Here is a 107,221-nt window from a genome sequence, read left to right on the forward strand (position 1 = left end):
TGGCTCTTAAAGGCGTGGGCGTTTTCCAGGCAGGACTAGAAGAGAGAGGCAGGAGCAACGGCACAGGTGCAGAGGTGTGAATTGGCAGGGGTGTGAGCCAGGGAGGGGAACCCTTTCTTGCAGGGTTTTGAGGTGAGTGGGGAGCAGGGGGAGAAGGAACAGGATCACCTCGTTGTGTGGGGCCTGGCAGGAACCCGCTAATGGGGAGTCAGTGCCCCAAACGCCAACCCCCTTCGTGGCCAGACCAAGCCGCCCACCACCTGGGCCACATGGGCAGAGTCCTAACTGACAGCCAGGTGACCCCTGGCTCAGGGCAGCTGGAGAGGAACCGTCAGCTCTTAAGCCAGCCAGGGACATCACACCTGCTCGTTCCCCCACCCCGTTTCAGCTTCGGACCTACCTCCCCTCACCCTGGGGTGTCTGAAGATCATCAGCCCCTCTGGGCACCTGTCAGGGCAGCCGGGTCTGCTCTTCCACCGGCTGAACAAGAGGCTGCCCTAGGGTGGGTCTCAGCCTAAAGGCCTCTGCCCTTGTGCTGGCCGAGACGGAGAGGGGAACATGGAGGCCAGAGCTGCCCCCGCCGGCCCCGCTTTAGGGCCACCACCCGGGGGGATCCCAGGATATGTCAGGGAGGCTGAGAGGCCCAGGGAGGGCTGGACACACCCCTAACTCCATCTTAAGACTCAGAAGATTCGGGCTTCCCTGGTGGCGCAGTGGTTGAGAATCCGCCTGCCGATGCAGGGGACACGGGTTCGTGCCCTGGTCCGGGAAGATCCCACATGCCGCGGAGCGGCTGGGCCCGTGAGCCATGGCCGCTGAGCCTGCGCGTCCGGAGCCTGTGCTCCACAATGGGAGAGGCCACAACGGTGAGAGGCCCGCGTGCCACAAAAAAAGAAAGAAAAAAAAAAAAGACTCAGAAGATTCGATTTGAAGTTGGCATTTTTCTATCCTCCAGTCTTTCTTCATGTATGTGGGGTTTTAGTGGTGAAATACATATATATACAAATTATATATAATTTAATACTATATGTGTATATATAATATATAATTTTTAATTTTAAAAAGTTGCCTCCTGTTTTCTCACAGTTAGTTTCATTCCTACTCAGTGGAAGGCTGGAAGCTTTGCCACAAACTCTGCGGGGTGAGACATTAATGATGGTGATCTAGGGAGTTCCCTGGTGGTCCAGTGGTTAGGGCCCTGTGCTTTCACTGCTTAGGGCCCGAGTTCCATCCCTGGTTGGGGAACTAAGATCCCGCAAGACGCGCGGCGTGGCCCAAAAAAATGATGGTGATCTAGACTGCAACTCACATAATTCTCTCTTTCCTAACTCTCCAGTTCATGAGAAATAAAGAAAAATGAAATCCCTAAACATCAAATCCATCTCCAGTTGGAGGCCCCAAACACAACCAATCACCTGGCCAGCAGATGGCACCAAAGGCTAATCTGCCTATGGACGGGGGGTTCCTAGCTGGTTCCTTCCAACACTCAGTTACCCCTTCTGCACAAAGATGGTAGATGGCCACCTGCTCTGTGCTCGGTTGTGAGCTGGGTTTGGGGGATAAAGAGATGAGAAAGACAGAGTCTAATTTCAGTTCGTCCCCGTGGGCTAGAGCTGTGGGAGAGGCACCCAGACAGAAGGAGGGCTGGAGGAGGTGATTGCTGAACTGAGCTGAGCTCCTACAAGTGTTGCCTGGAAGAGAGAAGGGTGTCCGGGAGGAGGAGCTGCCCTGAGGTTCCAGGTGTGTTGGAAACAGCTGACGGCGCACAGCAGGGTCGGGGACAGGAGATCAGCGCCAGACCTTGAAGTCTATGACGATCTCTGTCCAGCGAATGAACGAAAGCCTGACGGGCCCTGCCATCGCCACATCCCCACCAGGGTGTGGGGGACCCCCTGTCCTGGGGTCATTCTGCTGCCCGGGAGGCTGGGAGGGGCCGAGAAGGGAGGAGGGGGGCTGGAGCAAAGCCAGAAACCACCACCACGCTTTCACGTTCTGTCCTCCCTCCCTCTGTATCTGACCCTCTGCCATATTCTTCTTAACTCCCAGCTCACCTGATGAGGGGTGGCGGTGGCGGGGTCTGGGTGACAGGGGGGTGTCTGCAGCCGGCGTTCGGGCCTCAGAGCTGAGAGCACCGAGGTCAGGGTGTGGGCTGACGTCACGGAGTGAGTGGTTGGAGGAGCGAGGCCCGAGCAGGGTGAGCTGGGCAGCTGGGCCTGGGGTTTGAACACCTAGACAGGACTCCGGCTCAGTGTCCAGGGAGCCCAGCGACACTTCTGCCCCGGGAGGTGGGCAGGTGAAACACGAATGCAGACCAGATAGACCCAGCGAGAGGCAGCTGAAGGTGGCCAGGTGACGCGGATGTGGGGAAGAGCTCCCGCAGACTTGGCAGCTGTCAGAATGTGGGACTGAGGGAGGAGCCGACGATGACTCAGAGGCTGGAAGGTGAGTTCAAGGGAAGGTGGCAGTGCTTCCGGTAAGCAGTCTGCGGTCCTGCCCAGGACCACGGGTTCCTTTAGGACCCGAGGACAGGCCTGCACCCGTATGCGTGTTCATGGTCCATCTCCCCACCCCCCACTAGAATGTAAGGTCCTGAAGGTGGGCCCGGGGCCCGGGATTCTCCAGCCCGGGGGCGCAGCACACACCTGTCCTCTGCCTGACTCCCGGAGGGCTCGGGAGGGAGACCAGGAGGGCTGGGCGTGGGACAGGGAGGGAGAGGCCCCCACCCCTCTCCCTCGGCCACACTACACACCACACACACCCACACGCCTCCGCAGGTGCAGCCCCTGACCCCAGCCCCCTCTCTCACCCCCTCCCAGCTCCACGGCTGCACCGAGACTGTGGTCTTCAGGAAGTCCTGCTCCCGTCCACACACGTCCAGTTCCCTTCCTGCCTGGCCAGCCCTTCCACCGTGTTCTTGCTCACACCCCCAGCATCCTGTTTACTGGACGTCCATCCTCTTGGATGCCTCATAGATGTTGGCGCCCAGCACCGTGACACTGAGCCAGTCACCTGCTGCCCCATGCTGACTGCAGCCCCCCCCCCAGGATGCCACGGGGCTCCTTCACGTCACCCAGGCTGTCACCTCACGCCCCTAGTCCCTCCCACGCCTGCCCCTTCTCCACCCACCAGGTCTGCAGGTGCAGGCCCTCCTTGGGACTCACTGGTCCAGACCTTCATCTGCACCGTGGTCGGAATAGACACAGGTCTGACCGGGCCCCTGGGAAGGCCTCTGATACCTGCCATGGTCCTCGAGCCACATTTCGAGTCCCCTGGCTCAGTGCACTGCACGATATGCCACCCCCCCTCTCAGGCTGCTCTGTGTCCCCCTCCCCCCATCACACGGAAGGGCTCTTCCCACCTCCACTTGCTTTTCCGCCTTGCCCTCTCCCTCTTCCCCACGGACTCCTAGTAATGCTTCTAGATTTTGCTTTTGCAAGCACTGTCCTTCTCCTTCTCCTGGGCGACCCCCTAGCCCAGCGGCTAACGCCCGCCCCCCTCAGCTCCCCCTCAGCTCTCAGGGAAGCCTCTGGTGGGGCCCACACCCTGCCAGGACGTGGCATCTTATAAATCCACGGGTCAACGTGGTGCTGGCTGCACGTGTGCCTCCACCACAAGGGCAGAGACCCGATTCCCGCCCAGTGTGTCCCAGGGCCTGGACACGGGCTTTCAGTAAATATGACAGCATGTCAGGAGGCAACCTGCCCCCTCCCAGACTTCTAGGAGAGGCTGCCCAACGTGGGCTTTGAAGGATGGGTTAAAATTTGCCACAAGAAATAAAATTTTGGTACCGAAGTATCCCGAATTTTATAGTCAACAGGAAAACAAGTCTGCTCTGTGGAAATCTACCTTAGAGCTGACTCTAAAACACATATGGCCAGAAGCAGAGGGCTGGCTCCCTTCCCCTGCTCACAGCATTCCTCACCGCCCTTGGGGCTCTACTCTCAGCCCTCCCTTCCCTCTCAAGCTTGAGCCCAAACCCAGCAGATGGTCACGAGCGCAGGACAGCATCCTGGTGCTTCTGTGGCTGCCAGTACGGTCACCCCGTCTCCCTGCTCTCCGTCAAGGGAACAACAGTACCCCCATCCTCTGAGCACTCACTGTGTGCCAGGCGCTAAGGTTTCCTGCGGATGAGCTCCGGGAATCCTCCCACACCCCTGTTGTAGAGATAAGATGACCTAAGCACAGAGAGGTTGCGTAGCTTGTTCAAAGTCACACAGCCAACTGCAGACTGTGCGATAATAGACATCCTACTCCAAGTCAACTGTACCTCTTTCCAAAGTATGGATTTTCCAATATAGTTATAATTTGACTGTAAACACTTCTCCAAGGCCATTGCTACACATCAATTTTTTAAAAAACAGCTTTATGAGATATAATTGACATGGAATAAAATGCACATGTTTAAAGTACAATTTGATATGCTTTGAGATAGGCAAACACCTGTGAAATCACTCCTGCAATCTAGATAGTGATCAGATTCATCACCTAAAGTTTCCTCATACCAAGGGACTGCCCCAGTGGTCCAGTGGCTAAGACTCCGTGCTCCAGATGCAGGGCACCTGGGTTTGATCCCTGGTCAGGGAACTAGATCCCACATGTTGCAACTATAAGTTTTCTCATGCCGAATCCCTCCCTCCTGCTCCTGTCGGCCCCACTCACCCCGGCAACCACTGATCCGCTGTCACTACAGCTTGCATTTCCTAAAATTTTATGTAAACGACTGGCATCTTTCCCTCAGCATAATTATTTTGCGTAGAGAACATTTACCAAGATAGACCATAGTCTGGGCCATAAGCCAATAAATTAAAGGATTCAAATCATGCAAACTATGTTCTCTGACCACAGTGGAATTAAATATTAGAAATCAAAAACAAGGGCTTCCCTGGTGGCACAGTGGTTAAGAATCCACCTGCCAATGCAGGGGACACGGATTCGAGCCCTGGTCTGGGAAGATCCCACGTGCCGTGGAGCAACTAAGCCCGTGAGCCACAACTACTGAGCCTGTGCTCTAGAGCCCGCGAGCCACAACTACTGAACCCACGTGCCACAACTACTGAAGCCCACGTACCTAGAGCCCGTGCTCCACAACAAGGGAAGCCACTGCAATGAGCAGCCCTCGCAGCACAACGAAAAGTAGCCCCCACTTGCCGCAATTAGAGAAAGCCTGTGTGCAGAAACAGACCTAACACAACCAAAAAAAAAAAAATCAATAACAAAAAAGATATCTGGAAAACCTCCAAATATTTGGAAACTAACACATTTATAAATTACCCATGGGTCAAAGAAGAAATCAAAAGGAAAATCACACAATTATTTATTTCCTTTAATAAACATGTATACAGCAGCTTCTGTGTGCCAGGCCCTGTCTTGGGCCATTTCCCAAACCAGAATGTGCTAATTTAGGCCTCATAACAACCCTATGAGGAAGACACTTTCCTACCCATTTTTCGGATGCTGAACCCAAGGCACAGAGGGAGTAGGTGACTTGCCTGGGTCATGCGGGTAGGCAGTTGCAGAGCTGGGGTTTGAATCTGGGACGCCTGCATCCAGGGTCCGTGCCTTGGGTCCCACTTTATCAATGGAGGGACACTGAAAGGTTTCAAATGGTAGAGAAAAACGGTCAGATTCCTGACAGCAAGATCACTTTGGGATGAGTTCAACAAATTATTTAGGAGCTAAGTCTGCAGGACTTGGAGATGTATGAGAATAGAGTTGAGAAAGCAGGAAACGGCTGGGTGCAAAAGGAAGAAGTGAGAGTGGAGGGCAGGGTTGGAGGGCTCATCAGTGCCCATGCCGGGAGGGAAGGGGCCCCACATCCTGAGGACCTATTTCCATCAGGGGATGGGCGGGGCCTGGTAGAAAGGTAAGATGGGGGTGCGCAGGGGTACCTAAGGAAATTCTTGCAGAAGGTCCACTACAACACTGAGAGGGAATGGTGTTTCAGGCGGAAGGAAGGGTGTATGCACGGCCCTGTGGGGGCAGCTTGTGGAGTGAGGTTTAAAAGGAGAGCGATGGGGCCCACACTGGGCACTGAGCACCGGTGGGCCGGCAGGGGCACCCCGCAAGGCCTGGCAGGCCTGGGTAAGGAGCTGTCCTTCTCTCTGGAGTGACGGGGTGTCGGCCAGTGTCTGGGGAGTGTGTGCAGGAGGGGACTGACGGGCCAGATCTGGGCTCTCACAGCTCACCCCAGCTACAGGGTGGAGCCACACCTGAGCAGAGGCAGGAAGCAGTCTGGAGGCTACGGAGGGCTTCCAGGTGAGCGGCTTCCAAGCACTGGGGGAGGGGTGGGGGACGAGGATGGAGGAGGACGAACTCAAGAGGTATCTAGGAGACAGAAGTGGCAGGGACCATGCCAGGTCCCCTGCGGGGATGCCTGGGGTTCTAGAAGGTGGTGGGGTAGTCATCTGGCTAGTGAGCCCTGGAAGAAAGCCAGGTAGGTGGGGGAAGTGAGGTCAGCACCCGGGTCTGGAACTGGAAGAGGGCCAGCGAAAGGCCAAGGGGAGAGGACGAGTCTCAAGAGGGGACAGAGAAGGAGCAGCAAGGGAGAGGGAAACCCCGGAGTGCTGCTGGTGTAAGCATGCGGAGGGCTCGGGAGGGCTCCGGCGGTTGGTGTGGAACCGGTCCCAAGCATCAGGAGGAACAAGACCAAAACGTACTCAGCGACTGAGGTTGGCAGGCAGGCAGGCAGGGGAGGGCCGAAGCGCAAGAGGATTTGGAATAAGGGTGTTAAGGCCGGAGCTTGCTGGGAAACGCTGGCTCCCCAAGCGGCCTCTGGAGGAGAGGGGAGAAAGCTCCAGAAACCGAGAATTTCACAGCCGGGGCTTTGAACGGCTCATCTGCAAGAAATCTTACACCTCCCGGCAGTGGCCCGAGTGAAGTGGAAAGAAGCGGGCCGGGCCTCCGAGTCAGGAGAACAGGAGGGCGGCTACCGGGCTACAGGAGGGGAGCCCTTGCGCGGCTGACCGTGGCAGCGGCGACAACGAAACTTCAGCACTACCACCCCATCTCCCCTCCCCCGCTCCCTCTCCTCTTCCTCCCCCCTGCCCGCCCCCAGCCCAGGCCGCAGGAAAAACCCGGGCCTTCGGGAACTTCCACACACAGCTGGGGCCAGAAACACGTTTTACAACGAACGCACCCCAGCGAATGCTAACAACCCCCATCCACCCTCACCACGTGGCTGGTAGTTTCCAGTCTATTTTGCCTGTTTTAACGCTAGTCAGGACGCCCTGCGTCGATTTCACTGCCTCCTGAAGGGTCTCCAGCCCCAGCGGAGAACCCTGTTGATGGAAAAGCTGTGTTTCTCTGGAGACTAGGAAGTGGAGAGAGTCGTCAGTCAAGTTTGTTTACAACCTAAGGAGCTTCCAGATTGTTCCGGGGGGGGATGGAGCAATGGTGGGAGGAGCTAGAGACAAAGGAGCCGGGAGGAGGGGGATGGTTTACCGGGAGAGGTCTGGGCGGGGCAGGGGTGCGCTGCCGGGCGAGCCTCGGTTTCCTCAACGGTGAACACCCCTCCGCCTCCGCTTATAGACCTGGGTGAACCGCACAGACGCCACCACGCCTCCAAAATTCTTCCGTTATCTGGCACTATTCTAAACACGTTTGGAATTCCCATTTAGAAATTGGCTTGTAAAGCAAGTTAATCACCCAAACCCTGAATTACATACTTCGTATGGAAACCTCAAACTACACAAAATAAGTAAAAGAGATGAGCTTTACAAAATCATGATGCGCGTAGCAGGGTCACCTTGCATGGTCACCACGTCCCGGAATTCCAGACTACGGCCCGCAACGCGTTGAAGGATACGGTTTTAAAACAAACCCAAAGTAGGTACAAGTCCCCAAGGGACTGAGCAAGAGCTGGGAGAACTCCGTATTTTGTGTTCGTTTTAACATTTCTTCCTGGGCACAGCGGGGCCTAAGGACAGGACCAGTACCCAAATCCGAGCGGTGGCCTGCCTTGAGGTGGGGTCTATAGCGATGAGTGGGGAAGCCCTCGTTCCCCATCCCCCCTCAGCTTCAGAAACAGCCGCACGGGAGCCCCACGAGGCCCAGGGGTCCGCATTGCTCCCCATGCACATACGCGGGTCACCCCTCGCTTACACCTCTGCACCCCACACCCAGGCCGGAACCCCAGGCCTCTGCATAACGAGGCTCTGGCAGGCACCTGTTGCCAGAATTCCTGTACCCTGAACCCCAATCGCTGCCCCCGGCAAAAAAGTGCGCCCCGTACCTAAAGACACGGCCCTGGACGCCCAATCGCTGCCCCGGGCCCCCAAACCCCTAACCGTGGCTCTGAGCCAATGATCAGTGCGCCGGGCGTATACATGTGACAAGGGACCAGACCCCTCACCCCTGCTTCGATTTCCTACATGCGGCCTCAAGGCCCCAAAGGTGACCCCGGGCCCCCAGTCTCGGGCCCTGACGGTGGAGGACCCGAAGCTTCCACAACCTGGGGACACGTTTTAACCACCGAGAGTTTACTTTTCTGCACTTCACAGAGCCGCGAGCACGGGCACTCAGTCCCCGGTCGCACTCCCCGCGGCCTGGACAGGGGTGGCGGTTCACCAGGGCGGCCGTTGGCCCAACGCGCGCCGAGCAGGGATCGTGCGGCCGGGGCCGACGGCGCGCGGAACGCAGCGGGCGCGGAGGTAGGGCTGGGGGTGAGGGTCCCGGAAGGCGCGAGACCTTCCCGAGAGCTCCGGGCCGCGCAGGCGCCCTGCGGTCCGCGCGGGCGCGCGCGCGCGCGGCGCGGCCGTGGGGGGCGGGGGGCGGGGCGCGAGGGCGTGGGGCCGCGCGGGCCCGGGGAAGGGGCGGGCGGCGTCCAGGGCGCAGGCGCAGGCGCGCGGCCGCGGCGGCGGTTGGGGAGGGTTCTTCCGGAAGGTTCGGGAGGCTTCTGGAAAAGGCGCCGCGCGCTGGGCGGGCTCGCCTCTATATAAGGGAGGCGCGGGGACGGCGCGCCAGTTGCTTCTGCGTCCCGGTGTTGCGTCGTTCCGGAGCCTTCGCGGTCCTTTAGCCGAGGTGAGGGGGCGGCGGGGGTGGGGGGCCTCCGCGGTGGGGGGTGCTCAGCGGGCACCCGGGGCCGGGCGGGAGATGGCGGCGGGTGCACCCCCCCCTCCCGCCGGGGCCCCTCGGCAGGCGGCGCCGGGGCGGCCGTGGCGTCTCGCAAGGCCTCGGGCCTGCTGCGGCTTTTCCTCCCCTCCCCCCGGCGGGAGCGGGCGGGCCTGGGGGCTGCAGGGGCGGGGGCCGCGGGCGCCCGGGTTCTGCTCTTTGGGAGGAGTCCCCGGGCCCGGTTCTCGGCCCGGGGGAGGGGGCGTCATGGCGGAGTCGCGCGGGAGCGGCGCCCGTGCGGCCGGCGTGGGCTGCGGCGGCTCTGGGGCCCCGGAATGAGGTCATCCCTTTGTCAGCCGGCGCCTCGTGCGCGCACCGGCCTCCGAAGCGGGCGCGGGACGTGGCGGGACCCCGTCCGGCGGCCTCACTGGCTCCGTGTTCTCTCCAGATGCCCGAGGAAACCCAGACCCAAGACCAGCCGATGGAGGAGGAGGAGGTGGAGACGTTCGCCTTCCAGGCGGAAATTGCCCAGTTGATGTCGCTGATCATCAACACGTTCTACTCGAATAAAGAGATATTTTTGAGGGAGCTTATTTCAAATTCGTCCGATGTAAGTCTTTTAACGTAGAATTTGGATTTAGTTTCCGTATGAAACTTACCGTTTAGGTGTCTTGTGCATAATTTTTTGTTGTTCTAATAGGCTCTGGATAAGATCAGGTATGAGAGCTTGACAGATCCTAGTAAACTAGATTCTGGGAAAGAGCTGCATATTAACCTCATCCCGAACAAGCAAGATCGAACGCTCACTATTGTGGACACCGGGATTGGAATGACCAAAGCCGATTTGATCAACAACCTTGGTACCATTGCCAAGTCTGGGACCAAGGCGTTCATGGAGGCTTTGCAGGCTGGTGCTGATATTTCCATGATTGGCCAGTTTGGTGTCGGCTTTTATTCGGCCTATTTGGTGGCCGAGAAAGTGACCGTTATCACCAAACATAACGACGACGAGCAGTATGCCTGGGAGTCTTCCGCAGGAGGATCGTTCACGGTTAGGACCGACACAGGTAGGTCGGCGTGTGATAGGACGCCTCGCCGCGGCCGTCGTCGGGGTTGGGGGGGGGGGGTGGCTGTAGGCAGTGGACCCCTGAAGGGGCTGGGAAGTTTGTATTTAAAAAACAACAGAACAGACTTGTGTTTTTCTGAAGTGTGATAACCTGCTCCTGTGGTTGTTTGTCTTGGACGTTACTGCTCTGGGAGTCTTTCCATTTGCAGTAAGCGTAAACCCCTGCCTCGTAGATTGTTTAAATAAGAGCTAAATTGATAGTATGTTTGTTAACCTTGATTAGGCCATTGAGATTGAAATTGAGCCCGTTTCTCCATTTCCTTTTCAGGAGAACCAATGGGTCGTGGAACAAAAGTTATTCTGCATCTTAAAGAAGACCAAACTGAGTACTTAGAGGAACGGAGAATAAAGGAGATTGTGAAGAAGCACTCTCAGTTTATTGGCTATCCCATCACTCTTTTTGTGAGTTTCTGTATATTTTTCATGTAGGTAACCAAAGCGACTGAACTGAAATCTTTAGTCCTTAGAATCCTTGATAAAAGAGTTCCGAATTTGCAGTATTTACTGGGCTGGTGGGTGGAGCTCTGTCTTACTCTGTCCAGGCACCCAGTGCTGTTGAGATACATCAGAAACTGATGAGCAGCTTTCTGGCTACTTAACTGTTTTCAGTTGGTTTTGGGTGAAAGTGTTTCAGTGCTGTTTAGCTTATTTTTTTAGTTTTGGCTGGGATGGAGAGGTGACATGATTTATGTGTTTTGAAGGTGGAGAAGGAACGTGATAAAGAAGTCAGTGATGATGAGGCAGAAGAAAAGGAAGACAAAGAAGAACAAAAGGAAAAAGAAGAAAAGGAGTCTGAGGACAAACCTGAGATAGAAGACGTTGGCTCTGATGAAGAAGAAGAAGAAAAGAAGGATGGTGACAAGAAGAAAAAGAAGAAGATCAAGGAGAAATACATTGATCAGGAAGAACTGAACAAAACAAAGCCTATTTGGACCAGGAATCCTGATGACATTAGCAATGAAGAGTACGGAGAGTTCTACAAGAGCCTGACCAACGACTGGGAAGATCACTTGGCAGTGAAGGTGAGCGCTGAGAGCGTCAAAGCTGGTGTCTCTGCAGGTGGTTTGCATCAAACTTTTAAATTGGAGGGTGGTTTCTGGCTTCTTTCTCTTGCCCACTGCCCCGTCCTTTTCCCAAAGTCTTCAAGTTACGTAACTGCAAGTGTTTGGGGTTTAAGAGGTACCTGTTGGTGAAAGCTGATTGCGTGTCTTACTCTTGGCTGTGTTTATTACAGCATTTTTCAGTTGAAGGACAGCTGGAATTCAGAGCTCTTCTTTTTGTCCCAAGACGCGCTCCCTTTGACCTGTTCGAAAACAGAAAGAAGAAGAACAACATTAAGCTGTATGTTCGTAGAGTTTTCATCATGGATAACTGTGAGGAGCTAATCCCTGAGTATCTGAGTGAGTACAGCTGGGTGTAAAGTAAAGAACGGTCACGGTCAAAGAAGTTCATCCTATCAACTCCTGATTTTTAAAGGGGAAAAAAACTGTCCATCTGTGGTTTTTCGGGTTTATGTTTTTGTCGATTTTGTCTTTGGAGTGACCTTGAGTGCTTGTCTGTTTTTTTCAGACTTCATTAGGGGTGTGGTGGACTCTGAGGACCTCCCTTTGAACATTTCCCGTGAGATGTTGCAACAAAGCAAAATTTTGAAAGTTATTAGGAAGAATTTGGTCAAAAAATGCTTAGAACTCTTCACTGAACTGGCAGAAGATAAAGAGAACTACAAGAAGTTTTATGAGCAGTTCTCTAAAAACATTAAGGTTAGTTATAAACACACTTGAGCATTAGGACTAGTAATCAAACTGGTTTCTCATTTTAAATGATTTTTCAACGCAGAGAAAGTCTTCCTAAAGCTAACCTATCTTTCAGCTTGGAATACATGAAGATTCTCAAAATCGAAAGAAACTTTCAGAGCTGTTGAGGTACTACACTTCTGCTTCTGGTGATGAGATGGTTTCTCTCAAGGACTATTGCACAAGAATGAAGGAAAACCAGAAACACATCTACTACATTACAGGTAATGGGCAGTAAATGTTAGTCCTATCTTTGCGCTCGTGATTCCATAGGAACAGTTGGGTGTGTTTTCTGCCCATGTGGTGTTACATATAAATTAGTAGGGGTTAATCTAGGCAACGTAGTGTGAGCTAGCCCTTGTCTGTGGGTAGATCAAACTACATAGGAAAAAAACAAAAGGAAATGAAAGTGCTTCCTGTTAAGGATCTAAAACATTTTCGTGTATCAGGCGAGACTAAGGACCAGGTTGCTAACTCTGCCTTTGTGGAGCGTCTTCGGAAGCACGGCCTAGAGGTGACCTACATGATCGAGCCCATCGACGAGTACTGTGTGCAACAGCTGAAGGAGTCTGAGGGGAAGACCTTGGTGTCCGTCACCAAAGAGGGCCTGGAGCTTCCAGAGGACGAAGAAGAGAAAAAGAAGCAGGAAGAAAAAAAGACAAAATTTGAAAACCTCTGCAAAATCATGAAGGACATCTTGGAGAAGAAAGTAGAAAAGGTGTGTGAGTACAGTCTTCTCACCTACATTTAAAAGGAGTGTCAGGTGTTTTTCCAACTGAAGTTTTCTTAACTTACTAGTAAAAAACTTCAGCATTTCCATTTAGTGATGGATATAGATCTCAAGATCCTTAAAGACTTCAAGTGTAAGAACTCACAGGAAGAAAGTGTCAGGTATCTGAGTTTGCAAATCGTATTTCTGATTTGTCAGTACTGAAGTTCATTAAACGTTCATAATAAAGCTGATAACAAGTACTTACAAGTTAGAATGTGCAATTTTCTTAGGTGTAGTTATCACTGTGTTTTGATTATAGGTGGTCGTGTCTAACCGATTGGTGACATCCCCGTGCTGCATTGTCACAAGCACGTATGGCTGGACGGCAAACATGGAAAGGATCATGAAGGCTCAAGCGCTCAGAGACAACTCAACGATGGGTTACATGGCGGCGAAGAAGCACCTGGAGATAAACCCTGACCATTCCATCATTGAGACCTTGAGGCAGAAGGCGGAGGCTGACAAGAACGACAAGTCTGTGAAGGACCTGGTCATCCTGCTGTACGAGACGGCTCTGCTGTCTTCCGGCTTCAGCCTGGAGGACCCCCAGACACATGCCAACAGGATCTACAGGATGATCAAACTTGGTCTTGGTGAGCCTTGTACAAAAGTACCACGTGTTGTCGAAAAGGGTAACGTAACTTTCAGCAGTTTGAACAAAGTTGGGCTGTCCCATTCCGTTTGGAAAACCCTAAGTCACGTGAGTTAAAGGGGGTGGAAAATAGGCCTTTTGATTGTACAGGATGAAAAATGAAACAGGGTCACATACCTTGTAACTGCTCAGCCTTGGAAAGTGTGTATGAACTGGCAGTGTTGGGGGGTATTTAGGTGGCTTTAGGAAATCTAATCCATGGTGCTTGTTTCCCCAAAGGTATTGATGAAGATGACCCCACTGCCGAGGACAGCAGTGCTGCTGTAACTGAGGAGATGCCGCCCCTCGAAGGAGATGATGACACGTCCCGCATGGAGGAAGTAGACTGAGCCCTGCCTGAGGATTACGTGGCCGCGTGTTCAACACTCTTGTTTTCGTTTCTTCTGATAATATGTTTTCAAGTACTTCTTTATTTTTGTTAACATTTAAAAACCTGTATGGCATGACAACTGCTTAAGGGGAAGATAAGATTTCTTTCTAGTAAGTGTGATACTGTGATACTTTAGGCACTAAAAGCAGAGCTAGTTTTTTTCTAGTTTCACGTTGGCTTATTTTAACAGACGGAAGTAGCGTTTGTTGTAAGGTAAGGTGTATGTAACCTATGTTAACTTCATGGTCTGAAGTGTTTAGCTATCAAGCGGATTCTTTAGTAGACCAAATCTTCTGTTACCGAACTGTTCTGAAGTATATACCTTGATGTTTAAAAGAAAATACTTCTTAGAGCAACTTTCATCTTCTGGGGTTTACTTTTTAAACCTTCCATCGCCTGTATTGACTGACTGCATGTGCCAGGCCCCTAGAAATTAGTATGTTCAACTGAACCAAGTTGATGGGAGTCACTGTACATACATAGGGCTTGTTTTCCAAAGAAAAGTGTTGTTGAGAGTAGCAAAATTATCAGCCTATCTAGGCATGTTGTAAAGCTGTTTGAAAAGCGACTCAGAGCAAGTTTTGTGAATGGAGACGTCGTGCTCAAGTCCACTCTGCTTTAAAAGTTGTAACAAATACAGATTAACTAAAAAGAACTTATGTGAAAATGTCTTATTTGGGGGGTGGGGGGGTATAGATGCCGGGATGGTCCCAGAATGTAAAATGTTAGCTGTGTACATCTTGCCTACGAGGAGTCGGGAGGTAGATGGTTGGTGTTGACTGCCGGAGTCTTACTACTGTGATCTTCCCAGGGTACACTCAGGTGGCAGGTAGGGGGTGAGCGTATGTTCCCGTGATGTGTTTTTTGGGGATTTTTTGGTTTTTTTTGGCTGTGCAGCATGCAGGATCTTAGGTGGTATCTTAGTTCCCTAACCAGGGATTTAACCCACGACCCCTGCAGTGGAAGCGTGGAGTCTTAACTACTGGACAACCAGGGAATTCCCAGACCATATATCCTTAAAAGACACAGATGAAAACAGGTGAATCTGACACTATGTGTTAAATTGCCTAATAGCCATTCTCCCGTAGGATTTTCATGTCCCAACTGAGCTTTGACGGTATTTGTGAAACGTATCTGATGCTCTACATATCGTCCCAGAACTACCTTGGCCTTAGGAATGTCTGGAAGTTCTTTACCACGTGTACTTAGTGAGTGCTATTCCACCTGAAACCGCCTCTGCTCCTGGGTCTCTGGTTCCTCATTGAGCGTCAGGCAAGGTGGGTGTAGAGAAGGTGTTGGAGAGGCTTAAGCTTTGGGAAAGTTGGTGCTAGCAGCTCTATACAGGATTTGCCTCCTGAGCCTAAGACTGCCTGAAGAGTGACCGTGATTAATAGGGGGCAGGGAGAGGACTTGAGAGTCTTTATACTGTGGAAGATCTGTCACCTAGTTAGTGTTCAGTGGGTACCAAGTGCCTGGTAAAGTAATCGCCTTTAATCCTTATAATCTTCTGCAGCAGTTCTTACCTCCCGTTTGTCTAAGGAGAGAGTTGAGGTGTCCACATTGTTCAGGAATTAGGAATTGAAAGGCCAGGGCAAAGGGGGGGGTTTTCTTCCATGTTTCCCGTGTCTAGTAGGAATATAGAAGATTCCACTTAAATCAAAAGGAGCATTTCAGAGAAACAAACTGAGAGCCTCTACAGTCTCCCATTTAAAAAAAGATCTCCCGCTGAGCATGTTTTCTGAGTTACTGGAAAGCATTTATGGCAGATAACGTGTACTTTGGAACTACTACCCCCAAAGCTCGTGTGCCAGTGACTTGGACCCTGGAGACCGTGGATACCCAGCCCCGGGAGGGGGGGCTGGTGGTGAGTTGGGCTGAAGGACACGTGAACGCGACCTGGAGGCGACGCTCCTCAGGCTGGCAGGGTCTTGAGCCAGCTGCTGCCAAGCCCAGGGTTAGGCCCCACCCTGCCTACGAGAGTAGCGAGTGCTGAAAAGCAGAGATAAAGGTGTGGTGCAAGGTGGAAAAACATTTCTTATTCACAGATTACGTGGCTGTGAGGACAGTCAGCAATCTACAAAATTGGTACAAGAATATAGCAAAATCCTAAGGTATGAGATCAAATTGAAATTTTGTTAGCAACAAAGAACAGTCATTAATATTTTAAAATTCATAATAACCATATAGGAATAAGTTTTGCAAGACCTGTATGCTGAGAACTGAGGAAACAAGAGACCTAGGTAAACAAAGTGGAAGAAGCCAGACAGAAAAAGCTTCCTACTGTGATTGCATTTTCGTAAAATTCCAAAAGAGGCACAACTAGGACAGCAAAAAGCAGCTCGGTGGCTTGCCTGGTGCCGGGAGCCCTAGTAGGGACATCGCTGCAGAGGGACACGATTCTGTGCCCCCAAACCAGGCGATGGCTGCACAGCTGTATGTCTATTAAAATTTAAAGTACACAAAATGGGTGAATTATAATGGTGTGTGGTACATGAGTGTACATGATTAGCAAATGAAAAAGGCAATGCAAAGATACAGAAAGCAGTCTATTGGGGTTCAAAAGTGACTGAGCCGGCCACGTCCTGCACCTCATTACTTGTAAATTGGAGCCAAAGTACCTTAAAATCCTGTTCTGGTGCTTACTAGGTAGTGGGCTTAGCAGGTGCCTTGGTCAGGTAGGACCTTTCCTCCTGCTCTGTGAGTCCTGTGAGGTTGCCTTACTTGGGCTCAGGTCCGCAAGTGCCAGCCCCCTCTAGCTTACGGTACCCTCGCTGTCTCTCGGGCTTCAGAACTTTCAGAAGTTCCTACCAAGTACGGATTTGTCCTGTTTTGATTGAATGCCACCGAAGGACCAGCCCTGCACGCAGATGAGAGGTGCATCACTGGGGGTGGTGGCCACGGTGAAGGCCATGGACCCCTAACTGAGGTGGAAGCACAGAGCTAGGAGGGGTCAGCTGGTGGGGCAGGGCCGGGGAGGGGCTGCTCCAGGAAGGGGGTGGCAGCTCATACAAAGCTGACCGCACTTCAACAAAGAAGTGGGGGGCTTCCCAGCATAATAAGCCAGGCTTGAGAACCTGGATGTGTGAGATTTGGGGAACACATGAGCGTCTGAGGAGAGAAAGCTGGAGGGTGAAACTGATCAACTGTGTGTGCCTTGAACGTGAACCATTAGCCTCAGGCCTGGATGGAGACTGTCCAGCAACTGAGCCAATGGGAAGGCAGTTGCTATGGTCTGCCATGGGGCTGCTTTTTTAGGACAGGGGGCCCCATGCCCACCCCTTGAGAAACATCCTCAATACCAGGAATACTGAGGGAATTTGGTAGGTAAGCTCCACCAACTCTGAAGTTGTTTCATCTTCATGAGGTGCCCCTTATTCCATTTTATCCTACAGGTGGGAAGAATCCTACTGATGGTACCAGGGCACAAGCACGCCAGCTCCCACTGGGTTCTCTATCCTGCAGCACCCGCGCTAGGGTCCAACGACCTTGCCTCCAAAGACTGAGGTTTAGGAAGTCCTGACTTGCAAGAATAGAGATGTTTGTTCTGTTCTCTTATGTATCCCAGATACTTAGTGTTTGGCACGTGGCAGGCACTCAGATATTTGTTAACAAATTAGTGTAAGCACTTCACGGTTTACAAACACTTTAACTTACAGTTTCTAATTGTTTTCTTAACTTTTATTTAGGAGATTTCCAAAACACATGCAAAAAGCAGAGAGGGACAAATAGATGTTGACAGGGATGTGGAGAAATGGGAACCCGCAACACACTGCTGATGGGAATGGAACATGGTGCCCTTTTGGAAGACAGCCTGGCAATTCCTGGAAAAGTGAAACAGAATCACCGTATGATCTAGCAATTCCACTCTTAGGTATCTACCCAGGAGAAATGGAAAACATGTGTCCACAAAAACACATGCAGTTCTCCCTGGGTATCTGTCCCTCAGGGCCTTGGTTCCAGGACCCCCAAGGATATCAAAATCTGAGGATGCTGAAGTCCCTTGTATAAATGACGTAGTCAGCCCTCCGTGTCCTCAGGATATGTGCACACACATTTTCATAGCAGCGTTATTCATAAAAGCCAAAAGGTGGAAACAAACCAAACGTCCATCAATGGATGGATGAATGGATAAATAAATGTGGTATAACGGTGCAATGGAATATTATTTGGAATATTGTTGCCGAAGAAAGAATGAACCTTGAAAACCATGCCAAGTGAAAGAAGCCAGTCACAAAAGGCCACAAATTTATTGTATGATCTTATTCATATGAAATGTCCAGAATAGGCAAATCCATAGAGACAGAACATAGTAGCTGCATGGTTGGCCAGGGGCTTTGGGGAACCGCCATGGAGGGTGACCACTTAATGAGTATAGAGTTTCTTTTTGGGGTGATCAGAGTGTTGAAAAGTGGATTGTGACGGCTGTGCAGTGCTGTGAATACAGCAAAAGTCACTGAGCTGTACTCTTTAAAGTGAGTGAATTATATAGCACAGGAATATCGTAGACTGTTATTGGAAAAATGTAAAAAAGGAGCTTGGAGGTCCCTCAAAAAAGGAACAATTACCATATGATCCAGCAATTCACTTCTGGGTATATACTCAGAAAGCAGTGACTCAAAAAGGTATTTGTACACCAGTGTTGATAGCAGTGTCATGCGTATTAGCCAAAGGGTAGAAACAATCCAAACATGCTCATCAGTGAATTAATGGATGAACAAAATGTGGTACATACATACAATGAAATGTTATTCAGCCTTAAGGAGGAAAGATATTCTGGCACATGCCATGACATGGATAAATCTCGAGGACAGTAAGCTACATGAAATAAGCCAGACACGGAAGGACAAATACTGTATTTATGATTCCACTTCTTTTAATTAACTAATTTTTTTTTTGGCTCTGGGGCATGCAGGATCTTAGTTCCCTAACCAGGGATCAAACCTGTGCCCCCTGCAGTGGAAGCTCGGAGCCTTAACCACTGGACTGCCAGGGAAGTCCTCTGTATGATTCCACCTAATATGAGGTCCCTGGAGCAGTCAAATTCATAGAGACACAGTGGAATAGTCGCCAGGGGCTGGGGGAGGGGGAGTTGGTATTTAATGGGGACAGAGTTCCAGCTGGAGAGGATGAAAAAGTTCTGGAGATGGATGGTAGCGACGGTTGCTCAACAATGTAATTGTATTTGATTCCACTGACCTGTACACTTAAAAAAGGTTAAAATGGTAAATTTTATGTTATATATGTTTACACACACACACACACACAAAGTAGAGGGAACTGGGTTTTTTTTTTTTTTTTTTTTTTGTGGTACGTGGGCCTCTCACTGTTGTGGTCTCTCCCGTTGCAGAGCACAGGCTCCGGATGCACAGGCTCAGCGGCCATGGCTCACGGGCCCAGCTGCTCCGCAGTATGTGGGATCCTCCCGGACTGGGGCACGAACCCGTTTCCCCTGCATGGGCAGGCGGATTCTCAACCACTGCACCACCAGGGAAGCCCGAGGGAACTGTTTTATGAGCCATTACATACCCATCAGCCAGCTTCAACAATGATCATTCCGGGTTTTCACTTGGGTTTGGAATCTTCTAAGTATCATTACTGATTCCTTTTGATAGATGAGGAACCTGCAGCTCCAAGTGGTCACAGGTGAGAGGTGAGTCCATGAATGGACCGTGTTTTCCACTACTCACTTCCCCAGCGGTTTGGTTTGTCCACAGACCTCGGCTTTTTTCCACACCAGCTTTTCCATTCAAAGTGTGTGATTGATGGAGCCTGTCCTGGGCTGTCTAGATGCCTGGTCTCTCAAGGCCTTCACACACCACATCACAGCTCCTCCGCCCGGGACGGTAAAATACGCATAACCTAACATTTACCATTGTAAGGGTACGGTTCAGTGGCATTAACTATATTCAAAATGTTGTGCAACCATCAGCACTATTTCCCAAACTTTTTCATACCCCAAACAGGAACTCTTCCCGGGAAGCAATATCTTACCTGGGAAGGTCTTCGTGTCTCTCTGTCCCAGGCTAAAGCCTCCCACTGCCTGGCCTCAGTTTCCCTGTGGCTACACTCCCTGCATCCTCTCCCTTTCTTGGTGGCATTTCTCACAATTGTCCTGCAATTAGTCTACAGTCGTCTTGCTGTCTGTCAACCACGAAGGTAAGCGCGTATATAGTTTGTTCACTGCCAGCCCGGTGCACCTGCTGTATATTTGTGGATTGAATGAATACCTGGTACACACAGCTGATATTTCCCCCCTTCCTGTGGGGGTGGCAAATTGTTTAAACAATTTTGTATAATCTGGGAAGATGTCGTTCCTTTTTCTAAGACTTCAAGATCTGCTCAAACCTTTGAAAGTGTGATAAGAGATTATGCTTCTATAGGAAGGAACATCACTTTTCCTCCTAGGAGGAACATTCCAGGAAGCAGGGCTCTTCGTGAGTCACGGTGTATTAATAGCACCATCAAAATCTGAACAAAGATCCTGTGATGCTGTTGCATCTCTGAGGAGCTGAGCATATTATCTGCCAAGTGTATCTCTCTGCTCAGAACATACATCATCTTTTTTTGGGGGGTGGAGGGTACGCGGGCCTCTCACTGTTGTGGCCTCTCCCGTTGCGGAGCACAGGCTCCGGACGCGCAGGCTCAGCGGCCACGGCTCACGGGCCCAGCCGCTCCGCGGCATGTGGGATCTTCCCGGACCGGGGCACGAACCCTCGTCCCCTGCATCGGCAGGCGGACTCTCAACCACTACGCCACCAGGGAAGCCCCATCATCTTTTTAAAATAATGGTTATTCTTTTTTTGGCTGTGTCAGGTCTTAGTTGCGGTGCGCGGGCTCAGTAGCCCTGCGGCATGTCGGATCTTAGTTCCCCCACCAGGGATCAAACCTGCACCCCCTGCACTGGAAGGCGGATTCTTAACCACTGGACCACAAGGAAAGTCCCTAACATACATCATCTTCTCATGAAAGTACTGTTAAGTCATCAACACTAGACCAATGAAAGTTCTAGAGCTTTAAATGTGGACCAAAAAGCACTGTTTTGGTTTTTTTTAAATTCCAAGTTAAAAAAAAAACAATCAGAGTGAAAAAAATTGATAAATCAGCTACCCACTTTTCAAAAAGTTGAATGGATGAAGCCAATAAAATATTTAACATTTGAACTCTGTTCATCGTACGTGGAAGCTCATGTGCCGTTGTTCCGATTCAGCCAGCTGGTCATGGCCAGTCAGGCCGATCCACACCCCATGCAACCTCCCTCCGTCCCCTCAGCTTTCTGAAGCAATTTCTGAATTTCATTGTATCAATTCATCTACAAGTATTTCATCTTTTCCTTAACATATCTTTGTAACTCAAACAGACTGAAGGTACTTGGCACTACAATTAAATGCACAATTTAAAACAAGACAGGATGTTCATTTTCACCGCTTGAATTCAACACCATACTGGAGGTTCCAGCTAGGGCAATTAGTCCTGATAAATAAAAGGCACCCTGATTGGACAGGAAGGAGTAAAAATTATCTCTACTTGTAGATGACATGATCTTGTATATAGAAAACTGTTAGGAAGGGACTTTCGGGAAGGTCCAGTGGTTAAGACGCCAAGCTCTCAATGCAGGGGGCACAGGTTCGATCCCTGGTTGGGGAACTAAGTTCTCGTATGCCACACGGTGTGGCCAAAACAAAAACAAAACTGTAAGGAATACACACACACACACACACACACACACACACACACACACACACACACACACACACACACACACACACACACAGAGGAATATTACTCAACCATAAAAAAGAGTGAAATACTGTGATTTGCAACAATGTGGAATATTATGCTTAATGAAGTAAGTCAGACAGATACTATATGATATCACATGTGGAATCTAAAAAAATAATACAAATGAACGTATATACAAAACAGAAACAGACTCACAGGCATAGAAAACAGACTAGCAGTTACCAAAGGGGAGAGGGAAGGGGGGAAAGACAAATGAGGGTATAGTATTAACAAACAACTATGTATAAAATTAAGCAACAAGGATTTCCTGTATAGCACAGGTAACTATACCCATTATCTTGTAATAACTTACAATGGAGTATAACCTGCAAAAATACTGAATCACTATACACCTGAAACTAACACAATATTGTAAGTCACTGTACTTCAATTTTTAAAAATGAGTGACTGTGCAGCTAATATGATTTGTGGCATATTCATTTGGTAATTCCTTTCACCATTCATTGAAAAAAAATATTTTTGAGCAGTTATTGTGCTGTGCACATGAGGGAGTTTAGGATTGAAAGTTCCTTGGCTCACAGGGTGACAGTCCAGTGAGCCACATAGAAATCAACAGGCAGGGGCTTCCCTGGTGGTTCCAGTGGTTAAGACTCTGTGCTCCCAATGTAGGGGGCCTGGGTGGGTTCGATCCCTGGTTGGGGAACTAGATCCCACATGCCTCAACTAAGAGTTTTTGCATGCCACAACTAAAGATCCTGCATGCCGCAACTAAGACCTGGTGCAGCCAAATAAATAAATAAAAATTTTTTAAAAAGAAATCGATAGGCAGCTTCTACACAGGCTGGTCTGGCCTTCTGTGGGAGTGCAGAGGAGCGGCTCTTAACCAAGACTTCCAGGTCAAGGAAGGCTTCCTGGAGGAGGTGCCAAACTAAGCCGCCGCGGAGGTTAAGAAAGTCGGGATGGGGGCGGGGTGAGGGAAGCCTTTCCCGCAGAAGTCAGATCTGTGTATGGTTGGGAGGGAGGGGGCTTGGTACCTTCCTAAATCGGGAAGGAGACGTGGGAGGGGCTGCAGCCCTGGGGCAGGTGTAATGCTCCGGTCAGGATGCCGCCGGGGAGGAGCGCGGGGTTAAAAGAGTTTGAAGGTCATCCCAGGGCACAGGGGAGTCACTCAAGGTTTTGTGGCAAAATCGTGTCCTTAAAAAGGCCTCTCTGGCCGCGAGTAGAGCACGGATGGGGGGCCTAGCGCGGCGGAAAGGATCAGAGGAGTTTCGCGAAGGGGCAGGGGGCAGCAGGAGTCCACCGCCTGAACGTTGGGGCACGGCGGGCAGGGAGCCCCAAGATTCGTTGCCATGGAGATGCCTGTGACGTCACACAGGTCCGGACCGCAAGACCTTCTCCTTCTCGACTCGGTGATGGTGACTGTGGGAACAAAATGGACATGCCATTCAGAGGGTAAGTCTGCAGTGACCGTCCTGTGCCCTGCGCACCCGACGTCCGCATTCCGACCCCAGCTGCTCTGAGTTAGCATCAACCCGGGCGCCAACTTCACCTGCCCAGCGGTCCCGCCGGCATATTGTTACTTGAGTAACAACACGGCCCGCCGGAGTCGCCCTCAGGAGCCAGTTCCTCGCTACGTCTGGAGGCCGCAGGGGGCGCTGCGGGTCTCAGGCAGGTGGGCGCAGGTGCGCCCGCGCCGCACGAGGTGCTGCCCGCCGGGGCGCCTTTCCCCGCAGCTGCTGCCGGGCGCGGCGGCGGTTAAAGCCGCGCGGGCGGGTCAGGACGCGGTGGGCCTCCTCCAGCGAGGAGTGGCCCCAGCGTCCAGGAGGGGCCCGAGGCGACCGAGCCCAGCCCCGGAGGGGCTCCCTGCCCCGTGGGAGGAGGACCGCCCAGCCCCGTGGTGGTCTTGCAGGAGTGAAGACCGCGTTCCCCTCGTGGTGCGTGCGGGTCGCTGCCCCCAGCCCCGGGGCGGGGGTCACTCGTGGGAGGGAAGAGCCTCCACCGTGCGGGGGGGCCCTGCGGGAGCGAAGCCCCCTGGGGACCCCTCTGACGTGAGGGGTGAGGATGGGGCCCCGCTCCCTGCCTCGGAGAGGCCGCGGTTCTTTCCCCCTTAAGGAGAACATCTGTTGTCCCCTCCCCTCCCCGCCTCGCTCCAGGACTCGGGCCCGCAGGGTGGAGAGTCCCGCCCCCCGGCACGAGGTGAGGGCTGGCGGGGGAGTGAGGAATTGAGAAGGGGCACCTCAGCTCCCCTCCGGGGGCGCCCCGGGCCGCCTCTGACCAGGCTGAGGGCGGGGGGGCGGCGCTCCGGCGGACCCCGTCCCCTCCTGGGACGGCTAGCAGCCTGTTCTCGGCTAGTCTGGCAGCACCCCGCCCGCAAGCGCACAGGAGAATTCTAGGACGCCTAGCAATTTACCTGGGGTTAATTAACGTCTGCACGCAAAGCTACACCGTATTTTTCCAAACTAAAATATTATTTTAACCTGTGGTTTCCTCTAGACAAACTGACGTAAAATAAGAAATAAAATCCCGGACGGTCTTGTTCTCTAGGTTTTCTGTGGGTTCCTTCAGCCTGAACGGGAATTCTTTTGTTTTGGTTGCAGAACTTTGTGATCTGATGGATTCTGAGGGGAGCCCAGGAGCTTTGGAGAGGCTGACCTACCACACAAGGTAAAATGAGACGTGGCCACCTCTGAAACGGCTTTTCCCTTTAAAGCTTGGTCAACATTGTCTTAAACTGGAGTTGTAAAGTTTTTTTAAAAACTTATTTATTTATTTATCTTGCCTGCGCCGGGTGTAAGCTGCAGCATCCGGGATCTTTAGTTGTGTCATGTGGACTTCTTAGTTGTGGCATGCATGAGGGATCTAGTTCCCCGACCAGGGATTGAACCCAGGCCCCCTGCATTGGGAGCTCGGAGTCTTGCCCACTGGACCACCAGGGAAGTCTCCAGGAGTTTCACCTTTTGACCTGATTTTCACATGGCATTAAGGGACAGGAGATTGCAAAATGGAAAAAAAAAAATCACTGTCATTTCTTTTTGTAAAAAAATATTAATTTATTTTCCTTATTTTTTTGGCTGCGTCGGGTCTTTTTTTTTTTAACATCTTTATTGGAGTACAATTGCTTTACAATGGTGTGTTAGTTTCTGCTTTACAACAAAGTGAATCAGTTATACATATATTCCCATATCTCTTCCCTCTTGTGTCTCCCTCCCTCCCACCCTCCCTATCCCACCCCTCTAGGTGGTCACAGAGCACCGAGCTGATCTCCCTGTGCTATGCGGCTGCTTCCCACTAGCCATCCACCTTATGTTTGGTAGTGTATATATGTCCATGCCACTCTCTCACTTCGTCACAGCTTATCCTTCCCCCTCCCCATATCCTCAAGTCCATGCTCTAGTAGGTCTGTGTTTTATTCCCGTCCTACCCCAGGCTCTTCATGACATTTTTTTTCTTAGATTCCACATATATGTGTTAGCATACGGTATTTGTTTTTCTCCTTCTGACTTACTTCACTCTGTATGACAGACTCCAGGTCCATCCACCTCACTACAAATAACTCAGTTTCGTTTCTTTTTATGGCTGAGTAATATTCCATTGTATATATGTGCCACATCTTTTTTTTTTTTTTTTTTTTTTTTGCTGTACGTGGGCCTCTCGCTGTTGTGGCCTCTCCTGTTGTGGAGCACAGGCTATGGACACGCAGGCTCAGCGGCCATGGCTCATGGTCCCAGCTGCTCCACAGCATGTGGGATCTTCCCAGACCGGGGCACGAACTCGCGTCCCCTGCATCGGCAGGCGGACTCCCAACCACTGCGCCACCAGGGAAGCCCGCCACATCTTCTTTATCCATTCATCTGTTGATGGACACTTAGGTTGCTTCCATGTCCTAGCTATTGTAAATAGAGCTGCAATGCACATTGTGATACATGACTCTTTTTGAATTATGGTTTTCTCAGGGTATATGCCCAGTAGTGGGATTGCTGGGTCGTATGGTAGTTCTATTTGTAGTTTTTTTTTTTTTTTTTTTTTTTTTTTTTTTGCTGTACGTGGGCCTCTCACTGTTGTGGCCTCTCCCGTTGCGGATCACAGGCTCCAGACGCGCAGGCTCAGCGGCCATGGCTCACGGGCCCAGCCGCTCCGTGGCATGTGGGGTCTTCCCAGACCGGGGCACGAACCCGCGTTCTCTGCATCGGCAGGCGGACTCTCAACCACTGCGCCACCAGGAAAGCCCTATTTGTAGTTTTTTAAGGAACCTCCATACTGTTCTCCATAGTGGCTGTATCAATTTACATTCCCACCAGCAGTGCAAGAGGGTTCCCTTTTCGCCACACCCTCTCCAGCATTTATTGTTTCTAGAGTTTTTGATGATGGCCAATCTGACCAGTGTGAGGTGATATCTCATTGTAGTTTTGATTTGCATTTCTCTAATGATTAATGATGTTGAGCATTCTTTCATGTGTTTGTTGGCAATCTGTATATCTTCTTTGGAGGAATGTCTATTTAGGTCTTCTGCCCATTTTTGGATTGGGTTGTTTGTTTTTTTGTTATTGAGCTGCATGAGTTGCTTATAAATTTTGGAGATTAATCCTTTGTCAGTTGCTTCATTTGCAACTATTTTCTCCCATTCTGAGGGTTGTCTTTTTGTCTTGTTTATGGTTTCCTTTACTGTCCAAAAGCTTTTAAGTTTCATTAGGTCCCATTTGTTTATTTTTGTTTTTATTTCCATTTCTCTAGGAGGTGGGTCAAAAAGGATCTTGCTGTGATGTATGTCATATGGTGTTCTGCCTATGTTTTCCTCTAAGAGTTTTATAGTTTCTGGCCTTACATTTAGGTCTTTAACCCATTTTGAGTTTATTTTTGTGTGTGGTGTTAGGGAGTGTTGTAAATTCATACTTTTACATGTAGCTGTCCAGTTTTCCCAGCACCACTTATTGAAGAGGCTGTCTTTTCTCCACTGTATATTCTTGCCTCCTTTATCAAAGATGACCATATGTGTGTGGGTTTATCTTTGGGCTTTCTATCCTGTTCCATTGATCTATATTTCTGTTTTTGTGCCAGTACCATACTGTCTTGATTACTGTAGCTTTGTAGTATAGTTGTGGCACATGGGGTCTTCATTGAGGCATGCAGGATCTTTAGTTATGGCATGCACGCTCTTCATTGTGGCACGCGGGCTTCTCTCTAGTTGCGGCGTGTAGGCTTCAGGGCACATGGGCTCTGTAGTTAGAGGCACATGGGCTCTCTTGTTGAGGCGCATGGGCTCAGTAGTTGTGGTGCGCGAGCTTAGTTGCCCTGCGGCATGTGGGATCTTAGCTCCCTGACCAGAGATCAAACCTGCATCTCCTGCACTGGAAAGCGGATTCTTTACCACTGGACCACCAGGGAAGTCCCTGTCATTCCTTTTTAATTTGTATCTCAGAATAATTATACCCAAAAGTGTCTGGTCAAAATAGTAGCAAGTATGTATGAAGGTGACCGTCTTAAAAATTAACACTGGAGAAAAAAAAAGAAGAAAGAAATGCCCCCTGTGACTTGTGCACGAAAATACAGACTTTAATGTCCCCTGCCTTTCCCAAGAACCTGACCACATACCCAGCAGAACGTATTTATTTGGAGCGTCCATTCTTTTTTTTGGCCAGGGATCGCACCCTGTGCCCCCTGCAGTGAAAGTGCGGAGTCCTAACCACTGGACCACCAGGGATGTCCTGGATCGTTCCTTCTTGTTCTATGTGCAGTTAGGAAAGGGGGATAATGTTCAGTCTTCTGACTTCCCTTTAGACTATTACACTTGAATAATATTTGCTGAGAACCTACCCTGGCCCAGGGGCTGGGAGTTGAGCCAATGAAGGTGTCCTTGGAAGATGTTCACATCCAGGATTGTTTCTTGTTAGAGTGTGAGTGTGTGTGTGTGTGTGTGTGTGTGTGTGTGTGCGCACGCGCACACACACACACACACAGGGGTTTATCTTTAGAAATTCGACCTTCAAAGACTTCTTGCTCTCTCAGGTTCCTGGCCAGGAAAGGTGCTCAGATATTTGAAGCTTGGCCCAGATCTTAGTTTCACGTGGGTAGAAAAATAAAGACCTAGCATCCTGTGAAATGAGACTGTTTCCAGGCTGGCTATCTGCACTCAAATAAAGCTAATCGTCTTAGAAACCACTTTTGGGGAAGAGGAGTTTGAGAAATCTTTCAGGACAAATTTTATTGCAAGGAAAGGATGCCCATTTTGAACTGTTGGTTAGTTTTTGAATATTGTTAAGTGATAACTTTTTCTTTTCTTTTTTTTTTTTTTTGCGGAACGCGGGCCTCTCACTGTTGTGGCCTCTCCCGTTGCGGAGCACAGGCTCTGGACGCACAGGCTCAGCGGCCATGGCTCACGGGCCCAGCCGCTCCGCGGCACGTGGGATCCGCCCAGACCGGGGCACGAACCCGCGTCCCCTGCATCGGCAGGCAGACTCTCAACCACTGCGCCACCAGGGAAGCCAGTGAGAACTTCTTGAGTGTGTTTTTCCTTTGAAGTGGAAATGCAAAACTGAGTTTAGCACTGGGGCCAACTTCGAGGTGCCCCTTCGTCCGCAGCGTGCCTCTTCCATGTGCTCATATGGAGGGTGGGGCCAGGAGGCTCAAGATATTTTTCTCCTTCTTTGCAGATCTTGAGAGTAGATTCGCTAAGCTCCTCTTTGTCAAAAGACCATTTTGCATCTGCTCTGTCCTCTTCTCCAGACCACTGTCTCTCTCTCCCAGCTCCCCTGCTCTCAGAAACTGGCTCTCTGGACTTCACCTCCACCTTCTGTTTGCGGCCCCCGCTCCTGGTTGCTCCTGGACTCCAGGTAGGAGCCTTCAGAAGTGGCCCCGGTTTGGGAGCTGGCGTGTCCCTCAGGGTTGTTCCCCACGGGTGTGGCTCCAGGCGTGGGGTGACCTGGGCTGCAGAGCCTCTGGGGTTTGGGGCTGTTTTAGGAAGGCCCATTATCTTTTCCCTCTTTTTGCCTTGTTAGCAACCTTTTATTTTTAAATTGAAGTATAGTTGATTTACAAACAATGTTGTGATAGTTTCAGGTGTACAGCAAAGTGATTCCGTTTTACATATATATATATATATATATACTTTTTCAGATTCTTTTCCATTATAGGTTATTATAAGGTATTGAATATAGTTCCCTGTGCTGTACAGTAGGCCCTTATTTATTTTATATTTAGTAGTTATATCTGTTGATCCCAAACTCCTAATTTATTCCTCCCCCCCCTTTCCCCTTTGCTAACCATAAGTTTGTTTTCTATGTTTGTGAGTCTATTTCTGTTTTTTTAAAAATTAATTTATTTAATTAATTTATTTTTGGCTGCATTGGGTTTTCGTTGCTGCGTGTGGGCTTTCTCTAATTGCAGCGAGCAGGGGCGACTCTTCGTGGTGGTGTGCAGTCTTCTCATTGTGGCTTTTCCTGTTGCGGAGCACAGGCTCTAGGTGCGTGGGCTTCAGTAGTTGTGGCGCGTGGGCTTCAGTAGTTGTGGCTCGCGGGCTCTAGAGCGCGGGCTCAGTAGTTGTGGCGCACGGGCTTAGTTGCTCCACGGCATGTGGGAGCTTCCCAGACCAGGAATCAAACCCGTGTCCCCTGCATAGGCAGGCAGATTCTTAACCACTGAGCCACCACGGAAGCCCTATTTCTGTTTTGTAAATGAGTTCATTTGTATCATGTTTTAGATTCCATGTATAAATGATATCATGTGATATTTGTCTTTTTCTTACTTCACTTAGTATGATAATCTCTAGGTCCATCCATGTTACTGCAAATGGCATTATTTCATTCTTTTTTATGGATGAGGAATATTCCATCGTATATGTTAGCAGGCATTTAATTTTTTTTTTTTTTTTGGCCATGTTTTGCAGCTTGCAGGATCTTAATTCCCTGAGCAGGGATTGAACCCATGCCCTCTGCAGTGAAAATGCAGAGTCCTAACCATTGGACTACCAGGGAACTCCCAGCAAGCATTTAATTTTTATTATTAATTATTTTTGCTATTATCCAGTATTTTACTAATGCATTAAAGCATTCTATTTAAAAGTGAATTTTTTAAAGCTTCAGTAGGAAAATTTGCCAAGTGTTCAACCTGCAACAAATGTCTACTTACCACATTGACCCTTTGCCAGTTAGTACATGAAACCAGCAAAAGATGCTGGAAGAGGCTGAGAGACAAACGCACCCTCTCATCTTCCATTTCTGTCTTCCTGTTGGGCTTTTACTCCTCTGGTTTAATAACCACAATTGTGCAACGTTGAGGGGCCGATGGGAAAGTGGATGAGGCTAGGACAGCTCAGGGGCAGACCAAGGACTGGCCGGCGGTTGGTTTGCTGGTCCCTAATTTTTCCATTTTAAAATCCCAGGTTAGGGACTTCCCTGGCGGTCCAGTGGTTAAGGCTCCGAGCTTCCACTGCAGGGGGTGCAGGTTCGATTCCTGGTCAGGAAACTAAGATCCTGCATGCTGTGTGATCTGGCCAAAAAAGAAAAAAACAAAAACCCAGGTTACCAGGTTATGACTTCTTGACACCTGTGAAGTCAGTCTATGAAAAAGACCTTTTCCCAGGTGGCCCCTGGGATTGTTTCTGGCTTTGTGTGTGTGTGTGTGTGTGTGTGTGGCCATGCTGCATGGCTTGCGGGATTGGGACTTGAACCCACATGCCGGGTATTTCTCCCCACATATTGGGAATATCACTTTAAATGATTGAAATTCTGGCGACCAAAGTTAAATTCAGGGTGACTTCATGTCTAACGTGGTCTTTTGCCATCCTTGGTGCTTTCATGTTTGACTACAGATGCCGACAGCCCAGCTTGGGGGCCGTCCCATCCCTCACAAACTAAACAGTGCCGTGATCTGCTCTTGTTCTTTGAAGTTCTAGTGAAAAGAACAGAATTCTTTAAGATCATATGATTTTTCTCTGAGTACAACACCTGTACTAACAGGGCTTGTTAGTTTCCTGTGGCTGCCATAACAAATTACCACCAACCAGGTAGCTTAACAAAACAAGAGATTTATTCTCTCGCGGGCCTGGAGGCCAGAAATCTGAGATCCAGGTGATGGTTGGTTCCTCTGGAGACTCTGAGGGATACCCTGTTCTAGGCCTCTCTCCAGCTTCTGGTGGCTGCCAGAAACCCTGGGTTTGTGGTCACATCACTCCAATCTCTGCTTTCTTTTCACATCACCTTCTACTCTGCGAGTGTGCATGTGTGTGTGTGTGAAATCTCTCTCTTATAAGGACACCTGTCACTGGATTTAGGGCCCACCCTAAATTTAGGATGGTCTCATCTTGAGATCCTTAATTACGTCTCAAAGACCCTTTTTCCAAATAAAGTCACAGGTTCTGGGGTTTAGGGTGTGGACATATATTTGAGGGAGGGGGTACCATTCATTCCACTCATTTTACGGGGCCTCCTGAGAGAATTCTGGACAGCACCCTCCCATCAAAGAAGAAACACCATATGGCATGCAGACTTCCACCACCCGGTGGATGGGTGACACTCTGATTTAAAATGTACTTTGGGGGCTTCCCTGGTGGCGCAGTGGTTGAGAGTCCGCCTGCCGATGCAGGGGACGCGGGTTCGTGCCCCGGTCCAGGAAGATCCCACGTGCCGCGGAGCGGCTGGGCCCGTGAGCCATGGCTGCTGAGCCTGCGCGTCCGGAGCCTGTGCTCTGCGACGGGAGAGGCCACAGCGGTGAGAGGCCCGCGTACCGGAAAAAAAAAAAAAAAAAAAAAAATGTACTTTGGGACTTCCTTGGTGGTCCAGTGGTTAACTTGCGACTAGGGTTCAATCCCTAGTCAGGGAGCTAAGATCCCACATGCCTTGTGGCCAAAAAACTAAAACAGAAAACAGAAGCAGTGTTGTAACAAATTCAAGAAAGACTTTAAAAAATAAATAAATAAAATAAAATGTACTTTCCAGTGGCTGGGCGCCCTTTGAGCCTGATTCCCTTGGGTGGTGATTTGCATGTAGTTGGATGTTTCAGTGACATGTTCATCTTGGAGCAGCCAGTGAAATAATAAACCAGCACGGAGAGCAGCGTGCTAATCCCTCTCACATCCATGATGGGCTCCTCAACGGCTCACCCATTTTACTGATAGGGAGACTGAGGCTGGAGAAGCTACTTTATTTTTTCAATTATTTATTTATTTATTTATATTGAAGTATAGTTGATTTTGAAGTATAGTTGATTTACAATGTTCTGTTAGTTTCAGGTGTACAGCAAAGTGATTCAGTTATACATACATATATATCAGATTCTTTTCCCTTGTAGGTTATTACAAAATACTGAGTATAGTTCCCTGTGTTATACAGTAGGTCCTTGTTTATCTATTTTATATATAGTAGTGTGTATCTGTTATATTCTAAACTCCTAATTTATCCCTGCCTGCTTCCCCTTTGGTAACCATAAGTTTGTTTTCTATGTCTGTGGGTCTGTTTCTGTTTTGCATGTAAGTCAGGAGAAGCTACTTTATTTATTTATTGGCCTCACTGTGTGGCTTGCGGGATCTTAGTTCCCAGACCCGGGATTGAACCCGGGCCCCAACAGCGAGAGCACTGAGTCCTAACCACTGGACCGCCAGGGAGTTTCCTGGAAAAGCTACTTTAGACATCTGAATCCGTGCAGCTAGGTTAGTAGCAGACATGGGTTTTGGAGCCCGGAAGTCTGGGCCCAGGGCCATCAGCTATTCAGCCGCCAGGAGGATCTTTGTGGTTTCTGGCTTGGAGGTCTTACAGGATGGTGGAGCCGCTGTAGCCACAGTGAAAGGAGGGGGGTGTCATGGGGGGAGAGCATTTGGTTTGGGACATACAGAGTGAGAGGTCTCTGTGGAGCATGCGTGCGTGATTCATCCAGGAAACACGCACTGAGCACCGCTGTGCGCTCCTCACCGGGCCGGGCTTGGGGGACACAGCTGTGGGTACAGCAGCAAAAAGCCCAGGCGATGGAGTGTGAGTGGGTCGAAGGGGTCGCAGATCCCGGAGACAGAGGAGGAGGAGACAGAGGATGTTAGAGAGATGAGAACCAGGGAGAAAAGCGCAGCCTGTGTGTGTGAGAGAGAGAATAGCAGCCGAGGGTGGGGAAGGTTAGCACACGGGAGACACGGGGCCTCTAGGACGGCCTCATGCGTGCACACTCTGCTGTGTGTACCGGGCGGACGCTGGGCGGGCAGGGGGCCCTCGGGTAGAGCTTAAAGGACACTACTGGCAGGTAGCAATTCGGTGGCTCTCGGGACAGAGTGGGGACTTCTAAGCTCTTCCATAGGAAATGTGCAAACAAGCAACAGCTCTTCTAACATCTCCAGCTTCCGAGCAGGAGACTTTGTAGACACAAGTGCGGCCCACCTGGAGTTGCTGCCTGGGTTAGGCTGTGGCCTCGGCAGAGGGCCCCGAACTGCGGAGAGTGGCGGACAGGGAGAGAGCAGCGCAGCCCCGTGGGGTAAGGAGGGGCGGGGACGGGGCGCTGCAGAGAGCCAGAGGAGAGAAGGTACGAGGTCAACTGGCTGAGACGGGCCGGGGGATCCTGGGGCTGAGAGCCACCTTCCGGGGGTGGACGGGAGGGCGTGGGATAGGGTGAGGAAGGGGCTGGGGGCCTCCCCAACGCCCACTTTGACCTTGGCTAGGAAGAAGGGTCCAGAAGGAGAGGCCAGGAAGAATTACTATGTTTGTGTAACCTGGTGGGCTTCAAGCTTGGCTTCAAAGAATTCTCCAGTAAATCTGCATGATAAGGGCTTTTATTTATTTATTTTGGGTTTTTTTTTTTTTTTTTTTGCGGTACGCGGGCCTCTCACTGTTGTGGCCTCTCCCGTTGCGGAGCACAGGCTCCGGACGTGCAGGCCCAGCGGCCACGGCTCACGGGCCCAGCCGCTCCGTGGCATGTGGGATCTTCCCGGACCGGGGCGCGAACCCGTGTCCCCCGCATCGGCAGGCGGATTCTCAACTACTGCGCCACCAGGGAAGCCCCGATAAGGGCTTTTAAAAGTAACCTGTGAGGGTGGAGAGGGTGGGCTGTCTGTTATGCTTTGCCTGAGAAGCTGCTGGGCAGGGCGGGGTGGGGGCTTCAGGGGGTGTCCTGAGACCTGGCACCTCGGGGCCCAGGACATCCCAGGGGTGGCGTGGTGTGTCTCTGTGTCTGTGTCTGTGTGTGTGTGTGTCTTTGTGTGTCTCTGTGTGTGTGTGTGTGTGTAGGGGAACAGAGTGCAGTCACATGGCAGGAACTAGGACCAGCTTCTGGCCTTAGCTCTGTACCTCAGGGCGAATCAGATGTTCTTGGTCTCAGTTTCCCCAGCTGTAAACTGGTGGACACCCTCAGACCATCTGCAAGTTTCCATCTATTAACTTAATTCCTCCTGGCATCAAAGAAATGATACAAGACCTATGCAGAGGGACTTCACTTACTTAACTTCATTTACTTATTGTATATCGTGTAATGAATGGTTTTTTGGTTTTTTTGGCCTCACTGCGGGGTGTGAAGGATCTTAGTTCCTCCACCAGGGATCAAACCCACGCTCCCTGCAGTGGAAGTGTGGAGTCTTAACCACTGGACCACCAGGGAAGCCCTAATAGCCTTTTTTAACCATGTGTATGAAATGCCTTTTCATAAAAAAGTCTATAAGAAGTCCTTTACCCTGGTGCCTGTCAGCCAGTCCCTGGCCTGCACCCCAGGCATGGGGGCGGGGAATGGGGAGAAAGGGGGGTCAGCTTCCTCTACTTGTTATAATTTCACTTTTTGGCGCTTTTATCTAACCTAGGCCTAGAGAGAGTACTAAGTAACTCCCAGGGTGTGTGCCTTTGGAATCAAAATTAATTATGTTTGGGCCTCTGTCAGAAGGACACGGAAGCCAACTGAACAAGTTCCAGCCAAAGTCGGAACAACATAAATGATGTAGTATTTATTATAACCCAAGTATAAAGTAAATGAGTCCATAGTGATATGAATGAATGACTGAATAAGTCAATTAATGGGAGAAAAATCACCCAGGCCGAGGAATTTATGGAACTTCTCCCTCCGGAGACGTAATCCTAACCCCACGCCTGAGTGGAGGCTGCGCAGAGAGACTTCTTCCCAAAGAGGACGGGGTGGAGGGGGAGGCGAGGGAAGGTCACTGTACAGTGAAGGCTGTGGGGCGTGGCCGCAGCCTGGCGATGGACGCGGCAGGGTGACAACCCGCCGTGATGCCCTCGCGTTGAGAAGGCGCCTCACCTCTGTCACCCACCCCCCCCGGCACCCGTAACCCAGTGTGTTCACAAGGAGAGCATCAGTCAATCCCAGCAAAGCTGTCAAGGTCATCAAAGGCAGGGGAGGTCTGAGACACAGCCAAGAGGAGCCTAAGGAGACGCGAACTAAATGCGACGTGGCGTCCTGGATGGGATCCTGGGACAGAAAAACGATTTTGGGGGAAAATTAGTAATATCTGAATATATGGATTTCAGTTGATACCAAAAAAAAAAATGTAGAGTTTTGGGTTTTGATTGTTTTTTTCCGCTTTCCAATTTTTTTTAAGAATAGAAAGACTCAGGCTTCCTTGGTGGCGCAGTGGTTGAGAGTCCGCCTGCCGATGCAGGGGACGCGGGTTTGTGCCCCGGTCCGGGAAAATCCCACGTGCCGTGGAGCGGCTGGGCCCGTGAGCCATGGCCGCTGAGCCTGTGCGTCCAGAGCCTGTGCTCCGCAACCAGAGAGGCCACAACAGTGAGAGGTCCGTGTACCACAAAAACCAAAAAAAAAAAAAGAATAAAAAGACTCAAAGTAGTTTGCCTGAAGATTGACAAGATAATAGGTTTGCAATTAGTCAAACTCAAAATGAATCTCAGTCAAATTAAATTCACTCTCGCTAATCTGGCAGGTGCCTGGCCTCGTGGTGGTTTAAGACACCTGGTGTCTTAAACAGGGCGGGTGTGCTGCTACGTGGTTCTACTGCAAAGCAGTGAGTAGAGGGCCTGGCCAGGTGTTTCTCGGTTTGTGAGAACTGATGCTGTTGGTTTATTGCTGTGTGACACACCCCCCTCCCCCATCCCCCAGCAGCCAACATACACCCAATCTGGGCCCTGGGGCCTTGGGGCCTGGCGGGGACACTCACTGCTCTGCCGGGGGGTGGGTGTCACTAGACTGGGTGTCCACATAGTGAATTCCAACAATTCTGACCAGTGTCTTTTCTTTCTTTCTTTTTTTAATTAATAAATTTTTTTTTTTTTTTTTTTTTTTCGGTACGCGGGCCTCTCACTGCTGTGGCCTCTCCCGTTGCGGAGCACAGGCTCTGGACGCGCAGGCTCAGCGGCCATGGCTCATGGGCCCAGCCACTCTGCGGCATGTGGGATCTTCCTGGACCGGGGCACAAACCCGTGTCCCGTGCATCGGCAGGCGGACTCTCAACCACTGTGCCACCAGGGAAGCCCCTTTTAAATTAATTTTTTTTTTTTTTTTTGCGGTATGCTGGCCTCTCACTGTTGTGGCCTCTCCCGTTGCGGAGCACAGGCTCCGGACGCGCAGGCCTGGCGGCCACGGCTCACGGGCTTAGTTGCTCCGCGGCATGTGGGATCTTCCCGGGCCGGGGCACAAACCCGTGTCTCCCGCATCGGCAGGCGGATTCTCAACCACTGCGCCACCAGGGAAGCCCTTAAATTAATTTTTATTGGAGTATGGTTGCTTTACAATGTTGTGTTCTGACCAGTTTCTGAATCTGGAATGATTTCGGTTGCCTCTAGATTAAGGTGTTTGTATTCATTTTTGCCTTCTGGAACGAGTAACAGTGTTGGCTCTAAAGGGGAAATGAGCCCTCTTGGGAGTTTTCACCACCCAAGGGAAAGGACTCAGGCCTCGGGTCCCTCTGTGTGGGTGACTGAGGCCGTGGGTCAGTGGAGAGGGAGGTGCGCACACATCTGGCCATGTGGATGGACCTGATTGTTTGCTAGTCCTCACGGCCGGCAACGGGTCTTCATTGCTGCACGCGGGCTTTTCTCTAGTTGCGGCGAGCGGGGGCTACTCTCCGTTGCAGTGCACGGGCTTCTCATTGTGGTGGCTTCTCTTGTTGCAGAGCATGGGCTCTAGGTGCGTGGGCTTCAGTAATTGTGGCGTGTGGGCTTCAGTAGTTGTGGCTCGCGGGCTCAGTAGCTGTGGCTCGCGGGCTCTAGAGCGCAGGCTCAGTAGTTGTGGCGCACGGGCTTAGTTGCTCCGCGGCATGTGTCATCTTCCCGGACCAGGGATGGACCCTGTGTCCCCTGTGTTGGCGGGCGGCTTCTTAACCGCCACGCCGCCAGGGAAGCCCCTGGTCCCCCTTTCTGCCAGCTCTGCCTGCTATCTAGCCTGAACCTCCGATGGCAGGTGAGGGGTGGTCTGATGTGGGGTCCCTCCTCGGGCCCCACGGACGGAACTTCCACAGGGGTGAGGCTGGGGGGCAGGAAGTAGGGGCCCCAGGGAACCCCGACGGGGAGCCTCAGTCCTGGGCGTGCAGTGCCATGCCCCCACCTCCAGGACACATGGGGACGAGGGTCTGGCAGTTGGAGCCCTCCACCCCCGCCAGGCCTTAGGGTTTCTAGGATGGCATTCCTTCCCCTGTGCCCTGGAATCCCTGCCTGGCACCACCCAGCATCTGTGCTCAAGACCCTTCCCTGTAAATGGGGTGTGGGGGAGGGGGGCGAGGAAGGGTCAGGCAGGGCCAGGCACCCACGGTGGGCCTCCCGGGGCTCTCCCGGGCATTAGCGGTGCTCGGGTGAGAGCCTGTGGCACCGTTAAATACTCCCGGTGACTGAAGAAAAGCTAAAAAGCCTCATTTATTGGTTCAGAGAAAAACACGTAAGATGGGCCCCAACCTTCAGTCCGATACCGCTCTGGACTTCCTCAGGCCACCCGGGGACGCCAGAGGGCCCGTCCGGAGCCAGGTGGGAGGTGGCTCCGGCTCTGAGGTGCCAGGCCGCCCCGCGGAGGCCGCTGGGGCTGGGAGGGTGTGGGCAGGGCCAGGGCGTCCAGTCGGGCCTCAGGCCGTCACCGCGCTCGGGCCGAGCTTGGCTCACAGGCAGACCGCGGCAGGACGGCTGGGGTCACGGCGGGGCCAGCGGCCCGGTGCCCCAGGAGCTCTTGCAAGGCCCCGCACAGGCCAGAAACCTGCTTTGCAGGACAGCACGCCCGCCTCTTCCAGCCGCCACCCTAGGGTCATGGGAACGAAGGCGCCAGAGAGGAGGCGGGACGAGGGTGTCCACCTGGGCCACGGGTTCCCGGTGACGGGACACGGGACATGTGCCAGCGCTCTCCTAGGAACGGGGCCGCCTCTGTGTTGTGAAGGGTCCAGGGTGTCCACGGGAGCCGGAGCTGAGACAAGAGGCTGGAGCCGGCTCATGCTTAGTGTTTTATTTCATAAAACAAGCCACGCTGCAGCCCTCAAAACCACGTGCCTGTACCCACCCTGTTTCCGCCTCCCAGCCATCTGGTTTCTTTCGGCTTCTTCCAGCCTTATACCAACAACTTTCCTTTGACAAGTCTGTACCTTCCACACATCCTAATAATGAATAAACGTTAAATATTAATTTTACTGTTACAGAAAGGGGCGCTAGAAAAGGCGAGGCTCACTCGGTGCAGAGAACGGCGACGCCGCGCTCATAGAAGCTGCGCGGGTCCTCCTTGGTCGCGATTTCAAAGTCCACGGTGAAGATGAGGTCTGCTCGGGTGAAGTTCAGGTAGACGGGAAGGGTCACCTGCGGGGAAAGGGGGCCATGGGGCAGGGGCTTCACGCGAGAGGGAAGGGACGGTTCCTCCCGTGACGCGGGGACTCGCGGCCGGAAGAGGGCAGGGACGTCACCCTGGCGCCCGGTGGGCGTCCTCAGAGTCTCCCTGACCACAGAGGGCGGAAAGGAGCCACTCACCACGTTAGCCTTTTTCTCTGCGTTTGTCTGCTTGAGCCAGCGCAGCTGCGTCAGGGGGAGGACGGTGGAGATGGCGTTGGAGAGCGAGAGCTTGTTGTTGCTGCACGTGGCCCCCTGGAGCTTCAACCCTGTGGGGGGGACGGGCGGTCAGGACCCCCCCGAGGGGAGCGCGAGCTGCGCGGCCACGGGCCTGGGCTCTAACTTAACACGTTCGCGTGGGAACCACCAGCAGGCGGCCCGCGAGGGGGCGATGGCCGAGCTGCAGGCCCGGGGACGGGGGAGGGGAACCCGAGAGAGAAGAGAAGCCCGGCCGGCCGGAGTGGCCCCCACTCACCCGTGACGCCAAAGCTGCAGGCGTCCAGCGTGGTGCTCTGCGAGGTGGTGACGTTCACCTCCAGGCAGAGCTCCTCCAGGGACCAGCTGTTGGCCTGGGCCACGTACTGCCTGGTGGCAGTGATGTACGCCTCGGGCACAAACAGGCCGCCCAGGCAGACGTGGATGTTCTGTGGGAAGAAGCAGCCCCAGCTGAGAGCCGGCCCCACTGGGCCCCTGAGTGCCGGCACCCGGCCAGCTGCCGAGCCTCCCCGGGGACCCTCCCCACGAGCGGCCGTCACCTTTAGCTCCTTGGCGCCACCAGAGGCAGCCGCCAGCGAGATGCTCTGCAGCTGTTTGATCCTCTCGCTGAAGTCGGAGACCCACTGGATGACGGTCATGCCGGCGGGGACCGTGTAGTGGGACCAGCTCCGGGGCAGGATTCCTGCAGGCGAGGAGCCCCAGCCTGGCGTCAGCGCCGACGGCCTCCCCGGCGCACCCCACGCCCCGCACGGGCCACCGTCCCCGCCGCACGTGCCCCGCGCCGCCCCGGTGACCCACAGGACGCGTCTGGAGGAGCACAACGGCCCCGCCGCGGGGGCTCTCGGGGCCGACGGAAACCCCGGGGGTCCCTGTGCCTTTGGACTCCAGCAGCCCTGCTTTCCCCCCGTCCTGGTCCTCCCTAAGGACTGCAGAAGTGAGTAGAGATTCTGTTCAGTGTTCAGTGAACCAGCATAAAAGGAAAAGAACTCCTCGGGCGTTTCGAAGTCAGCTCCCAGGTGCGGGCATGGAGCTGCCCCGAGGGAAGTGTGGGCGAGGCCCAGCCGGGACCTGTCGCCCCCACCCCGAGGGGCTCCCGGGAGCACCGACGCCCCAGCGGCGCCGCGGGCGCACCTTTCACCAGCTCGTTGATGAGTGTGCGCAGGTAGTTGGTCTGCTTCTTCTTGCCCTCGCACACCTGCACCACGTCGGCGAGATCCTGGCGGACGTCCTGGAGTAACTTGGCGCCCATCTTCACCTCTCTCTCAAAGAATCTGAACAGAGGATCCTAAAGGGGTTGGGACAGAGGCCAGAGTGAAGGGGGGGGCGTCTGGGAAGAGGTTTCTCAGCAGAAAACAGAACCAGAGTAACTCGGCCTCAGGGAGCCCCGGTTTCACAGCCCTCCCCGTATCATTCAGTGTCACCCCAGCTCGACCCTGCACTAGACCTCGCGTGAAGCTGTGGGCCTGCCTGACCGATGGCAGCTCTGGACAATTCCGTAAAGAAGGAGAACGGCTGCTGCCGCTTCCTTGGGAGTCGTTTACCTCCTCGTGGAAGACGGGCCACCTGCATCCCAGGGGCGCTCCCTCCAGCCCGGCCCAGGCGTGCGTGCGCTCCGAGACGACACTGAGCTCGGCTCGACCCGCCCGGTCCCACTCGCTGCGACCCCCCAAGCCCAAGGACTCGGCGGGAGGAAGGGCCGGCCACCTTGATGTTCTCCACCGTGCGTTTGAGGTGGCTCAGCGTCTGAGGAATGAGATGCAGCCAGTTGGAGGCAGTGGTGTGCAGCGTCCGCATCCAGGCGGGGCGCCCGTCGGACGTGGAGTCCGGCCTCGTCTTCTTCTCCGTCTCTGCATAGGCCAGGTCGTCCTCGTCCTCCAGCATCTGCATCTTCAGCATTTTACTGATCATGTCCACGCCTGGGCCGCAGGGAGAGAGTGCACAGGAGAGCAGAGGGAAAGGGACTTGAAGGTGAAGGCCGCACAATGCGTTTATCTACACAGGTGTGACTGTGAGCCCTGCAAGGTACCACGCGGGCCCCTGTCCTAAAGCATGGAGGATGGCCTGGCTCTTAGAAAGGTAAGGTGGCAACGACCGAAGAAACAGCACTACCAGGTCAAGTCCCGACTGCTGGGGCTGCTCCAGTGGCCGAGTGCAAACACCAGAGGCCTCTCCTAGGCTCGCGCATGCACTGTCGTCAGGGGGTGGGCTCTGGGGCGCGCCAGGCGGGGAGGCCACCTGGGCTGCTAACGCATGACCACTTCCGGCTGGGACCGTGCTGAGCCGTGTGGCGGCCTCCCGCAGGCTCTGGCCTCTGCCTCTGCCTGCGGGTCCCTGACCCGAGTGGGGCGCTCCAAGTCCACCGGTTCCCGAGCAGCGCTGTCACCTGGAGGCTGGGCTGGAGGACAGGGCTCAGCTGCCCCCGCAAGCCAGGCCCCTGTGGCTCAGACCTCGCGGCCTCCACGTGGGCCACACCACCTGGGCCACCGTCAGCTCCGGCGTGACACGGGGCTCAGATAACGCTCACTACAGCGTTGAGGGGGACCCGGCGCCGGTCCCAGCAGGCAGCACAGGTGTTAACCCACTAAGTGATCTCAGTACACGCTGCCGTACGAGACAAGGCCCCGCCCCCACCGCTCCCCCGAGACTTGCCCAGCACCCAGGCCTCAAGCCCTTCTCTGCTTCCCTGCTGGCCAGCCCGGCCTCCCTTTGGGTCACCTGTGGGGCCTGCCACCTCCCGCCTCCCCCAGCGAGAGGCACGCGTTCGAGGTCGTTGTCGGTCAGAAAGCAGGCCCCATGGCTAGGGGTTCTTCTCTTTACAGAGCTGAATCGCGGGCCTGAGGTGAACTGTTGGGGTCTGTCCTATCAACCAGGGTGTGAGTTTGGGCAAATCACCCATCTTCTGGGCCTGTTTCCCATAAAGGAAAGCCTGGCTCAGGTGAGCAGTTCTCAAACCTGAGTGTCTCAGCGACCGAGGGGCTTATCAAAACAGATGCTGGGGGGGCTTCCCTGGTGGCGCAGTGGTTGAGAATCTGCCTGCCAGTGCAGGGGACATGGGTTCGAGCCCTGGTCTGGGAAGATCCCACATGCCGCGGAGCAACTAGGCCCGTGAGCCATGGCCGCTGAGCCTGCGCGTCTGGAGCCTGTGCTCCGCAACAAGAGAGGCCGCGATAGTGAGAGGCCCGCGCACCGTGATTACGAGTGGCCCCCGCTAGTCACAACTAGAGAAAGCCCTGGCACAGAAACGAAGACCCAACACAGCAAAAATAAATAAATTAATTAATAAACTCCCACCCCAACATCTAAAAAAAAAAAAAAAAACACAGACGCCGGGCCCCAGCAAGCCCAGTTCTGATTCACTGGCGTGGGGCCCGAGGACCTGCATGTCTAAATTTGCAGGGGAGGCTGAAGTTGTTGGTCTGGGGACCACACTTTGAGAACCACTGGGTTAGATGATTTCTTAAATAGTCTTAAAGTTCTAAAAAAGTATATTCCAAAAAGAGACTAAAAGATTTAAAATGTCACTTAATGCCAAGAGTTTAAAAAAACTGAACAGGAGAAAAAATGAAATTACTTCTGAATCTAAGACAAAAACCTAAATGCAGTTTCCCAACTCCACGTACGCGGCTATTGAGCCTTTTCCCCAGAACGGAGCCCGTACTGCAGGAAAGACACCAGCGGGAGCGGATGATTTTCCCTGCCTCCCTGGGAGTGGAGGAGGGGCGGTGTGGCCTGGGGGAGGAGGAGAGCTGGGTACCCACCCTGGGTGGTGAGGAGGACCTTCTCAGCGTTGTTGGGCAGGCCCAGCCAGGAGGGGGTCTGGGTGTCGGGGAGCAGCTCCACCCACTGCATGAACTCCTCTCGCCTGGAAAAGCAGCCGCTGTTAGTACCATCACGCGCAGGCCAGAGGCGCCCGGCGCCTCCCCTGGGGGTCCCGGGGGCGGGCGCACACCTGATGCCGTCTGGCATTTGGATGTCTTTGTGCCCGTCGACCTTGCAGGCCAGCTTGAATTCACTGTCGAAACTCTTGGTGGTGAAGAGGCGCTCCAGGAAAGTGTTGAGCAGACGCTGGTCAAACTCATTGTCCACCCGCCCGCCGTAGATGGACTGGGCCATCAAGGTCTTGAGGGCAGACCAGGGGATCTTGTCTGGCGAGATGTTCTGCCTGCCCTGGGGGGTGGGGGAGAGGCTGGCCACGGGGGTGGAGGCTCCTCCTCCCCCCCACTCCCGGCAGGCAGCCACCTGTGCACGAGTCCCCCCTTTCACGGCACAGTCCACACTTGCCTTGGCCGTGTCGTCCAGCCAAGTGTCCACTGTGTCACAGGCCGACCGCAGGTCAGACTCCCCGAATTCATACTTCTTCGACCAGCCCAGGGGTGCGTATCGTAAGCGTTCTTGGATGATGGCGTGGAACCAGGCCAGCAGGAAGTACAAGCGAGCACGCTCATTGGGAGACTAGGTGGGGAAGTTAGCAAGGAGAGAATCACCAGAACACAGCCCCCTCTCTATCTAAGAAAATAGTGCAGATCCTGTCGGAATCAAAGTCTTAAAAAGAGCTTTCCTGGGCTTCCCTGGTGGCGCAGTGGTTGGGAGTCCGCCTGCCGATGCAGGGGACACGGGTTCGCGCCCCGGTCCGGGAAGGTCCCACATGCCGCGGAGCGGCTGGGCCCGTGAGCCGTGGCCGCTGAGCCTGCGCGTCCAGAGCCTGTGCTCTGCAATCGGAGAGGCCACAGCAGTGAGAGGCCCGTGTACCGAAGGAAAAAAAAAAAAAAAGCTTTCCACGTACTAACGTTGGAACCACTGTGATCTTAGTAATTAACACGAATATTGTTGTTAGGAGAAAACTATGCCAATTTTTCTATTAATAAAGATGTACTCCCAACTAGGCTGTCATTTAGCCAACAGAAAATTACATAGGAGAGGACAAGTTTCTAAAAACGGTAGAAAAGATGGATTAAGGCACAAAAGGAAACAGCACTTAAGAAACACAGAACCGCTGCGCCCCTCCTGCCACAGTGCTCTCCTGCCCGCGAGCCAAGCCCCGTCTCCTCCCGGTGCCCGGACCGAGTCTGCACGGCCGCTACCCTCTAGCTGGACCCCGAGCCCCGCGCTCACCTTGCACATCCGGGACACGGGGATGCTGCTGAACGTCCTCAGCATGTTGGCCTTCACGCCCGGGGGCGGCTCGAACACGAAGATGCGGCCCGCCCGGAGCAGGTTCACAGGCACCTGAGCAAGACACGGCACCCGTGACCGCGGCTGCCACGTGCGTTTCAGCTCACACACACACGCACACGGACACAGAGGTGCCAAACCAGCGCCGAGCACACCGCCTCGCGCCCTCCGTGCCACCCACCTTGGGGTTAATCTCCATGGTGAGGAAGAGCCGGAAGCAGGCGTGCGGCTGCAGCGAGTGCAGCTTCTTCTCCAGCTGCATCAGCCAGCCCGGGGCCAGGTGCACGTTCTTCAGCATCACCCACCTGCGGGGCAGGGAGAAGGCCACAGCCGCACCTCACCTTTCCGGCCTGAGTCCTTGGGCACTCGGGCCTCGTAAAGCAAAACCAAACAGGCCTACCTGCCCGACTTCACGGCTGTATTTATTGCCTTATCTGCTTGGTTAAAGCCTTCTGCCGAGCCTGGTACCAGAAAGCTTAGCATCAGCACGCAGACCTGGACTTCAACGCCCACCCACCTTGAAGTCTGGGGTGCCCCCCGTGGAACTGACCAAGCACCCTTACCAATGGCAATGGACGTGATCTGTGTGTTCTGCTCGGCTGCGAGGTCCTCCACGTGCCCGCTGGCATCGTAACCGGGCACCGAGCACATGAGGACAGGGGTGTTTGGCTTTACCTGCAGATCAGAGTCGGAGCTGGGTGAGAGCGCACCCCGCCCGACGGCACACCCGCCGCGGGAGGAGAGCCCTGTGGAGGGGCTCGTGAAGGCGGGCCGGTTCAGAGTCCGCGGGCCACAGCGTACCTCCGTGTCCACGATGTGGGTCAGGTCGAGCGGCTGCTCCATGACGGACATGAAGGAATCCCCGAGGTTTGTGGAGACAAACATGTGCGCCATGGCCAGCAGGCGGTCGGGGCGGAAGGCCTGGATCAAGAGCAGCCGGTGGATGGCTTGCCCGATGGGAGCTGAAACGGGGCCGTGGGAAGGGCTGGGGGTTGGTGACAGCACAGACTTTGGGACATTCTCCTGCCTGGACCTCTCTTGCCACCAGCTCTCGCTCTGCAAACACTCAGTGTCCGAGACTCCGCTCAAACACCCCAGACACCACGACGCCCGTTCTGTCCTCTCTGCCTGAGAACTGCCACCACCTCCATGCTGTCACTGAGCCCTCTGGGAAGAGCTGTGACAAGACCTATGCCTGGGTCTGTGGGTGGTGAGCGGTTACTGATGCTAAACGACTAACCACATCACACCCCTTTGTGGAGGGCCCCGAAGAGTCTCAGGAACGTCTAAGATCGTGGACACCCTACAGCCCACGACTGAGCTGCAGCTGCACTGGACATCACCCTTTTCTTCCTCGCCATCGTGGGGCCTATCTGGTCCAGAGTCTCGCATAACACGCTCGAAACCAGCCGGTTTCCCCCCGATGTTGGGCAAGGACCTTCTGATCTATTTCTCTTTTGGCCTTTTAAGCACGAGTTGCAACAGGAATTGGGAGTTTTTCACTTTCTCACGCCTAAGCCGTCTCTGAAGTTTTAACACCGAAGTACTTATCTCAGGAATCAATGGCTTTTTATCTTTGGGGAGTGTCCCTGCGTTTGAGCGGCAAAGCCCAGTTTTACACTCCGGTCCAGAATGAAAACAACGGGGCGGGCCTCGTGGGGCTTACTTGCAGGGCTTTCCTCGCTCCAGAGGTATGGCACCGTCTGCTCTGGGGAGCTGCTGTCCAGCCAGATGCCAAATTGCTGTGGGGACAACAGTGGAAGTGTCGCCATGGAGCAGAGCCCACCTCTGGGCAGAGGGGTCGGGACCAACGTGTCAGATGTCTGACGTGAGAAAACACCACCCGACGTTCTGGCTGTTACACGACACGTGAGACTCCCTGGGAGCAAGGCCAGCTTCCCCCGGGAGCGTTCACAAGACACTTACCTCGTCTGCCTGAACCTTCGCAATCAGATCCCTAAATGCGGGCAGGCAGCTCAGCTGCACGGCCGCCTCGGCCTGCTCCACCGTCAGACCCTGGATCTTGGGCGTCGAGCCAGCGTTCAGGACGATCTCCTTCCCCCTCAGGAAGTGCTGGAACTCGGCATCGTAGGTGGGCTCCCTGGGAAGGGGGCAACAGTCAGCTGGGCGCTCTCAGATTCACTTCTACTGTCACTAAAAGAGCAATGATGGCTTAAAGAAGAAAGACAGCTCATCCCACCAGAAAATGCTAGCAGGCAGGCTGCAAAATGACGACGTTCTCTGGTGCAAAGTGAGGCGGGGCGGCCGACTTACCCGACGGTGCCCTTCAGTTTGATTCTCGCCAGCAGCATGGCGAAGGTGATGTGGTCCTGGTGCAGCATGCCTCGAGCTACCCGGTTAAACGCCACCTGGAGCCGAACGCAGGAAGCACTGCCGATCCTGGAGAACTACTCCCGAGCCCCCCACTACACACACGCGCACACGCACGCGTGCATGCAAGCACCCCGGGACGGCCGGCACGCGCCGTACCTGGAAGAGGTCCTTGGTGATGGTGGAGAGGCGCTGCGTGTGGTCGGTGACGCCCTTCAGGTTTGGGTTCTCATACAGGACGTTGTGGTAGATGTCCAGGAAGAACTGCAGGGAGTACTGGTACAGGAAGTGTATCTGGAAGTGGTGGAGGTGGCCGTTAGCGCCTGTGCACGCGGGGCGGGAGCCCCGGCCGGGCGCGGCCCCCGCTCACCTGCTTCAGTGACTCCATGGTGAAGTAGATGCTGCTGCAGGCGGTGGACAGTGGCAGGTACTGCTGGGACACAGTCTCCACCTCCTGCATCACAATGTCCGTCTCCTCGACTTTCCTCGTCACCTCGGCGGCCTCTTTCTTGAGGTTCTCCAGGGTCGTTATGATCGTGTCGTCATCCAAAATGCGCCCTTTCACCTCATTCAGAGCTTGTAGCAGAGACTTTTCTAGCTGACGTAAGCGCAGCTGAAATTCCCCTTAAATGAGGAGACCAGAGTTCACTACAGGACTTCACGTTCTTTCCAAGGAGCGCTCTGTGACGCGCCCGACGCAAGCCTGGCGCACCCTCGTCCTGTGAAAGTCCAGGCCCCCGACCTGCACCGAGAACCATGGATCCAGAGACGTACCTTGGAGTTTCAGGAGATCGGAACGTTTTTCATCCACGTCAGGTCTTTCCGCCTTGAGAACTTCATTGAGACACTGGCTCTGCAAACTGCTACGGGTGACGGTGAAGTTGACGAAAGTAACCCGGGAACAGAGGTCAGGTGGGAACTCGACCTGCCAAAAGGGGCGACGGACCAGGCAACTTTGTGACACATCCGCGGCCTCACCTAATGCCGCCCTGTCTTCACGGAGGAGGGCCCCGTCCCTTACCGTGGGATCCCGGGTGGAGAGGAAGATGACAAAGGATGGTGACAGGTCTATGTCCTGGTCACCAAGGGTGATTAGCACTCTCCCCCCTGTTCGCCGGACTTCACGGTTCAAAACTGGATTCAGAACTGGATCGTAGCTCTCCACGTCCTACGTGTGTACATGTGAGGTGTTACTGACGGGGTGGTTTACAGTGTTTATTTTCACCCACACAACTGACTTCCTACTCCAGATAAATACACCTCCCCGGAAGCCACCGAGCTATTTAGACCCGCGCTGCCCAATACATGGCCGTTGGGCACACGTGGCTACTTGAACAACATTAAAAGTTCAGTCCCTTGTCACGCTGGCCCGTGAAGTGCTGCTCAGCAGGGGGGCCACCGCGCAGCTCAGCACAGGCTCAAGAACGTTTCCGTCGCCGTCCCGGTGGGTGGTGACGATCTAGACCAACTAGAATTTAAGTGCAAACACGGCTTCTGCTGGATTTTTTACAGCTCTAGCTCTTAGCCTTGTGAGATGGTAGTTCCCTGACCAGATGTTGAACCCGGACCCTCGGCCGTGAAAACGCCGAGTCCTAACCACTGGGCCATCGGGTAATCCCCTAACCTGGCTTCCAAATGACGTCTGGCGAAGTTCAACAGCTGGCACGGATCACGTGAGTCACATCAGCTGCATTTGCAAAACCCTAAGTGCGGCCCTCAAGGCCTTCCCTCTGGGAAGCAGGGTCCGCAGAGCTGAAATGCACACGCACCTGGACCAGAAGGGGGTTGCCGAACCTCAGCGCGCTCTCCAGGTTCTTCCTGAAGGCGTCGTCCAGAAAGCTGGTCCGCGTGATCTTCCGGTCCTTATACTCGTTCATGATGAACTCTGTGGCCTGTCCCGAGGGGTCGATGATGAGCGGATACCTGAGGACGGGCCCCAGAGAAGGAGGTTAGAGGCCACAGGAAGCACGAGGACGTGGTGGGCAGAGCCCGCCAAGACGACGGGAAGGCCGTCCCACACTCGGCTGCGGGCTGCAGGTTTATCAGCCGAGACCAACGTGACCTAAGGCTTAATGCTAAAATCATCTTTTTGAAGAACTCCTATGGTGCGGAGGTAACTAAACCACAGACTCTGCTAAGAAGGGCTGTAGTTAAAGCTTCTTTTCTTTCTGGGACAGACAGGTGCTTCTCTAAGAAGTCCAAGCATACTGCACTAGGATGACTGTTCTCTGTGGAATTTACTGCTGCCCCTCTCAGGGCCGCCTCCTGGAGGGCAGGTATCAACACCACTGCGGCTGCAGCCCCACGAGCTGACGGCTGTGAAGAGTTTATGCTGCCCAGGACCCTCTTCACCTACAAGATAGGTGTTAGCCTCACGTCCATGTCACAAAGGAGGAAAAAGGGGCGCAGAGAGGCAAACATCGTTTGTCCAGGGTCACACAGCCGCTTGACAAAAACATTTTAAAAACATAATACACACACACATAATTGTGCAAAGTTCAGAAGCTATGAAAGGGCAAGTGGTGAGAAGCGCCCCTCCCCCCTCCTCCCTGGTCACCAGTTTCTGGTCCACGTACACAAAGGAGGTTTACGTGTTCACAGACAGACACACGTGTGTCCCCGGGGGGGCACACCACCCCACACTGTGGCCTGCCGGAAGCACCCTCACACGCGGGCTCTGGACGAAGGGCCGGGTCTGCAAGGGCCCCCGGCCTCCCACCGGGGGGACGCATGGTGACCTGTTCACTGGCCCCAACGAGGGATGTCAGAGGCATTTCCGGGCCTCTGGTAGGACACACTCTGTCCTGTGAATGTTCTGAGGTGCGTCATTCTTCACGAGTGCTGGGCTTTGGGACACCCCATGTAAGACAAATGCAGCCCCTGCACAGACCCCTCACAGATGCCACAACTGATGGACGTTCCCGCCAGTGCCCCCTGGCGAGACCCTGCGCCACTTGTGAGACCTGAGGGTTGGTTCCTCTGTGCCCTGGGGACAGTGGCGTGCAGCAAGGGTTCAAAGGTTCCGAGAGGTGCAGATGCGGTTCAACAGGGCTCTGGGAACCAGCGCTTTGAAACAAAGAAAACCCGGCGCGGCCGGGTTTGGGAGTTGTCACAGAGGAGGGTCAGTCCTTGAACTGCACTGTGAGGCCCCCCTTGGCTGCAGCCTGTTCCTCCTCTTACTCTGGCCCCTCCTTAAACCAAAATCAGGGAGCCGCTTCCCGTAACTCTCTCTCTAGCTAAACACTTCCAATTCTTGTAATATTTTAAGAGACAGTCTGCTTTTTGTTTTTGCTTTCTGGCCACACTGCATGGCTTGGGGGATCTTAATTCCCCAACCAGGGATGGAACCCACACCCCTGGCAGTGAAAGCGCCGAGTCCCAACCACTGGAACGCCAGGCAATTCCCAAGAGGGTCTGTTTTGATTTTCGCCCAATACACAGCCAGGCCCAGCCATTTCAAAAGGTTACATGAGGCTTCCCTGCTGGCGCAGCAGTTAAGAATCCGTCTGCCGATGCAGGGGACACGGGTTCAAGCCCTGGTCCGGGAAGATCCCACGTGCCGCAGAGCAACTAAGCCCGTGCGCCACAACTACTGAGCCTGCGTGCCACAACTACTGAAGCCCATGCGCCTAGAGCCCGTGCTCCGCAACAAGAAAAGCCACCACCATGAGAAGCCCACGCGCCGCAACCAAGAGTAGCCCCTGCTCACCTCAACTAGAGAAAGCCCGCAGGCAGCAACGAAGACCCCATGCAGCCAAAAATAAATAAATAAATTTATTTTTTAAAAAAAAAAAAAAAAAAAAAAAAAGGTTACATGAGAACCACTCCTTGTAGGACAGTTTGGATAGTCACAACGTAAGAAAAAGGGCACCGTGCACAGCCCACCATCAGAGGTGAGCATGCGGACCCTCCCAATGTCCTATCCACCTCTTCTACAGGTGTGTTTTGAAAAAAAATGAAAAGGGGAGCACTGCACACGAAGACTTCTAACCCGTGCCCTTGCTGCGCACAAGCACGTACCTATTGAAGCGTTTCAGCATGATGGCGTTCTCCGTGCACAGGTCGTCTGCAGGTAGGGAGCTGGCCTGCCAGCGGAGACGCTCGTCAGCGTTGGACAGATACTCCGTCCTTGCGATATCTGTGCGGAACTGAGAGGGACAGCAGTTACGGATCCTTTTCTTCAGGACGCAGACAGGCACGGCTTCCCAGTGGAGATGGTGACAGCTTACTGACCCTCATTTTGGCTCCCACCTTTTTGAAATTCCCTAGGACGGTTACCTGGATGTTGGCTTGCTGTAAGTGATGGGACCAGGTGGTAAACAAGTTCTGGCGCATCTGCTGGTCAAAGTAACCCGCGTAAGCGATAAACGCAGCTGACAGGAGACAGTCGCCGGCGATGGTGGACATCTGGTTCTTGAAAGTTTCACTTGTTTTTTCCCATCGTTCCCGTTCAGCAGACAAGCTCTTGAGAAGAGCAGTGCTCCGGTTTACCTAGAGAGAAAACCAAACAGGCTTTATACTGAGAAGTGAAAGCAGGGTCTGGGGGGCTGGAGAGATAAGCACACTGATGGCTCAGATCCCGAAGGAGGTCGGGACCCAGATCGGCCACAACTGAGGACGGCGCGAGCCTCAGAATCTGGGGGCGTAAGATGAGTGTAGAGGATTAAGTGTCAGCCTTGAGACTTGCGTGTGAACAGACACGCGGGCAGGAAGCAGGTGGAAGGAACCTCCAGGGGAAAGTTGACCCGGAGGGAAGAGGCACCAGAGGCGGGAGGCTAAAGCGCCTATTTCGAGGACCCAGAGGAGTGTGGGCGAGAGCAACGGGGGCCACAGCAGAAGGGACAAGCAGAGGGCGGGAGGCCCTGACAAGGAGGCCCTCGGTGACGCCACTTATGAAGCCCAAGGCGGGAGAACAGACGGGTTTGGAGCCGGCCGCGGGGGAGAGGAATGCCCCGGCTTCCGAGTGCCCGGCGGGCATCCACTTAACGCCACTCAGTAAACGCACAGGAAACAGGCACCAGGACCCCCGCGGCCGTGAAAGAGCTAACTCCCCGGATGACCGCGGTACGAGCAGCCCGTGTTGTCATCTGTCTCTCTGAGCGCTTCCCCGGAGAGGCCAGCGAGCACGGCGAGGGAGCCCGAAAGGCAGCGCCTCAGGGGCGCGGCAGTGAGCGCGCGCTCGCGACGACCCCCTTACTTTGGCTTCCACGGCAGCCAGGTCCGCCTTGATGGCCTGGGCCTCGGAGATGAGGACCGCGTACTCCTCCTTGTAGCGCGCGATGCTGGCCTCCAGGTCGCGGATCATCTGCTCCACCTCGTTGGCTTTCTGCTGGTTGTCCTTGGCGTCATCCTCCAGCTTCTGCAGCTCGTTGCGCAGCGGCTCCACTCGCTTTAACATGTCGGCATAGTTAAGCTGCGGAGGGCACATGGATTGTTTTCGAGAGGGACCGGACACAAGGCCCCCTCGCACAGGGGTTCCCAGCCAGGCCGATTACCTGTGCGATGGCCCACTTAACCATCGGCCCGCAGGCCAGGGAGGCCCGATTGACGATTTCATAATTGTAACTAGGATTGGACATGTAGTTCTTCTTCATCTTCTCCCTTATGGCGTCACTGCAAAAGAGGAACTGCGTTTCTGAGCATGTGCAGGGTAAAAAGTACAGAAGAGTTTTCAGGAAAGCGAAACGTAACGACTAGAGCCAGCTCCCGTATGTCACTGCAGTGACCACTGAGGACGAGCCAGCTGACCCCAGCTCTCAGGCGACGAGGCCACTGCTGCCGAGAGGGACGCTCTCCTTCCCGCCCCTTCCGTTCCCCGACGGGAGACAGGCTCAGGGCCAGCTCTGCGCTCATAGCCGCTTGTGGGGATGGAACAGTATTCGGCTCTCAGAGGTAAAGGGCTCAGGGAACTACTGTCAGGAACGGGGAGAGGAAACCTGACTAGTTTGAGTGGAAATGGCCTGCAAAGGCGTTTGTGCAACTGATGAGCCGACGTTACCGTCTGTGTACGCTAAGCCAGAGGCGCGAGGCCCCAAGCCAGCACGAGGACCGCGAGCCACCACAACGGTCTCCCCCGCCGGTGCCGCCCACCTGATCTCCTCGGCTGAGAAGTTCACAATGGTGGGGATGAAGTTCTCCCTCATGATGATGGAGCGAATCTGCTTCCAGTCCGTCGTGCTCTCCCCCAGCAGCAGGCAGATAGACTCGAGCGCCAGCTTCACGGCGGCAGGCGGGTTGGCCATGGACCGCACCTCCACCAGGTGCTGCTTCTTTATGGACTTCACAGCTGGGCGTGGCGGGAGCGCAAGAGGGTGGGGTGGGAAGGACACGGTGAGAAGGGGACCAGAGCACAGCCAGACACTTTGACTCTCACCAGAAAAGGGATAAGTGTGCAGAAGACCCAAGTGAATGTGGGATGTTCTGTCTTAAAACCCTCTGGAATAGCTGAAGTGGCCAAAAGAACGACAGAGATCTTACTGTACTAAGCCTAAATCGCAACACTCTGTAAAAAGGATAAAGGATAAAAGGATAGCATCTTTAAAAATGTCTCACAAGTCCTCATTAATTCCTTTACCTCTATAAAGATTTAAGTATTTTTTAAAAAAAGCAAAATTGTTCATTTATTTTATTGGTTTTTTTTGTTTGTTTTTGCGGTACGCGGGCCTCTCACTGTTGTGGCCTCTCCCGTTGCGGAGCACAGGCTCCGGACGCGCAGGCTCAGCGGCCACGGCTCACGGGCCCAGCCGCTCCGCGGCACGTGGGATCTTCCCGGACAGGGGCACGAACCCGTGTCCCCTGCATCGGCAGGCGGACTCTCGGCCACTGCGCCACCAGGGAAGGCCCAAAGCACTTTTTTAAACTAATTCTTCGGAAGGTGAGAGCTAAATTAAATTCTCATCTAAGTACAACTCTCAATGAAAATCTATGGTGCATTTTAATTCCTCTTGTGGTGTAATGTGAAAAGTTATTTGAAGTAAGTTAAAGGCCGATGGGCAGGAAGGGGCCCAGGGTTAAGGCCACGCCTAGGTACCAGGCAGTCTGCAGACCAAGACGGGATGCCGGGTCACTGCGCTCCTCCTGCAGCATTTCCCCGGTACGTGGGGTGGAAAAGGAAGGACGGGGGAGTGCTACAGATAATTAAATTAGCCATTGCTGGCCATGACCAGGACACTCTAATAATTATAAATAAGAGCAACACTGCCTACTTTACGATATTTCTGGATGAAATTCAAGCCAGAGATTTGCAAATAGCATAGTTATGAAATTATCACCAGATTTTTAAAAATGTACTGACAAAAAGCTTATTTTGTCAATTTTCTCTTATGAAAAGGGTTTCACGATGGTGAAAACAAACTAGCTTTACGGAAACTTTGCTTTAAGAGATGAAGACAGTCTCACGTATTTAGAAAAGGCTTCAGGGACTTATCAATGACGCTTTTGGAAACGTACATAACCAGGACCTCTGGGGGAAGGCCATGCTGCCCCCTGATCTGTCCACCCTCGCCAGAGAGCCAGACCTGTGACAGCGTGCACACACCATTCTGGGCCTCGATGACAGCTGGCTCCACCTTGTCAAGGTCTTCCTTGACGCTCATCTGTTTGTCTGCGATGACCTCCTGCTGCTTATGCAGCTGTTCCTGAATTTCTTGGCTCATGACCTAGAGAGGAAGGACGGCTCAGCTCTGGGGTAAGCACCGGTTAATTTGCTGAGCCCTAAAATGGCACTCCTCATGCCGCCCGGGACAGACAGACAGACAGGCAGGCGCACACACCCACCCGGCCCCCACCACAGACCCATTCAACCCTAAAAACCCATCTCACGCTAAACTCCCTCCTCCCTCCTGAGAGACGGAGAATGCCCGGCCCACGCAGGCCACGGTTCTTCCCAAAACACAAAGAAGCACCTTTTTCTTCTCGGCTTCTTGCTGGTCCTTCACCATCTTTTTCAGCTTGTCGTTGGCCGCTGCATTCTTCACCTCCAGCTCTTGGCTCTTTATCCTGAGGTCCCGACGCAGCTCTTCTACCTGAGGAACACAAACCCCGTCAGGGAAATGGAAGACACGCAGCAACCACCTTCAAGTTAAGAGGCCCCCCAGCCCCACCCCAGAAAGCGCGGCTCGGGCCGCGGCACACCTGGTCCACCGTCTCTTTGATCTTCCTCAGCCCGACGTTCAGGTGCATCTGCTGCTCCTCCAGCTCACTCCGCTTCTCGTGGAACAGGTCGGCGTAGTGATTGATGAAGTCTAGGTAGTGGCGAGGTGTGATGGCCATGGTTCTGCCTCCTCGCTTCGCGAGCCGAGCATTAGCCTTTTGGAAAAAAAGTCAAATCTCTTTGCTCTTCGGGACGTTCGTCCTCCGCGATTTAACCTCAGAAGATAACTGTTGTGCTGGTGGGGCGCGACGGCGCGGCCCAGCCCCCGGGAGTCGCAACACTCGCGACGGAGTCTAGCTCCGGCTCCCACGGGACTGCAAGGGGCCCTCACACCTCTGAGCTTCTCCTCCAACTTCTAGGGGTGGGGCAGGGCCAACAGGACACCCACAGGCTCAGAGTGGTCTTCACAGAGCCTTCCAGAGGGGAGCAGACTGGACTCTTCTAACAAAAAGAGTCTAAAGGAGGGGTAGCAAACCACAGCCAGCCCGTCAAACCCTGCAGCGCAGCCTCTGCAGGCGGAGCGTCAGCCCCACGGCCGTGCCTGCTCGTGGCAACGCTGCTCTCGCGCCACAGCGGCAGAGCTGGGTAGCCGTGCCGGGGCCCAGTTGGCACCTGGCCCTTTGCAGAGAGAGTGTGTGACCCCTGCTCTGGGGGAAGAACACAGGCCTGGCCAGAGAGGCAGCGAGAGAAGCAAATGGAATCATTGTGGGCAGGGAAAGGGCCAGACGGCTCTGGAACACACAGCTGGGCGACAGGCGGGGTGAGACGTCATTGACAGAGGTAGGAAAAAAGGTGAGAAACAGGCATCTCTTTTGTGGGTGATGGTACAGTGTCAAATCTAAAGCACCTGGGGGTCTACTTTTACATCGGTTTAGCTTTACGTTAGTACGGCAGTTAGTTTTGCTTTTTCCATGATCTCAAAACTGAACCCACGATGTAATTCTTTTCAGCCATAAAAGGAAACGAAACTGAGTTATTTGTAGTGAGGTGGATGGACCTAGAGACTGTCATACAGAGTGAGGTAAGTCAGAAAGACAAAAACAAATACCGTATCCTAACACATATATATGGAATCTAAAAAAAAAATGGTTCTGAAGAACCTAGGGGCAGGACAGAAATAAAGACGCAGACGTAGAGAATGGACTCGAGGACACGGGGAGGGGGAAGGGTAAGCTGGGATGAAGTGAGAGAGTGGCATGGACTTATATATACACTACCAAACGTAAAAGAGATAGCGAGTGGGAAGCAGCCGCATAGCACAGGGAGATCAGCTCGGTGCTCTGTGACCACCTAGGGGGTGGGATAGGGAGGGTGGGAGGGAGACGCAAGAGGGAGGAGATATGGGGATAGATGTATATGTATAGCTGATTCACTTTGTTGTACAGCAGAAACTAACACACCACTGTAAAGCAATGATACTCCAATCAAGATGCTAAAAAAACAAAAGACAAATCCCCCCCAAAACTGAAGCCACCTGGTGAAGAGTCTGGTGCACGAACACACAGCTGTTTACGATGGCTTCCCGGTGGGACGGTGGCTGCGGCAGTCTGTCATACACGACCGGCATGTAATCAGGCACGATGTAATTCGGCTTCTCCAGGTCCATCTTACTAGTGAATTCTTTGCCGACCTGATACAGAGCTTCAGTGGACCAGTCCCCAAACCAGTTCAACACACACCTGAAAACGATACTCACACCTCAGAACAGCTCCTGAGAGCAGGGTCTGCTCCTCGGAAAGCAGAGCCGAGTGGGACTGGCGTACCTGTTGAACAGAGCCGGGGAGGTGGCCGCGCGGTCCTTGAGCCCCTCTGAGGATGGGTTCATGGTGAAGACGACGTGGAGGTTGCGGATGACCTGGCTGGTGAACCACTTGTACAGCTCCTCGTGCGAGTCCAGCATCAAGCCCTCCTTCTGGGCCCCCTCCTTACACTGGGTCATCAGGGTGGCGTACTCGTCTCCTTCGAAGAGGCCGGGAACCTAGGAAACACAATGGCACCATGGCCGGCCGGTCCTCGGAACCCGGCGCCATGTGACACGATGCGGCGTGTCGCTGGTTACCTCTCCGTTGGCCAGAAGGGTATTCATCCGCTCCAGGAACCCAGAATCTAACACGTTGGATTCGTCCATTATAAAAGCTATCTTTTCGTTTTTACAGCCGGAACGTCTCAACACCGTGCGGAGATCTTCATCGAAGTCCTCCCCGGTGTACTTCCTGTGGACCTGCAGAAGCGGGGCGGGTCAGCTCCGCTCTCGCTCAGGGAGCTGCTGCCACGAGTGGGATCCGCCGTGGGGTTGAGAGGCCGTGGCCAGACCCACCTTAATCTGGTACACGCTCAAACCGTTCATCCAGGCCACGAAACGGGACAGGGTGGTTTTACCCGCTCCGCTGACCCCGATCAGAAGCAGGTGGCCTTGAGGCTGACGGAATATCCTGAAACATTATCAGAAGGAAGAAAGAGTTAGGCTTTTATGCTCCATTGCCCTTTTGACACTCAAGTCCTCAACCTTCTCAGGATTCGTCTACGACATTTAGACTGCGTTTTAACTTGAATTTGTACACTAATCATCCATACAGCAATTGTTATTTGCCAGGTCCGGGGAGGCGGCAAAGATCAAAAAGACATGGCGCCGCCCCCGGACACCCTGATGACTGGAGGGAGACAGGCCGGTTCTAGCAGGAGGGTGAAGGGAGGGCTGTATTCGCGGCCGGTGGGACACTCGGCTCAGCAGAGCTGGACTAAGAAGCGAGAGTCGCCTGGCAGAGGAAGGCCCGTCAGGAGGACAGCACGAGGCCCGGCCTGGCCCCCGCCCCCCATCAAATCGGGAGCAGCTCGGGTGAGTGGTGAGGCTGCAGCAACAAGAAGCCCACCGGTCAATCCTGAGCACGTGGTCCAACACCTCATTAAACAGGACCAGAGGAACATCAAGCTCTTCTTCATAGAAGACTTTCAGCCTGGCTTTGACATAATCTCTTAACTCTTCCTGGTCTACTGGGATGTAATCCTGTAGGAAAAAAGGTAAGATCCAATTACGAAGAAGAAATCATCTTAGTTCTCAAAGCAAAGTGGATTATATTGCCATATACCAAGAAACTGTCAAAAAACGAGACAAAAGCAGGTATTTATAACATAGGAACAAAAATATGAGTAAACCAGGATGAGACATGGAAAGACATGGAAAATCTTTACAGAGAAAATTGAACTTCTCTGAAAGACATCACAGAATATCTAAATAAATGAAGAGATACACCATGATCATGGAGAGAAAAACACACAACTAAAAATGTCAGTTCCACCCAACTGACACATAGATTCACGTAATCCCAGTCGAAATCTCAGTGGTGGATGGTGGAAGTTGTTTTGGTGCAACTTGACAAGCCAATTCTAAATTTCATTTGGAAGGGGAAAAGCCCAAGAATGGAAAGGTGACCCATCCCTTTAAGAACCAGGTGTTCTGGATACGGACTGTCCTATCAGGTGGACTTCTAACTGTGATCAGGACCACGTGGTTTTAGCGCAGGAAGCAGCAAATGGACCGATGGACAAGACAGAGCTCCGTAACAGACTCACACGCACAGGGAGACCCACGTGACAGTGCGACACTGCAGAGTCCCAGTGCTGGGACCGTGGACGTGCACAGAAGAAGAACTGCAAATGAACCCACCGCTCACCCCACACACTAACTCAATTCAGGTGGATTAAGGGTTTAAACGATATTCCATTACGAATGTTTGTTCTTCAAAAGACACTATAAAGAGAGTGAAAAGACAAGCCACTGGGAGAAGATGTTGCCCATAAATGAAACAGGATTAGTACCTAGAGTCTAGAAATAGGAAATTCTAGAAACGCTGAGCAAACCGCTCTTGTTCTTCTTGCTTCTGTGCCTTTGCTTCTGTCGGGCCCTGTGCCTGCCACGCCCTTGCCGACACTCAGATGAAGGCCTTTGAACACTTGCCTAAGCCCCTATGTCAGGGTCAGCTCTCCCAAGATGGAGCCATCCACCCTATGAGACTGAGCTCCTAAAGGAAGGCTGTCCTCATTCCTAAATCAGCATCGCCTACCGGAGGCAATGCACATCAAGACTGTCACTTCCTGCGATGTCGGCTCTTTTTCAGAGAAGATGGCAGCTCACGGCTATTCTGGAAACGTCACTCAGTTTAGCATCCTAGGATACGAAACGTTTTCACCCAAGTTACCCCTGATTGCCCTGATTTCACTGAAGCCCCGTCTCCTGCTGGTGGGACCCACAGCTCTTGGAGCGGCCGCGGTCCTGGGATTCTCTGCCCTAAATCATCAACGGCTGTAAATACGTGGCCCATCAAGCCTCTAGCCGCAGCTTCCTTTATAGTGTGCTTCAAGGCAAAGACGTTTCCGACGAGAAGGTAATTCTAACTAGAAGCACAGGAGCAAAGAAAGTATTCCTAACGTGATGTAGACGCGCTACCTTTGACAACCAGTTGCTGTACAGGATGGGCCGGCTCATCGCCTTCTCCTTGTCTATGTTGGGGAAATGCTTCAGAGCAACCATATCAATATTTTCGTCGGTCCAACGCCTCTCCTCATCTTCTACGAGTCTGTCGGAAGACAAGACAGAGGCCGTGGTGAGAAAACACCTGGTTTTGTGGGTGCTGTGGGCTGGCATTAGTCTTCTACCAGAAATTTTCATTTCCTACAAATGGAAGAACCTAAGACTTTGAACTCGAGACGACTTAAGTAATCTGAAACATAGATATTAAATACGAAAATCTTAAAAAAAAAAAACAAAAAAACTCCTCTAAGAATGTTTAATTACATTGCTTTACAAAATGAAAACTTCATTTTAATTTCTAAACTTGCTTAATATAAATGTTTTAAGTATCAAGGGGCATTATGGGAACAGAAATAGAGAACTACAAGGTGTACAGTTCTGGAAACACAAGGCTTACAGAGAAAACCACAGAGCAAGCAGGTGAGACTCTAACTGTCCCTATAGGTGTGGGAGGTACCTTTTGAGCAGCTGAAACCATGATAACTTAGGCTACCAGATGAAGGTCCAATGAGCATGTCACGTATTTACTGTAGCCAACCGGAATTTAGAAGCACAACAGCTATTGAGAAATTTCAATCTAAACAAAATTATCTCTCTGGTACATTAACAAATGTAAAAATGATACTGTAGCCCAATTATTTTTTTTTAATTAAGGAAGGGAGAATGAAGGTAGCTCACATAACATAAAAAGGACCGCCTTTTAAAGTGACAGAGCCCCAGTACGAGAGAGAAAAGCTGAGCTGCCAGGGCTTGTGTGCCCCAGCTCTGCCTTGGTTAGCTCATCTCTCTCCCCGCTCTCTGCAGGGCAGCTCTGTGGGGAATGAGAACTCCAAGGAGGCTGGCGTGGAACCCAGTCATCTACAACAACGCAATAGTCCAAGACTCCTCGAAAGCATGGGTGAGGAAAGCTGCCTGAAGGCAAGAATAACTGATCCAGATGTGTAACTGCCAAAGGCTTAAGTATTTCTTAGTCTGGAGGGAACCGTCTGCCTTGGGTTCTGCCAGGGGAGTAACTATTAACCAATTCCTATGACTACCCACACCTGAGGCCATGAGTGGTCAGAGGAGCTTGTCCTGCTGGGACCGTGTCCTCCACAGATGGGCCACCTCGGGCAACCTCACACTCCCCCTGGGACCGAGGGGACCTGCCCTGCCGTTAAGTTCCTGCCCTCCTGCGCCTACTCTGCAGCCCCTCTTGCTCTGTTCCGAGTAGCCTGTTCACAGGCAGAACATCTCCCCAAACAGTTTGCAACAGGAAATCGTGGTGCTGCACTAAATAGTAAATCAGTTAAGATCTGTTGTCTGTTAGAAGATTAGAGTTAAAGCAACACAAGTCTAACTTTCTCCCACTAATCAAAAATGAGCCTAAAAGGCTATGAAGGATTGCAGTGCCAAAATACATAAAATTAACAATGTAAGAAAAATCAATAAAAATGACAGAGCAGGAACTAGGAAGACTAAGAATTTACTATAAAACAAAGATCGTACAGAACTATAAATAAAGAATACAAGAAAAAGATTCTGATTTAAAAAGGTCAATAGGGACGTCCCTGGTGGCGCAGTGGTTAAGAATCCGCCTGCCAATGCAGGGGACGCGGGTTCGAGCCCCGGTCTGGGAAGATCCCACGTGCCGTGGAGCAACTAAGCCCCTGTGCCTAGAGTCCGTGAGCCACAACTACTTAGCCCTCATGCCTACAGCCCTTGCTCTGCAACAAGAGAAGCCACCACAGTGAGAAGCCCACTCATCCCAACGAAGTGTAGTACCCTGCTCTCCCAGACTAGAGAAAGCCTGCGCGCAGCAACGAAGACCCAACGCAGCCAAAAATAAATGAATAATAATTTTAAAAAAAAAGGTCAATAACTTTTAAGATGCCTTGAGAGAGAAAACGACTCAACTTTTTACTGAGACTTACGATGGTTCAAACCACAAAACCTTCCACAATCCAAGCTGACCACTACAGGCAAGTCTCTCCCTTCAGTACTGGTCACTTAACTAGAAAAAGTCAAAACGTACAAGACTTCAAGTAAGTGGCCAACAGGTACAAAGAGAAAACTAAAGTCCCAGAGATACAGCTGCAAATCCTCCGACGAGAGCAAAGACTGAGGGTGAGGAAAGGGTGGTGGTTACGGAACTGCACCCCAGGCTGCTGTTAGAAGGCACTGAAATTCACCTGTGACCTCTGTGCCCTGACCTTGTGTGGGGCCCACCCGACAGTGAAAGAGGTGAGTTAAGTGTCTTGCTGAGGTCACCGGTAACCAGCAGGGCCGCTGGGGTCGCGTGCGTGGGGGCGGGGCCGAGATCAACTCCCAGACGCGAGGCCGCCCTCGCCACCTCCCTCCTGCCCATCAGCAGCTCAGCCGGCCTCAGGGCGGGTCCTCGTGAAGCCCCTAACCCGGGGGGTTGGAAGGGCCGACACAGGGGAGCGTGGAGCTACCCGCAGCCTTGGCTTTACCTGTCCTGGAAGAGACGGAGGGCTTCATGTGCCCAAATCCGAATGAGGCCTTCCACAGGCAGAGTCTCCAGGGGTCTCAGTGCCTCGAAGATACCTCGCACCCACCGGGTCATCTCACGGGGTGAGTAGATATAGTGGGGCTGTGTGTCCTGAGTGAACCTCTCCTGCAGGGATCGAAAAGAGGCAAGTTACATGTAAATGTCCTAAGACATAAAAAGAACTTAAACAGTCAAATGCAGTATAACATTTCTATATTAAGGATAAAGACTCTGGACCCTGGAATATTTGAGGATGAGCTGGTAAGTAATGTCGGGACTACTGTTCAGAACAAAGCGAGATCCAAGTTGCTCACTTTACGTTGCAATCAATTATATTCAAAGATTTATATGTAAAAAAAACAAAAAAAATTCCTCAAAATATTTTTAAAAACGTAATTCCTAAGTTGAGGGAAAGCTTTTCTAAGCATTATTTCAAAAGCGGAAACAATTAAAGAAAAAAGTCTACATTGAATAACATTAAAAATGCTCTAGGAGGGCTTCCCTGGTGGCGCAGTGATTGAGAATCCGCCTGCCGATGCAGGGGACACGGGTTCGTGCCCCGGTCCGGGAAGATCCCACGTGCCGCGGAGCGGCTGGGCCTGTGAGCTGTGGCCGCTGAGCCTGTGCGTCTGGAGCCTGTGCTCCGCAACGGGAGAGGCCACAACAGTGAGGCCTGCATACTGCAAAAAAAAAAAAAAAAAAAAAAAAAAAAAAAAAAAAAAAAAATGCTCTAGGAAAAAAACTGCAATCATACAAAATTTAAATCATTTGCGATATGTGACAAGCGAACGCTCATAAAGGCCTCTAAGATGGCTGTCTCAGTGGAAAGTCGGCAGTTCTCTTGCACGGGCCCTTGTCAGAGGCTAACAAAGAAACGCAAGCCAAAACCGTGAGAGCCACTTCTGCTCACCCAGTGGGCAAAGATTTTTTTTTTTTTGGCCACGCCCCACAGCATGTGGAACCTTAGCTCCTCAACCAGGGATCAAACCCGCGCCCCCTGCATTGGAGGGGTGGGGTCTTAATCACCGGACTGCCAGGGAAGTCCCCGTGGGCAAAGACCTTTTCAATAAATATTTTTTCAAGTCTGAAAGAGGCATTGTGGTGGAACTGTGACCGGTCCAGCCCCCTGACAGGTTTGGCCACATGCAGTCACCACCAACACCGCAGAAGAACAAGTACAGGCAGGCACGTGTGGGTGCTGTTAAAACAGAAGTGTCAGACTTACTCGAACATGGACTTGAGGATATGGGGAGGGGGAAGGGTGGGCTGTGACGAAGTGAGAGAGTGGCAGGGACATATATACACTATCAAATGTAAATTAGATAGCTAGTGGGAAGCTGCCGCACAGCACAAGGAGATCACCTCTGTGCTTTGTGACCACCTAGAGGGGTGGGATAGGGAGGGTGGGAGAGAGGGTGATGCAAGAGGGAAGAGATATGGGAACATATGTATATGTATAACTGATTCACTTTGTTGTAAAGGAAAAACTAACACACTATTGTAAAACAATTATACTCCAATAAAGATGTTTAAAAAAAAAAACCAAAAAACAGAAGTGTCCACATCCTTTTAGAAACGGCACAGCACGGTCTCGGTTTCACGAGACGTGCACGTCTGTACACGTGCCAGACGAGGACGGCAAGAACAAGCAAGAGGATGTTCGCGGTTGTAGCACCAGCTGGAAGCATGATCTGTCGAGACCCTGGAGCAAGTCTCCCGGCTCGGCCAGAGCTCCAAGTGCAGCTCAGTCTCTCCGCAGAGCCCTTCGGTCGCGACGGGGCAAAGACGCCGCGCACCTGGGACATGGTGTAGAATTCCACCATTGCCGCGGTGAGCGGCTCGGCGTACGTGCGCAGGGACGGGATGAGGCGCAGCATGGCGCGGTTGAAGGTGCCGTAGATCTGCGTCAGGGAGGCGGGTCCCGGGTAATCCACATACACCACAGGCACGTGACGCAGGAACCTGCACAAAGAGAGCCCGGCTCAGCCTCGGATGGGGTGAGGAGCAGCGTGCCTGAGAGGGCGGCTTCCCTGTCCCGGGCCGACCGGAGGGCTTCCTGACCCGCCCCGACGGCTTCACGCCACAGCGGACTGAGGTCTCACACACACTACTCTGGCCTGGGTCTGACACATAACTGTGGATGCAAAAAACCGGAAAAGAACCGAGCAAAGGTGGGCAAACGATTCAGGCTTATTTCAGCCTCGTCCTGGCCCTACAGGCAGGTCTGGGGCAGCTCGCTACTGCCCAGCAAGTCGTCACTTTCATTCTGAGTGTGTTCCCGGCACAGTGACGTAACCCCGGAGGAGCCCCGTGACGAGCAGTATTTTGTTACCTTTTTATAATTAAAACCACAGTTTCGTCATGCTACACTTAAAGCAAACCCGGAACTGGTGTGTGTGAGATCAGGGGAGTCTACGGGGCTGTGTGTTACCTGTGAGAGAGGGGCTTTCTTCCAGGATCGGTGGGCGGATTACAAGCCCCGACAAACTGGATCCTCTCCAGCTTCACCCAAGTTTGATCTGAGGTTCGGTAAAAGCCTCCGTGCTCCACCATCTGAGGGAAAGGGGGAGTGAGACACGTCAGGGGCAAATGTGAACAGGACACGTCGTGGAGGAGAGGGCACCTCGTGGACGTAAACACACCTGTCTGATGAAGGATATGACCCTCTGCGTCCCGTATTTATCCATGTCTGGCAGGTTGATTTCATCACAGAACAACACCAGCCACTTTCCAAGCTGAACGGGGGCCAGAACGACCCCGTTGGGTGTGCGTCTGTACTCGCAGTAGTGGTCAAAAGTCTTCAGCAGGAGCTCTGGAGTAGTAGCACTGGAGAAGTTAAGACCCACGACCTGGAGAAGGGAAGAAGCAAGTGAGGTGCTGGAAGGCCAGCCCCGTGCTCGAGCCCCCGGGTCCGCTGCCCACTCCAGCGTCTTTACCTCCATGTCGGGCAGGGCCCGGAGGGCACTGAAGAGCGTCATGGTCTTGCCAGACCCAGGAGGGCCGCACAAGACCAGCGGCTTGTGCTCGGCCAGCCAGGTGTACAAGAGGGCCTCGTGGCGGACGGTGTCCAGCGTTGGCACGACGACGTCAGGGGCGGCCACCTTGTGCGTCTCCACTTCAATCTGAGGCACCTTGGCCTGCCACGGCGACCATTCTCCGCTGATGGACACCTGCACACACGGGCGGGCGCCGGTCACCCTGGGACCCACGTACCTGCCCACCTACGAAGACTTGCTCACTTTCATGCAAGTCAGAACCTCCAAGTCAACCTGCATCCCTTGTGCCACAGAAAACTGAAAGGACAAAACCCTCCCACGAAAGAAAAGACGAGGTCCGGTCGAGGCGCGCGCTCACTTCGTAGTCGATGATGGGGATGCTGGGGGCGGCAGGCAGCGGCACCGTCGTGATCCGTCGGATGTACTCGCCCAGCTCTGCCCTCATCTTCAGCCGACTGTCTCCAGACAAGGACCAAAGGATGGCGTAAACCAGGTACCGCTGTTGGAGTAGGAGGAAGTGGGTCCCGTTTACGATGGAATTTCAACAGCAAAGGAAAGACCCTCACAGCGGTGCTACCCCGAAGCAGCGGTGCCGGAGGTGCTGCCGGCGCCTCCCCCAGCCCCTGGCCGCAGCCAGGCCCCCGACCTGCACGTAGCGCTCCAGCTGCTCCATCTGCATGGGGAAGTCGGGGTGGTTGGCGTTGTACTGGGCCACGTTGCGGCAGGCCTGGTGCAGCATGGAGAAGAGCGAGCCCAGGCAGCGCAGGCGCGTCAGGTCCATGATGTGCTCCAGCTTGAAGGCGTGCTCCAGGGCCTTGGTGACCAGGCCGTTGGACGTGAAGTACGGCTGCATGATCGTTGCTGCGTCCCTCTGGATCTGCGGGAGGGAGTGAATGATGCTGAGCTACCATCTCAAACAGCAGGGAGGCTTTCCTCTCCTCTAACCTAGCCCAGGAGAGGGTCACGCAACCGTGAAAAATAGTTTTATGGGTTGAAAAAATGAGGAGTGAAGCTTCAACGACCAACCCTTATTCCTTCCTATTGGTGATTCTCAAAAAAGAATCACGCTTCCTAGGAACCTTGGTCTTCACCATCGAAATGCAAAAGGTCCACCTTTCATCAATTTGCAGAGAAAACTGAAAGAATTCTTTCAATTCTCCATGCACGGCTACGCTTTTGCAGCTGCGACGGCACTGATTATGCAGACCTCCAGCAAGTGGCCGGCTGCAGCAGAGGAGCAGTGACCACCGCGAAAAGCACCCCGACTTCCAGATGCTCGGGGCGGGACGCCCGGCCTCGCTCTGCGCAGGGGCCCAGCACCCTCAGACGCCAGCGGGCTGCGCTCGGCGGGGCGGCGCTGGCCCGCGTACCTGCAGCATCGGGGAGGCGGCCTCCTCGCCCTCGTCCTCCTTGCCCTTGCGCCGGCGCTGGGCCTCGTCCTCCCCCTCGTCCAGGGGGATGCTGCGCAGCCTGGCCAGGAAGTTGTTGAAGATCATATCCGTGCTGAGCACGTCCTCGCTGAACCAGACCATGCCGCAGCGCGACACCGTGGCCAGGGTGGCGTACTTCAGGTCCTGCACCTCAAACATTATGCGCACCTTGAGAGAAGAGAACACTGAGCACAGTTAATGACAAGGGCTTGGGAGAGACCCGGATGCTAAAATTATTTTACCTATATGCCCCCTGAAAGAGCAATTTAAATCCAATCTTGCTGCACTTGGTTTAGAAGTAAAAATGTCTACAGTTTGCATCATCACAACATCCACCAACCTCTCTCCCTGAGAATCTGGGCAGGAAGAAACCTGTGTGTGGTGGGGGAGAGAGGAGAGGAGCTCTGGTGGGACGGGGCCGACAGCTCCCTGGCCAGCAGGGTCAGCAGCGAGGTGCTGAGGCCAGGTTCCCGGCCGCGAACGCGCCGGCAGGGTCTCCTCTCGCGCGTGGGGCTGTGCCGGCCTCGCCAGGTCCCAATGCTAGTCGCCAGTGGGGCCGAGACTCAAACAGCACCGTCTGATCCCGGAGCCTTAACCTCGCTGCTAACACGCCTCACAAGGAGATCGATCTTTCTGACAACAGTTAGAATCTACCGGGTAGTGAGCCGTAAGAAAAGAACCCAACAAGTCAAATCAAGACAGGAGTCTGCACACGTGCACATTCCCAGACCCGTGGCTTGGTTTCCGAAGCGGTGATAACCACCGATGCTGACCCTCTGTCACGACAAAGGCTCCTGGCCCGCCAGCGGCTCAGCTGTGCTACTGGGCTCCTCCTTTCCCTCCCACCCACCCCAGCCCGTCAGCCGATCCCAGGGGCACAAGCTTGAACTCACACCCACAGCTCAGCTACTTCTCAGCACCTCCACGGCTGTGCCTGGGGTGCCATGGCCTCCCAGCTCACCTAGCGGGCAAGCTGCAGTCCTCAGTGACCCCGGGCCTGACCTCACCTCGCCCGTTTCCCCTGGGGTCCCGCCCCAACTTCTCTCCGCATCGGCCAACTGCCCCGCTCTCCTCGCACACACCGGGCACAGCCAGACGCTCCTTCCGCCACCCGCCCCTCCACCTGGAACGCCCGGAAGCCACAGGAGCTGCTCTCCCTCGCGCCCTCAGCTTCCCCGGGGAGCCTCAGTGCCGCCCCTTCTCACAGCGCAAGCTCCGCCCCTCGGCACCGGCGGCTGCTCTCCTCCAGCTTACTTTCTCCGTAGCCCCATCACCACTTATCCTGTCTGTCTCCCACCTCAGACTGTGAGCCCCAGGAGGGCAGGGGTTTTGTCTATGTTGTTTACAGCTCCACCTTCAGCATCTGGAACAAGGCCCGGCACACGACGGAACTCCAGAGAAGCGGGGTCAAAGTATGAGTGCACACCCAGGCCAGGCCTGCCGCTGTCTACCGCTCTATCAGGTGGTGCGGTCAGGACCTGGATCAAGTGCTCAATCCCAAGGGATGACCCTGAAAGCGTCCATATCTAAGTCCCCTGTTCTGCCGTCTCCCAGAAATCCTAACTACGACCCCACCTTACGGAGCTGTGGGAAAGGCTGCCTGGGAATTACGGAGTATGCTTAATATTCAGCAAGCGGTGGAAAATTATGAGTGAACCCTCTGAACACATTTCTCACTGGCCACAGGAACGGAAAGAACCCGGTGCGGAGAGGCTCCGACACTGACTGCTACCCCCGAGGCTGGAGCCGCTCTCCTGGCCGCGCGGCAGGCAGGCAGGGCCGGGTACTTAGCCGCGTACGTTGGGCGGAAGGCTGAGGCGCTCTCCGTTGGGCAGGGTCAGCAGCTTGTTGTCATCCAGCACCGAGTTCAAGTTCTCCACCCACTCGGGATCCACGTCACCATCAAAGACGATCCACTGGCGCTTCTGCAGCTCGCCCCTCACGTTGTCTATGATCCTGGTGGGGGAGGGTTGTACAGCAGCGGGTGACTGAGGTTGAAAACGCTCAGCCCGTCACGGTTTCTAAAGTGACTTTAATTTGTCCCGAGCGTGGCAAGAACGACGAACGCTGTTACCACGAGGACAGGGTGCCCAGGTCCCAATTCCCCGGAGTGCAGACACCCACCCAAGTGCACTTACTTTCTCAGAACATGTGTGAACAGCCCGTCTGTCCACTCCCTGGTGTTGGGGTCCAGGGTCCCGTACAGGTGGTCTTTGCTGATGGCTTTAGGGTCGATGATGTGGGCCACGCCCTCCACGCCCTCGAGCCGCTCCAGAGCCTTCAGAAGGACGCGCCACGCCAGGCTCTTCCCGCTGCCTGAGGGCCCCACCATCATCAGGCCGTGGTTGATCTGCGTGATCTGATAGAGCTGGAGCACCTGAGGGCCAGACCCACCAGCACCGTAAGCACGCCAGAGAAAGAACACGGAAGGTTCCTCACCACTTCTCCCACCACCGAGCAGGAAACGTGTGCTGTGACTCTTTCAAGGCAAGTACTGGGACTTTCTAACCAGGGAGACCTTCAACCGGCCACAAGCACAGCAAATACAGAGGGTTCTTACTGAACTGTGGAGCTGTTTGACTGAGTCAGGAGACGCTCACCGAGCTGCCTCAGAAGAGACCCCTGAGATGCCCTGCCGGGAGGACACAGACCCGATGAACGAGCCGCCTGTCTAACCCGGGACCGCAGCTCAGGGTCAGCACGCGCACAGCTTGTGCACGTGACACGCTTTTTCTTAAGTGACTCTCACAGAGGAGAGAGAGGAAAGACGTCGATCCAGAATGTAAACTCTATTGATTAGCACATTTATGTTGTTAATCGTGGTACCGGAAAGTCTCGTAAGCAGACCTTTTACTGCCATAGACGTTTTTCATCATGACCCCCTTTTAGCCAGCCTTTTCAGAGAACAAACTATACCACATAATTGAAACTTTCAGTTAAGTTTCCCTATCACTACTCTCAAGTTAAGAAAAAAATCCTAACAGGACTTGGGGCAAATCTTCACAAGCCAGACGACACGCCTCGTGGACAAAGCCTGGTAAGACGTGGCTTCTCCCCCAAGTCCACGGCCGTCGTTACCGCTCGCGGCCACCTGCGGGGTCTGTGAGGCGCCAGCCAACACCACGATCCCAGCTACCTTTTCAACCCACATCCCGCCGACTTCTTCTCCGTCTCCGTATGTCAGGTACATCTCCTGGCACACTTTCTTGAGCTCCTCCCTCAGCGCTGTCATCTCGCCCCGGTGATACTGGACCCCGGGGAACACGTCCGACAAGAGGCTGAAAAGCAGCGGGATGTCTTCTGCCACCAGCTTTGGCACCATCGTCTCACAGACGCTCTGGATCAGGATCTGTGTGGGGAGAAGGGTATGAGCTCCGCGGGGGGGGCCGGCTCCACGTTTACTGCCCTGTCCCTGGAGGACCCACGGCACAGCTGTGCCGTGAACAAGCAGTGAGGTCCAGCGCCCGCCACCCCCCAGGACCCGTCAAATGCGGGTCCCCTCCGTTCACCCCAGGGCACGTGAGTCACAATGAGAGCCCTCAAGGCACGACTTCAGGGTGGCAAAGGGAAATGCAACCAGAGTCTGGGTCTGAGTGATTAAAGGGTGCCCCGCACACCTCTTGCTCAGGTAGATTTTCCGCAATTTCTCCTTCGTCGACCACCTCACCGCGCTCCTCCTTCTCCCTCTTGATCTTCTGAATCCGCTCCCGCTTCACGTTTCCTGCACTCACCAGCACGCTCTTCAAGGCTCGGAGACCAAAGTCATAGTGGCTTTGAGAAGAGAGCTGCTCATCACATAGTCTAAGATTAGAGAAAGGGTCTTCTTCAAAAACAGTACACTTGGAGCACCAAGAGCATCAAACATCAAGAAATAAGAGATGGATACGTGGGAGGCGGTGTCGTAATTACACAGGTAGACTTTACATGGCACACCTAACCCATGCTAGAAACACGGTTCGGAATAACTCTAAGTGACTCACTTGAAGAACGGGACGATCTTGTTGGCAAGGACCTCGGCGGTGCGGAAACCCTGCGAGTACAGCATGACCTGGGCGATGAGCTGCCGGTCGGGCTTGGTCATGGCCAAGCTCCGGAACAACTTCTTCAGGTTGTCCGGAAGGTTCGACCGGCCCGCGTAGCCGGGGTTCATGGTGATGAAGATGGCCATGTCCGGGCTCACCTTGACTTGTTTGTTCAGCAGCTCACAAGTAATGGGGGCAGAGGCTGAAAATCAGATGATGGTGTTAAGACTCGTGATAGTCAGAAAACCACTCCAAAAATCTCTCTAAAACTGCAGAGCAAGCACCCATCTCCCTGCTGGCCCAGGACTCCAGGGGAGCTGGAGGCTCTCACCAGACACGACGCCCACCGGCCCAGGCAGGCCCATCTTCACCCACCTCACCCCCACAAAAGCCGCCCGAATGTGTAACGGATCAAGTCACCAGAGGCAGGAAGCCCACTATTTGTGCATCACTGAGCGTCACAAGGTCAATGCAAGAATAGAAACGCAGCCCAGCGATAGTTGCAGAAATAAAAACCAATCCATGTTGTGACAAAACTGGCCGGCTGAGGTCATCAAAGGAAAACATAAAATAAACAGCCCCCCCCGCCCCCCATCCCCGGACTACTTAGGGGTCCGACTTCCTCCGCAGGAGAACACGGAGCACGGGGTACACAGGTAGCGACTGATTTGACGCTCCTTTTGTTTTATTTAGGAGGTCTGGTAAGATGAGTTACCGTTATTAGGGAAAAAAGGGAACTTTAAAAGGTAAACTCTCCAACACGGATGTATTTATTTACATCCTCCAGCTCACGAGCCCAGGCCGTGTGTGCAACAAGCCCCGGGCCTCCGAGCCGGCACTCCCGCCGTGAGGAGGGCTCCTCCCCGCCACGCTGGCAGGAGGCCTGGCTCTGTGCGATGCGGGGAGGAGGAGGGGGACGCGCGGGGCCCAGAGCGGCTCAAACGTGCGCTGTGCGCAGACGCCGGGGGAGGGAGCTCGGGGACTGCTACAGGGGAAGGCCTGGCGGCTCTGCGGGGCTGCTCTGGGACGAGGGGTGCAGCGCTACCCTGGGCCCTACGGCCTGTCTTCAGTCAGGATGCACTGCCCCGCCTGCAGCAGCGCGTCCTGGAGCTACATTAAATTCTCGTTTATTTCTAATCAAAGAGGCGGCCCCCTCTGCGCCCTCCAGGTAACGGCAAGGAGAAGCCGGTCTCACTCTTATCGTAGCTGGGGCTGGAGTGCTCGCGCAGCGCCTCCTGGATGCACTGCACCTGCTGGGACACGGCTGACAGCATGCGCTCCTCCAGGCGGTTGAACTCGTCAAAGCAGCCCCACGCGCCCACCTGGCAAAGCCCCACAAAGATCCGTCCCATCGCCTGAAACGAGAAGGGGAGGGAGCTAAAACCACAGCCGCGGTGCTGGCTGTACGGGGCTCCGATTCTGGCTTGGATGACTGGTCCCACCCTGGGCGAATCACATCTTGAAACCCTTGTCTGCTCATCTTTGAAATGGGAACAATATCGCCTTCCTCCCAGGGTGGGGGGGTGGGAGGGGCTGTGAAGGTGGAATCAGCTTCACACGTGAGGCAAGGAACCCAGCCCCACAGGTCAAGTGCCTCATAACCAGTGGTACAGATGTAACATATCATTTTTCCTCCTGTGCCAATAAAATCCCAATGACAAAGTTAACACGCTGTTTAAAAAGCCTTTCCCATAATATTTGTTTATTCCCAGACATAGACACCAAAAAGACATGTTACACTGAGGAGTTTGAAGAATTTGAAGACGTGAAGCCTAAGTCGGTGTCAAGCACGTGCTAGGAACCTCAAACAGCTCAAGTAACCCTGTCCCCAAAGGACCATGCTGTGCTGTAAGGCTAACAGCTCTGAGAGGTGCCGCCTGCCATTCCCCACCCAGCCCTCTCAGGCCCTTAACTCTAGGTGGTTCCCACAGAGCTTCTCACCTGGAAATCAAAGGTTTCATCACAGTTGAAAACTAAGACAAAGCGTCCAAGCTGATGGCCGAGAGCTTTGACAGACTCAGTCTTCCCAGTCCCAGCAGGCCCTATCATTTGAAGAAAAGGAATTGAGAACTCAAATAAGAACACTCCTTTAGTTTTAAGAACTGTAAAAAGCAATTCATTTTAAAAAACCAAAGTACAGGGGCTTCCCTGGTGGCGCAGTGGTTGAGAGTCTGCCTGCCAATGCAGGGGACACGGGTTCGGGCCCTGGTCTGGGGGGATCCCACATGCCGCGGAGCAACTAAGCCCGTGAGCCACGATTACTGAGTCTGCGCTCCACAACGGGAGAGGCCGTGACAGTGAGAGGCCTGCACACCGCGATGAAGAGTGGACCCCGCTCGCCGTGACTGGAGAAAGCCCTCGCACAGAAACGAAGACTCAACACAGCCAAAAATAAATAAACTAATTAAAAACAACAACAACAAAAAAACAAACAAACCCAAAGTACAATCATCCCTCGGTCTCCATGCAGACTGGTCCAGGACCCCTGTGTCTACCCAAATCCACGGACCCTCGAGTCCAATAGTTGGCCCTCCGTATCCACAGGTGCTGCATCCATGGATTCAACCAACCTCGGATGGAAACTTTAATCCATGGCTGATTCGATCTGAGGATGTGAAACCGGTGAACATGAAGGGCCGACTGCCTATCTATTAAAAAAACTCTGTGTCTAAGTGGACTCACACAGTTCAAACCAGTGTTGTTCAAGGGTCAAGTATAAATGTGCTCAGCGCCAATGGATTTAAAGTTTCAGGAGGTACCAGCCACGCAGTTCAGAAATGCATTTATATCGTTTGCTCGATCTCTGAAAAGCACGTTTCTTGTCTGACTCCACGTGTCCAGGTGTGGGGAGGGACTCACCGAAGGGGGACCCGCCCAACCTGGCCTCCAAGGCCTGTGTCATCGTCAGGTAGCAGCGGTCGGTGAGCGGGGTCTGCACCAGCTTGTCCTGGACACCCAGGTACTCAAAGCCATAGTTAAACTTGGCATTTGCCATTTGAATCGACAACTGCTGCAACACGTCAGTTTGCTTAGGGTCAAAGTAAAATCGCATTTGGCTGAGCCACTCAAAAGATTTGGCGTTGTCGATCTTGCTCTTGATCAAGGACCTGGTGACATCTCTCTGGTGAACCAACTCTGTAATCTGAAGAAAGAGTCACTTTAAAGAGTTTATCAGAAAGTACATTGCATGAACTAAAGTATGTAAACTAAAGTACGTAAGCGTATCCTCGGGGTGCGGGGGTTATTTAGTAGACTTTTAAATTGAGATTCTAGGTCCAGTTACAGTGTAAGCATTCACTTTTAAAAACAACACAAGTGTTGTTCACTTTTAAAAACAATAAAACTGTTATTCACACGATGGAATTACACAGAATCAAGAGCTGCAGGGAAAACAAAGAAGCAGACAAAAACTCTGCTAGTTGCAGCGAGCATACGCCGCGACGGGAGAAGAGCTGCCTCTCTCCTATCGGTCCGTCGGCCTGCCGCACGCGGGGGCGCAAAGTCCGGCAGCAGCACGCAACCCGGGCTCAGAGACTCGCCGGGCTGGTCTGCCAGGGGACACGTTCTTTGGGAAGGAGAGGACGAGAGTGGGAAAGACCCAGAGGGGCGAGTGTCACCCCTTTGTGTCAGGAGGTTGTGCGTGTTAACGCCTGTCCCCCAGGATTGCCTTTCTACAGTACCAGAGAGCCACGTACACACCCAGCGTGTGTCAATAGGCCACCCACTTGTTTTTCTCCCTGACACCTGTTAGGATCTTTTTCAAGCGTGAGTTCTTTCAACTGTCCGAGGCGAAGGCCCAGGAACCTGACTGGGAGGAAAGGGACTAACCAAGTGCTCCAGCTTGCGTCTGCGCAGCGGGGGCTGCTCCATGAGGACCGAGTCGGCCAGCACGTTGAGGGTGACCTCCACGTTGCTGAGCACGGAGTGCAGGGGGGCTGTGTCGCCGCTCCCGCCGATGCTCAGCGCCGTCTCCACGTTCTCAGACCAGGCAATCTGGGCTGACAGGACCACGAGCTGGGCCTGCGAGACATGGCACACGAGACCCAAAAGGATGGTTTTAAAGGTCAGCCAGTGCCCTCACCTTCGGACGGTCCCCCTTCTACTGGACAGTACCTGGTACTTGTCAATCCAGGTGATGTAGGTATTTGGGTCAATTGAAGTTGCTTTACCAAAAATCTCAACTTCTGTAACGGACTCAGCCAGGAGTTTGGCCAGTGTGACCCTCATCTCCTTCTCTACTCGGGTGAGCCACTCGTTGATCTTGGGATGTTCAGTAATTGACACGGGAGTTTTAAACATAACCTGAGATAAAGAAAACCTAAGAATTAAAGTGCGCTAGGATGGGAGTGAAGATGTCTAAGTTACAATCAATAAAGGTAACTACCTCCTCTCCTTCGCGGGACGAGACGCCCAGGACGACAGAGTTGTCTTCATTTAGGATGATGCTCGAAACACCAGCAAACATTTTCTTGAAATGTTTCTGTAACTTCGCCACATTCTTACTGTTTCCAATGATTTCAAGCAAATCTTCATCACCCACAAAATAAAACCTAAAATTAAAATAGCATTTAAGTTGCTAAAACATTACATATACACAAAGAAGGGGAATCAAGGCAAAACTTCAAATTGTATGGGAAAGGAAAGTGGATATGGATGGTGGTGGACCATCTCCAGTCAGATCACATCCAAATTTCTTCCAGCCCTCAGCAAAAGATATACACTCACCTAACAAGATCCTGAAGAGAAATTCAATGGATTTCATATAATTCACCTCACCTTATAAATTTTAAAAAAACCTGTTCTATTTATACTAAGTAAACTAGTCAATAGAAAGAAAAAAATGCCACTTAGAAAATAAAATACAACTTCCCTGGTGGTCCAGTGGTTAAGACTCCGTGCTTCCACCACAGGGGGCACGGGTTCGATCCCTGGTCAGGAAAGTTTCACACGCCACAGAGTGTGGCCAAAAAAAAAGAATCACAGCTAAATTTTTAAGAGATGCTAGCTGTCTGGGAGGGTGAATAATAGTTTAAATGAAGCTTAGTAAATGAACCCATGGTAGAAAATTAAGGAATATTTGTTATAATTAGGAATCAATGGATGAAGGAGACACGGTATTCACTAAATCGGTTATTGGTAACAGAACCCTTGACGTCAGAGTGACCGACACACAGGCCGGGGGGCGGGGAGGGAGGGGCAGGAAGGAGGCGCCAGAGCTGACCTCCCCTTCAGTCTCCATAAAAACCACCCTCTCACCTGGGGAAAGATGAGCGCTCTCTTTCCAGGTACTCTCCCAGGGCTTTCTGGATCTTTCCCAGCAGGTCTGCTAATCTCTCCAGAGACCTCTGTACCCCCTGGATGTTCAGAACATCCATGACCAGGGGAGACTTGGATACTTTTTTCATGAGAGCCAAGAATTCCGTGCTGATACTACAAATCAGATTAAAAGCGAGGTTAACGCCAGCCTTCATGCAAAGGGTGGTTACCAGCCAAGCCTACCCTTCAGCCCTCCGTCCCAGCTCGAGGCTGTACCTCTGGAACCGCTGGGTTTCCACTGGCAGCAGGTGTTTGATGTCCGCGCTGCCCGTGAAGATGCCCTCCAGGTAGACCCAGCGCCTCTGCACGTCGATCCACACGTCGAAGAGAGCCATGATCCGGTTCAGTTTGTCTTCCCAGCTCAGGGCATCCTCTTCAAACACCTAGCGGGTGGATGGAAGGCAGAGCTCAACTGCTAAACTCTCCACTCTCAGATACACCAGAACTTACCTCAACATGCAGATAAAGATCCTGTCAAGTTATGTGACTCACATTTTCTACCAGGCACCTGGTAACTGTGAGTCTGGCCATTTTTATTTTTAAATTATTTAAAAAAAAATCTATTTATTTTGGCCGCACAGCATGCTGGATCTTAGTTCCCCTACAGGGATCGAACCCGTGCCCCCTGCAGGGGAAGCGCGGAGCCTTAATCACTGGACCGCCAGGGAACGCCCTGACTGTAAGTCTGAAGGTGAAACAGTGGATGTGCGGGAGGGGCACCTCCCCCCAGCGGTACCTTATAATATGGAGAGAGCTTCATGGCGGACACGCTGTTGATGTGCTCTTTGACCTTGTTGAAGAGGTCATCCCAGCCTCGGATCAGGCGACACTTGTTCTGATAGTTAACCAAGTCTAATTCGTAAGTATTCCACACTTCTCTGATCTGAATTGAAACCGAAAGAGGCACGTCATCAATACGTGGGCGTTCGGAGCCACACAAGGGACCGAGTGTAATGGAGACAAAAGGGACCACATATGAGGCTCAAATCTACGTCAGTCTATGTCACAGACTGAAATAAGATACTGAATGCCCATCAGTTATTACTTACCTGCTTCAAAAATTCCTCCAAAGCCATCTCCCCCTGTGCTACAAGCAGCACATCCTTGACAACCGCTTCATTTTTCTGCAAGTCAACATCCCAGATCTGGCCGAGGGTCAGCTCAGAAACAACCCAGTTTACATGAAGCCGTTTCATCAGCTGTTTCCAGTGGCGATCTTTAAGTGCTTCAGATTTCAGTTCAATCACCAGCATGTTTATCTGTGGAGAGAGGGAGCCATGTTACCCGTGCAGCGTGTTGCTAGCGGACATCTGTGACCGCAGCTCTGAGTCACCGACCTTGAGGTAACCTTTCAGAAGCCTCTGGACAAACTCATAGGACGCGTACTGCCGTAATCGTGCGGGGAAGTTTTTCAGCTGGTTCAAGAGGCCATCTAAATTTTGCCGAAGCTGTCAAGAGAAACACAAGACGGTATTTAGTTTGCCAACATTCCTTTAAACGATGAAATATTTTTAAAATGTTTTTAGAAGGAATTCTACATTAATCTGGATGAATAACGTAAACGACCATTAAGTGACATTTTGTGAGCTCACAATACAGTTCCTTGCTTGCCAAGATTCTAAGCAAAGTCTACAACCTGCAATACGTGAAGGTACACGTAACATCGATTTTAACTGCATGTACCTTTCGAGGCTGTACCGAAACCCACGGTTGCTCCTTCATCTGGTCAATCTGCTCCCAGACCTTAGAAAGTTCTGACCAAACGCCTTTGAGGTCCTGTAGCTCCTCTAAGGCCACCTGCGATGAAGCACAGTAAAGCAGTTGAACTTGGAGGCAGAACCTCCCCAGGGTTCTTGAGACACTGCGGGCCAGAAGCAGCGTGAGCCCGAGGGGCCCGGCCCCGCCTGCCCGCTGGAGCGGTTCGTACCTGGACGCGCTCTTCGCTGCCACCGAGAAGTCCCGTGTCCGTCAACTCCAGCGCCTCCTTGGCCTTCGCACACTTCTCCCTGTCGTCCTTCAGCCTGCTGAACTTCCCTTCGTATATGGTGAGAGCCTGAAGCGCCTCCTCCGGGCGAAGATTGCCCTGAAGCAGTCACGGCCAGAGGATCAGAGCCGGGGCTCAGGACGAGCTCTGGCTCTGAAATGGTGGAGGGGGCCTGCTGGGCTTCTAGAATTTGTGATTCCTTGAACATGTCTACGTACGTAGACATTCAAAAGCTGTACACTGACGAGGCACATCCATTACTGGATGCACTTTCACTTGCAGACTTGACACAGGAAACGTGGAGCACCGCTCGACTCAGCCAGCCCCCCACTAAGCGCCGTGGAAGACGGAAGAGAAGAGTCAGGACAGACCGGGGCCTGGAGCAGAACACTCCTGACCGAGGGGACAGGGTGCCAGGGGCTGCCAGCCACGCCCTCCCCGAGGAGCAGAGCCGTCATATCAGTTACCCAGAGAAGTATGAAAAGGAAAGCACTGGGCGTCCCTGGTGGCGCAGTGGTTGAGAGTCCGCCTGCCGATGCAGGGGACGCGGGTTCGTGCCCCGGTCCGGGAAGATCCCACATGCCGCGGAGCGGCTGGGCCCGTGAGCCGTGGCCGCTGCGTCTGGAGCCTGTGCTCCGCGGCGGGAGAGGCCACAGCAGTGAGAGGCCCGCGTACCGCAAAAAAAAAAAAAAAAAAAAAAAAAAAAAGGAAAGCACTGTTCTCACTGGAGGAGACTCTACTTCATCCTTAACACTGTTTACACACTTCCTTTCCATTCTGATAACGTTTGAGAATGACTACAAAAAATATCAAAGTTTTCACTATAACAGATTACTAGCAAGATGAGGCAACAAAAGATATTCAAATTCAGGTGATCACACTCTTGTCTAGTGATCAGTACTCACTCCCCTGCACAGCCTGGAAGCACTGGTGTTAGCAAAAGCACAAGTCTGCTTGACACCGGGGCCCCTCAGCCAAAATGAAACACAAGGCAGGACCTTGGGCCCAGCAGCACAGACAGGGCTGAGGGCAGGACAGAGGCCAACCCAGTAGACGTGGGGCAGCCAAATCAGCCCCCAGGACTGGTGTGGAGAACCTACATCCTCAGTACAAAACCAGACTGACTTTCAGAGCATTTCAAGACCCTTCCCCTTCCATGCGTACGTGTATGTCTAAGTTTGAATTCCACCCAGTGAGCCAGGCAGGCCGTCACCTACGTGCCTGAGCCCCACACTGGCCGGCCCCCTGCCTGGACGCCCCCTCGGCCACGGCACGCTTGCCAGCCCCTCCCTCAGCCTCCACATGTCAACCCCCTGCAGAGCAGGAAAGCACCAACAGGCCTTTCCCGCGGCACGTATCGCCATCTGACTTAAAACACATGTTCTTCTTGCTCACCCTTTACCCTCCGTGCCCCAGTGGAGCGTAACCCCATGCGGGCAGGTCTCCTTTCTGGCCACTGCTGTACCTCTGCTGCCCAGAGTATAGTCGGGGCTCAATAAATGCTTGAATGAACCCAGAGACCAGGGTGTGGCAGGTCCCGGTACAGAAAGCCTTAACGACCGTGACAATGACGTCAGAGTTCAGGGCTGACCCCCACTGCACAGACCTAGCAGTGGCGGCAGCGGGATGCCTGGCCTGTGGCCTGTGTCCATGAGAAAGGAGACTCTCCCTTCTGACTATGCCTAAGTGAGAGGATAACTTACACACAGAAAAACGTTAGTCTTTAAGACAATTCCCTGACTTAAGTGAGTGCCATGAGGAGGTCTAAGTCGGCTTTCGTGTTTTCAGATCCACTACCTGCAAGTACTGCTCCTTTTAATTACAGGGAAAAGTCTTCATTCTGGAAAGCTAAGCCAGGGCAGGGCCTTTTAAGTGTGAAAGCAGAGACGCCAGGTCACCTGCTGCCGGCTCGGGAGAAGCTGCGGCGCCAGGGGCGAGACTCACCGTGACAGGCTTGGTCTTCTCCCAGTCGGTCAGCAGGTCGGTGGTGCGGCTCTCCACAGCCCGGTCCTCCTGGACGATCTTCATCTGCAGGTTCGCCACCTGCTGCTGGATGGCAGAGTCCTTCCGCCGCATGATGTCGTTGAAGGCCCCCCACTCTCCCTCGATGTTGTCAATGTAAAGCCAGGAAGGCGGGAACTGGAACCTCTGCTTCTCCAGCAAGCGCTGGCCGTTGCGGTAGAGCTTTGGGGGTTACAGAATAAACAGCACTTTCCTTCACAAGGGCAGCAGAGACTGCTGTCAGATTCCCACCAACGGGGAGGCGCCCCGCGGCTACGGAACATACGGGCTCCCCCACCGACGGCTCCTGGCTGCGCCGGGTGGCCCTGAGCAGGGCCTAAGCGTGCTAGAGCCGGGCGTCACACCCTCCTTCCAAATCATGAGAAGGGAATTCGGGTTTGAGGACTTGAAGGTCCACAGCTACCGCAAAGGATTTTAAAAGACAGGAGCCTATGGTTCTCAAACCCTGAGATGCCTAAGAATCACCAGTCCACCCTTACAAGCACGGCAGGGGCACGACAGAGACGCCCTGTAGACCCCCCCGAGACACAGTGAGGGACAGAGCTCACCTCTACTTGCTTTTCAAACTGCTTGATCTTCCGTTTCAGAGACTGCACGTAGGTGATGAAGGTCACGGCGTCGGAGGTGCTGGCCGTGTCCACCGAGTGTTGTTCCAGCTCCTGGCGAGACTGTCCGGAGAGAGCAGAGCGTTTAACAGAGAGCCGAGGGGCACCAGGGGGTTCACCACACCGGCAGGATCCTGCCTCCTCACCTTGGAGATCTGGGAATGGAACTCCGTCATGTTGGAGCCGAGCATCTGCCCAAATTTGCTGAGGACCTCCTTATGCCAAGAGTCGTATTTCAGGTTCACCTTTGATTGGACCTGCAGGTGAAGGAGCACACGACAACGGATCAGCAAGTCCCTCACGCTGGAGTGTTTAGGCTTCAACTTCATTTTAGTCAGACGTTGCCGTCCCGGCTCCCCGGACACCTTTCAATGAGACAGCAGAGCTCACCTTGCCGTAATCTATGACTACTGGTCCGAACTCTTTCTTGGTCTCTGCATTGTCAAAGGTTCCTCGGGCCTTCCTTATCTGCACCAAGAGAGCCTGCCACTTGTTGAGATCTTCCCCGAGTCTGTTATAGATGTTCTCAGCTTGCATGTCCCACAAACACTGATACTGAAGCCAAACCTGCAAGTGAAGAACACAGTTAAAACACTACAGTTTGACTTTTCATTTTGTAAAATATTAACATATATTTTCATATTCTGTTAAAAGTCTCATGTTCCTTCATCGCCATTAGGAGAGCTCTCACTTCAAATTCTCAGAATTTTCCTATCAAAAGAGAATAGTTTCCTGTTCTCCAAAATGATTAATATCCCACAAGGTTTGCCCTATTGTTCACTCCTTGTTTTAAGACAGCAAACATTACCTCATCGTTCACATTACATATAGTCAAGACCTTTTAGCTCCATATTCGTTAAATCTCATACTCCTAAGTGTGTAAGACAACATATTTGAATGAAATTAGCTTCTCACCTTGACATACTGCTCGACTTCAGTTACGATGCCCATGACTGCAGAGTAGGATTCCTCCAGGGCAACGGGGCCATCTGGCATCCTTGTTAGAGCATTCCGGTAGAATTTCTCCTCTTCGGTCAGTTCATAGTGGACACCCACCTAACCAAACAAAGCCGGAAATGAACGCAGGTAGCGCGCACAAAAATGTGAATCTCGGAGTCACTTTCACTTAATTAAAATAAACCGAAAGAAACTGTGTTTAAGGGATAACATTCACTTATCCCAGTCACAGGTAACCAGAAGCCTACGTATAATCTAACCCCTCAAACCAATGAAAGGAACATCAACCGCAAGCCACACGTGGCGTCACTATTCGCACAAGGCCAAACAGAGAGCAGGTGAGCCCCAGGAGCAGAGAGCACGGCGCCCCAGAGCGGGCCCTGCAAGACCTGAGCCTCTCATCCGAGAAGGCAGGACTGAAGGTGGCACCTAAGAGAGCGTGAGATGACCACGACCAAGTGTTGACACCAGCGTGGATGCTGGAACCCGTGACACAGTCATTCGTTTGTTTCAACCATTTGTGGGCTGTCACGTGCCAGGCACTGTTGCAGGTACAACAAACAGACAGAAACCTCTGCTCACATAGATGTACATTCTGTGGGAGGAGAGCGACAGCTAAGGGAAAAGCAAAATACACAGCATGTCACATGGAGCAAGCAGCGAAGAGGGGGCGAGGGGACGCGGGTGCAGGAAGGACGTATTTTGAGCAGTGGAGTCAGGGAAGGCCTCGCCAAGGGGTAACGCACGGGCAGAGACCTGGAGGTGGAGGGAGGGAGCCTTGTGAGTATCTGCTCCCAGGGCTTCTGAGAGAGGGGGTCAGCAAGTACAAAGGCTCAGGGGCGAGAGTCCACCTGGCACGTGTGAGGCTGAGCAAGGACCCAGCACGGCTGTGGCAGAGCCGCGAGGGGAGAAGCAGATCAGGGAGGCGGGGTCACGGGGGGCCCAGCAAGGCACCGTGGTGGGTGACACAGGAAGCCGTTAACGGGCTCCAAAAAGAGAAGCGCCAGGGCTAACACACAGTTTTAAGACGCACTCTGCCTGCTGTGTTGACAACAGATTGTAGGGGGCAAAAGCAGACACGGAGAGACCAGTCAGGAGGGGGCTTAAATAATCCGACTGAGGGATTATGGTACCTTGGACAGTGGTAGCGCTGGATGTGGTAAGAAACAGATTAGGGTTAATTTTTTTTTAATTTTAAAATTAATTAATTAATTAATTTATTTTTGGCTGCGTCAGGTCTTTGTTGCTGCTCGGGGGCTTTCTCTAGTTGCAGCGAGCAGGGGCTACTCTTCGTTGCGGTGTGTGGGCTTCTCATTGCGGTGGCTTCTCTTGTTGTGAAGCACGGGCTCTAGGCGCACGGGCTTCAGTAGTTGTGGCACACGGGCTCAGTAGTTGGGGCTCGCGGGCTCTAGAGCGCAGGCTCAGTAGTTGCGGCTCACGGGCTTAGCTGCTCCGTGGCATGTGGGATCTTCTCCAACCAGGGATCGAACCCATGTCCCCTGCGTTGGCAGGCAGACTCTCAACCACTGCACCACCAGGGAAGCCCTGATTAGGGTTAATTTTGAAGATAGCGACAGTGGGCGTCCAGGAGCAGGTTGGAGGATGGGAAAGAAAAGACTAGGGGCGGAGCAAATCTGCGGGAGGGGACTGACAGACAAGTACAGTTTGACACGTCCATCAGGGGGTCACATGGAGACACCAAGGAGGCAAAGGGACAGGCAGTCCGGAGTTCAGGAAAAGGCCTGGCTGGAGACAGGAACACGGAGTTGTCCGCATCCGGCTGGTATTTAAAGCCAACAGGCTGGATGAGACACAGAGAGAGTGGGGTGGAGACGGCACTGAACATGTAGAGCCAGTGAAGCCGATGGGCCAGCGAGGCGGAGGAACGCCAGGAGAGCCGGCAAAAAGAGTGTGGCAAGGAGGGGGCAGGGAAAAGAGAACTGAGCTTACGTTCACAGTTAAGAAAAGAGACATGCTTCCGGATAGGATCACTGTTTTCTAGAAAAGTCGGTTACAGCAGAGGTTGTGGAATATGTTTATTTGAAAAGCACTGGTCCTATTTAGAAGTACTATTGCCTAGAGACCAGGGACTAAATGCAACGTCTCTTGAGTTTTCCTTTTGCTCTAGGAGTGTCCTAATAAGAGCGTACTATATCTGGGATTTGCTTTAAAATAATCTGCTGCCGGGGTGTGGGGAAAGGAATATAATGAAACAAAATTGGCCACATGTTGATAAACAAAGCGGAGCGGTGTGAGCTCATATGATTCCCTCTGCTTTTGTGTATGTTTGCAAATTCCCATAATAAAACGCAAGTGGGAGGGTGGGCAGGGAAAAGCAGGAATTAAAATTCCCAAAGAAGTTCACGGAGGGAATTTCTAAGAGACCACTGACACCAGAGCTCCAAACCCAACTGTGTGAAAAAGTAACTACTGGGAAAAACGTCAGGTCACACAAAGCTTCCTCCGGCTTTCCCTCAGAGTGCCGAGCTGAGGGCTGGAGTTTGAAAAGACGCGTCAAGAGCTCTATAAAGAGGCGCGTAGAGGTGGGGTCCCAGAGTGAGAGGGAGGCGTGGCGCTCACCTGGTACCTCTGACTCTGGATCCTGGGGAGAGACAGCACCACCATCTTCCAGGCGAACATCTCCTGGTACAGCTTGTACCTGCACTCCTCGATTGGCGGGTTCAAATAGATGACCTGGTTGGTTATTCTCAGCTCATGAACGACATTCTATGAAACGAAGATGTCATTTTTACTCAGCAGTCTATTTCAGTAAAATGGCTTTTCTCTCTCTAATTATTAAACTACGTCCGTCTGAACCACAAAGTCTGTTACTTTATTAACAGACCCGGTCTTCCCTGACTTCATGTTTGTGGTCTGTGCCCGCCCCAAAGGAAGAGGAGGTCAGAGGGCAGAGGCCCCGCTTGGGTCCCTCCTGGGTCCCCAGTGCCTGGGTGTCACCCACACAACAGGTGCTCAGTGAGGCACCATCGGATACGACGTGCCTGATGGTATCTGGACACGAGGACCTCGCGACCTGAGAAACCAGTGACACGAGGCCGATTTTACTGATGTGTGTTTACAAGTCGGGGTCAGTCTGTGCCACCTGCCAGAGCTTTAAGCTAATGGAGAATTCCAGCTCAGTCTCCACTAGATGCTGTATCCACTCAGACACACTCACTGGCTTCTCTGCATCTCAGTATTTTAAAAAGTACACTCTGGGGATGAATATCTGTCACATTCCAAAGTGAAAACGTTTTTCAAGCATAAGAGCGGGAAAAAAAAGAAAAGGTATAAAGTCTGCGTAGGAAAAAAAAAGCCAATTGTTTCTCCCAGATCAAAGTTTTTACTTGCCCAGTTCTTCCAGGCTTCTGTTTTGTGAGACCTTTTTATTGGTAAATATAACACACATACTGTAAACTACATAAAACGAACACATGGCTTAATGAATTAGTGTAAGGTGGACAGCTTTATAACTACCACTCATGACAGGAGGCAGGGACCTACTTGCAGAGTCTGAACAGAACTTTCTGGAAAGCTTGCTAGGCCCCAGTTGACCACTCCTTCACACGAATGGGAAATAGCTGGCTTGGAGACAAAGACCGCTGGCCAGTGTGCTGACCGGCATGCTACTGCGTTCTCCCACAAGAATTTGATGCAGATTTTTGTGAAAACAGTGACATTTTAGGGTCATAGTCTGAACATCCGCTTGTAGCAGATTATCATGTTCAGTTCTGGAAATGATCTCTTACATATCATATATGCTTGGGAAGCAGAGATTTTTTTTTTTCCCAAGCATACATTTATTTCTAAATATTATTTTCTATTTAAATAAACTTCTGTCTCTGAAACTATTTTAGACTTACAGGAGAGTTCTAAGGCAAGTATGAAGAGTTTCCACACACCCTCACCAGCTTCCTCTAATGTGGTGTAATTACCAAAACAAAGACGTGAGCAGTGACATAATACTATGAACTGAGACCCGGACTTCAGTCAGATTTCCCAGGACCTAACGAGGATGCACATCACAGTTAGTTGTCACAGCTCCTCACTCCCTTCCAGTTTGTGACATTTTCTCAGTTTTTCCCGTCTCTCTCTCAGGACCTTGGCATTCTGGTGTCCCGTGGGTGGCCCTCCACGTGGGTTTGCCTGACGTTTTCCTCATGGTTACTGGGGGGAAGACCATAGGGGTGAAGAGCCCTTCTCATCACACCACAGGTGACACCACACATCTCCCCTGGGACAATGACTTGGGTCAGCTGGGCATGGTGGCACCTGTCAGCCTATCGAATCGGCTCCCCAGGGAAATACTGACCTTGATCTTTGGCTCTCCTCCGGGTTTGTGACTAACTTGAGGTGCGTCCGTATCCATGTCAACCTCTGCTTTATCCTCAGCTTGTCCAAGAAGCACCTGGGTCCAAGCTCTCAGGCCAGCTTGCAGGCGGACGCCCAGTATTCTTTCAATCTACAGAGAAAACATGTCCAAGAACAGTGTTTCTTCCAAAAGTTAGCTCACAGAGCACGTTAACAGAAAGCTGATGTTTTAGGTCCAGCACGAACTGTTTCTGACTACAAGCCTTCAGCCCTGCTTCTCAGCCTCATTTCCTCACCTTCCAGCCTCAGATCACCGCCTACTAGGCTGACTGTGCTTTCCACTTGCAGGATCCCCACGTATAAGTGTTAAAGATACTAACACAAACGCAGCAGATGTAGCGAAGGTCTTAATATTTGTTCAGTATGACAGACAATTTACAAAACAAAAGCATTTTCCTGGTAGTCTCAGAGATAAAACTAGAAAACTATAATTTAGAGATTAAACAATTTTCTTTTTCTTTCTTTCTTTTTTTTTTTTGCGGTACGCAGGCCTCTCACTGCTGTGGCCTCTCCCGTTGCGGAGCACAGGCTCCAGAAGCGCAGGCTCAGCAGCCATGGCCCATGGGCCCAGCCGCTCCGCGGCATGTGGGATCCTCCCGGACGGGGGCACGAACCCGCGTTCCCTGCATCGGCAGGCGGACTCTCAACCACTGTGCCACCAGAGAAGCCCAACAATTTTCTTTTCCTTTTCAAAATTGAGGCATAATTGACACGTAACATTATTATTAGTTTTGGATATATGACATAATGATTCAATATTGGTATATATTGCAAAATGATCACCACAATAAGTCTAGTTAACATCCGTCACCAAACAGTGACCATTTTCTTTCAACAAGTAAAGAAGAAAGCCAGAATTCTCTTCTGATCCGTAACAAGACAAGTAGATTTCCTATGGCCAGGATGTCTGTCTGTCTTGTTTAGCGTGGCCACACAACCATCCTGGAATGCCGCGAGGGCGGCTTGAGATAAACTGGGACTTGCAGTTGATTCAGAGGAGGGGGGCCCGTGAACTTTCACTGTTTGGGTCCCACTGGTGGATACACTGCAAGTTCTGCATCCATTTTAAAGGAGAAAACCTGTGACCCACACACAACAACTTCAGAACTGACCAACTACCACCTGTCCACTGAGTGACCTCTGCCATAAAACATCCTCCTTCTACAGACTTCACAGCTGCACTGTCTGACACACACCGACGAGAGAGAGACATGGGGTGGTAAGTATGCGTCTCTCTCACACACACACACACACACACACACACACACCTCCCCACACACACCCCCCTACACGGGTGAGCCAAGATCCTCTCCACCAGGAATAAGAGGTTCTTGGATGCTGGGTGGGATGGTGGAGGGGGACACGGTGGTCAGAGAAGGGTGCCAGGAGAAGAGGGCCAGGAAGGACCACCTAAATTATCAGCAGAGCAGGGAAGGGCAAGTAGGAGGTTGACAAATATCCGGAAAATAGAGAGAACTCCTTCTCCTCCCCCATAGCTCCCTGCTTCCAACTTACGAAGAAGGTGACTACGGCCAATACCACAGTTCAGCTCTACCATTAGCTACACGGGATTTCTGAAGAGAACTGGACTGTCACTGGTAACTTCTATGGAAACGTGCTTCTCAGTGACAAACGAATCAGCTACGGAACAGGGCCCACCCCTACGCAGACAGCAGACAAATGGGCAGCACCGTGTGTAACGGGCTCCATACCCACCTCCATGTCCAGCTTGTTGACCCAGATGGGCAGGTTGGAGTAGGAGTGCAGGTTGAGGTCGTCCACGGCCTTCTGCACTCTGTTCAGGATCTCGGAGAAAGTCTTATGATCATACATGCAAGTCTCCAGGGACCGGACTTCTAGGTCTATTTTTTCCTCAATAATCAGCAGATCATCCACCTAAAGGAAGGTATATTTAGTATTTAAAACACCCACTCACTCTACTCCTTTATCTGACGTATATTCTTCTCAATCAATAAACGTCCAAGGCAGAGAAGTTCTTCCACAAATAGATAATCCTACGTGCTGGCGTGAGAACACACCTGTGTCTCTGTGGAGGAAGGGAAATGTACGGCAACGAGCAGCTGCCCCCCTTGTCCGCTCCTGCTCCCGGGAAGGGGGGCCTCTGACTGTCAGCTTGGGAGGGGGACACCAGTGTGCTCCGCTCAGCACTTTCCCTCGCTGGGAGCCGGTCGCGCACCAGACCAGCGGACTCTGTCCTGCCCGCAGTGGCAGGCGCAGGGCCAGGGTCTGGGGAGGAAGTCCAGGTCTGGGGCGGGCTGGCCGCAAGCACCACGACTGCGGATCGAGAGCCCGTGCTCCACGCAGCTTTACCACTAATAAACCTCACGTGCCCTTCACCTCTCTACCGGGTTCCTACCCGAACTCGGGCTGTCTCTTAACGGCTTCCCTAAAGCCGCAACACCATCCAGCAGCCTGGTGAGTGCAAGGCTGCTTTCTCCCTCTCAGCAGGCTCGGCCCTAAGCTGCAGGGATCACGCGTGCCCTCTGCGGGGGAGCTAATGTACTAACTGACTAGCCATCGCGGGGTTTAGCTCATTCTCCGGACATGGAGGATGAAAGCAGAACATACCTTTTCTTGGAAGTTGAAGACAGTCTCCGCTAAGCGCTGCACGTAGGGGTCGAGCTTGTAGGACTCCCACACCAAGGCGATGCCCTCCGCGATCAGAGCCTGCACCTCCTTTTTCAAGCCCGCGACCAGCAGGGAGATGGTGTTGCGCTCCTCCACCTTCTCACACGTGCGCTCGTAAGTCCGAACGCTCTCGATCAGCGAGATGGCAAACGGGTAGAGCTGGTTTGCTTGGTGAGCCTTGTTCACAATCGCCAGCGGGACCCGGAAGCCGAGCCACTTGAGGTTTCGAACTTCTTTGGAGAGTGTGATGATCTCGGGGAGGAAGTTCACCTTCAGCTTGAGGACGTTTCCGGACCGGCCCCGGACCCGTGTGCTCTCGATGGTGAAGATGCGGCCCGAGACGCCCAGGTTGCGCTGCTGCACCTTGCGGGCCCAGTCGTCAAAGATCTCCTGCGTATTGAGCTTCATGCGGAAGCTGTCTCCGTCCTGCTTCAGCTTCTGCCCCTCCACGTGGTTCTCCCAGCCCTTGCCCAGCACGTCCTCCACGCGCTTCATGTAGGCCGTCAGCTGTCGGTCGATCTGCTTCGCCCAGATGATGGACCCCGACACCGGTGGCAGGTCGCGCACGTGGCTCATCTTACACGCCTGGCTCTGCGGGTACTGGACCTTGAACTTGTCGTGCAGAGACTCGATGTCGTCCTTCACGCGCTGGATCAGCTGGGTCTGGTACTCGCGGATGGCCCCACGGATGTGAGGCCTGACAAACAGCGCGTTGAACCGGGAGAAAATCCTGAACATCTCATTGGCGTTCTTGGCCGTGCCGAGCTGATCTCGAAGGCGAGCGGTGATCCGCGTCTCCACCCTGTCGATCCTCTCGTCGTATCTCTTCATCGCAGCCTCCCAGGCCTCCGTGCCCTCTTTGGAGACGTCGAGCCCATCCACTTCCTTGACGTTCTCGTAAGCGAGGTTGACCTCCTCTATGGCATTCGCGTCAGCAGCATCAAAGAGAACCTCGGCTACTTTCATGTCCTGGGGTTCGGGCACCTCTCCTTGGTTCTGCTGTGCAACTGCTGTGACCTGGAAGGAGAGGATTCGTAGCAAAAAAAGGTCTGCCAAGTGAACACTCGTCCTGTTGCACACAAGCAGCACACACCACACAAGATGACCCGTCCACCACGTAGGTTCAACGTTTAGTCAAACATTTCACAACTATAACTCAACAAGACCGTGTAAGACACTATATGGTTATGTTTTAACTCTGTGCTGGAAAGATCTTCTGACAATGTAGTTTCATTGCTTAGGCTAAAAGAACATGTCTTAAAACCTGGGTTTGGGGTTCTTCCCTCTTCAATGTTTAGACTATGATTAAAATTGCATTGGAAAGCTCAGGAATTCACAGGAGTGCTACGTACAAACTTAGTATCCAACATGCTTTTCCTTTTTTTTTTTTTTTTTAAAGCTTTAAATTATAATCCATCGGTCCATACCACAGCAGAGAGACAGATAAAGTGCTACAGTAACTGAGAAAAGTCCATTCAGTTCCCTTCATGCTACTGGAGAGACAGCAGAGTACACATAGGATCTTTGCCTCAGGAAATGTTAAGACTTCCAGGCATATCTCAGGCCCACACTCTCACAGAATTATAACGCTAGGCAGGGGTCTTGATCTGGGGTCCACAGATGTCTCGGATGAAACTCAGACAGTCTGTGAATTTGTTGGGGGAAAATCATTATTTTCACTAACTCCCTAATTAAATTAAGCATTTCCTTCAATCATGAACGTGGGCTACAGCCACAGTTGTTCACAGTTCCGACTCTGTCATCAATAAATCCTTCCTCATCACATTACAGCTGTACGCATCCTAAGACCTTGTTTTCGTTCACTACTTCAAAATTACGCTATTAGGCCTGCCACTAGGTCTTGCTCTTTTATGTGCTCACGGAGAAGCACACAGATGACTAGATCCCAATTTCAAAACCGCTGACAACTGTTTATTTGTAAACCTGTGCGTTTTCGTTTATGTATTTAAAAACATTCTGAGGATTCCGGGTGATGACGGTGTAGGAGCGAAAACTGGGCGCAGTGATTACGCAGCCATTTCAGGACAATGGAAAACAAGCAGTGGCAGCCGGCACCTTGGGCTGTGCTTGGAGCAGGTAAGAGCAGCGAGCGGACGGCTGTCCCGCCTGGAGGGGCTCCCATCCGCCAGCGCAGGCAGGAAAACCCGCAGCTTTGCAGGTGGGAGCCCAACAGCAATAAGCATAAAGGGGAGATTCTGGAAAAGAGAGCCTGACAAGGTCCGAGGCACTGAATTACACGGACACACAAGAGACCAGTCCTGCAAGAACGGAAAGTCTGGGCAGATTTACAACTTGCTGCCAACCAACAATTCCACAACCGCTGAGACTATCCTCCAAATATGAGAGTGAAATATTTTTTCCCAATAAACCAGAAATGAGGGAAACTGTTGCCAGCAAACCTATGGAACAAGAAATACTAAAGGAAGTCCTTTAGGCTAAAGAGATAAGACAGCGGAGAGTAACTTAGGCCATAGCAAGGAATGAAGAGAACTGGAAAATATCAATCGGGGACAAACGTAAAAGATTGTATTATTATGTTTCTTTTCTTCTCCTGATTTTTCTAGGATATATATGACTGTTTAAAACAAAACTTGTAACGCTGTATTGCTGGGTTTACAACACATGTAATAGGTATGTAATGTATATGTACGGGAAGAACAGTGTTATTTCCACGGTTATAAATAGGACAAGCAGGAGGAGACAGAGCTATACTGGTTATGAGGTTCAGTCAGTATTGAGTGTATCCTGATAAATTAAAGATCTATAGTAATCGCTAGAGTAATCACTAAAAAAGAAAATTCAAAGAAATACAGCTACAAGTCTATAGAGGAATTAAAATGATATACTAAAAATAACACAAAAGAAGGCAGTACAGGAACAGAGAAACAACAAAAATGAGACGAATGGAAAACAAATAGCAAATGGCAGGTCTAAATCCAACCATATCAGTAATTATCTTAAATGCGAACAGACTAAGTAGTCCAAGAGACCGTTCTGAGAATGTGTGCCTGCGCACGTGAGTTTATTATACAGTTTACAAATATAAAGGAGGTACATATACCATATGGTCTACAAACAAAAAGAAAGCAGACAATGGTCTTTTAAAACAATGATATCTGAGAAGAGGGACATGGCAAAAAAGGGTCGAGACACCCTAGGCCAGAACGAATCAGCCCCCGTCTCAAGTCTCTCACGGACACAATAAAGGGTTAACATTTAAACCAACGCACGCACACGTGTACATATAAATTGGTACTGCACTGAGTAACAAGATGCCGAGGATGCGTTATTAACAACCTGCTCCACCCTGAATAGCAGGCACTCCTAATCGGAGAATGAACCCTTCTAGATGGCGTAATTTCTAGACTGGATCCCCCCCCCCAACTCAACTAACAGCTTATTACAAAATTTTCAAACTACAGGAGGGTAGAAGGAATTCTAGACTGAATATCCATATACCGCCACCTAGAGCCTGTAATTAACGTCAGCCAATTAACATTGGCTCTATATTGGCTTTATCCTATATCTATCCATTTACCAACTCTCCCCTATAAGTATTTCTGGACTGGGTTTTTTAAAGGGAGAAAAGCATTGGTGAAGAAGAGTGGTGAACTGAGAAGAGATAAAAAAGCACGAACAAAGAAAAGGAGTCATTTAATTCTTTTAATAAATCTGAGGCAAATGCAATTATTACCCACATTTTAGAGATAAGGGGTCTGGGGAAAAGGTTAAATAACGTGCCCCAGGCAAATGGCTAGTTCAACGGTGGGATCAGGATTTAAACCCCTGAAGTCTGGCTCTGGGGTCCACGCAATTTGGGGATAGGGATGAATCAATGGAGAATGTTAAAGATTTGAACTGAAACACTATGAGTCAGAATCACTAGATCTTAAAGATTACGGTGACGTGTGAAAACGGAGCTAAAGAAGTACTTCACAGTATAAAACAGAAATAAGTAATTAAATCTAAAAAAAAAAAAAAAAAGAGGGTCATCCAAACAATGCACACACGAGTTTTTAGAACGTGAATCCCACCTGTGGCCTCAGGACCCTGACAATGACGGCTCTCAGCTGCTCGTGCTGGCGTCTGAACTTCCTCATCTGGTCAAGGCGAGCCTGCAGCTTCCTGTGAGCGGGGTTGATCCGCCACACCATCTTCAGGTTTTCTTCCCTTTTCCTTTTGACAATGTCTCGCAACAACACCTGGAGTTTCTCGTACTCATCATCCCAAGTCTGAAAGACTTCAAAGCATGCGACCATAACCTGGCGTATCAATTAAGAAAGGAAGTTTATTACTAAAGCACATTTTCACCCCAGTGCCCTCAGGCTGGTCTGCTGATACACTGCGACTCACTTTTTCAAACTCTTCGTAAGCAACGTGCATCAGTTTTCGAGTGCCCAGCACTTTCAGTAACTGAGAACTCAAGTCTCTTGAAATCGCCTCCACCAAACGCAGTGCCCTCTGGATGGGGTACTTTGTGTTTCGGATCTTTCTCAGATGGGTGAAAATTGCAACCAGTGCCTGCCTTATCTTGTCCAGCTCGGTGGCAGACAGCAGGTCATTCAGGGGAAAATCTTTCATCAGAGGATTGTAGTCATTCACCGTTTCCAAAGCCTGTTTCAGACCTAGATTAACAGAGAAACAGTTAATGGTTTTCACATGAAGTGATACAACTATAATGCTGTTATATGTCAGTCATGCCGCAATGAAAAAAAAAAGCAAAAAGATATTTCTTTTAGGTTTAAATACTGGTTAAGTAAACTAAAGTGTATCCTCACAACAGAACATTTTGATGTTGCAAAAGATTTAGTGACACAGAACTTGTGCTATTTGAAAGAAAAGAATGTATTAACGAGATCATCCCAGTGTGGTCTCATTTTTGCTTTTTTAAGAATATCAGTCAACTCATATGCACTCCCAAGGCTATGAGTGGTAGCCCCAAAGATTTCATCTTTTTTTGCTTTCTATATTATCTAAACATTCTAGTAATACCACTTTAGTTTTTTTTAACATCTTTATTGGAGTATAATTGCTTTACAATGGTGTGTTAGTTTCTGCTTTATAACAACGTGAATCAGCTATACATATACACATATGCCCATATCTCCTCCCTCTTGCGTCTCCCACCACTTTAGTTTTAAAAAACTAGAATTTTATCATCCTTAAGAACAGTAAAATTTAAATTTTATACCCATGGCTCAAGTTAGGGGAATGTATTATGGACATGGAATCACAGAAAAACCTGGCTCCTGGTCTATTTTTTTTTTACTTCCTCTGGTGTAAGATTTACAAAAGAAATGTATTAGGAAAGAAATAAAGGTTTCAGAGTTATTAAAAAATTCAAGGTATACATTTCAGTACTAGTGAGCGCCCATATCCTAGTGAACGTATGTAGTATGATCAAAATAACTGGAAGGTTTCCACCCAGAATTCCCTCTAACATTTAAAATGTGGGCAGCACAACCTCTTCCGGAGGGAAGGAAAAGAACATGACCACTACTGCAGCCCTGATGACCTGCTCTAACACGTCTCTGGTGGGCACAGAGTGGTAGAGCAACATCCGCCCATGGCCGGTCATGCCACGCTTGTGTGCCTGGTACACGCTCATTCAACATCACTCCCCCTGCTGCCCGTTCAGAAAATAACTTTATCTTGATCACTTTTCAGACCAGGGAGGAGGGCAGAGAACAGAGGAAAGGGGCAGGTAAATAGCGGAGGAGAAAGTACTGACCAGCTCTCCTTCCACATCCCTGTGGGAAAAGAACTTCTGCTTAACGTAAACCATGTTTCTGCTTGGACTGTCAAAAGCAAACTTGACTCTACATTGAAAAAGTACAGCCTACTCAAGAAACCAATTAACTGAGAAACAGGAGGGAAGCTCCCAGGGTCCCCTGTACTCATGCCTAGAAACTGGCTTATGTTCTTAAAACCCTGGAAGGGAAAGGGAGGTATGTGGGAAAATCATTTTCATTACCTAGAGCTGAGGGAAAGATGAGATAAGTTGCCAAGGAGTAAACAGTCAGGAAAGATGGTGCATCTATTAATTTTCATCACAAAACTCAGGTCAACAGCTTATTGATCAGACTATCAGCTCTAGTTTTTACCTGTGTCAGTGTCGAAGCTAACGGTGGCATGGAAACGCTTGCCGTGTTTCAAGATATCCAGAGTCAGGAGAACTTCCGGGCTCTCTCGTTTCTCCTGGATGCGGTATAACGCACGTTCCAAGTTTAGCCAAAAACTAATTTCCTGTAAGGCAGTTCCTGAGGCAGGATCTCGATCAAGTTTGGTCACCTTAAATATAAAATAACATTCAAGAATATTCAGCATTTAAACAAAGGCAAAAAACGTACCATTAACCAAGAACATGCATTATAATTTAGTTTTTATATTTCAAGCAGATTTCCTTCCTTGTATTAGAAGTGGTTTAGTTTGAAATCAAAGGTCTGGACCTCCCTGGAGGTCCAGTGGTTAAGACTCCACGTTCCCACTGCAGGGAGTGCGGGTTCGATCCCTGGTTGGAGAACTAATAAGATGCTACATGCCACAAAGTGCGACCAAAAAAAAAAAGAAAGAAAAAGAAACCAGAGGTCTGAGACAGCGGAGATGAGATTAGCGCTCTCTCAGGGACGGTATTTGAACCATGTCACACAGTACCCGAACCACCCCACTCCACCTGGGCCGACGTTCACCCTCCCCTGAGCGTGCCCAGGACCAGTGGGAAATACAGCTAACAGTCATCGCAGAATTCACCTCACCGACAAGAACTCGGGCCAGTTTTCTCAAAGATATTAAAGGGTAAAGCATTTTCCATGATATTTTCAATACTGTGCTCTTACTTTTTGAATTTCTCGGATCCAGCGGTTAACTCCAGATTGTAACTGATTGAGAAAAGTTGGGTCTTCAACTTTATCTCCAAAGTCGGTAACTTTTGGCTTTTCTCCACGCTCATAACACTGTTTTGCAACATTTGTAATAATTGGATGAATGGGCAGGCTGATCTCTGGAATCTCAATATTCTGCTGCAGGTGCAGGAGCCCCATTTCAAGTTCTGCAATCTTTTTTTCAACCGAAGGAGCCATTTTATCACCATCCCTAAAAAGACAGGAAATACCTCAAACTTTAGTGTGCTATTGGTCTCCAAAGAGATGCTATTATTTCAAATAATAGAATAATAATATATAATAATAATAATAATATAATAATAATACCTATTATGTCAAATATTAATAATATACATTTTTATTAATGCAGCAGATTTACATCCTCTTGGTTTACTAGCTTTTCCCTCCCGGTTTCTGAATTTTACATCATCTTCCACAGTGCGTTGTGAACATTAAGTAAAATACGGCATTCAAACTAACGAAGGAAAAATGGTTTTTACCTGTCTGCCTTGCCAGACTCTCTGATGTAGGACTTAAAAAAAGGAGCCACCGCATTGCTAATGAAAGAGTGCAGGGTTTCGTAAGGCGAGTCTTCACTGAGTGTGAGGACTCGGAGCTGGGAAGATACTGGCTTGTCTGCATCAATCACTGGAGTTCGTTTAATGAATGCCAAGCTGAAAGAGTGGAAAAGAGGAAATTAGAACAAAGAGTCTCATTCTTCTTCAGTTTTAATAACTGCAGCCTTCTTCGTGTTGCATGCAAAAATTCATTTGAATGTTTTAATTTTAAAATCATATTAGGAATAGACTAAATTGTTGCTTTTCTAATAGTGAAATACGTTGCTTCTCTTTCTTTACCCACCTGTGTGAGAACTAGCAAATCAAGGTTAAGGTTATAACATGTGACCATGAAAGCAGGCCAAGTTAGTTTATCTCACATGAGGGTTGAGTTCATAACCTGGCCCTCAGGAAAACTAACCTCCCTAGCAATTGCAAGTTACAAGCCTCGATTAACTTAAATCCGATCTCATAATAATTTGTCCCATTCATTTATGGCATTGAATCACATGTCAACTTGGCTAAACAAAAGTCACCTGCAGGTTGAAGTGACGAGAGAACACTCCAGGCCCCTACAGCCTGGCCTAAACCAACCCTTCCAGTTTCATCTCCTGCTACGCACCCCCCTACCCTACCTGAGACACCCTTTAAACTACATGGCCCATTCTCTAAACTTCATGTGCTTTTGTGTAGTTGCTTAAGAAACCTATATTCATCTGCTGAAATTCCAAGTAACCCCCCCAAACCCAACTCCAGCATCACTTCTCCCATGGGGCCATCCCTAAGCAGAAGTAATCTCCCCAGTCTTCATGTTTCATGGTATTCTACACCTCTAAGATTTTGCCAAGTATTACAGCTAGCTGTGTATCTGCCATCCTTTCTCCCAAGAGACCATAAGCTTCTTGGGAAAAGGAACTATGTTTTATTCCTTTGCACACCTACTGCTGTAGCTTATACCTAACAGGTGCTCAAAGGTGGTTGAATTAACAGCTTCAACAGAAGCAATATTTGAATTCTGCAGTTCTCATATTATGTATATGTACTTTATCCATAATACTTCACATTATTCTAAAGAGTCAGTGAAGCTTCCTGATGTGACACGCTGAGAGGGAACACAGTCACAGCCGTATTCCTGCTGAAAATGTGCAACTTGACTGTAACCATGGAGAAACATCAGACAGATCCAATGGAGGGGCAGCCCATCAAACTACTGGTCTGCGCTTACCAACAATGTCAACGTCATCAGACACAGAATTGGATTCTGGATCATGGGAGAGATACTGTAGGGGACATTATTGAGAAAATATGAATATGTACTATACCTGGAGTAATACTGTACCAAAATTTCTGGAATTTGAAAATTGTACTGAGGCTACGAACAAGAATGTTTCTGTTCTTAGGAAATGCTGCGAAGTATTTAGGGATAAAGGGGCAGGTTGTCTATAACTCTCAAATGGTTTAGGAAAAAAATGATGATGCAAACATGGCAAACGTTAACTGACATCTGGGAGTTCTACATGCTATCCATGCAACTCTTGTAAGCCTAAAATTATTCAAAATAAAAAGTTTTAAAAAGCCAATGCAAAATAAACATTTACACATTTGAATTTGAATATGTCTACTGGAGTATAAACTGGCACGACCTTTTTAAAAGGTGGGAAATCTGGAAACACACACTAAAGACCTCAATGATGCATCACATCTGAACCGGTAACGCTATCTTTAGGGATTTATGCTAAAAAGAATCAAACAGGTACCTATGAATGTTTACTACTTATAATAATGAAAACTCAGGTATACTCTGAGAGCATTATTAGATATGCTAAGTACGTTATGGCTCAAACCTAGAATGGATGATGCCATGATATGGCAATTAAAATAAAAATATTTTAGATTTTATACTGACTTGGAAATCCTCCTAATTTGAATAAATAAAATCAAAGATACGAAACTAAATTCAAGAGCAGAAATCTTTTGAGTGTTTTCTTAGCACCTTTGTCTAAGTCGATTAGGATTTACATTTAATCCTCACAAGTTTATAGTCCAAAATAATGGTATATTCATACTACTCACCTATTGGACTTAACTCCATAATGAATGTCTATGTTGATGTTATAGGAAATAAATTCTTTTTCTTCTTCTCCTTCATCACCAACATCCTCTACAAATCATAATAAATATTCTATCAAATTCATGTCAGTATTCCAATTTTTAACTTATCAACTGTTCAGAGCACGATTAGCCTCACCCCACCCCCAGCCTGATGTTTAGACCCCTGCATGACCTGGCTCTACCTAATTCTCCCTTCTACCCATTTTTTCTGACTGCTGACTCAGGCACTTATTTGCTGTGTGGTCTCGGGCAAGGCTCTTCACTTCTTGGCATCTCCATTTCCTTGTCTGTAAACTGGGGACGCACTGGCATGCCTGGGTGGTTCAACGACTGACTGAGCGGCTGCCTAGAGTGGGCCCTGGCCCCAGGGCGGTGCTAGATGGTGTCCCCGATAAGGCCAAGTTCTCCCCACCGCATCCCAGCGGTCTCATCCCCTGTGCTCCAGCCACAGAGGTCGCTTCCCACCCCCTGCCCCGGGGTGTTCTGCTCAGGTGTCTCCTCAGCACTTTCTATGCGACAGGCATTACTCTGTAATGTGCATCACACATCTACCCCTCACACAACACTGTGGGGCTTCGCGTGACTATTCTTATTCTTATTTTCCAAGCAAGGAATTTAAGTAAATTGCCCTCAGACATGTGACTGGAAAGGGACAGAGTGAAACTTCAGAAGTCTGATTCCAAACCCTGGCTCCTCACCAGTACACAGCCTGCCCTCTTCCCTCTTTAAGGCCCCTACAGGGAAACCCCAATCAAGAAAACTGCTATCAAGAAACATCCCCAGGTCACCAAGGAGGCATTCACCTGGCTGTCCCCTCTGCTCTTACAGAGCTTTCAGAGCCTGCTCTGGGGTCAATTTATGAATACGGCGGTAATTTGAAAAAGTTTACTGGAATTTAATACTAAGATAACTCAAGATGCATGTGAATAAAATTTCTAGATAGTTAAAAATGAAAATTGAAAAATTTAAAAATCATAAAAATGGGAAGTAATACAAACCTCTAGATCTAGCACTAATCAGCTAGATGCATACACCCTCTAGTTGAATTATCTTTGGTACGACGTACTGTATGGAATAACTGCATTAGCGGAAATTGATATCGAAGGATTAATCTAACTTGATATGTACGATTAGCCTTCATTTCTAAGTCATGGTGTAATAACAAAGGCAGTAGACTTAACTAAGTGATCTTGGGAAAGTCATTTTTCTTCCTCTCGGCTTCAAATTCATAAAACGTGAAAGGAGCAACAGAGGAGGGGGTGGGACATTAAATTAGGTGGTCTATAAGGTTTCTATAAATGCTAAAAACTATGAGCAAAAGCTCTTTGCTTCTTTCATTTGAAGATGAGACAAATACAAAATTCACACTAAAAGAATATAAAATATTAGCATATTTACTTATATATAAAAATATATATTTATCAAGACAATAACTCTTCCAAAATGTTGTTTTTAGTATAATTTTAGGAAGGAGAGGAGGAGTGAGTGGTGGAACATTTTCGTAGGCCAGTGACTTCCTAGCTGTTTTTTAAAATTACTAACTACCTCAAAAAAAAAACCCCAAACCAACCAACCGAGTTTTCTAACTACTGAAATGTGGACCTACCACGAGATAAGATAAATCATACTGCCTGAAACCAATCAAATATATAATTGCAATCTGTAAAACACAAAGACAGAGTATAAGGAAACACCCCCAAACTAAAATAGCTGTCAGGGTGGTGGGATTATGAAATATTTTTTCCCTTGATTTTTGGAACTTTCAATAATGCTGTTCTATGATTTATATAAAATATATGTCATTAAGATAACACCCAAACAATAAATAGACAATAAAAGTAACATTCTATAATCACCAAAGGAAATTGCTAAGTAAAAATATGGTGTAACTTTGAATCATATCTTCCTCCCAGACAGAGCGGCATCCTCTATACAAATAAAATCATACAGAAAACATGTCGACTGGACACAACATCTAACCACATCCCCAGCACACGCTAACGCAAACAGGGTTAAAGGAACCTGGTGGCAGGCCCGGCGATGAGTCACGGCTGGGCTGTCTCGGGACCGCTGTGAACGCCCAGCCCAGCCCAGCCCAGCCCGCACTCGGAATAACACTGCAATGCAGCAGGAGCCGCCTGGGGCTCTGGAATGCACACTCGATGACATAATCCTTAGACATGGGTATGCAAAAGAGGTGTCCTCTACTGCTCTGTAAAATTCTAACTTCCTTTGAGGACAGTGATTTATGCAAGTCATTATTAATATCAGCCAGAGACTACATTTTGGATTAGTTTTTTAACACTATTGCCCATAAATAAGATGATCATATGAAGTCTGAGGATGTCTATTTCCATTATAAAGAACACATGACATTGTTTTATAAACTGCCAAACAATTTAAACTTTCCTGCCTCTTTATAAATTATATTTTCCAAATAACAATAATTCTATTTCTGCAGAAACTTTTTAAAAAAATTGTTTAAAGGAGGAGAGAAAGACACTTAATAGTTGATTCCTAACAAAGAGGGTACTAATCCTGCTATAGTAGAGGCTTATATACGAACACAATCTGCATGTTTATCAGGTAATACCACTTTCGGTAAAGTCTGAACCAGTTTCCTAATGATGCTAAAAGTTACTGGTTAATACACAACAGGGGCTTCCCTGGTGGCGCAGTGGTTGAGAATCCGCCTGCCGATGCAGGGGACGCGGGTTCGTGCCCCGGTCCGGGAGGATCCTACATGCCGTGGAGCGGCTGGGCCCGTGAGCCATGGCCGCTGGGCCTGTGCGCTCCGTAGTGGGAGAGGCCACGGCAGTGAGGCCCGCGTACCGCAAAAACAACAACAAAAAACCACAACAGACCAATACTGTGCTGCCTATTAACACATTCAGGGAACTGAAATACCAGCACAGAAAGCTGCGCCCGACTCTCGAGTTCCTGTGCTGCAAGCCATACTGATACACATTACAGCGCCCTGTGGACATTTCTTTGGTTAACTTCTGAGAGTTTATCAAATTTCTAGAGATGTTCAAAATGTCATTTAGCACTATTCTGCGTATGCTTCTATTGAAAGATGAATGTATTTCAAAGTACGAGTGATTTGTGTCATTGCATTGTGAACTAGGTGAGCAATGTGCCTCATTTAATGAAATACACACAGATGCACATTCAATTACCTTAAGACTCCTACCACCTCTCCGAGGTAGATGGGTATGTGTCCGCACACTGGTGAACAGGCACCTGGAAACGGGCGGGGGGAGGCTGCGGGCTCCCCAGCCCTTGGTCAGCCCCTCCCTCTGTGTCCCCTCCCAACGTCCTCCAGCCACAGGGCAAGCCTCCTCTCAAGCTAGCAAGCGAAGCCAGTCATTTTCTTTGGCCAGATGACGTGTTACGGGTTCCTGGCTCTCTTTATCTGTCCTCTTCTTTTCCTTTTAAAATCCAAACAGACTCCTAACACCACATTACTTTGGCCAATCGCTGTCATACACGCCCTCCCGGTCCTCCAGCGGTGGCTCTAACTCTCCGCTTTCCCATCCCTGGTACTTCCTCCAGCCGCCTTGACGTCCACCCGCCCTTCTGTCCTCCTCTGAGGCCGTGACTTCTTCGCGTCCACTCCCTGCCCTGCACAAGGCTAAGAGTGTGGTGAGAGTCTCGAGTCTTCTCTTCCATCCACAACATTGGTGGGAATTTGAAAGGAGGGTTGAACCCCATGTAATCCTTGTACACAAGGTAAAACTGGGGCTCCCCTTGACATTTCCAGAAAAAAAGAGAAGGAAGTGAAAAGAACTAAGTCAGTAATGCCTAAAGGATTTAAGATTTCATGCTTTTTAAGGCTAACACTAATTCAAAAGAAATAATTGCTATGAAGTAAATGAAAACAAACACTCCTATTTAATGGACACCAAGGAATTCAACGGAGAAATTAGTTCTTAGGTTTCCGAATCCTTCTTAAAACATCCTTTTCCTAACTGGGTCTTAAAATCCTGCGGTTTTGGTTTCCTCACTCATGACAGAGGCGCTGGACTAAGTCTCTCCCGCCGTTCCCAGCCTGATACTCCACGATGTGGAGAGACGAAATTTCCATCTGTCTTTACTTTTTAAAAAGGAGTAATGACTGCTTTCCCTTTCCCGTACATGAATTCCACTCCCTATGACACACCTCACTTCGAAACGCATCTTGCTGCGGACCGCTGTGTCCTACAGAGGGTGGCGGGCCCACCTACGGCGTGACAGCACAGGACACTGCACAAGAACCCAGGCTGATGGACTCCTGGCCCAGTGCTCCGAGACGGTGCCGTGTCACGGTAAATGTTTCCTATTAATTTATTAATCAATTTATTAACCATTTTGGGGTCTAAGCCAGAAATGAATACTTTTTAATCATCAATCTACTACATTTCTTCTCTTTTTAGGGAAATGAAGTCTTCAGAAAAATCCACAAAAACATTCCCCGTACATCTCCCTACGCCACCGCGTCTCTAGGAAGCCGAGTCCTGGAAGGAGCACTGGCTTTCTTCCAGTCAGGAGTCTTTCAGACTCCAGTCATCTCTGCACTAATGAAGAGAGGGTAAACCCCCCCCCTGAACTATGGATGTCAGCAACAGCTAAAACCCCGGGCTTCGGGTCAGCACCGATGAAAGGCAGCCACTACTTTCGGTCTTCAAGACAAAGCTCCGAGGGTAACACACACCTGAGTGGAACAAAACGGAACCAAAAGCCCACAGCACCCGTTCCCAGCCTGGTTCCAGCCAAGCCCTGGAGCCACCACTCCAGCAGATGCAAACCGCAACATCCTTACGGGTCCCTACCTTCCCCACCCAACCTTTCACGGGACAGAACACACCCCAAAATGCACTTCAGGTAAAAAGCGCTACCAAAGTGTCATTAACATCGTAATAATATGCCTATCACGTAGGGATCACCTACCCGGTCATACTTTTACAAGTACACTATGAAGAAAACAATTTTCTATAGGCCAGGAATTACCGGAAGGAGATTTCTCTTTTTGAAACTGGGAGCTACAATTTAACACTCCCTTTCACCAACTCTTCAACTCTTCACGATCAAAATTAACTGTTGGGGGACTTCCCTGGTGGTCCAGTGGTTAAGACTCCGCGCTTCCACTGCAGGGGGCCTAGGTTAGATTCGATCACTGGATGGGGGACTAAGATCTTGCATGCCTCGCGGTGTGGCCAAAAAAAAAAAATAATGATAAACTGTTATTAGTCACAACCTTTATTCTCCACTTTAAAGAAGGCTCTACTTTAACAAAAGAAGTTTAAAGCTAGCTGGAGTACTTAAAAAAAAACACATAGAGATAGACTTTCATATAAAAAAAAAGCTTCTATATTCAATTACATGTGTTTGCAAAATTCTTTCCATAAAAGAAAGGGGGGAAATGGGGGGAAGATAAAGTAAAAGTAACTCCTCCTGTTCATTAAATAAATTATATGACTTCATTGTTGGTGGCAGTCTTTATTCAGTTCAAACCATTCAGATTTATTCTCCATATCATAATGCAAGCCTGCCTTTGCACTGTAAATAACTACTGGATGTTCGTATTTGGTTAAATGTGCAAATGGCAATGCGAACTCATAAAAAACAGCCCTCCTTCTAAGTGACCTGGGTTAACACTTATATCTAAATTATGCTAGTGTAGCCAGGATGCTAATAGGACTGATGGGACCACATAGTTTTTCCTCAGATTTTTGTAAGTAAAAAATAAGTTAAGACAGGTTGAATTACTAGAAACACTTCCAGGACTCTTATAAATCCAGGAATGAGATAGGATTTCCATTGTAGACAGTCTCATTACCTAGTCAACATTCAAAAGTGCAAGTCATTATGGAGCCAAGATTTGGATGCATGGATACTCGCTTTGCTGAAAGGAGAAAATGTACCCATCAAGAAAACGGAGGTGATTTGCACCAGAAAGCATTCAACAGAAATAGGGTCCCCCTCCAATAATTTTAGCAAAGTTCAATTCTAAGGTGTTTGAGAAAAGTAAGTCACTGAGGAGCACTCTAGAAGCAAAGAACAAAACCAACAATTTTTTTCTGTAAAAAAGAAACTGAGGTGCCCAGTTTTTCTCTTATCACAAAAATACTGTTGTTTTACTGTACTTTTGATGTAATCTTGTATTCCTGAAACTAACACAACATTGTAAATCTACTTAGACGCAAATAAAAATTTTAAAAATAAAAGTTCATTGTTCAAGAAAAAAAAAAAAAAGAAACTGAGACCTAAGGTAGAACTCACTGATTTCAAAACAAGAACCGTGCAATGAAAATATGATCAAGAATTAGCCAAGGTAAAGCTACTCAAAATACAATAACAATGCAGATTAAAATGTATTTTAATAAAATACTGTATATTCATTAAAAAACGACCAGAAAGACAGATACCAAAATGCTGACAGTGGTCATATCCAGGTCGAAGGATTCCAGGTGACTTTAATTTTATCTGTATACTTAAATTTTCTATCGTGACTATATACTTTTTTTGAAAGAAAACAGATGAGTTAAAAAAAATTTTTTTTAAACAGTAGTGGTTTCCATGCAGGAAAACAACCCCAAACATAAAAGAAAACCCTAAACAACTTTAATACTCTAAATATGCCTGGATGGCTTATTTGCTTTGAACAATTCCTTGTGGATCTAAGTAAAATACTCTTTCACACTCGCTGACCCTCCTGCAGAGGCCAATGCTACAATGAAGCATCTCCTGACTTGGAAAAACCTTTGAAAGAAACAAACTATCTGCAAGAAACTAAGCGTGTGTAGGGGTGAGAGGGGAGCCGTGAGGCAGACAGTTGAGATTCTCTTACTGACAGAACCATACAGCATTTGAGATTATAAGAAGCTTGTCTCCGAACACTTTCAGACAATGCCCAATCCTTGGTGCTAAACTAGCATTTACCTGGACATCATCCTTGGCTTCTCGGATGGACGGTGCCACACCCATACATGTGCTGTCAAATAAGCTCGCCATTGGCTACAAAATGGTCTGAAAGCATCAAGGGGAAACCCTCCCTGAAGGCAAGCTCCACTCTCAAGAGAAACCTAGGCTTGCTTTTGGAAGGTCACTATTTGAGGAGACTGCTGCTTTTGTCCCGTCCCTCCACTAGGCGCCTAACCTAAGTCTCTCTCCTTTTAAGATCTGTAAAATAGATTCAAAGACCATGGGGTCATCATTAGGATCATCTAAGCATCACACAAATACAAGGCGTGATGAAGGAAAACAAGCAGTGGACTGGAAACTGAGATGTTGAGTCTAGCCCTTAGGGAGTAGGATTAGCTGCTGTGACCTTGGGGCAGTCACTTCGACTGAGCCTGTTTTCTCGCCTCTGAAGTGGGCAGATGCACCCACTCAGCAGGGACAGTATGAAGTCCAAGAGGGAGACCGGCGTGCGCTATCCACTCCACCTAGAACAGTGATGCCCCGCTCACAGCCGGGGCTGTCACTGTCACTCCTCGGGCCTCGGCATCTGGGTCCGCACGAGGCAGAGGCCGGGATGCCCGCCGGTCAGGATCTCCCCCTACACCCGGACGACATAAGGACCACAATCCAGGCTGCCCCCGGCGCCGCCCCTGACACATCCCTCCCGAGGCCGGCCTGGCCACAAATCGAAACCGAAAAGCCCATGTGACATTGGAGGCCTGGATGCGGCCTCCGCCCGCGCTCAGCCCGGGAGACGCTGTCTCCACCCAACTCGGCCATCTTGAGGCCGAGCTGACAAAGCGATCCCATTGTTGCAGGTGACGGCAAGGCTGGGCGCCCTCCTCCGTCCCCGCGACCCGGAAGGGGGCATCCTGGGGCCCCGGCGGCAAGGGGTGTGGCGGGAGCGAGGCGGGGCGCCGGGGGACCCACCGCAGCCCCGCCCCCGCACCTTTGAGCGTGGAGCGCTCCACCAGGACCGTGTGCACCTGCGGGTCCGAGAGGAACTTGCGCATCTGCTCCAGGGCGCTCTTCTCCTCCAGCGCCGCCTCGAGCGCGGCCGGGGCCTCGCCGCCATCCTCCAGCAGCAGCGGCACCAGCTTGCGCAGGTGCTTCTGCAGCACCGACACGTCGGCCACGTTCTGTACTGCCGACACTTCCAGGCCGGCCGAGCCGTCCTCGCCGCCGCCCCCGGGCTCCGACATGGCGCCGCGCTCAGGACCTGCAGGCAGCGTTGAGAAGGCGGCCGCGACTCGGCGCGAGAGCGAGCGGGCGGACGCACGAGAGAAACGACCAGCACTAGCTGACCGCCCGCTAGACCGCTGCCGACTGAGGAGAGGGAGCGCCGGCTCCTCCCTAAAGGCCGCCGACCGCCGGCCCGGCCCCGCCCCGCCGCCGCCGCCGCCGCCGCCGCCCGCCTCACGCCTCCCGCCTCCCGCGGCCGCCGCCCGCCGCAGCCACTGGGCCCCCTCAAGGTACCTACGTCACGACGTCGCGCTCAGGCGGCCCGGGTGACTCAGCCGCGCAGCCTTCTGGGACTCGTAGTTCCAGTGCTGGGCGGGGCTCCGCAGTACCCACACCTCAAGCCCTAAAGGTGGGAACTTGAGGGGGGCGGTGAGAGGTGGTCAGGGACTACGTCTGTCCTGTTCACTGCTGTGGACTCAGCGAACAGCACAGAGCCTGAGACACTGCACTAATACTGAATGAATGAATGGTGTTAACGAGCTAACGTGTTTTGAGCACTTAGCCTGTGCCTGACATTGCTCTAAGCACTTAACCTGTCTAGTTTCTTTGAACGAATGAATGACTACGATGTGCTGAGCTAGAATATAGTCATCTGTGTTACTACATATACATAGGGAGACTGAAGATCTTTTTCAGAGGGAGAGGAGATGAGGGAAGTGTCGCATTGCTAGGCTGGAAAGAGGGACGTTTTGAGGGGACATTCCCAGAGCAGGAAGCAGCTTCTGCAAAAGCAGAGAGGCCTGACTGCAGGAGCGATGTACGGGAAAGCCAGGAGGTGACACCTGAACAGTGGGGCTGTTCAGCCCCACTACAACAGCCTGGCTGTTGTAGGTTCTGGTTGCTAATGGCAAAATAATTCCCCCCAAAATGCCGTGAGGACCACGGGGGAGACCTACAAGCATCCACCTAGAACAGTAGCCGGGGCTGACGCTGTCATTCCGATGGCCTCAGCATCTGGGTCCACACAAGGCAGGGACTGCCGTGCCTGCCCAATAAGTTTCCCCCCAGCTCCCATTTGCCTGGACCTCCTCCAGTACACCAAGATGACATAAGGGCCAGAATTCAGGCTGCCCACATTCTTGGTTTAGAAATGACAGTTATTATAAGGAGCAGTAATTGGCTTTTGAAAGTTCAAACTCATCACTCGCTTCTTAAGTTGGGTGGAGGAAGGGAAGCCAAAGGTGCTATTTTTATATCAAAGTGCACAGTCAGAGAGCTGAATCCTGATTGGTGGAATGATGATGGGATGATTTGATTTCTCCAAATCATCTTTGGAAAAAAACTGCAAAACATGCAGAATGCCTATTCTTGCTCAGTTACCCGGTGCCAAGCCCCAGGAACTGCTGGAACATGAAGACTAATCAGATGATTCTTGTCTTTAAGAAGCTCATGGCAGAGGGGACAGATTAATATCCCATCCTCCTCCTGCCTTCCATCAGTCCACTCTTTTTTGTGTGTGGAATTTTTAAAATTGAAGTATAGTTAATGTACAATGTTGTGTTAGTTTCAAGTGTACAGCAAAGTGATATATATATCTGTTTCAGATTCTTTTCCGTTATAGGTTATTATAAGATTTTTTTAAATTAATTAATTTATTTATTTTTGGTTGCGTTGGGTCTTTGTTGTGGTGCGCAGGCTTCTCATTGCGGTGGCTTTTCTTGTTGTGGAGCAGGAGCTCTAGGAGCGCAGGCTTCAGTAGTTGTGGCTTGCAGGCTCTAGAGCGCAGGCTCAGCAGTTGTGGTGCATGGGCTTAGTTGCTCTGCGGCATGTGGGATCTTCCCCGACCAGGGCTCGAACCTGTGTCCCCTGCAATGGCAGGCGTATTCTTAACCACTGAACCACCGGGGAAATCCCTATTATAAGATATTGAGTGTAGTTCCCTGTGCTATACAATAGATCCTTGTTGTTTACCGTTAGTTTGTTTTCTGTCTGTGAGTCTATTTCTGTTTTGTAAGTAAGTTCATTTATATCATTTTTGAAGATTCCACATATAAGTGATATCATA

At 51.3% G+C, this 107,221-nt stretch overlaps 2 protein-coding genes across 2 annotated transcripts; one reads left to right on the forward strand and one right to left on the reverse strand.

Moving 5' to 3' along the window:
* The first annotated feature begins 8,829 nt into the window (after nucleotides 1-8,829).
* HSP90AA1 (heat shock protein 90 alpha family class A member 1) lies at nucleotides 8,830-14,416 on the forward strand. The gene is made up of 11 exons (XM_059058211.2): nucleotides 8,830-9,018; nucleotides 9,497-9,658; nucleotides 9,749-10,115; nucleotides 10,443-10,576; nucleotides 10,876-11,196; nucleotides 11,409-11,574; nucleotides 11,744-11,934; nucleotides 12,044-12,191; nucleotides 12,417-12,685; nucleotides 12,999-13,332; nucleotides 13,611-14,416. The coding sequence occupies exons 2-11, from the start codon at nucleotides 9,497-9,499 to the stop codon at nucleotides 13,718-13,720; spliced, it is 2,202 nt and encodes a 733-aa protein (XP_058914194.1). The 5' UTR covers nucleotides 8,830-9,018; the 3' UTR covers nucleotides 13,721-14,416.
* A 23,417-nt stretch (nucleotides 14,417-37,833) lies between these two features.
* On the reverse strand, nucleotides 37,834-105,353 carry DYNC1H1 (dynein cytoplasmic 1 heavy chain 1). The gene is made up of 78 exons (XM_067027727.1): nucleotides 104,924-105,353; nucleotides 96,994-97,081; nucleotides 94,864-95,037; nucleotides 94,319-94,574; nucleotides 93,587-93,773; nucleotides 91,836-92,107; nucleotides 91,517-91,744; nucleotides 87,402-88,478; nucleotides 86,529-86,708; nucleotides 84,754-84,903; nucleotides 83,022-83,168; nucleotides 80,400-80,540; nucleotides 79,875-80,051; nucleotides 79,631-79,741; nucleotides 79,428-79,547; nucleotides 78,802-79,041; nucleotides 76,801-76,956; nucleotides 76,557-76,670; nucleotides 76,211-76,321; nucleotides 75,923-76,132; nucleotides 75,610-75,756; nucleotides 75,090-75,256; nucleotides 74,814-74,987; nucleotides 73,942-74,107; nucleotides 73,671-73,859; nucleotides 73,386-73,577; nucleotides 72,417-72,699; nucleotides 71,499-71,599; nucleotides 70,753-70,912; nucleotides 69,516-69,759; nucleotides 69,153-69,336; nucleotides 68,672-68,884; nucleotides 67,674-67,912; nucleotides 67,335-67,491; nucleotides 65,476-65,703; nucleotides 64,752-64,982; nucleotides 64,464-64,604; nucleotides 64,046-64,279; nucleotides 63,752-63,958; nucleotides 63,541-63,662; nucleotides 62,906-63,071; nucleotides 61,072-61,235; nucleotides 58,535-58,664; nucleotides 56,961-57,094; nucleotides 56,408-56,522; nucleotides 56,150-56,311; nucleotides 55,854-56,068; nucleotides 55,565-55,769; nucleotides 54,072-54,245; nucleotides 53,843-53,962; nucleotides 53,476-53,596; nucleotides 52,029-52,224; nucleotides 51,434-51,551; nucleotides 51,136-51,351; nucleotides 50,217-50,429; nucleotides 49,959-50,086; nucleotides 47,708-47,861; nucleotides 46,960-47,106; nucleotides 46,713-46,863; nucleotides 46,309-46,562; nucleotides 46,098-46,232; nucleotides 45,882-45,976; nucleotides 45,534-45,708; nucleotides 45,274-45,349; nucleotides 44,409-44,569; nucleotides 44,171-44,282; nucleotides 44,008-44,068; nucleotides 43,789-43,912; nucleotides 43,548-43,661; nucleotides 42,717-42,887; nucleotides 42,385-42,602; nucleotides 42,194-42,297; nucleotides 40,140-40,351; nucleotides 39,567-39,720; nucleotides 38,975-39,117; nucleotides 38,695-38,863; nucleotides 38,361-38,488; nucleotides 37,834-38,192 (listed from the first exon to the last, which is right to left on the reverse strand). Exons 1-78 carry the CDS (start codon nucleotides 105,174-105,176, stop codon nucleotides 38,064-38,066), a joined length of 13,935 nt encoding a protein of 4,644 aa, XP_066883828.1. The 5' UTR covers nucleotides 105,177-105,353; the 3' UTR covers nucleotides 37,834-38,063.
* Nucleotides 105,354-107,221: the final 1,868 nt, after the last annotated feature.

This window comes from Kogia breviceps, chromosome 3 (genome assembly GCF_026419965.1).
Source record: "Kogia breviceps isolate mKogBre1 chromosome 3, mKogBre1 haplotype 1, whole genome shotgun sequence".
Lineage (NCBI taxonomy): Eukaryota > Metazoa > Chordata > Mammalia > Artiodactyla > Physeteridae > Kogia > Kogia breviceps.

Coding starts and splice junctions, on each gene's coding strand:
- DYNC1H1 (XM_067027727.1), bottom strand. CDS start 105,176: ATGTCGGAGCCCGGGGGCGGCGGCGAGGACGGCTCGGCCGGCCTGGAA. Junction 76,133..76,210: donor TTCTGAAAGGTTACCTCAAG/GTCGGTGACTCA, acceptor CTCTCTCCACAG/ATAAACATGCTGGTGATTGA. Junction 45,350..45,533: donor CGAAGGTTCAGGCAGACGAG/GTAAGTGTCTTG, acceptor TTGTCCCCACAG/CAATTTGGCATCTGGCTGGA.
- HSP90AA1 (XM_059058211.2), top strand. CDS start 9,497: ATGCCCGAGGAAACCCAGACCCAAGACCAGCCGATGGAGGAGGAGGAG. Junction 9,659..9,748: donor TTATTTCAAATTCGTCCGAT/GTAAGTCTTTTA, acceptor TTGTTCTAATAG/GCTCTGGATAAGATCAGGTA. Junction 13,333..13,610: donor GATGATCAAACTTGGTCTTG/GTGAGCCTTGTA, acceptor GTTTCCCCAAAG/GTATTGATGAAGATGACCCC.